We start from the raw sequence: 112,619 nt of genomic DNA on the forward strand, positions 1-112,619 counted from the left end.
CAAAACGCTAAATATAAAAGGACCAGAAAAGAAATCCCCCCCCCCAACCTACGTTAACAGACATGAAACAATCCCGCACAACCCCAAACACAAAACAGACAGACTAAATACCCCACTAATTACTAAACACAAAACAGGTGCTACCCTAACCAGACATTACCAAACGAAACAGAAAAGGAAATCGGTGGCAGCTAGTAGGCCGGCGACGACGACCGCCGAGCACTGCCCGAACGGGGAGAGGCGCCACCTGTGGACGTTGTGACACAACTTCCCACAAGAATGGGGTTTAGGTGAGGCAGATTAACCTGTAGCCATATAACTTCAACATGAGATCCTCTCTAAGCTTTAAAGGAATGTGGTTCTGAATATAGACCGCAACACCGCACCGTTTGCATTTCTGTCTTTTCGGTAGATGTTATAACCATGTATTGCTACCACTGTATTATCAAAGGTATTATCTAAGTGAGTTTCAGAGATTGTCAGAACGTGAATGTCATCTATTACAAGCAAGTTATTGACTTCATGAACCTTGTTTCTCCGGCGACATTAATATGGGCTATTTCTAGCACTTTTCTGTGTTGCTTGATTACACAGACTTGGTGCTTGGAGCGACAAGACCAAGGGTCCCAGACCTATCATCGCAAAATTTGAACACTACCAACAATAGGAGCTGATCAAAAGCAGAGGAAGGAGCTAAAAAATAGATAGTTTGTGTGTATGTATTGATATGTTGGCTACGTGTGCATTTAAAAAGAAAATGTCATTGAGCTGTTCTTGTCTGTTAATGTTGTGTATTTTGGCATGTTTTGTGTGGAGCCCAGTTAGAGTAGCAGCTGCTTTTGGAAAAGCTAATGGGGATCCTAATAAAAAAAATTAAAAAGCCAATAACTGTGGCTATAAATGCTACAAAATCAACCTTCTTCACAATGATTGCATCCAGATCACTTGATTGATAAAAAAACATTTGCAACTGGTTGCAGTGCGTCAACTAGAGGTCGACCGATTATGATTTTTCAACGCCGATACCGATACCAATTATTGGAGGACCAAAAAAAAGCCGATACCGATTAATCTGCTGATTTTTTTATTTCTTTATTTGTAATAATGACAATTACAACAATACTGAATGAACACTTATTTGAACTTAATATAATATATCAATAAAATCAATTTAGCCTCAAATAAATAATGAAACATGTTCAATTTGGTATAAATAATGGAAAAACAAAGTGTTGGAGAAGAAAGTAAAAGTGCAATATGTGCCATGTAAAAAAGCTAACGTTTAAGTTCCTTGCTCAGAACATGAGAATATATGAAAGCTGGTGGTTCCTTTTAACATTAGTCTTCAATATTCCCAGGTAAGATGTTTTAGGTTGTAGTTATTATAGGAATTATAGGACTATTTCTCTCTATACGATTTGTATTTCATATACCTTTGACTATTGGATGTTCTTATAGGCACTTTAGTATTGCCAGTGTAACAGTATAGCTTCCGTCCCTCTCCTCGCTCCTACCTGGGCTCGAACCAGGAACACATCGACAACAGCCACCCTCGAAGCAGCATTACCCATGTAGAGCAAGGGAAACAACTACTCCAAGTCTCAGAGCGAGTGATGTTTGAAACGCTATTAGCTTGCACCCGGCTAACTAGCTAGCCATTTCACATCGGTTACACCAGCCTAATCTTGGGAGTTGACAGGCTTGAAGTCATAAACAGCGCAATGCATTGCAAACGGCTGTTTGAATGAATGCGTACGAGCCTGCTGCTGCCTACCATCGCTCAGTCAGACTGCTCTATCAAATCATAGACTTAATTATAACATAATAACACACAGAAATACGAGCCTTAGAACATTAATATGGTTGAATCCGGAAACTATCATCTCGAAAACAAAACGTTTTTCCTGTCAGTGAAATACGGAACCGTTCCGTATTTTATCTAACGGGTGGCATCCCTAAGTCTAAATATCCCTGTTACATTGCACAACCTTCAATGTTATGTCATAATTACGTCAAATTCTGGCAAATTAGTTCGCAACGAGCCAGGCGGCCCAAACTGTTGCATATACCCTGACTGTGTGCAATGAACGCAAAATGACACAATTTCACCTGGTTAATATTGCCTGCTAACCTGGATTTCTTTTAGCTAAATATGCAGGTTTAAAAATATATACTTCTGTGTATTGATTTTAAGAAAGGCATTGATGTTTATGGTTAGGTACAGTCGTGCAACGATTGTGCTTTTTTCGCAAATACGCTTTTGTTAAATCATCCCCCGTTTGGCGAAGTCGACTGTCTTTGTTAGGAAGAAATAGTCTTCACAGTTCGCAACGAGCCAGGCGGCCCAAACTGCTGCATATACCCTGACTCTGTTTGCAAGAGAAGTGACACATTTTCCCTAGTTAAAATAAATTCATGTTAGCAGGCAATATTAACTAAATATGCAGGTTTAAAAATATATACTTGTGTATTGATTTTAAGAAAGGCATTGATGTTTATGGTTGGAGCAACGTGTACCTAAGCGATTATATGCAACGCAGGACAGGCTAGATAAACTAGTAATATCATCAACCATGTGTAGTTAACTAGTGATTATGATTGATTGATTGTTTTTTTATAAGATAAGTTTAATGCTAGCTAGCAACTTACCTTGGCTTCTTACTGCATTCGCGTAACAGGCAGGCTCCTCGTGGAGTGCAATGTAAAGCAGGTGGTTAAAGCGTTGGACTAGTTAACCGTAAGGTTGCAAGATTGAATCCCCGAGCTGACAAGGTAAAAATCTGTCGTTCTGCCCCTGAACAAGGCAGTTAACCCACCGTTCCTAGGCTGTCATTGAAAATAAGAATGTGTTCTTAACTGACTTGCCTAGTTAAATAAAGGTAAAAATAAAATAAAAAATTGGCCAAATCGACGTCCAAAAATACCGATTTCCGATTGTTATGAAAACTTGAAATCGGCCCTAATTAATCGGCCATTCCGATTAATCTATTGACCTCTAGCGTCAACAGCCATATCTTCTACAGCTATTGCTCCTTCAACTCTCTTCACCGTCTCCACGAGGACTAAGTTACTGCTAAGCAACATGTTGCAAGAGGAAGAAACTGGCGGGATTTCAGGGTTTGCGACTCCAAGTTCAACGGGCTCTGGCACAAACACGGACAGGCCAGTGGCTAGTGCTGACGCATTTCGCATTAGTCCCCCAGAGAATTTTGATTGTATGGACATTCAAAACTGGCCGAAATGGATCAGGCGTTTTGAAAGGTACAGGGTAGCATCAGGTTTAAACGTGAAAAATTTGGCATTTCAAGTTAATGCACTGATCTACTCTATGGGTGATGAAGCCGAGGATATATTAAATGCTTCAACGTTGACTGAGGAAGAGAAACTTAACTACAGTGCCGTTAAAGGCTGTTTTGAAACGCATTTTGAAGGGAGACACAACATTATATTTGAGAGAGCTAGGTTTAACATGTGCAAACAGGAGCAGGGTGAAACCACCGACAGTTTTATCACAGCTGTTCACAAACTAGCAGAACATTGTCAGTTTGGAGCGCTCAGGGAAGAGCTGATCCGAGATCGGATTGTAGTGGGAATAAGAAATATATCACTTTCTGAAAAGTTACAGTTGGATTCCCAGCTTACCTTGTCCAAAGCTGTAAACCAGGTTAGGCCGAGTGAGGCAGTAAAAAGACAGCAGCTCCTTGCAGAGCAAAGAGAGTGAGGAAATAAATGCATTTTCATACCGAGCTAAAAAAAAACGGAGGGGAACACGGAACGGAGACAGACGTGGAGAAAACAATCACAGACAGCACCAGTAGCTAGTTCAAGTGTTTGTCGCAAATGTGGGAAATCCCATTTCAACAGATGGAAAGATTGCCCAGCAAAGGATGCGGAATGCAGGAAATGTCACAGGAGAGGACACTTTTCAGCTGTCTGTCGATTAACGCAAATGCATGAGGTCTCAGAGGAGGCACAGCAGGACAGCATCTTTCTGGGAGAAGTAAGGGAAAACAAGGCTAGCTGGCATTCAGACATTAAACTCAATGGGGAGGTTGTGTCATTTAAACTAGACACTGGGGCAGCAGTGACAGCTATCCCAACTAGGCTGCATAGCTATAGCAGAGATGGCCCTTTGCTCTCTACAAACAAAAAACTGTACGGGCCCAGTAATAAGATTTTACCAGTGGTAGGGCAGTTGTTGATTAAACTGGAGAGTAAAGACAAAAGTGCCATCCAGCCTGTCTTCGTCATTGACTCTCTAGCCAGACCGTTGCTGGGGCTGCCAGCAATTGAAGCATTGTAACTCATTGAGAGCGCGAGTGAACTGGAGGACCCAGGTGAGGTTTTCAAAAATAAATTCCCAAAAGTGTTTTCTGGTCTAGGAAGGATAGAAGGTGACTACCATATCCGCCTGAAAGAGGATGCTGTCCCCTATGCCCTTACCACCCCCCGCCGTGTGCCTATCCCTTTATTGGCCAGAGTAAAGGAAGATGGAAGAAATTGGGGCGGTGTCTAAAATAGAGAGTCCCACAGATTGGTGTGGTGGGATGGTAGTGGTCCCAAAAGCCAATGGGGGACATGAGGATCTGTGTGGACATGACTAACTTGAATGAGGCACTCTGCAGAGAGAGACACATCTTACCATTAGTGGAGCAGTCACTGGCTCAGTTGGATGGCTCACAAGTCTTCACAAAGCTGGATGCCCGCTCAGGTTTCTGGCAGATACCGCTGTCATCAGAGAGTAGGGCGCTCACAACGTTTATAACACCGTTTGGCCGATACTGTTTTAATGTTTTGCCATTTGGAATCGCTTTCGGTCCTGAGCATTTCCAAAGACACATGTCCCAGCTGTTGGATGGGCTGAGTGGCGTCAGAGTCCACGCGGACGATGTGCTCGTGTGGGGAAGGGACAGAGCAGAACATGATGTAAGGCTCACAGCAGTTCTGACCAGACTCCAGGAGACTGGCTTGACACTAAATGAAAATTGCACTTTTGCACAGTCAGAGGTCTTGTTCTTGGGACACAAAATCAGTGCAGCTGGAATAGAGCCAGACCCAGAGAAGATCAGCGCCATCACAGATATGCCCAGACCCCAGGATGTGGCTGAAGTCAGGACCTTCTTAGGCATGGCCACATATGTGGGTAAGTGCCTCCCACAGTTTTCAGATACAACCAAACCCCTGAGAGACTTACTAGCCAAAGAGAATGACTGATCATGGGGTCACATGCAACAGGTGGCGTTTGACAAAATCAAAGGAGACCTGGCCTCACAGAGAGTGCTGGCCCAGTACTGTCCCCACGCTAAGACAAAGGTATCAGCAGATGCATCATCCTTTGGGCTAGGGGCGGTCCTCACACAGATGCAGGACAACATGGAGTGGCTCAGCCAATACTTTATTGGCCTGCAGTTTACAGCAGAGACTGACCACAAACCACTGTTGGCTCTGTTAGGGACAAAAAAAAAATGTTTAGATAATACTACAGTCAACACTGCACTAGGACTGTTGTCCAAAACTGGTGTTAGTTGCAGAAGTAATAAACGAAGAATACAAGTTGGATTGGGAGAACGTGATGAAAGATGTGATAAACAGATAATTGCAAGAGAGAACAATGTCCATGTCAATCAAGCATATTTGTAACAAAGTCAAAGTTCACTGCCTGCCATAAACAGCCCGTGGACACGTATTACACACTCCTTGAAAACGTTTCACATTACAGGGTCAGGAACATAGTTTGTTCATATAGACTCGAGCTGCTCTCTAGTAGATTTAACAGCAAGACCCTATTGACATTGCCTGTGATTTTAAGCAGTAGGCCTCTCTACCAGCCAGAGGACACAAAATTCCAGGTGGACACTAAGATTTCAGCAATTGGGAAACTCACAAAAGTTAGAAAATATGCCTCCAAGTTTGACAGCTGCACTGCAAGAGTGGGAAAGTCTAGAGAAAGAGTATCATCAGATTCAGGTGAGATTTCAGATCCTATTCTAATACAAATCAAATCAAATGTTATTTGTCACATGCGCCGAATACAACGGGTGTAGAATACCTTGAAACGCTTACTTACACAGTTACATAGTGTTACATACAGTAATCACAGTGGTTCATCAAGAAGAATCATTAGAATAGATGTAATAGGCTATACATTATTGTCAGTATCTTCTATATTGATATGATGATTAACATTTCGTTACCAGGAGAGCCAACGGCTATACTTGCAGAAACTAGATGAAGTTTCCAAGCTGCAGAGCAATTGCTCTTCGTCTATCTCCCACCATCGGAGTAGACTGAAGGACATGTCTCAGTTAATGAAGAAGTAAGTTAATGGACACGCATACACACGCTCACACACACACACACACCTTTGCTCTCCTCGCTTTCTCTAAACGGTTTCATGCACCCTAACACACTGTTTTTCAAGGCCCTCTATCCATCCTTTATAAACAGATGCAATAAGGAGAGACTGACAGAGGAGGATGTAAAAACCTTGGATGAAATCAAGGAGCACATCAAGGCAAGACCCAACACTTTCTTTGAAATGGAGGCTTTCCTTCCAAAGAAAAATGGGTATGAGTGTCACTACATTAAAAACATTATTTCACAGGTCTCAGGGGAGGGACATGTGAAAGAGTTGTTGGCTGTTTTCCTATTCTGAGGATTTATACGTTTCAATGACTAGTTAAATAAAACAATTCTCATTCATATCTCACAAACTACAGGCTGTATCTCAATCTTGTTCTGGGCAATGTAAGCGTGACTCTTCTGAGCAAACAGTCAAAGTAAGTAGCTTCCACTTCAATGGATTTGTTAACTCTTAGAAATTTGAACATACTGTACTACTTATCTAGTGAACCATAAACCGAGTTGTTGTTCTATTCCAAATGTCCCCATCAGATGGAGCTGATAATTAACAAATCATAAATTATCTTTCAACAGATGGCAACAGAGTGACTTTGCATGATTAGAAAAATGTTTCTTCCTCCTCAGATTTGCCTACAAAGATGAATATGAGAAATTCAAGCTGTACCTCACAGTTATACTGCTCCTATTCACCTTCATGTGTTATTTCTTTGTGAGCTACAGGTAAGCTTGAACAGCTATGAATAAGCCCACAAAATCTTCATAATTGTGACTTGAAAAATGGAAAGTTTTATTCCAACACTATACAGTGTATATCCATTTTCAGAATTGTTGGTAAATTAGCTTTTATTGTTTAAAGAACCTATGGAAGAGATTGGTGTGTTTTTCAACGTCATGGCATGGGGTTGTTCAATGACAAACATGTATTTGTTTGAAATCTATCACTTGATGGTTTCATTTCAGAAAGACAAATAATCATGTTTTGTTGCAAAATGCTATATACTGTATCTGCCTCACGCTCTGAGAAACAAGTAGTGATGCTAGGTTTTACACAGTCAAATGTGACAAAGAACAACATTTTTTTATAAATAACAAATACAAATGATACATTTGTGACATCAATATATATATTTTTTAATGTAAATAAAAATAACAATACAGTCATATGAGATCTGTATGTAAAATATTTACATTTTAGTCATTTAGCAGATGCTCTTATCCAAAATGAGCGACTTACAGTTAGTGCATTTATCTTAAGATAGCTAGGTGAGACAACCACATATCACAGTCAAATATACAAGATACAAACATTCCATTTCACCTAAACAATGGCTATATAGCGATTTGCAACAAAACCCATTTTAATACACATCTAAAATCTATTCATAAAAAAATCTGAGAACAGTAATACTTTGCACACACATGAAGGTACCCATAAGCAATCATATGTCATTCAACCCTGTCTAGTGTCTGAATCTCTCTCTCTCTCTGTGTGTGTGTGTGTGCGTGTGTGTGTGTGTTTGTGTGCGCGCATGTTTGTTTGTGTGTCTGTACCCTGTCTAGATTGGTTGACGCAATCCTCAATTTCTTGCTGGTGTGGTACTACTGCACCCTCACCATACGGGAGAGCATCCTCATCAGCAACGGGTCCAGGTAGGCCCATCAGTCTTCAGACCTAATCCCTGGCTAGAGATACATTCTTACACTGCTCAACCGTAAATGACTTTGGCAAAATAGTAACTACTGCCTCCCGAGTGGCCCAGCGGTCACTACAGACCCGGGTTCGAGACCCATGAGGCGGTGCACAATTGGCCCAGCGTTGTCCGGGTTAGGGGAGGGTTTGGCCGGCCGGGATGTCCTTGTCCCATCACGCTCTAGCGACTCCTGTTGCGGGCCGGGAGCTTGCATGCTGACATTGTCGCCAGTTGTACGGTGTTTCCTCTGACTCATTGGAGCGGCTGGCTTCCAGGTTAAGCGGGCAGTGTGTCAAGAAGCAGTGTGGCTTGGCAGGGTTGTGTTTCAGAGGACTTATGGCTCTCGACCTTCAACTCTCCCGAGTCCGTACGGGAGTTACAGCGATGGGATAAGACTGTAACTACCAATTGGGGAGAAGTTAAAAAAATATATATATAAAATAGTAACTACTACAGTATGATGCATTTATAAAAGTACTCACTCTTCATATTAGCCTATTCTGATTATTTTCTTGTTGTATTTGGTTGATGTTTCAGGATCAAAGGCTGGTGGGTTTTCCACCATTACGTCTCAGCCTTTCTGTCTGGAGTCATGCTGACATGGTGAGAAAACTCAGGAAGCGCTTGTTTCCAATAGTTGATCACACACCAACCACATTGTAGGTTTTTTCATAGGCAGTTTCCATTTCAAGCAAGGGTATGATAGATGGCAAACAATAGAATCCGGTTTGCATCCAGTTTCTATTGTCAACATGTTAAGTTACTGCAGTGGGATAAATCAGGGTCACACTTAGTGTTTCTTGGTAGTCTTAAACAAATCTACTTTGAAACAAAAGTATACCCCTCACACACATGGTTATGGGCTTAAAAAAAGAAGACACCTGTACCATGTCAGATATAGAGTTGAAATGTATTCCATTTTGAGTTTGCATCCCAATATTACACTTTATATTCGTCACAGAAGATTTAAATATAACAAAACCGTTTCACATAGAAACACCGAATTTATTTAAATAATGTTTATTAATTACGAATTTATGACAAATATTAGTAACATTCCACCTATGAGGCCACTAGAGGACGATCTAGTCATTTGACTGCAGGAAAGGGGTACGCACTTTTCACAACACCCAAAGTCACTTAACATACACAAAAAATCAGCAGGATATAAAGCAATAAAATCACATATTACATAAGTAAGTACAGTACCACTCAAAAGTTTGGACACACCTTCTCATTTAAGGGTTTTTCTTTATTTTTACTATTTTCTACATTGTAGAATAATAGTGAAGATATCAAAACTATGAAACAACACATAAGTAATCATGTAGTAACCAAAAAAGTGCAGGGTTGGGGAGTAACAGATTACAAAAAAGTGTTAAACAAATCAAAATGTATTTTAGATTTTAGACACAACAAAGTAGCCACCCTTTGCCTTGATGACAGCTTTGCACACTCTTGGCATTCTCTCAACCAGCTTCACATGAAATGCTTTCCCAACAGTCTTGAAGGAGTTCCCACATATGTTGCTTTTCCTTCAATCTGCAGTCCAACTCATTCCAACCCATCTCAATTGGGTTGAGGTCGGGTGATTGTGGAGGCCAGGTCATCTGATGCAGCACTCAATCACTATCATTCTTGGTCAAATAGCCCTTACACACCCTGGAGGTGTATTGGGTCATTGTCCTGTTGAAAAACAAATGATCAGTGCAAACCAGATGGGATGGATTATTGCTGCAGAATGCTGTGGTAGCCATGTTGGTTAAGTGTACCTTGAATTCTATATAAATCACTGACAGTGTCACCAGCAAAGCACCACCACACCATCCTCCTCCATGCTTCACGGTGGGAACCACACATGCAGAGATCATCCGTTCACCTACTCTGCGTCTCACAAAGACTCGGTGGTTAGAACAAAAAATCTCAAATTTGGACTCATCAGACCAAAGGACAGATTTCCACCGGCCTAATGTCCATTGCTCGTGTTTCTTGGCCCAAGCAAGTCTCTTCTTATTGGTGTCCTTTAGTAGTGGTTTATTTGCAGTAATTCGACCATGAAGACCTGATTCACGCAGTCTCTGAACAGTTGATGTTGAGATGTTTCTGTTACTTGAACTCTTGCATTTATTTGGGCTGCAATTTGAGGTGCAGTTAACTTTAATGAACTTATCCTCTGCAGCAGAGGTAACTCAAGGTCTTCCATTCCTGTGGCAGGCCTCATAAGAGCCAGTTTCATCATATTGCTTGATGGTTTTTGCGACTGCATTTGAAAAAAGTTGACTGACCTTCATGTCTTGAAGTAATGATGGACTGTTTTTTCTCTTTGCTTATTTGAGCTGTTCTTGCCATAATATGGACTTGGTCTTTTACCAAATAGGGTTATCTTCTGTATACCACCCCTACCTTGTCACATCACAACTGATTGGCTCAAATGCTTTAAGAAGGAAAGAAATTCCACAAATTAACTTTTAACAAGGCACACCTGTTAAATTAAATGCATTCCAGGTGACTACCTCAGGAAGCTGGTTGATAGAATGCCAAGAGTGTGCAAAGCTGTCATCAAGGCAAAGGGTGGCTACTTTGAAGAATCTCAATTATAAAATATATTTTGATTTGTTTAACACTTTTTTGGTTACAACATGATTCCATGTGTGTTATTTCAAAGTTTTGATGTCTTCACTATTATTCTACAATGTAGAAAATAGTCAAAATGAAGAAAAACCCTTGAATGAGTAGTTGTGTCCAAACTTTTGACTGGTACTGTATATAAAAGTGCACTAAACATAAGGACAGACGGACCATGGAGAACACTAAACATGATGACAGACTAACCAGGGAAGTGAACTAGACAGAAGATAAAAGCTAAGACAGAGAATCTGGGTAAGCCTGTGTGAAGAAGGTTTGGATAGGTGTATGGATTGTGAGGTCCTGACATGGAGAGGGAGTTCCAGAGTTGGGGAACTACAGTTCTAAAAAAAACCTGGTCTCCCATAGAGTGGAGCGTGGTGTGAAGGATGGTGAGGAGGCCAGTGTCCGAGGAGTGCAGTGAACAGGTGGGAGTGTAGGGATGCAGGAGGTCAGTAACGTATGTGGGCGCCAGTCCATTTGAGTGCTTTGTAGGTGAGCATTAGCAATATAAAGATGATCCTGTATTAAACTGTCAGCCAGTGAAGTTCAACAGTATACAGTATATAATAGAGTACACTGTATTTAAAAGTCATTGTCTGATGTCTCTTAGGCCTGATGGATACCTGTACCAGAATTTCAGGAACCAATTCCTCGCCTTTTCTTTGTATCAAAGTAAGCTTTCGTACTTAAAAAAAACAAGGAATATATTAGTGTTACAACAATTACAAGTAACTGTCGAGTTTAAAAAATGTCAACCGTGTGTGTGTGTGTGTGTGTGTGTGTGTGTGTGTGTGTGTGTGTGTGTGTGTGTGCGCGCATGCGCATCACAGGCATGGTTCACTGTATGCAGTACTACTATCAGAGCGGCTGTCTGTACAGACTAAGAACCCTGGGAGAAAGACACAACATGGACCTGACTGTGGGTGAGACACAATGTAATAATTACAATGACCCTCCATGTTATAGCTACATAGTTACAGATACATTTGTTTACGTCTATGCTGTGTCCATCTATCTTTTAGAAGGATTTCAGTCCTGGATGTGGCAAGGGCTGACATTTCTTCTGCCCTTCCTGTTTTTTGGTCATGTGAGTATGGGATCTGGCTGTGGGATTCCCCTCAGCTCAGCATTAGTTGAGCTGGAGTTAGTTTGCTTTGTCACATATATAATGCTGAGTCACATTGAGGCTACTTTGTTGTTGCATAGGAATTGCATAATAAATCACACATACAGTGCCTACAAAATGTAATCACACCCATTGACCTTTTTTCCACATTTTGTTGTTTTACAAAGTGGGATTAAAATGGATTCCATTTAATCTACACAAAAATGTGAACATTTATAAAACATGAATGTAAAATAAAATCTTGATTAGATAAATCAAATGTTACTGGTCACGTACACATACTTTGCAGATGTTATCGCAGGTGCAGAAAAATCGTGTTTCTAGCTCCAACAGTGCAGTAATACCTAACAATACAATATGCACAAATCCCCAAAATAAAAAAGGAATAATTATGAGAATGAGCAGTGTTAGAGTCCAGAATATGAATATATACAGTTGAAGTCGGAAGTTGACATACACTGTCACGGCTGTTCGAAGGAGCGGACCAAAATGCAACGAGTTCGTAGTTCCACATATTTATTCAAACGTGAAACTGAATGCAATACACAAAATACTTGACACAAAAACGACAAACCGTGACGCAGAGAGGAAAACACACTACTCAAAAGATAATAACCCACAAACAACAATGGGAAAAACCCCTACTTAAATATGATCTCTAATCAGAGGCAATGAGGATCAGCTGCCTCAAATTAGAGATCAACCCCAAACAATCCCAACATAGAAAAAGACAAACTAGAACTTAAACATAGAAATAGAAAACATAGAACAACCAAAAACACCCCCTGTCACGCCCTGCCCTACTCTACTATAGAAAATGACATCTTACCAGGGCCAGGACATGACATACACCTTAGCCAAATACATTTAAACTCAGTTTTTCACAATTCCTGACATTTAATCCTCGTAAAAATTCCCTGTCTTAGGTCAGTTAGGATCACTACTTTATTTTAAGAATGTGAAATGTCAGAATAATAGTTGAGAGAATGATTTATTTAATATTTTATTTATTTCTTCATATTCCCAGTGGGTCAGAAGTTTACATACACTCAATTAGAATTTGGTAGCGTTGCCTTTAAATTGTTTAACTTGGGTCAAACGTGTCGGGTAGCCTTCCACAAGCTTTCCACAATAAGTTGGGTGAATTTTGTCCCATTACTCCTGACAGAGCTGGTGTAACTGAGTCAGGTTTGTAGGCCTCCTTGCTAGCACACGCTTTTTCAGTTCTGCCCACAAATTTTCTATAGGATTGAGGTCAGGGCTTTGTGATGGCCACTCCAATACCTTGACTTTGTTGTCCTTAAGCTATTTTGCCACAACTTTGGAAGTATGCTTGGGGTCATTGTCCATTTGGAAGACCCATTTATGACCAAGCTTTAACTTCCTAAGTGATGTCTTGAGATGTTGCTTCAATATATCCAAATAATTTTCTGTCCTCATGATGCCATCTATTTTGTGAAGTGCACCAGTCCCTCCTGCAACAAAGCACCCCCACAACATGATGCTGTCACCCCTGTGCTTCACGGTTGAGATGGTGTTCTTTGGCTTGCAAGCCTCCCCCTTTTTCTTCCAAACATAACGATGGTCATTATGGCCAAACAGTTCTATTTTTGTTTCATCAGACCAGAGGACATTTCTCCAAAAAGTACAATCTTTGTCCCCATGTGCAGTTGCAAACCGTAGTCTGGCTTTTTTATGGCGGTTTTGAAGCAGTGGCTTCTTCCTTGCTGAGTGGCCTTTCAGCTTATGTCAATATAGGACTTGTTTCACTGTGGATATAGATACTTTTGTACCTGTTTCCTCCAGCATCTTCAAAAGGTCCTTTGCTGTTGTTCTGGGATTGATTTGCACTTCTCGTACCAAATCTGTCTGTAAACAATTGTTGGAAAAAGTACTGGTGTCATGCACAAAGTAGATGTCCTAACCGACTTGCCAAAACTATAATTTGGTAACAAGAAATTTGTGGAGTGGTTGAAAAACGAGTTTTAATGACTCCAACCTAAGTGTATGTAAACTTCCGACTTCAACTGTATGTATATGATGTGTGTATGTGTGTATAGACATTACGGGCAGTATATGAATAGAAAAGATGTGGACAGCAGTAGTTATAGGATGAGCCTTGACTAGAATACAGTATTTACATATGAAGAGGGTAAAACAGTGTGCAAACATTATTAAAGTTACCAGTGTTCAATGACTATGTACATAGGGCAGCAAGTATTCACCCCCCTAAGACAATACATTAGAAACATCTTTGGCATTAATTACAACTGTGGCTCTTTTGGGGTAAGTATAATGACACAGACACAGATGCAGGCACAGGAGGCAGATGGTTCGAGTCTCAGATATTTATTGTACAAAAGGGGCAGGCAAGAGGCAGGTTGAGGACAGGCAAAAGTTAATAAACCAGGTCAGCGTTCCAAACGGTACAGGCCAGCAGGCAGGCTCGAGGTCAGGTCAGGCGGGCTTAGTCTCAGGGCAGGCAAGAGGTTAGAACCAGGAGGACTAGGAAAAACAGAGACTAGGAAAAACCAGGAGCTCGGTTGCCAAGACAAGATGAACTGGCAACAGACAAACAGAGAACACAGGTATAAATACACTGGGGAAGATGGGTGACACCTGGAGGGGGTGGAGACAAGCACAAAGACAGGTGAAACAGATCAGGGTGTGACAGGTAAGTCTCTAAGAGCTTTGCACACCAGGATTGTACAATATTTGCCCATTATTCTTTAAAAAATTATTCAATCTCTGTTAACTTCTATGGGCTAGGTGGGACGTTAGCGTCCCACTCTATTCAACAGCCAGTGGAATCGCGTGGCGCGAAATACAAATACCTCAAAAATGCTATAACTTCAATTTCTCAAACATATGACTATTTTACACCATTTGAAAGATAAGACTCTCGTTAATCCAACCACGTTGTCCGATTTCAAAAAGGCTTTATAGCGAAAGCAAAACATTAGATTATGTCAGGAGAGTACCCAGCCAGAAATAATCAGACACCCATTTTTCAAGCTAGCATAGAATGTCACATAAACCCAAATCCCAGCTAAATGCAGCACTAACCTTTGATGATCTTCATCAGATGACACTCCTAGGACATTATGTTATACAATACATGCATGTTTTGATCAATCAAGTTCATATTTATATCAAAAACCAGCTTTTTACATTAGAATGTGATGTTCAGAACTAGCATACCCACCGAAGACTTCCGGTGAATTTACTAAATTACTCATGATAAACGTTGACAAAATACATAACAATTATTTTAAGAATTATAGATACAGAACTCCTTTATGCAAACGCTATGTCAGATTTTAAAATAGCTTTTCGGCGAAAGCACATTTTGCAATATTCTGAGTACATAGCTCAGCCATCACGGCTAGCTAATTTGACACCCACCAAGTTTGGGGCAACCTAAACTCAGAATTACTATTAGAAAAATTGGATTACCTTTGCTGTTCTTCGTCAGAATGCACTCCCAGGACTTCTACTTCAACAACATGTAACGCCCTGGCCATAGAGAGGGGTTTTTTGTTCTTTATTTTGGTTAGGCCAGGGTGTTACATTGGGTGGGCGTTCTATGTTCTTTTTCTATGTTTTTGTATTTCTTTGTTTTGGGCCGTGTGTGGCTCCCAATCAGGCACAGCTGAAGTTCATTGTTGTTGATTGGGAGTCACACATAAGTGCATGTTTTTCCGTTGGGGTTTTGTGGGTAATTGTTTCTGTTAGTGTTTGCACCTGACAGGACTGTTTTGGCTGTCAGTTTTTCTTGTTTTCTTGGAGAGCAGCATGATGGACTCATGGACGTGGGAACAAATACTGGACGGAGAGGGACCATGGACTCAGGCTGGGGAGTATCGCCTCCCGCAGTGGGAGATCGAAGCGGCGAGAGCGGAGAGGCGATGGTATGAGGAGAGGGAGCGCAACAGGCATGAGAGGCAGCCCCAAGATTTTTTTTTGGGGGGGGGGCACACGGGACAGTCGGCGGTGCCGAGGTCGGAACCAGAGCCAGTCTGGTTGACGTTGGAGGTGAGGGAAGGGTGCGAAGCAGAGACAGTGAAGGAGTTGATGGGGAGATTGGAGGAGAGAGAGATGAGAGAGCTGCTGGTTTGGTGCATAAGGCACGGCATTCGCCCTACGGAGCGTGTCAGTGAATTGATGTCACCTGAGTCAGTTCTCCATACTCGTCCTGCGCCCAGAAACAGGCCTCCTGCATGTCTTCCAAGCCCTGCACGTCCTGTGCCTACGCCCAGAACCAGGCCTCCTGCATGTCTTCCCATCCTGGTCAAGCCCGTGCCTCCTCCTCGGACCAGTCCTCCAGTGGGTTTCCCCATCTTGGTTAAGCCTGTGCCTCCTCCTCGGACCAGGCCTCCAGTGGGTCTCCCCATCATGGTCTGTCCTGTGCCTGCTCCACGGACCAGGCCTCCAGTGGGTCTCCCCATCCTGGTCAGTCCTGTGCCTCCTCCTAGGACCAGGCCACCAGTGGGTCTCCCCATCCTGGTCCGTCCTGTGCCACCTCCCAGAGCCGCCCGCCAGTCAGGAGCTGCCAGAGTGGCCCGCCTGTTCGGAGCTGCCAGAGTGGCCCGCCTGTTCGGAGCTGCCAGAGTGGCCCGCCTGTTCGGAGCTGCCAGAGTGGCCCGCCTGTTCGGAGCTGCCAGAGTGGCCCGCCTGTTCGGAGCTGCCAGAGTGGCCCGCCTGTTCGGAGCTGCCAGAGTGGCCCGCTTGTCCGGAGCGGCCAGAGTGGCCCGCCTGTCCGGAGCTGCCAGAGTGGCCCGCCTGTCCGGAGCTGCCAGAGTGGCCCGCCTGTCCGGATCTGCCAGAGTGGCCCGCCTGTCCGGATCTGCCAGAGTGGCATGCCTGTCCGTATCTGCCATCGCCACCCGCCAGCCGGGCGCAGCCAGGGTCGTCCGCCAGCCGGGCGCAGCCATCGCCGCCCGCCAGCCGGGCGCAGCCAGGGTCATCCGCCAGTCGGGCGCAGCAAGGGTCGCCTGCCAGCCGGGCGCAGCCTTCGCCGCCCGCCAGCCGGGCGCAGCAAGGGACACCCGCCAGCCGGGCGCAGCCATCGCCGCCCGCCAGCCGGGCACAGCCAGGGTCGTCTGCCAGCCGGGCGCAACAAGGGTCGCCCACCAGACCTTCGGCGCGGCCAGGTGCACCACCTAAGAGGGCGACGCCAAGGGTGGGGCAGAGGCCACGTCCCGCACCTGAGCCGCCGCCATAAGAAGGCCCACCCGGACCCTCCCATTCAGTGTCAGGTTTTGCGGCCGGAGTCCGCACCTTGGGGGGAGGGGTACTGTAATGCCCTGGCCATAGAGAGGGGTTTTTTGTTCTTTATTTTGGTTAGGCCAGGGTGTTACATTGGGTGGGCGTTCTATGTTCTTTTTCTATGTTTTTGTATTTCTTTGTTTTTCCGTTGGGGTTTTGTGGGTAATTGTTTCTGTTAGTGTTTGCACCTGACAGGACTGTTTTGGCAGTCAGTTTTTCTTGTTTTTGTATAGTGTTCTCTTCGTTGTATTAAAATTCAAGATGAACACCAACTCCGCTGCACCTTGGTCTACTTCCACAGACAGTCGTTACACAACAAATGTTGTTTTGGTTCCAAATAATCCATAGTTATATCCAAATACCTCCGTTTTGTTCGTGCGTTCAGGTCACTAACAGAAGGGTAACGTGCGAGCGCATTTCGTGACAAAAAATGTACTTAGAAGCATGTCAAACGCTGTTTAAATTCTCTAGGGCCAGTGGGACGATTTCGTCCCACCTACGTAACAGCCAGTGGAATCCCGTGGTGCGTTATTCAAATACCTTAGAAATGCTATTACTTCAATTTCTCAAACATATGACTATTTTACACTATTTTAAAGACAAGACTCTCGTTAATCTAACCACACTGTCCGATTTCAAAAAGGCTTTACAACGAAAGTAAAACATTAGGTTATGTCAGCAGAGTACCCAGCCAGAAATAATCAGACACCCATTTTTCAAGCTAGCATAGAATGTCACATAAACCCAAATCACAGCTAAATGCAGCACTAACCTTTGATGATCTTCATCAGATGACAATCTTAGGACATTATGTTATACAATACATGCATGTTTTGTTCAATCAAGTTCATATTTATATAAAAAAAACAGCTTTTTACATTAGCATGTGACGTTCAGAACTAGCATACCCCCCGCAAACTTCCGGTGAATTTACTAAATTACCAGAGTGGCCCGCCTGTCCGGATCTGCCAGAGTGGCCCGCCTGTCCGGATCTGCCAGAGTGGCCCGCCTGTCCGGATCTGCCAGAGTGGCCCGCCTGTCCGTATCTGCCATCGCTGCCCGCTAGCCGGGCGCAGCCAGGGTCGTCCGCCAGCCGGGCGCAGCCATCACCGCCCGCCAGCCGGGCGCAGCAAGGGACACCCGCCAGCCGGGCGCAGCCATCGCCGCCCGCCAGCCGGGCGCAGCCAGGGTCATCCGCCAGCCGGGCGCAGCAAGGGTCGCCTGCCAGCCGGGCGCAGCCTTCGCCGCCCGCCAGCCGGGCGCAGCAAGGGACACCCGCCAGCCGGGCACAGCCATCGCCGCCCGCCAGCCGGGCGCAGCCAGGGTCGTCCGCCAGCCGGGCGCAACAAGGGTCGCCCACCAGACATTCGGCGCGGCCAGGTGCGCCACCTAAGAGGGCGACGCCAAGGGTGGGGCAGAGGCCACGTCCCGCACCTGAGCCGCCGCCGTAAGAAGGCCCACCCGGACCCTCCCATTCAGTGTCAGGTTATAGATACAGAACTCCTCTATGCACTCGCTATGTCCGATTTTAAAATAGCTTTCCGGTGAAAGCACATTTTGCAATATTCTAAGTAGATAGCCCGGCATCACAGGGCTAGCTATTTAGACACCCAGCAAGTTTAGCCCTCACCAAAGTCAGATTTACTATAAGAAAAATTTTATTACCTTTGCTGTTCTTCATCAGAATGCACTCCCAGGACTTCTACTTCAATAACAAATGTTGGTTTGGTCCCAAATAATCCATAGTTATATCCAAATAGCGGTGTTTTGTTTGTGCGTTCAAGACACTATCCGAAAGGGTAAATAAGGGTTACGCGCCCAACGCGTTTCGTGACAAAGAATTTTTAAATATTCCATTACCGTACTTCGAAGCATGTCAACCGCTGTTTAAAATCTATTTTTATGCCATTTTTCTCGTAAAAAAGTGATAATATTCCGACCGGTAATCTGTGTTTTAGTACAAAGTGAGAGAAACTAAAAACATGGTGTCGCCCCGTGCACGCGCCTCAGCTCATTGTCCTCTGATAGACCACTTAACCAAAGGCGCTAAAGTTTTTCAGCCAGCAGCTGGAATTACATCGTTCAGCTTTTTCCCGGGTTCTGAGAGCCTATGGGAGCCGTAGGAAGTGTCACGTTACAGCCAAGATCCTACATTTTCAATAAACAGAGCCAAGAAGCCCAAGGAATGGTCAGAGAGGGTACTTCCTGTACAGAATCTTCTCAGGTTTTTGCCTGCCATATGAATTCTGTTATACTCACAGACACCATTCAAATAGTTTTAGAAACTTTAGGGTGTTTTCTATCCAAAGCCAATAATTATATGCATATTCTAGTTTCTGGGCAGTAGTAATAACCAGATTAAATCGGGTACGTTTTTTATCCGGCCGTGTAAATACTGCCCCCTAGCCCTAACAGGTTAAAATCAATTTTTATGCTATTTTTCTCGTAAAATAGCGATAATATTCCAACTGGACAACGTTGTATTCATTCAAAGAGTGAAAGAAAAGAATGGCGAGATCTCGTTAACGCGCATCTCCAGACTCACTGTCCCCAGGCAGGCCACTTACAAACTCTGCTGCTGTACTTTGCCCAGAGACAGGAGACACGTCATTCCACTTTCTGAACGCTTTAGAGAGCCAATGGAAGCCTTAGAAAGTGTCACGTAACAGCACAGATGCTGTAATTTTGATAGAGATGCAACAGAAGGACTACAAATTGTCATACAGGCCACTTCCTGCATGGAATCTTCTCAGGTTTTTGCCTGCCATATGAGTTCTGTTATACTCACAGACACCATTCAAACAGTTTTAGAAACTTTAGAGTGTTTTCTATCCAAATCTACTAATTATATGCATATTCTCGTTTCTGGGCAAGAGTAGTAACCAGTTTAAATCGGGTATGTTTTTTATCCGGCCGTGAAAATACTGCCCCCTAGCCCCAACAGGTTGTAGGTTGTTGATCATTGCTAAATAAAGACATGTTTAAGGTTTGCCATAGATGTTCAAGTTGATTTAAGTTACAACTGTAACTAGGCCACTCAGGAACATTTAACGTCATCTTGCTAAGATCTTTGACGATTTTTAACATTTAACGTCATCCAGTGTAGATTTGGCCTTGTGTTTTAGGTTATTGTCCTGCTGAAAGGTGATTATTCGTCTCCCAGTGTCTGTTGTAAAGAAGACTGAAGCAGGTTTTCTTCTAAGATTTTGCCTGTGCTTAGCAGCCACCATCATGCTTGAAAATATGAAGAATGGTACTCAGTGATGTGTTGTGTTGGATTTGCCCAAACATAACGCCTTGTATTCAGGACAAAAAGTTCCTTTCTTTGTCTTATTTTTTTTGCAGCATTACTGAAGTTTCTTGTTGCAAACAGGATGCATGTTTTTGAAAATGTTTATTATGTACAGACTTTTCACTCTGTCATTTAGGTTAGTATTGTGGAGTAACTACAATGTTGTTGATCCATCCTCAGTTTTCTCATATCACAACCAATGGCCTCATGGTGAAATCCTTGAGCAGTTTCCTTCCTCTCTGGCAACTGAGTTAGGAAGGTATCTTTGTAGTGACTGGGTGTATTGATTCACCATCCAAAGCCTAATTAATAACTTCACAATGCTCAAAGGGCTTTTTTTTTTTTTTTTACACATCTACCAATTGGTGCCCTTCTTTGCGAGGCATTGAAAAACCTCCCTGGTCTTTGTGGTTGAATCTGTGCTTGAAATTCACTGCTCGAATGAGATATTCGTATGTGTGTGGTACATAGATGGGGTAGTTATTCAATAATAGTGCTTTTCATGATTTTTCTAACACAGAATAAGTCCATGCAACTTATTCTGTGATTTGTTAAGCACAGTTTACCTCCTGAACTTATTTAGGCTTGGCATAAGAAAGGGGTTGAATACTTATTGACTCAAGACATTTCAGTTGAATTTATTCATGATTTTGAACATTTTCTTCAAACAAAATTCCACTTTGACATTATGGGGTATTGTGTGTAGGCCAGTGACCCAAAGTCTCAATTTAATCAATTTTAAATTCAGGCTGCAACACAACAAAATTTTGAAAAAGTCAAGGGGTATGAATACTTTCTGAAGGCACTGTAAATCTTCAGTCATATTGTAGAATTATGCTTTATCATGTTTTAGTGGCTCCTGAACCAGACCTGGGTTTCAAACTTGAAATAATTATTTCAAATACTTTATCTGTGCCTGTTTTAACTTGCCTGGCTTAATAAACAAATAGAACAGTCCCAAAACTGCTAACCCTGCCCATCGGGAACTCCAGGCAGACTCAAGCTTGTGCTCAAACAATTTTTTCAAGTATTTTAACCCAGGTCTGCCCTGAACATTTTATTGACCTAGCACTTGCTATTGTGTGTGTGTGTGTGTGTGTGTGTGTGTGTGTGTGTGTGTGTGTGTGTGTGTGTGTGTGTGTGTGTGTGTGTGTGTGTGTGTGTGTGTGTGTGTGTGTGTGTGTGTGTGTGTGTGTGTGTGTGTGTGTGTGTGTATTACTTAATGTGTGTGTATGTAAAGTACGTAAGTGATGTTTTGTGTTTCAGTTTTGGCAACTCTACAACGGACTCTCTCTGTTCAGGATGGCTCGGCTCCCAGACTGTAAAGAGTGGCAGGTCAGTGTGTCCCCAGACAGCTTTCCTGATAGACATATTCTTTGCTCCATTCACCCTCTAAAGTGATTCAGTTGATAATGATAAAGAGGGCCTCATGTCTTAACAATGTTAATGTGTGAACAGGGCATGGGGTTTGTACATAAAATGTTGATTTATTTATTAAACGTATTGATTATAGTCTCCCATCCATAAAAGCAGACAACAAGCCATCCAGTTTTCTATTATATAATTATAAAAAAGCTGTCTTCCCCATCTTATGGCAGTATTCACAATTTCTGCTGTCATTCTAGGTCTCAATGTGTGGAATCTCTTTCCTCATTCTGTTCATGGGCAACTTCCTCACTACTGTTGCAGTAGTCCGCACCAAGCTCAAGAGCAAGGACCAGGCAAAACCCAAGGGTCAGTGAGATGAAGAGGATACACAGAAACTGCATCCGCTGGTTCATCCCATAGGAGATTCTCCGGAACATTTCTATAATCATGGCTCATTTACAAGTGATAGAGGATCATGGGCAGTATTCAATGATCCCCTACTTTGGTTGCTTTGGGGTTGCTACTGTATAGATGTGTGAATTGGTTAAATATGAAGATAGTTTCTGCTCAATATAATAATGGCACAGCATTTCAGCATGTTTATGGTGTGACTTAGACATTTCAGAATAATTTCTACTAAATTAAAAGGATAGTCACAGTGTGATTGTGCAATAACATGGCCTCTAATTGCTAAAATAATAAATGATATACTGTGGACCTATCGCATACCCCCATCTTCAGGTGTGTGTGTGTGTGTGTGTGTGTGTGTGTGTGTGTGTGTGTGTGTGTGTGTGTGTGTGTGTGTGTGTGTGTGTGTGTGTGTGTGTGAGAGAGAGATTCCACATGGTGTGACAGATTGTTATTGATTCCATGGATGTCATCCCATAAGGTACAGGTCTGTGGTACACTGCTATTTGTTCTTGGTACTATCAACAATCAAAATACACTCATTTATTTTTACCTTTATTTAACTAGGCAAGTCAGTCAGTTAAGAACAAATTCTTATTTCCAATGACGGTCTACCGGGAAACAGTGGGTTCACTGTCTTGTCAGCTCGGGGATTCGATCTTGCAACTTTTCAGTTACTAGTCCAATGCTCTACCAATTGGTTAGTATGACTGAAGGTAACTTGTTTCAGGGATGTGCAGACAGTTTGTACTATTGGGTGGATTACATAACCTTGACTCCTGGCCCACTGCACTGTGATCTGTGTTGTATTATTCCAGTTATATGTGCACGTCATTAGGTAATGTCTTTATGGACTAGTCCATTTCTTAAAATGTGTATTCTTCAAAGTAAGATATTCAGAAAATATCGTGAATAAGCAAATAAGTATAGTTAATTTAATTGTTAGACAAAAATAATGGGTGATTCTATGGTTTCTTTCTGTACACGTGATCTGACCTTGTCAATCGATAGCATGTCGTGACTTGTATATTCATTTTTTCACTCTTGAGTAGTAAGTACTACACCCCTTGAGAAAACTGTTTGGTTTAGTCCTACTGAGTGACGGCACGGTAAAGTTTCCTCATTATGTTGTGCACTGTGGTTTTGCATGACGTTGAAGACTAGAAGGTAAGTAGCTAGCTGAAAGTCTAGCTATGTTTCATATACAAAAGTGCCGTTTCCTTGACAGCATTGAATATTATTGTCCTGAGAATGGATTGTAATTCATGTCAAGTTTATTTCAAATTTAGCTACGACAAGGCCAGTTTAGCAAACTAACCAACTGTCAAGCAAGTAACGTTACTACTGTATAACATTAACGTTAGAACTAACACTTTTCAGCAAGTACAGCTAACCTTAGCTATCTAGCTAATGGCTAAATAGTTATATTTTGCGATTTAGTTTATAATCTAGTTAATTTACTGATATACCAAACACTGTGTTTAGTTAACAGCTTTGCCACTTGTCACTTTGTAGGGTCAGCTAGTAGCAGCTAACGTTAGTAGTTTGGTGTTTGATTGCTAATGTCCTGGTCAAGCAACATATCAATGTATGTAGGTCGTTATCAATAAAACGTCACAATAAGGTGCAGAGCGTTACATTTGCCTCCTCCGGGGCAACTGGGCAAAAACAATTGACAACTGCGTGCCGTTCAAAGGATTGTTAAATAAATGTTAACAATTTGGTTGTAATCGCATCAATTCTTGAAGAGTATAGTCAGAACTACAAATGTCCGATTATTCCATGGAAAACAATTGCGTATAGCTCTATCATCCGTTTTACAGCAAGTAACAGGATGCTTTTCATGGTAAGTAAACATCAGTTGATAATGTAATTTCAGATACGTGAGGGTAGCCTGACGATAGCGCTCTATTTGCCACCATTAATTGGATATTTGAGTGATATAAAATACAAGTGAACTATACATGACAAGGATGAGTGGTTTAGGTTAATTTCCAATTTCTGCACTCTGCATGTCAAGCAGCAGAAGGGACCATTTGCTGATGTACTATTAGCTGATCATGTTTACTTTGAAAGCTACCGGTAGAAACTTTGTACAGTCGCCTAAACATAGTGGTAAGTAGACTTCTTTGTACTTTTTTCTCCAACCTAGCAAAGTTACCTAACATGATCCTCTTTTCAACATCGTTTAAGTGTTTAATCACGATTGCGGCTGACAGACATGATAGGTAGGCTACTTTGATGGACAACGTCAAATCGGCTAGCTAGCTAATAACAGATCACGTCAAGGGTTAAGCTAGATGGCTATATCCAAGTATTGTTTGATTTGCTTGCCAACTATAGTGGTGATAACAGAAGTCTAACTGACCACTTTACCAGGACAAGGACTTGCTTATGTCAAGCTTTTTCCAAAAGCCTTATGATGAAGCAAGCTAAATGACACATGCTATTTGCTTAGTTAGCTACATGGCAAATGGATAGGCTACCCTAATTTATCTGAAGTTACATTTTTTAAATGTTTTATTTCACCATTTAACCAGGTAGGCAAGTTGAGAACAAGTTCTCATTTGCAACTGCGACCTGGCAAAGATAAAGCACAGCAATTCGACACATACAACACAGTTACACATGGAATAAACAAAACATAGTCAATAATACAGTAGAACAAAAGAAAACAAAAAGTCTATATACAGTGAGTGCAAATGAGGTAAGTTAAGGCAATAAATAGGCCATGGTGGCGAAGTAATTACAATATAGCAATTAAACACTGGAATGGTAGATGTGCAGAAGATGAATGTGCAAGTAGAGATACTGGGGTGCAAAGAAGTTCTCCCACTTAAAAATATGAGAGAGGCCTGTAATTTTCATCATAGGTACACGTCAACTATGTCAGACAAAATTAGAAAAAAAATCCAGAAAATCACATTGTAGGATTTTTTATGAATTTATTTGTAAATTATGGTGGAAAATAAGTATTTGGTCACCTACATCAAGCAAGATTTCTGGCTCTCACAGACCTGTAACTTCTTCTTTAAGAGGCTCCTCTGTCCTCCACTCGTTACCTGTATTAATGGCACTTATTTGAACTTGTTATCAGTATTAAAGACACCTGTCCACAACCTCAAACAGTCACACTCCAAACTCCACTATGGCCAAGACCAAAGAGCTGTCAAAGGACACCAGAAACAAAATTGTAGACCTGCACCAGGCTGGAGAAGACTGAATCTGCAATAGGTAAGCAGCTTGGTTTGAAGAAATCAACTGTGGGAGCAATTATTAGGAAATGGAAGACATACAAGACCACTGATAATCTCCCTCGATCTGGGGCTCCACTTAAGATCTCACCCCGTGGGGTCAAAATGATCACAAGAACGGTGAGCAAAAATCCCAGAAGCACACGGGGGGACCTAGTGAATGACCTGCAGAGAGCTGGGACCAAAGTAACAAAGCCTACCATCAGTAACACACTATGCCGCCAGGGACTCAAATCCTGCAATTACAGACGTGTTCCCCTGCTTAAGCCAGTACATGTCCAGGCCCGTCTGAAGTTAGCTAGAGAGCATTTGGATGATCCAGAAGAGGATTGGGAGAATGTCATATGGTCAGATGAAACCAAAATATAACTTTTTGGTAAAAACTCAACTCGTTGTGTTTGGAGGACAAAGAATGCTGAGTTGCATCCAAAGAACACCATACCTACTGAGAAGCATGGGGGTGGAAACATCATGCATTGGGGCTGTTTTTCTGCAAAGGGATCAGGACGACTGATCCGTGTAAAGGAAAGAATGAATGGGGCCATGTATCGTGAGATTTTGAGTGAAAACCTCCTTCCATCAGCAAGGGCATTGAAGATGAAACGTGGCTGGGTCTTTCAGCATGACAATGATCCCAAACACACCGCCCGGGCAACGAAGGAGTGGCTTCGTAAGAAGCATTTCAAGGTCCTGGAGTGGCCTAGCCAGTCTCCAGATCTCAACCCCATAGAAAATCTTTGGAGGGAGTTGAAAGTCCGTGTTGCCCAGCGACAGCCCCAAAACATCACTGCTCTAGAGGAGATCTGCATGGAGGAATGGGCCAAAATACCAGCAACAGTGTGTGAAAACCTTGTGAAGACTTACAGAAAACGTTTGACCTGTGTCATTGCCAACAAAGGGTATATAACAAAGTATTGAGATAAACTTTTGTTATTGACCAAATACTTATTTTCCACCATAATTTGCAAATAAATTCATAAAAAATCCTACAATGTGATTTCCTGAGAAAAAAAAATCTAATTTTGTCTGTCATAGTTGAAGTGTCCCTATGATGAAAATTACAGGCCTCTCTCATCTTTTTAAGTGGGACAACTTGCACAATTGGTGGCTGACTAAATACTTTTTTGCCCCACTGTAGCATTTAGTCTTCATGTTTCATAAGTTACAAATCTCTACTGGCCATTAGCCAGAGCCATGTTTTAAATTAAATATACTTTATAGAAACTAGCTACAGTTGAAGTCAGAAGTTTACATACACTTAGGTTGGAGTCATTAAAACTCGTTTTTCAAATACTCCACAAATTTCTTGTTAAATACTATAGTTTTGGCAAGTTGGGTAGGACATCTACTTTGTCCATGACAAAAGTAATTTTTCCAACAATTGTTTACAGACAGATTATTTCAAGTATAATTCACTGTATCACAATTCCAGTGGGTCAGAAGTTTACATACACTAAGTTGACTGTGCCTTTAAACAGCTGGGAAATTCCAGAAAATGATGTCATGGCTTTAGAAGCTTCTGATAGGCTAATTGACATCATTTGAGTCAATTGGAGGTGTACCTGTGGATGTATTTCAAGGCCTACCTTCAAACTCAGTGCCTCTTTGCGTGACATCATGGGAAAATCAAAAGAAATCAGCCAAGACCTCAGAAAAACCATTGTTGACCTCCACAAGTCTGGATCATCCTTGGGAGCAATTTCCAAACGCCCGAAGGTACCTCGTTCACCTGTTCAAACAATAGTATGCAAGTATAAACACCATGGGACCACGCAGCCGTCATACCGCTCAGGAAGGAGACATGTTCTGTCTCCTAGAGATGAAGGTACGCTAAAAGTGCAACTCAATCCCGGAACAACAGCAAAGGACCTTGTGGAGATGCTGGAGGAAACAGGTACAAAAGTATCTATATCCACAGTTAAACAAGTCCTATATCGACACAACCTGAAGGCCACTCTGCAAGGAAAAAGCCACTGCTCCAAAACCGTCATTAAAAAGCCAGACTACGGTTTACAACTGCACCTGGGGACAAAGATCATACTTTTTGGAGAAATGTCCTCTGGTCTGATGAAACAAAAATAGAATTATTTGGCCATAATGACCATCGTTATGTTTGGAGGGAAAAGGGGGAGGCTTGCAAGCCGGAGATTACCATCCCAACCGTGAAGCACGAGGGTGGCAGCATCATGTTGTGGGGGTGCTTTGCTGCAGGAGGGACTGGTGAACTTCACAAAATAGATGGCATCATGAGGACGGAAAATTATGTCGATTATATTGAAGCAACATCTCAAGACATCACTCAGGAAGTTAAAGCTTGGTCGAAAATGGGTCTTCCAAATGGACAATGACCCCAAGCATACTTCCAAAGTTGTGGCAAAATGGCTTAAGGACAACAAAGTCAAGGTATTGGAGTGGCCATCACAAAGCCCTGACCTCAAGCCCATAGAACATTTGTGGGCAGAACTGAAAGTGTGTGCGAGCAAGGAGGCCTACAAATCTGACTCATTTACAGCAGCTCTGTCAGGAGGAATGGGCCAAAACTCACCCAACGTATTGTGGGAAGCTTGTGGAAGGCTACCCAAAACGTTTGACACAAGTTAAAAATTTTTAAGGGCAATGCTACCAAATACTAATTGAGTGTAATGTAAACTTCTGACCCACTGGGAATGTGATGAAAGAAATACAAGCTGAAATAAATAATTCTCTCTACTATTATTCTGATATTTCACATTCTTAAAATAAAGTGGTGATCCTAACTGACCTAAAACAGGGAATATTTACTAGGATTAAATGTCAGGAATTGTGAAACTGAGTTTAAATGTATTTGGCTAAGGTGTATGTAAACTTCCGACTTCAATTGTTTACATCAGCAGAATTGTGTCGTAGTGGCAAGAAAATATATGTGAACCCTTTGGAATTACCTGGATTTCTGCATAAATTGGTCATCAAATTTGATCTGATCTTCATCTAGGTCACAACAATAGACAAACATAGTGTGCTTAAACTAATAACGCACAAATGATTGTATTCAATATAGACAAGAGAAATATATCATTTAAACATTCAGTGTATGTCGGAAAAAGTATGTGAACCCCTAGGCTAATGACTAACCTGGAGTCCAATCAATGAGACGAGATTGGAGATGGTTGGTTAGAGATGGTTGGTTAGAGCTGCCTTGCCCTATAAACACTCACAACATTTGTGTTTGCTATTCACAAAATGCATTGCCTGATGTGAACCATGCCTCGAACAAAAGAGAGCTCAGAAGACCTAAGATTAAGAATAGTTGAGCTGGAAAGGGTTACAAAAGTATCTCTAAAAGCCTTGATGTTCATCAGTCCACGTTAAGACAAATTGTCTATAAATAGAGGAAGTTCAGCACTGTCGCTGCTCTCCCTAGGAGTGGCCGTCCTGCAAAGATGACTGCAAGAGCACAGCGCAGAATGCTCAATGAGGTTAAGAATCCTAGACTCAGCTAAAGACTTACAGAAATCTCTGGCACATGCTAACATCTCTGACGGGTCTACGATATGTAAAACACTAAACAAGAATGTTGTTCATGGGAGGACACCACAGAAGAAGCCACTGCTGTCCAAAAAATAAACATTTCTGCATGTCCGAAGTTCACAATAGAGCACCTGGATGTTCCACAGCGCATCTGGCAAAATATTCTATGGACAGATGAAACTACAGTTGAGTTGTTTGGTAGGAACACACAACTATGTGTGGAGAGAAAAAAAAGGCACAGCACGCAAACCTCATCCCATCAAAACCTCATCCCAACTGTAAAGTATATTGGAGGGAGCATCATGGTTTGGGACTGCTTTTCTGCCTCGGGGCCTGGACAGCTTATCATCGACGGGAAAACTGAATTCCCAAGTTTTATCAAGACATTTTGCAGGAAAGTGTTAGGCTATCTGTCCGCCAATTGAAGCTCAACAGAAGTTGGGTGACGCAACAGGACAACGACCCAAAACACAGAAGTAAATCAACAACAGAATGGCTTCAACAGAAGGAAAATACACCTTCTGGAGTGGCCCAGTCAGTCCTGACCTCAAGCCGATTGAGATGCTGTGGCATGACCTCGAGAGCAGTTCACACCAGACATTTCAAGAATATTGCTGAACTGAAACAGTTTTGTAAAGAGAAATGGTCCAAAATTCCTCCTGACCTTTGTGCAGGTCTGATCCACAACTACAGAAAACCTTTGAGTTTATTGCTTCCAAAGGATGGTCAACCAGTTATTAAATCCATGGATTCGCATATTTTTTCCATCCTGCACTGTGAATGTTTACACGGTGTGTTCAATAGACATGAAAACATGTCATTGTTTATTTTACGCAGGCTGTGTTTGTCTATTATTGTGACCTAGATGAAGATCAGATCAAATTTTCCAAAGGGTTCACAGTTTTCTTGCCACTGTATGTCTCCTAATAGCCAGAACGTGCCACTTGGCCAGTGCACCATGGCTGACAAAGCATACTTTCTGAATGCTTGTTCAGCAGTTTATTTTCCCTTTTGTCAATGCTCCTGTGGTTAGTCATTACACATTATTATCGCCTTCCTCCTTATGAAATGGCACTAGTTGAGATGGTGGTTGCTGTGTGTCAGCTTGCACTGCTAATTGTTTTGACTTGGAATGAGCGAAGCACTTTGAGACATTATCTGGGTGAATGTAGATATTATTTCTTCCTAGTACTGGACCGCCTACAACGTGCACATTTTTTTTGTAGGGCCTAATCATAGAAGTTCTTATAACTACCTATTGAAATTGGGATTCTATCAATAAAATGTCACTAAGGTGCAGAACATTTGAGTTGCCTGCTGGGGGACAAGGCGACCACCAGCTCCACTAAAACCATTGATAAGTCTGTGCCGTTTTCAAGGTATTGTTAAATACATGTTTTACAACTATTTGCTTGGAGTATCACCTCTTGAAGAGCGTATTCAGAACTACACTGAGCAAAAATATAAATGCAACAATTTTACTGAGTTACAGTTCATATAAGGAAATCAGTCAATTGAAATGCATTCATTAGGCCCTAATCTATGTATTTCACATGACTGGGATTACAAATACAGTGCATTCGGAAAGTATTCAGACCCCTTCACTTTTTCCACATTGTGACGTTACAACCTTATTTTAAAATTGATTAAAAAATATATATAAAAAATTCTCAATCTACGCACAATACCCCATAATGACGAAGCGAAAACAGGTTTTTAGAATTTTTTGCAAATGTTTTACAAATGTTTCTACAACTTGATTGGAGTCCACCTGTGGTAAATTGAATTGATTGGACATGATTTGGAAAGGCACACACCTGTCTATATAAGGTCCCACAGTTGACAGTGCATGTCAGAGTAGAAACCAAGCCATGAGGTCGAAGGAATTGTCCGTAGAGCTCCGAGACAGGATTGTGTCGAGGCACATGTCTTGGGGACCTTCAATGCTGCCGACAGTTTTGGTACCCTTCCCCAGAACACAGTGGCCTCCATTCTTAAATGGAAGAAGTTTGGAACCACTAAGATTCTTCCTAGAGCTGGCTGTCTGCCTGGCCAAACTGGGCAATCTTGGGTGAAGGGCCTTGGTCAGGGAGGTGACCAAGATCCCGATGGTCACTCTGACAGAGCTCCAGAGTACCACTGTCCAGATGGGAGAACCTTCCAGAAAGACCACCTCTGCAGCACTCCACCAATCAGGCCTTTATGGTAGAGTGGGCAGACAGAAGCCACTCCTCAATAAAAGGCACATGACAGCCCGCTTGGAGTTTGTCAAAAGGCACCTAATGACTCTGACCATGAGAAACAAGATTATCTGGTCTGAAAAACCAAGGTTGAACTCTTTGGCCTGAATGCCAAGTGTCACGTCTGGAGAAAACCTGCCACCATCCCTATGGTGAAGCATTGCAGTGGCAGCATCATTCTCTGGGGGTGTTTTTTATAGCGTCAGGGACTGGGATCAAGGGAAAGATGACCGGCGCAAAGTACAGCGAGCTCATTGATGAAAACCTACTCCAGAGTGCTCAGTACCTCAGACTGGGGTGAAGGTTCACCTTCTACACAGCCAAGACAATGCAGGAGTGGCTTCGGGACAAGTCTCTGAATGTCCGATCAAACATCTCTGGAGAGACCTGAAAAAAGCTGTGCAGCAATACTCCCCATCAAACCTGACAGCTTGAGATGATCTGCAGAGAAGAATGGGAGAAACTCCCCAAATACAGGTGTGCCAAGCTTGTAGCCTCATAACCAAGAAGACTTGAGGATGTAATCGCTGTCTAATATGCTTCAACAAAGTACTGAGTAAAGGGTCTGAATACTTATGTAAATGTTATGTTTTTAATATGTTTGCAAAACCGATTTTGCTTTGTCATTATGGGGTATTGTGTGTAGATTGATGAGGAAAAAATACAATTTAATACATTGTAGAATAAGGCTGTAACGTAACAAAATGTGGAATAAGTGATCTGATAGTATTTCTGATTGGATTAACGCACCACCACTAATGAGCTGTGGAGCTTCCCAAAGTAATGTTTTCTTTTCCTCAAACGGCAAGCAAGGCCTGTTTTTACATCCATTGAGAATGACAATAGTTCCTCAATGTATTTTAATCTTTCCAGCTCTTTCCCTTTCAATAACTACTCAGCGTGAAAGGGAAAAATGTCATACTCTGATCCAGTGGAATTGTAAAAAAAGAAACCTACCTGATTACTTCTTTATTGTACAAATAGCCTACAGACAGCTGTGTCTGGAGGGTCCAGAATATTTTATACAATGTTGCAAGTTGAGCTTCCAGCAGGACCCAAATTAATAGTAATAGACAGGCTACCCATGGCCTGTCTGCAAATGGTATTTATTTTCATCAGGATATTTTCTACCTGCAGGCTGCAATGTTTTTCTTTGTTGGTTTAATAGGATAGTTTTACATTGTTGGCAATATAAGTTCATTTCAGGTTTATCATTTTCATTTGGATAGAATTTTAATTAACCATGTGATAATGAATTTGAGATGACCACATTTATTCTAAGTTCAATTAAACTGTTCCATGAAAACCATAACTGGCATGCAGATCAGTAGAAATGGTAAGATAAATTGGCATTCCACAAGTTTTCCGATTCCTTGTGTAGCAGGCAACCTCAGAGTAATTGCAGAATCTGCGAAAGCCAGTAGGAGCGGGAGGAGAGTAGTTGGGGCGAATTAAATGTTTTCTTCTGTCTACTCTTGAGTCATTTGTGTCTTATTTCATCAAACAGTGCGCGTAGTTGACTTAATTAAAATATGTAGGGTGTGTCCTAATATTTGGAAAAATACACATTCTTTAGACCAATCGATTGGTCGAAAGAACAGACTACTTTCTGTGAACAGATCTATTTTTGTAGGGGACAGCCCTACTCGTGATCTTTAACCTCTGCCCTGTCTGGTTTCCCTGGCAGCCCTGTGTATGACAATGGCGGACGTGGAAGCAGAGAGCAGCACCCAGCCGGAGGCCATGGAGGAGGAGAATCCTCTGTTCAGTAACCTGGACCTCTTCCTCTTCACCCTCATCGCCGGCCTCATCATCTACTGGTTCATGTCCCGCAAGAAGGCAGAGCCCATCCCCGAGTTCAAGAAGCTCGACCAACCGTGAGTCCTGCTAGTTGTTTGCTTAATGCACACCAGGCGCTTGCTGTACATCTCTCAACAAATAAGTCACAAGGGCCTAACCACAGAGTTAACCTCTATGGGCAAGGCGGGACGAATTCGTCCCACCTACGTAACAGCCACCTGAATTCAGTGGCGCGATTTTTGAATCGTTTGAAATACTATTACTTCAATTTCTCAAACAGATGACTATTTTACAGCTATTTAAAGACAAGACTCTCCTTAATCTAACCACACTGTCCGATTTCAAAAAGGCTTTACAACGAAAGCAAAACATTAGATTATGTCAGGAGAGTGCCCAGCCAGAAATAATCAGACACCCATTTTTCAAGCTAGCATATAATGTCACAAAAACCCAAACCACAGCTAAATGCAGCACTAACCTTTTATGATCTTCATCAGATGACACACCTAGGACATTATGTTATACAATACATGCATGTCTGTTCAATCAAGTTCATATTTATATCAAAAAACAGCTTTTTACATTAGCATGTGACGTTCAGAAAAAGCATACCCCCCGCAAACTTCCGGGGAATTTACTAACAGTTTGCTAAATTACTCACGATAAACGTTCACAAAAAGCATAATTATTTTAAGAATTATAGATACATTACTCCTCTATGCACTCGATATGTCCGATTTTAAAATAGCTTTTCGGATGAAGCACATTTTGCAATATTCTAAGTACATAGCCCAGCCATGACGGCTAGCTATTTAGACACCCGGCAAGATTAGCCTTCACCAAAATCCTATTTCCTATAAGAAAAATGTTCTTACCTTTCCTGTTCTTCGTCAGAATGCACTCCCAGGACTTCTACTTCAATAACAAATGTCGGTTTGGTCCCAAATAATCCATCGTTATATCCAAATATCCTCTGTTTTGTTCGTGCGTTCTAGACACTATACGAATGGTAAATAACGGTCGTGCGCATGGCGCATGGCGTGACAAAAAATGTCTAAATATTCCATTACCGTACTTCGAAGCAAGTCAACCGCTGTTTAAAACCAATTTTTATGCCATTTATCTCGTAGAAAAGCGATAATATTCCGACCGGGAATCTGCAATAAGCTAAACAGCCGAATGAAATTTCTCCACGGTGGCGAATCGTGCACGCGCCTCATTCAATGGTCCTCTGATTGGCCACTTGGATAAGGCGATAATCTGTTTCAGCCAGACGCTACCTCGTCATCGTTCAGGTTTTTCCCGGGTTCTGAGAGCCTATTGGAGCCCTGGGAATTGTCACGTTACAGCTAAGATCCTTACTCTTCAATAAACAGATGCAAGACGCACGACTCCTTGTCAGACAGGCCACTTCCTGCATGAAACCTTGTCAGGTTTTTGCCTGCCATAGGAGTTCTGTTATACTCACAGACACCATTCAAACAGTTTTAGAAACTTTAGGGTGTTTTCTATCCAAACCTGAACAATAATATGCATATTCTAGCTTCTGAGTTGGTGTAGGAGGCAGTTAAAAATGGGCACATATTTTTTCCAAAATTCTCAATACTGCCCCCTAGCCCAAACAGGTTAAAAAGGGCACGATTACAGTATTACTCATAGATTTAGGAATTAGAGTACTAGAATTGACATGAACTATATGATGGTCCAAAGATCAGCCATGTTGGGCAGGGAGTTAGTCAACCATGGTTTGCCAGTGCTGTGATAAGATATTGTGTAAAACAATTAACCTCTATGGGCTAGGCGGGACGTAATCGTCCCACCTACGTAACAGCCAGTGTAATCCAGTGGCGCGATTTTCAAATACCTTAAAAATCCTATTACTTCAATTTCTCAAACATATGACTATTTTACAGCTATTTAAAGACAAGACTCTCGTTAATCTAATCACACTGTCCGATTTCAAAAAGGCTTTACAACGAAAGCAAAACATTAGATTATGTCAGCAGAGTACCAAGCCAGAAATAATCAGACACCCATTTTTCAAGCTAGCATAGAATGTCACAAAAACCCAGAAGACAGCTAAATGCAGCACTCACCTTTGATGATCTTCATCAGATGACAACCCTAGGACATTATGTTATACAATACATGCATGTTTTGTTCAATCAAGTTCATATTTATATCAAAAAACAGCTTTTTACATTAGCATGTGACGTTCAGAACTAGCATACCCCCCGCAAACTTCTGGGGAATTCGCTAACATTTTACTAAATTACTCACGATAAACGTTCACAAAAAGCATAACAATTATTTTAAGAATTATAGATACAGACCTCCTCTATGCACTCGATATGTCCGATTTTAAAATAGCTTTTTGGTGAAAGCACATTTTGCAATATTCTAAGTACATAGCCCAGGCATCACGGGCTAGCTATTTAGACACCCGGCAAGTTTAGCACTCACCATAATCATATTTACTATTATAAAAGTTTGATTACCTTTTGTTGTCTTTGTCAGAATGCACTCCCAGGACTGCTACTTCAATAACAAATGTTGGTTTGGTCCAAAATAATCCATCGTTATATCCGAATAGCGGCGTTTTGTTCGTGCGTTCCAGACACTATCCGAAATGGTAAAGAAGGGTCGTGCGCATGGCGTAATTCGTGACAAAAAAATTCTAAATATTCCATTACCGTATTTCGAAGCATGTCAACCGCTGTTTAAAATCAATTTTTATGCAATTTTTCTCGTAGAAAAGCGATAATATTCCCACCGGGAATCTCCTTTCCGGCAAACAGAGGAAAAAATCACAAAGACGGGGGCGGTCAGGTCACGCGCCTAAGCCCAGAGTCCCTTGATCGGCCACTTGAGAAAGGCGATAATGTGTTTCAGCCTGGGGCTGGGATGACGACATTCAGGTTTTTCCCGGGCTCTGAGCGCCTATGGACGACGTAGGAAGTGTCACGTTAGAGCAGAGATCCTTAGTAAAAGATAGAGATGGAAAAGAAGTTCAAGAAATGGTCAGACAGGCCACTTCCTGTAAAGGAATCTCTCAGGTTTTGACCTGCCATTTGAGTTCTGTTATACTCACAGACACCATTCAAACAGTTTTTAGAAACTTTAGGGTGTTTTCTATCCATATGTAATAAGTATATGCATATTCTAGTTACTGGGTAGGAGTGGTAACCAGATTAAATTGGGTATGTTTTTTATCCAGCCGTGTCAATACTGCCCCCTAGCCCTAACAGGTTAAATCGGGTATGTTTTTTTTATCCAGCCGTGTCAATACTGCCCCCTAGCCCTAACAGGTTAATGTGCAGTATTTATCTGCATTGTTTGTGTGTTAGCTAGCCAGCCAGCCAGCCAGAACTATTCTTCTAAAATTGTATCTGCCAATACGCCAACATTCCATTCAAACAATGCAGTCAAACTCCAGCCATACACTGATGCAAATCAGTTGATGATAAGACTTTGACAATGAAATCACATTTTATTGGTTGCACACACACATTTAGCAGATATTGCGGGTATAATGAAATGCTTGTGTACCTAGCTCCAACAGTGCAGTAACACACACACGTAAAATGGCGCCTGAGCAGAAGGCAGACATTTTACATGCCACCGATCGATAGTTTTTTGTTCTTTTTCGTTTATCTGCATTGTTTAACTTCTTTTTTTTAAACTCATTTTGTACATCATGTTGCCGCTACCATCTCTTATGACCGAATATAACTTCAGGACTGCGATTACTCACCACCGACTAGCAGAATCCTTTTTCTTCTTTCACGACTCTGACAAGCCCGAGGCGGAGGATATACGGCTCCCTCAGGAACAGGGAGGCGATTTAAATAAACCCCCACTAACCTCAATTCTGCTAGCAAACATTCAATCTTTTGGACAATAAAATCGACAAGTTATGGGGAAGATTAAACTACCAACGGGACATTAACAACTAACATCTTATGCTTCACGGAGTCGTGGTCGAACGACGACAATATCAACATACAGCTGGCTGGTTATATGATGTACCAGCAGGATAGGACAGCGGCGTCTGGTAAGACAAGGGGTGGCGGACTGTGTATTTTTGTAAATAACAGCTGGTGCACTATATCTAAGGAAGTCTCGAGCTATTGCTCACCTGAGGTTGAGTAGATCATGAAAAGCTGTAGACCACACTACCTACCGAGAGAGTTCTCATCTGTATTCTTCGTAGCTGTTTACTTACCACCTCAGTCAGAGGATGGCACTAAGATGGTATTGAATGAGCTGTATTCCGCCAAAAGCAAACAAGAAAATGCTCACACAGAGACCAGTCGTGAAGCGTGCACGACAAGACCTATTCCCCCTCAAGAGACTGAAAAGATTTGGCATGGGTCCTCAGATCCTCAAAAGGTTCTACAGCTGCACCATCGAGAGCATCTTGACTGGTTGCATCACTGCCTGGTATGGCAATTGCTCGGCCTCCGACTGCAAGGCACTACTGAGGGTAGTGCGAACAGCCCAGTACATCACTGGGGCCAAGCTTCCTGCCATCCAGGATCTCTATACCAGGCGGTGTCAGAGGAAGGCCCTGAAATGTGTCAGACTCCAGCCACCTTAGTCTTAGACTGTTCTCTCTACTACCGCACGGCAAGTGGTACCAGAGTGCCAAGTCAAGGTCTAAGAGGCGTCTAAACAGCTTCTACCCCCAAGCCATAAGACTCTTGAACATCTAGTCAAATGGCTACCCAGACTATTTGCATTGCCCCTCCCCTCTCCACACCACTGCCACGCTCTATTTATTATCTATGCATAGTCACTTTAACTCTACCTACATGTACATACTACCTCAACTAACCGGTGCCCCCGCACATTGACTCTGTATATAATTTTTTTTACTGCTGCTCTTTAATTACTTGTTATCTCTTATTCTTATCCATACTTTTTTTTTTAAACTGCACTGTTGGTTAGGGGCTAGAAAGTAAGCATTTCACTAAGGTCATCACCTGTTGTATTCGGTGCATGTGACTAATACAATTTGATTTAAAAGAATGGAGTTAAGAAATGTTAGAACAAGCAATGTCGGAGTCTGGGGTGTGTCTCATTTAGATAATGGTGAAAATAAAGAAACCCTGGAATGAGTAGGTGTCAACTTTTGACTGGTACTGTATGTAATGGGATGTATAGACAATACGGACTCGGGTGGCGGAGTTCCTTGATGATCTTGACCTTCCTGTTACACCAGGTGCTGTAGATGTCCTGGTTAGCAGGCAGTGTGATGCGTTGGGCAGACCTCACCACCCTTTTGAGAGCCCTGTGGTTGCGTATGGTGCAGTTGCTGTATCAGGCGGTGATCCAGCACAACAGGATGCTCGCAATGATGCATCTGTAAAAGTTTGTGAGGGTCTTAGGGGCCGAGATGCGCTGTTGCGCCTTCACCACATTTGTCTGTGTGGGTGGACCATTTCAGATTGTCAGTGACGTGTATGCCAAGGAACTTGAAGCTGTTCACCTTCTCTACTGTGGCCCTGTTTGGTGGATGGGGGCATGCTCCTGAAGTTCACGATCAGCTCCTTTGTTTTGTTGAGAGAGGTTATTTTCCTGGCACCACTCTGCCACGGCCTTCACCTCTTCCCTGTATGCTGTCTTATCGTTTTCAGGCCTACCACTGTTGTGTGGTCTGCAAACTTGATGATTGAGTTGGAGACGTGCATGGCCACGCAGTCATGGGTGAACAGGGAGTACACAGCTGAGCACGCACCCTTGTGGGGCCCCTGTGTTGAGGATCAGCCAAGTAGAGGTGTTGCCTACCTTCACCACTTGGGGCGGCCCGTCCGGAGGTCCAGGACCAAGTTGCACAGGGCGTGGTTCAGAGACGCAGGGCCCCGAGCTTAATGATGAGCTTGGAGGGTACTATGGTGTTCAAGGCTGAGCTATTGTCAATGAACAGATTTCTTACATAGGTTATCCTCTTGTCCAGATGGGATAGGGCAGTGTGGAGTACGATTGCGTCATCCGTGGATCTATTGGGGCGGTATGCGAATTGAAGTGTGTCTAGGGTGTTTGGTAAGGTGGAGGTGATATGATCCTTCACTAGCCTTTCAAAGCACTTAATGATGACAGAAGTGAGTGCTACGGGGCGATAGTCATTTAGTTCAGTTACCTTCGCTTTATTGGGTACAGGAACAATGGTGTACATCTTGAAACAAGTGGTGACAACAGGCTGGGATAGGGTGAGATTGAATATGCCCGTAAACACTCCAGCCAGCTGGTCTGCGCATGCTCTGAAGACGCGGCTAGGGATGCCATCTGGGCCGGCAACCTTGCGATGGTTAAATGTATTACTCGCGTCAGCCACGAAAACGAGAGCTCGCATTCCACGGGAGTGGTGGTGGCCCGCGTTAGCGGCACTGTTTCCCTCGAAGCGAGAGGTGTTTCACCTTGTCCGGGAGCTGGTTTTCCCTTTATAATCTTTGATTTTCTGGAGTCCCTGCCACATACTTCTCATGTCTGAGCCTTTGAATTGCCACTCCACTTTGTCTCTGTACTGACGTTTTGCCTGTTTGATTGTCTTACGGAGGGCATAACTGTACTGTTTGTACCATATTCCAGTCACCTTGCCGTGGTTAAATGCGCTGGTTCGTGCATTCACTTTTGCACGATTGCTGCCATCTTTCGACGGTTTTTGGTTGGAATAGGTTTTAATCATCACAGTGGGAACAACATCCCCTATACACTGTTGTAAATGTAACAAGTACTGATATTGTATCATATAATAACATCCACAACTTTCCAAGAAAACAAAATTAGACATTTATGTTCCGTTTACATACTGTAAATTTTAGAGCGCCGTTTCCCAAACACGGTCCTCGGGATCCCAAGGGGGTACGTTTTTGTTTTTTGCCCTAACACTACACAGCTGATTTCAAATGAAAGCTTGGCTATTTATACAAAGTTGGTATAAAACCTGTATAAATTGTTTTTATAATTATATGACAATTTAGGTTGACAATGATTCCATTACACAATTTCTGATACATCATATGCCTTTAATTTTCCTGCATTAGTAAAAGCAGGAAATGCGTCACCTATGCCAGTACCACAATTAATTCTAATTAGACTGGTTTTGGATTTCTCCCTGACCAAGATGGCTGCCATTTGTGTCCCATTTATGGAACATTTTTGAATATAATAGGATCTCTATGGTGTTAGGACTATGTTACTATTATCTCTATGGGCCCGACTAAATCCTAGTTTTCATCTGTTTATTGTTCCAGGGAACACTGTGCTTACTGTTACGTTGGAGTTTAGGGTTGAAAGCACACAATGCTGCATCATGGTTTAGAGATCGGTTTACTAGGGCCGGGATGTTATCACGATACTCATTAGTATCGTGGCAAGGAAACAACACGAAGCGGACTTATTTTCTTTAGGGAAAATGGCCAGAATTTTGGCAACAAACATGTTGTCATCCAGAGTCACATTTTCTTAATTTTCCAAGCTGTAGCACACTATTTTACTGAAAGCAGGTATTTTAAAGGACTAATGGGTTTGTTCTGCTTGGCGTTTTCATTTTTGCCATGCCCCCCCAAAAAAATCACAATACTGCTATGGTCAAAGACCTACAGTTTACAGTGCTGGTGTGTATTTTCTGAGGGAGGGGCTGTAATATAGCTTACCATACCATAATGTGGATTTAAATACACGGTGCTGTAAACGGAGTCAATTTTTTTTTCATTGATTTAAGCTGCTGTTTGGCAGTGTATTGTTACTGATGTTCACGAAAGAGGACATTAATCATTTCTGAATGTGTTCCTATACCTCAAGTTGAGCGTAGTCCATAATGTAAAATGAATGGAAGTTATTGGCAGTGCACCTATTACCTACATGTTCCAGCTGGGCCCAGTAGTGAATTGATGTATTTCTTTTCCCCTGGAGGAAAGCTACATGTGAGTAGCTTCCCCTGTGCTGCCCTGCTTGCTCCCACCCTCCTCATCGCTTATATTATCAGTGTGGAGTCAGTGACTGAGGCTTGGCTGTCCTTTGCTCCCAGCTCAGTGCACTGCTCTTCCACCACAGGCTGGCTGGAGCCTGAGCCATTCCCCAGAGCAGCTGAGGCTGCCTTCCATTTGTTCTAATCAATGGGGAAAAGCTGTCTATGAATAGTCCTGGCCTGCTCTCTCACTGGCCCAGGGCTGTGCTCAGTGAATGGAGACAGTGTTGCGAGGAGCGGAGGCAGACAACACAGCGAGGCGGCTCCTGACACTGCTGCTCGGTGTATGGGACATCATGAACATGTGTGAAAACAGGGGCTGGTTGGCAGGAGGCGAGGGCCCGGGGGAGAATTCCGGGAGCTGAACAGAGGGATTTTTTTTTTTTGTCGGGGTGGGGGCAGGGCAATAAAGTCTGACTAAATTGGTCACATATGCAACAAAATATTTTGACCATGGGTTTTATTTTGGGAGCACTGTGCTGTACTGTTGTTTCCGAGTGCCCTAGAGAAAAAAGTGGGTGTCGATTCGATAGCGTTATGGTTGCACCATAACGACATTGAAAACATCTTGCTTCTAGTCCAACCAGGTCAAAAGATCTGACCTATTATTACCGGCGCAACATTTTTATCTTCCTGTAGCGGATCGCCAGGACCACATTTTTACATTCATAAACCATGTCGTAGGCCGTACTAAAACTGCATCATTAACCATTTGTTTACACTTTCATGTTACTTCATTGGCTAGCTAACAACCTGGTAAGTTTACCAGTATATCTAAACATTTTGGGTACAGAAGGGAAAGGGATTGCTTCAGGAGATCAATGATCATATGAGTGACAGATCTCTTGCATGTCGTCACCACCAACCTGCATAAAGTGTACATTGTTCAATGTAATCAATCGGAAAATAGTGCATTTACACAATGTAGAAACCTAATTCCACAAATGATTTTGGAATTTCAATGACAGGTATTTGTATCAACATTTTAGCTTTTATAATAAACTGTCTTTACAGTGTAACATATTATTGTCTAAGGCACATGTGCTTCAAAAGTAGCTAGAATTCATATAGGCCCAATATACATCAAAGTCCAATTAAAAAAATATATTCTGGTGATCCTAAATTTCATGTGCTGCTCTTAACTTTTTTAAATTGGTGCTCCCAATTTTTATTTATAATATTTTAGAGCCCTGGGTGGGGGGTACAGCAAAGGAGAGGATAACTACAATATAACCCAGCCCCCTTTATTCTCCTTTAAAGACATGTTCCGGTACTCTGGCGTCTAAGAAAGTTCCTGCTTTGGGCTGGATGATTCAATGTGTAGTTCATACATACATACATACATACATACATACATACTGTTTTACCTCAATTAGCCGCAACTTTTCTTTAAGCTTTGCCCCTAAGCAATTTGAGTTCTAGTCAATGCGCTTCAGCCCCTCGCGTTTGAGTGATGGTTAGCAAGAGGCCTGCCCAGCATTATCCAATGAGGTTGCAGAGCAGTCACAACTGCTCAGTGGAAAGCAGAGAGAGGGAGAACAATGATGACCTGCACATATTTTCACGGGACGTAGTATGCCATTTTTGGGACACTTTAGGCTCTTGAGTGCTACTTTCAGAACTACTGGCTAAAAAGTATACAAAAGTACTAGATAATCTCTTTTGAATGGGTATTCTGGGCACCTAACTGTGTTATGAATTGGGTGTCGCAATCTCTCCTGTACAAGTTGAGCAGCCTCTGTGTTTTTGGGCCCGAGCCAAAGTTCCCTGGAGAGCTAGTGAGAAAGGCGAGTTAAGCCCTCTCTGTGAGTCCTCCCAAAGGTGGAAAGTTGAGGCAAAGACAAGCAGACTTTTTTTCCCTGCTCTAGTTGTTTTTGTTTTCCCTTCACTTTTTTTCTTTTTGGGGGAGGCCATCTCTTATTTGCCTGGCTTCTCCGCTTAATGAAGTAGGGTCTGTGCCACAAATGTAATCCTTTTATGATAGAGGTTGCTATAGCAATCACATTCCCCCTTCTCCAGTGGTTGGGGGGCACTTAGTCAGACGGAGCTTCTCACCCTTAAATGGACCACAACTTGTGTGCCGTAGCTAGCTAACACCTTTCAGATTGGAGAGGAAAAGAGGTGGGGATGAGGAAGGCATGCGTTGAGGTTTTTAAGTTTCAATGTTCTCTGTGTGTGTGAGTGACGCTTCAGGGTTTTATGGGAAGTCTGTTTCCCACCATTGCCTCTTCTGTGCTTGCCAGACGTGGTTGGGGTGTGTGGACTGGTGTGTGTGAGAGAAGGATTAAGTGTGTGGTGTAGAGTACTCAGTGGAGAACAGACCTCTGCTCCTACCAGAGGCAGAGGACCAGCCAGAGTTCAGGCACAGCGGGTTGTTCTAGGTGTCTTTGGGCAGCTGTAGCTTGGATTGTGGACGGAGTGCTGCTGTGGTTCAAGCTGGTGTACACACTACTCAGCTCAATCTTGTTGTGGAATGTGTGGCAGCACCTCTTAGCTTGGAGTTTGACAGTGGTGTGGCTTCGCTGGTGGACACGGCCGAGTGCTATGGGCTGTGTGTTTTCCATGCCGGAGGATAGGAGCGCTGCCGCAGAAAGGTCAGTATGAAACTTCGTACTCCGAAATCTGGACTTCAGTGAGTTTCTTTCAAAGAAAGGCACAGGCATCGCATGTGAGCCAAGTCTACAGCTTGTGCTTTCATAGTTCAGCTTTAATTTTTTTAATGTCTTCTGAGAACCTCTGATCGCACCCTGGCACACAATGACGTGAACAGATTCTTCTCCATTCAATAATTTTGCGGTTAGATCAGTTGATAGAAGCTTAACTCTGTGGTGTGTTAAGTTTCTATGGGATGCCTTGGCTTGAGGACAAAAGTGTGTGTCCCATTTCTATAGGCAACTCACACTGCTCTTAGTAGTTAATGCAATTCATATGCACTGTGTGGAGCCCCATTTCATGGATCCCACGTGTCTGACTGCTAGTAGGCCGACACCGTCATTCAAGATGGAGCTCCTCCACTGCAGATGATCAGACTGGATGTTGTTGCCCAAAAGAACTGGGTCTGCCCGAAGGAAGTTGACATAGGCTTGGGTGCTAAGTCAGTCCTCAAGGTAGTGTGAGAATTTAGAAGTATTACTTTCTGTCAAATTATGGTGAGGATGCAGGCAGCAGATTGTTTTCTTTTGTATTAAGTCATTAATCACTATTTACGGCCCATTATCCCTTTGTCAGAAACTGCAGAGAAAAACCAGTGAAGGAGAGCTCACTGTCCTAGAGTTTAGGAGAGACTGCATGAAGGGTATGTCAAACATCCTAAAGAAAGTGCAGGACAAGAGCCCCCTGAAATACCCCACCGTAAAACATATGGCATGTTTGGACCCCACTCATGTTCTCTGACCCAGACTGGTGTCAGGTAAGGATGAGCAGTCTTGTGCATAAGTTTCTGCTAGACAAGCAGTTGTCAGGAGGTGTCTCTGCTGGTAGGAATAGTTTAATAGAATAGTTATTACCAAATGTATACACAATTATAACTTGTATAAGTGACAGAAGCCTGTCTGATGTAATATAATGATTAGTCAGTGATGGTGCCAGAGGGTAGGGCTGCCGTCTTATCGGCTCTCAACCAATCATGCTGTTTTATTTATTTTTTGTGTTCGTAACTTTTGTACATAATGTGGCTCCTACTGTCTCTTATGACCGAAAAGAGCTTCTGAACATCAGAACTGGGATCATTCACCTCAAATTGGACGAGGAGTTCTTCTTCAATGAGTCAGACGCGAGGGATATACTGCAGACACCAGACCAGGCCCGATCGCTGTGATTCGCTGGAGAAGGAAACGCAGATTTCGAGGCAAAAGATCAGGGTGCCTTGCGAGCATCAGGCGATGAGTGGCAAATCTGCCCTTGCCTTCCGTTCTGCTAGCTAACGGTCAATCGCTGGTTATACACTCTATCGGCAAGACAGAACAGTAGCCTCTGGTAAGACACGGGGCAAGGGCCTATGCATTTATGTAAACAGCTGGTGCACGATATCTAAGGAACTCAAGGTTTTGCTCGCCTGAGGTAGAGTATCTCATGATAAGCTGTAGACCACACTATCTTCCTAGAGTTTATCTATATTTTTCATCGCTGTCTACATTCCACCACAGAGTGAGGTTAAAACCGCACTAAATGAGCTGTGTTCCGCCATATGCAAACAGGAAAATGCTCATCCAGAGGCGGCGCTCCTAGTGGCTGGTGACCTTAAATGCAGGGAAACTTGAATCAGTTTTACCGAATTTCTATCAGCATGTTAAATGTGCAACCAGAGGGAAAAGAACTCTGGACCACCATTACTCCACACACAGAGATGCGTACAAAGCGCTCCATTGCCCTCCATTTGGCAAATCTGACCATAACTCTATTCTCCCGGTTCCTGCTTACAAGCAAAAATGAAAGCAGGAAGTACCAGTGACTCTGGGTATAAAAAAAGTGGTCAGATGAAACAGATGCTAAACAACAGGACTGTTTTGCTAGCACAGACTGGAATATGTTCCGGGATTCTTCCGATGGCATTGAGTACACCACATCAGTCACTAGCTTTATTAATAAGTGCATCGACGACGTCATCCCCACAGTGACTGTATGTACATACCCCAACCAGAAGCCATGGATTACAGACATTATTCGCACTGAGCTAAAGGGTAGAGCTGCCGCTTTCAAGGTGCGGGACTCTAACCCGGAAGCTTATAAGAAATCCCGCTATGCCCTCTGCCTGTTTGATGGTTTGTCAAAGCGTCAATACAGGACTAAGATCAAGTCTTACTACACTGGCTCTGACGCTCGTCTGATGTGGCAGGGCTTGCAAACTATTAGACTACAAAGGGAAGCACAGCCGAGAGCTGCCCAGTGACACGAGCCTACCAGACGAGCTAAATTACTTCTATGCTTGCTTCGAGGCAAGTAACACTGAAATGTGCTTGAGAGCATCAGTTGTTCCAGACAACTGTGTGATCATGCTCTCCGCAGCCAATGTGAGGAACGTTCACCAAGGCCACTGGGCCAGACAGATTACCAGGACGTATACTCCGTGCATGCGCTGACCAACTAGCAAGTGTCTTCACTGACATTTTCAACCTCTCCCTATCCGAGTCTGTACCAACATGTTTCAAGCAGACCCCCATAGTGTTCTTGGGCACAGGGACTAAGGTAACCTGCCTAAATGACTACCGACTCGTAGCACTTACGTCTGTTGCCATAAAATGCTTTGAAAGGCTGGTCATGGTTCACATCAACACCATTATCCCAGAAACCCTAGACCCACTCGAATTTGCATACTGCCCCAACAGATCCACAGATGATGCAATATCTTGCATTCCACAAGGCCCTTTCCCACATGGACAAAAGGAATACCTATGTGAGAATGCTATTCCTTGACTACAGCTCAGCGTTCAACAACATAGTGCCCTCAAAGCTCATCACTAAGCTGAGGACCATGGGACTAAACAACTCCCTCTGCAACTGAATTCTAGACTTCCTGACGGGTCACCCCCAGGTGGTAAGGGTAGGTAACAACACATACGCCACGCTGATCCTCAACACGGGAGCCCCTCAGGGGTGCGTGATCAGTCCCCTCCTGTTCTCACTGTTCACTCATGACTGCATAGCCAGGCACGACTCCAACACCATTAAGTTTGCTGATGACACAGTGGTAGGCCTGATCACCGACAATGAGACAGCCTAAAGGGAGGTCAGAGACCTGACCATGTGGTGCATGGACAACAACCTCTCCCTCAACGTGATCAAGACTAAGGAGATGATTGTGGACTACAGGAAAAGGAGGACCGAGCACACCCCCGTTCTCGTCGACGGGGTTGTAGTGGAGCAGGTTGAGAGCTTCAAGTTCCTTGGTGTCCACATCACCAACAAACTAACATGGTCCAAGCACACCAAGACAGTCGTGAAGAGGGCACAACAAAACCTATTCCCTCTCAGATCCTCAAAAGGTTCTACAGCCGCACCATCGAGAGCATCCTGACTGGTTGCATCACTGCCTGGTATGGCAACTGCTCAGCCTCTGACTGCAAGGCACTACAGAGGGTAGTGCGTACAGCCCAGTACATCACCGGGGTCAAGCTTCCTGCCATCCAGGACCTCGACCCAGACCATGGCTTCCCAGACTATTTGCACCCCCCCCACCCCACTGCTGCTATTCTTATTATCTATGCATTGCCACTTTAATAACCCTACCTGCATGTACATAATTACCTCGACGCCGGTGCATCACCAAGTCCAACACCCTCAGGAGCAGATGTAAGGAGAAAATTATGTGAATTAAAACCAGTCGAGGCAGAGTTGGAGAGTAATGCCACAGAACAGACACATGCCATGATGAAATAGAGAAAGAGGAGAGCAAGTCAGAGACCCTATTTTTAATTTTTTTCTCTCTCCATTGTGAGCATAGTTGAAATTAGTTGTCCCAGGTCTGGTAGGTAGTGGATTGGCACCAGCATTTTGTTTTGTTTATATGCAACCCTGTACATGAAATGTTTCCTTTTTAATAAACACATTTGGACATGATGTCCCTAACCCTAAGTCATTGGTGTCCTTCAGTACTTTTTGCAGAGTTTTGTTGTTGTTGTGAAATTGGTCTTAAATTGCATTCCAAGTGGCATTAAAGGTCTTAAGTTTTTTAAATTGAACTTGCTGAAACCTGCAGATTCCCCCCAGACCCACGAACACACAGCCCCGTCTCCAGCGCCCGCATCACTTTACGCCATATGGCCTAATACTGCACCGTTTTCTTTTCTCTCCGTAGCCCACGCACTTTCAATATTTAAATAATGAGAATTTTCCATTGTGTTAATGATGGCGGATTGATTGCTTTCCAAGTTTTTAGTATACGTTTTTTCAAGATGAGTGGTAAAAGAATCGTCCAACCCATCGGATATCTCACTACACCCCCATATGCCATGTCTTGAAAAATACACACAGATGGATTAAAAGTAAGTTTACGTTGTACACTGCATTGTAAACTAACTTGCCTAGTTAAATAAAAAATGTAATGCTTCTGGGCAGCCAACTTTATAGCTCCGCTCACAATTTACGTATATACCATTCCCAGAAAGCATGGATTATTTAGTCGTTATTAGTGTTTCACTTAAGACATTACTCTGCTGTTGTGCTCTAGAATGTTTGCATCTTGTCTCTTGTGTAACAAATTCTATACATTTGGCTTATACTGGATTAAGCGTAAAATTTTGTTAACTGTAACTTAGTTATGATCCAACTTTCCCTCCTTGTGCCAACATTAGTTCTTTTTAGGTCTTGGTTCCAATAGTTTATATTAAAAAAAAATCTAAGATTGTCAGTTGAATACACAAAACCTTGTTGAGAGCATATCATATGAAAGTCCGTTTCTGGCACAAATAAGGTTGCTCAGATGTCAAGAATTTCAAATCAACATTTTGTGATGTAACCTTAAATTGTATGTATTTGAAACTTCAGTCCAAAATGTATTTTGTATTCTGTCATGGAAATAAATGCATTTCCTGTTACCAAGTCATGAAACATTATTTTGTTGAAATATAATTTGATCTGAGAAATTGAGCTAATTGATTGTGTCCAAATTGGCATTTTTTATTTATTTAAAGTGTCTTTGCTGGTAGGAATAGTTTGGACCAAACCTCTTGCTACCAATGAGTAAGGTTTGATTTTTTTTTTTTATTACATTGTTTTTAACAAAAGCCACCCACGGACCTCCAATGCCAATCCCAACTCTAGAACCAGTATAAATTCTCTGTTTGACAATTAGTATGAAGCTGTGGCTTGGAGTATTGCTTTTCCTTACTATGTAAAGTATTCCCTGTGAATCTGGTCAAGTTTTTAGTTGAGACTAGTAGTTGAAGTCGCTTGCATCGCTCACCATAAAGTAGTGTGAAAGTACCAGGTTTTGACCACTAGATGCCGCTCTTCCTGCTATACTGCCAGACTATTTGATCCATTTTGCTGGTCTCTTGTGTTTATTAAATAGATCTAATTTCCTTTGCAACTTTGGGGAGAAAACCAATAGATTTGGCTCATTATGAAAATAAATTGTGTGGTCAACCTCACAATTCAAGCCAGCCCTCTGTGAAAGCAACTCAGTTTATCCTTTTTGCAACCTAGTGCTTCAACCCAACTCTCACCCTCCAATCCAACAGGTCCCAGACGTGCTCAATGGGATTGTGATCCGGGCTCTTCACTGGCCATGGCAGAACACTGACATTCCTGTCCTGCAGGAAATCATGCACAGAACGAGCAGTATGGCTGGTGGCATTGTCATGCTGGAGGGTCATGTCAGGATGAGCCTGCAGGAAGGGTACCATATGAGGGAGGAGGATGTCTTCCCTGTAACGTACAGTGTTGAGATTGCCTGCGATGACAACAAGCTCAGTCTGATGACGCCGTGGCACCCCCAGACCATGACGGACCCTCCACCTCCAAATCGATCCTGCTCCCGAGTACAGGCCTCGGTGTAACGCTTATTCCTTCGACGATAAACGCAAATCGGACCATAACCCCTTGTGAGACAAAACCACGACTCGTCAGTGAAGAGCACTTTTTGACAGTCCTGTCTGGTCCAGCGACGGTGGGTTTGTGCCCATAGGCGACGTTGTTGCCGGTGATGTCTGGTGAGGACCTGCCTTACAATAGGCCTACAAGCCCTCAGTCCAGCCTCTCGCAGCCTATTGCAGACAGTCTGAGCACTGATGGAGGGATTCTGCATTCCTGGTGTAACTCGGGCAGTTGTTGTTGCCATCCTGAACCTGTCCCGCAGGTGTGATGTTCGGATGTACCGATCCTGTGCAGGTGTTGTTAAACGTGGTCTGCCACTGCGAGGACAATCAGCTGTCCGTCCTGTCTCCTTGTAGCGCTGTCTTAGGCGTCTCACAGTATGGACATTGCAATTTATTGCCCTGGCCACATCTGCAGTCCTCATTCCTCCTTGCAGCATGCCTAAGACACGTTCACGCAGATGAGCAGGGACCCTGGATGTTTTTGAGTCAGTAGAAAGGCCTCTTTAATATCCTAAGTTTTCAAAACTGTGACCTTAATTGCCTACCGTCTGTAAGCTGTTAGTGTCTTAACGACCGTTCCACAGGTGCATGTTAATTGTTTATGGTTCATTGAACAAGCATGGGAAACAGTGTTTAAACCCTTTACAATGAAGATCTGTGAAGTTATTTTGATTTTTACGAATTATCTTTGAAAGACAAGGTCCTGAAAAGGGATGTTTCTTTTTTTGCTGAGTTTATGTATTAAGATTAGTGGCATTTACCATTTAACCCAACTATGGCTGACTCCAATTAGTCGACTGGTCAATTGTTTGGTCCTAAGGCTGTTGGTCAACCGAGTTTGTTTTAGTCGAGCAGTAACAAATATACAGCTTTGGTAAACTGATCATTTTGCAGTGGTCTCAATTTTTTTCTGGTTTTACTATTTATAGGTACAGTTGAAGTCGGAAGTTTACATACACCTTAGCCAAATACATTTAAACTCAGTTTTTCACAATTCCTGACATTTAATCCTAGTAAAAATTCCCTGTCTTAGGTCAGTTAAGATCACCACTTTTATTTTAAGAATGTGAAATGTCAGAATAATAGTAGAGGGGTTTATTTCAGCTTTTATTTCTTTCATCACATTCCCAATTAGTATTTGGTAGCGTTGCCTTTAATTTGTTTAACTTGGGTCAAACATTTCGGGTAGCCTTCCACAAGCTTCCCACAATAAGTTGGGTGAATTTTGGCCCGTTCCTCCTGACAGAGCTGGTGTAACTGAGTCAGGTTTGTAGGCCTCCTTGCTCGCACACGCTTTTTCAGATCTGCCTACACATTTTCTTTATGATTGAGGTCGGGGCTTTGTGATGGCCACTCCAATACCTTGACTTTGTTGTCCTTAAGCCATTTTGCCACAACTTTGGAAGTATGCTTGGGGTCATTGTCCATTTGGAAGACCCATTTGCATGACCAAGCTTTAACTTCCTGACTGATGTCTTGAGATGTTGCTTCAATATATCCACATAATTTTACGTACCTCGTGATGCCATCTATTTTGTGAAGTGCACCAGTCCCTCCTGCAGCAAAGCACCCCCACTACATGATGCTGCCACCCCCGTGCTTCACGGTTGGGATGGTGTTCTTTGGCTTGCAAGCCTCCCCCTTTTTCCTCCAAACATCACAATGGTCATTATGGCCAAACAGTTCTATTTTTGTTTCATCAGAGAACATTTCTCCAAAAAGTACGATCTTTGTCCCCTTGTGCAGTAGCAAACCGTAGTCTGGCTTTTTTATGACGGTTTTGGAGCATTGGCTTCTTCCTTGCGGAGCGGCCTTTCAGGTTATGTCAATATAGGACTTGTTTTACTGTGGCTATATATACTTTTGTACCTGTTTCCTCCAGCATCTTCACAAGGTCCTTTGCTGTTGTTCTGGGATTGATTTGCACTTTTTGCACCAAAGTACATTCAATGCCAGACAGAACACGTCTCCTTCCTGAGCGTTATGACGGCTGCGTGGTCCCATGGTGTTTATACTTGCATACTATTGTTTGTACAGATGAGGGTGGTACCTTCAGGCGTTTGGAAATTGCTCCCAAGGATGAACCAGACTTGTGGAGGTAGACAAAAAAAAATTTCTGATGTCTTGGCAGATATCTTTTTATTTTCCCATGATGTCACGCAAAGAGGCACTGAGTTTGAAGGTAGGCCTTGAAATACATCCACAGGTACACCTCCAATTGACTCAAATGATGTCAATTAGCCCATCAGAAGCTTCTAAAGCCATGACATTTTCTGGAACTTTCCCAGCTGTTTAAAGGCACAGTCAACTTAGTGTAGGTAAACTTCTGACCCATTAGAATTGTTATACCGTGAAATAATCTGTATGTAAACAATTGTTGGAAAAATGACTTCTGTCATGCACAAAGTAGATGTCCTAACCGACTTGCCAAAACAACAACAAATTTGTAGAGTGGTTGAAAAATGAGTTTTAATGACTCCAACCTAAGTGTATGTAAACTTCTGACTTCAACTGTATGTGTTTGGGGAAAATGAACATTTTTGTTTTTATTCTATAAACTACTGACAACATTTCTCCCAAATTCCCCCCCCCCCCAAATAGTCATTTAGAGCATTTATTTGCAGAAAATGACAACTGGTCAAAATAACAAAAACGATGCAGTGTTGTCAGACCTTTGAATAATGCAAATACAATAAGTTCATATTCATTTTTAAACACAATACTAATGTTTTAACTTAGGAAGCGTTCAGAAATCAATATTTGGAATAACCCTGATTTTCAATCACAGCTTTCATGCGTCTTGGCATGCTCTTCACCAGTCTTTCACATTGATGTTGGGTGACTTTATGCCACTCCTGGCGCAAATATTCAAGCAGCTCGGCTTTGTTTGGTGGCTTTTGACCATCCATCTTCCTCTTGATCACATTCCAGAGGTTTTCATTGGGGTTCAGGTCAGGAGATTGGGCTGGCCATGAGAGGGCCTTGAACTGGTGGTCCTTCATCCACACCTTGATTAACCTGTCTGTGGAGCATTGGAGCATTGTCCTGCTGGAAAAACCAATCCTCAGAGTTGGGGGACATTGTCAGATCTGAAGGAAGAACGTTTTCTTCCAGGACAACCTTGTACATGGCTTGATTCATGCGTCCTTCACGAAGACAAACCTGCCCATTCTATCCTTGCTTGAAGCATCCCCCAGATCATCACCGATCCTCCACCAAATTTCACAGTGGGTGCGAGACCTGGAGAGGCCTACAAGCCACAGTGTCTTGCACCCACTGTGAAATTTGGTGGATGATCTGGGGGTGCGTAAGTGCTTAAGCAAGGCTGGAATCGGCAGATTTATTTTGTGAAGAACGCATGAATCAAGCCACGTACAAGGTTGTCCTGGAAGACCCTGTCATGGCCAGCCCAATCTGTATAGCTCTGCATTTACATGATTGTTTGACTGTAGGTGGGGGATGGTGCATCCTGTATAAACACACACTCACTTCCTTGACAACAGCTCTGCACTGCTCCGTGAAGCGCAAGAAGTATGAATCCCCTGATTTCTACTGAGGCCATATCACCGTAAATGCGCTGCATTGCCAATGCAGATGTCGGATTGACTATGCGCCAAGATGCACAATGCACGCTCTCTCCTGCCAATTTGTGCACATTCATTGTTTCATAACTTCATTGTGTGAATTGTTTGTGTTTTGATTGTTAGTGTATATCAATTCCTCATTACATATCACCAATAGTACATTTAACGTTAATTCCCTATAATCTCTAATCTACAATGTTTGTTACTTTGGTTACGGTAGTTTCTGTTAATGCATTCAATATTATTATTCCAGTCTTCCCGTTCTCATTGTCGGAGTGGACACATTGTTTGCAGAGTACACAACCTATGCTACACTTGTGAATGTTGAGTAACGACATACACGCATAGAAGTAGGCCTATAGGCTACCTGGCCTTCGCGCAAATGTAGGCATATTAACATGCCCTTCTGGGGATCTGATTAGTATTTCTAATTGGCTTAACGCACCACCACTAATAACCTGTGGAGCTTCTCAAACAGTCTGTTTTTACATCCTTTGACAATTACAATAGTTCCTCAGTGTATTTGAAAATCTTTCGCACTCACTCCCTTTCGATAACCACTTAGCATGAAAGGGAATAATGTCCTGCTCTGATCCAGTGGAAACATGATAAAATATGCCTACCTGATTACTTCTTATCAGCGCTTGACTTGGACTGGAATCATTTCTGGTACTCATTTTGGGTGCTAATACAGTTTATATTTAGGTGCAGGAGCTCCACAATACTTTTGAGATAATATTCTGTAAGCGGAACAGGAGCTCAAGCAGTAGAACATTTTAGGTGCTGGTACTCCGCTCTGGTGAGCTCCTGCCCAAGTCAAGCACTACTTCTTATCTCTTGCGCAAATAGTCTACAGCTGTGTCGGTCCCGAGCTCACTGGGGCGGAATATTTTGACCAATGTTGCAAGTTTGCCAGAGCAAGTTTGTTGCAGACAGGCCATATGTAGTCAGTGATTTATTGGATATTTATTTTTATTTAGATTTGGATAGAATTTTGATAAACCACATGACAATGATTTTGAGAAGACAATCATTATACATTTTAAATTAAACTTTCACAAATGTGCATATGAAAACTATAACTGGCATGCCGATCAGTAGAAATTGGCATTCCACATGAGAAAGGTTGCAGCCGACTCGTGTAGCCTATTACCGGTAACTTCAGGGGAGTAATGGCAGAATCTGCGAAAGCCAGCAAGAGCGGGAGTAGAATAGTTGGGTAAGGTAATTTTTCTATTTTTTTTCTCCTGGTTATCTAGAGCTCTTGCGCCCTCTTAAGGAATTTTTCTTATTTCATCAAACCGTAAGCTTAAAGCATCAGACAGGCTCGGTGGATGTAGTTGATTTGATTAAAACACATAGGGTGTGTCTCTATATGGAAAAATACATTTAGTCGGGGACAGCCCAAAACCCAACCCAGTAATAAAAACTCCACTTTGTCTATGAAAGCCAATGGAAGCTCATCATAACACACCCCTTCTTACATGTGTCTCTTGGGGTCAATCTTCTCCAGGTGAACCAAGGGCTTGAGCTGCTCAGCGACGCTGCGCATGTCTTTGCAGAACACTATACAGTGTGTGTTTGGGACTTTTACCATTGAAGACCATTGAAACCATCGTCTAACAGTAACTAATCCATGCCTGTTTCCTGGACACCGATTAAGCGTAAAAGGACCAACTGAATTGCTTTCATGGTGGAATGGTTTGAATTGTGAGGATGACCACACTATTTATTTTCATCATGAGCTAAATCTATTGGTTTTCTACCCAAAGTTGCAAAGTAAATGTTGTAATCTACAGTGCATTCGGAAAGTATTCAGACTCCTTGACTTTTTCCACATTTTGTTACGTTAGTCTTATTCTAAAATTTAAATTTGTTTTTCCTCAATCTACACACAGTAACCCATAATGACGAAGCGAAAACAGGTTTTTAGAAATGTTTAGCAATGATTTACAAATAAAGAACTAAAATAATACATTTACATATACATAAGTATTCAGACCCTTTGTTATGAGACTTGAAATTGAGCTCAGGTGCATCCTGTTTCCATTGATCATCCTTGAGATGTTTCTACAACTTGATTGGAGTCCACCTGTGGTAAATTCAGTTGATTGGACATGATTTGGAAAGGCACGCACCTGTCTATATAAGGTCCCACAGTTGACAGTCAAGCCATGAGGTCGAAGGAATTGTCCGTAGAGCTCCGAGACAAGATTGTGTCGAGGCTCAGATCCAAAACATGTCTGCAGCATTGAAGGTCCCCAAGAACACAGTGGCCTCCATCATTCTTAAAAGGAAGAAGTTTGGAACCACCAAGACTCTTCCTAGAGCTGGCCGCCCTGCCAAACTGAGCAATTGAGGGAAGAAGGGCCTTGGTCCGGTGGTGGGTGGTGACAAGAACCCAATGGTCACACTGACAGTTCCTCTGTGGAGATGGGAGAACCTATTATAACACCTCAATGGAAAGATGTGAGGAACACGAACACGATGGTGTTCTCCGTTTTGCTCTACGGCTCCCACAAACATCGGGACTCGTCTGAAGTCGGGACATCTGATCTGCCAACTTCTGTCTGAACGGTTTGTACTAATATGACCCCTCTGTGGAAAGATGAGTCTTTCACAAACACGTACATGTTGGTTTTCTCTAGGATGCCCACAAGCCTCACAAGACCAGTCTGAAGGTAGCTGGTTAACAGTTTTTATTTTTTATTATTGTAAGTATATATGGAGTTAGTGTTGTGCCTAAAATAAGGGGTTAAATGCAACAAAAACATATATAGTTTCCTAATCTTATATCTCAGATATAGGACAGGCACTTCAGATTAAGGACTATCTGTTTATCCATGTTTGAAGCTGTTATTCAATGCGTTTCTATGGGCTAATAGCAATATCAAAATTATTGTTTGATACCTGAAGGGGTCCTAAAACTCAAAATCAAATCAAATAGCTAAATGATCATTGGTTTGACCATTATAAAACAATTCCATATGTTAGCTTCGGCCGGCTGAAGCTAATAATTTAGCTAAATCTTCCCAACTGCGAACACACACACACACACGGGACGCCCACATCAAACCCGAAACCAACTCACATTTGAGTTCAGTCATGGCCACTAGCATTTCTTAATGAACCACATCTAAAACGAGGCCAGTCTAAAGTGCAGTTGTCCTTTTAGACTTTGTCATATGGTACAAAATGGGGTAGCGCTCACATCTTTATGTATTTGCAAGTTGTCAGCTTCACACCATCTTTACTCAAATGTGAATACAAAAGGAAATGTGCATGGTGGACCTTCTCATATAGTCAAAATGTTGGAGTATGGACACTTTGAAGGTTAATCCTTGACATTAAATGTCAATTTACATTTTTGAGTCTTCAAAAAATGTGCCATATAGGAAAGATTCAAGACCGAAAGCGACCCTTTTGAGCTAAAAGGTTGTTTTTCAAGCTTGCGTGCCTGTCATACTTCACTGAAAGTTACTCACCCTAGCCTGACAGTAACACTTGAGTAAATTGGAAAGGAAATGAAGAAATAGAGAAACACAATTCTATGAGTCATGTTACAGCCAGGGATATTTACGCAGAAGAAAGTGTGATGATGATGCAAAATGCATCATCTGATGAAAAAAAAAAAAAACATCACACTCTCCATTTTTATTGAAAGTGCTCTGTTTTGAAAACTTAACTGCTGACATGCACACTTTTTGGGGGGACTATATCAACAGGGGACTAATTAACAAAATACTCATGTTTTTTGAGTAAAATATCCTTTTAAAAGAATGCCAGGACAGGGAGGACACAGTATTAGACCCTGTGTTACATCATTGGCCTTGCCAAACACCTTACCCCGCTTAACCTCTACATTACTCTGTGTTTACTTAAGAGATAGAGGACATCAGTCAACTCTAGGTTTGGGGCATATTCACGTTGAAGAGTTGTAGCAGAGGGACCATGACGAGATTTACTTTTTCATAATATGTACATAACCTTTTAAATTTACATTAGCAATGTAACGTTACGTGCCGAGAGGGGGTTCGGGGGCAATGAACGGTTTTGCTCTGCAGCTTAAATTTACGGTAAATATCCCTGTATAGCCACTAGCCAGTAAAGCATGCTTAACAAACTATTCAACTATGCAAGCAACTTTTCATCTTAACTATATTGCACTCTTGAATAATGCAACAATTCACAAGCATGTGCAGACAGGGTTTATTTTCACATCTGTACACTCATTACATTTTAGCTTCAATACAAAGGCACAGTTACTAAAGCTAACATGCATCATTAAGTAACGTTAGTCTATAAAAAATGTATGATTACCCTCTCATACGAATAGAAAAGTAGAGTAGGCCTACCTTACAAAATTAGAACAAACCAGGCTTTATTTTATCAATATAATGCAAATCATTACATGTGGTAAAAGCTAATTGTGACAAAAAAGTGGATAATTCACTGTGGATTTGAGAATAGCTGTTTTACTTGGCCAGTGCAGCCACCATTGACAGTTGTATTTATTTTTTAAAGCTACGCCTACAATTTCAGAATGTAACAGGCTGTTACTGCAATTTCAGGTAAAAACTCAAAATATTAGGAAAATGTCTATACATTTCAGCTGATTCAAAAACACTGCTCTGCTATTACAATGTTTATTGTAGGAGTGTTGGACTCAGCAAGACAATTTAACACTGCCTTGCTTGCAGGGGGGCCAGTGACATGTGCTTCCTCCAGAAGTAGCGGTCGAGAGGTGACAAGTTAACAAGTTTACATTACAGTAAAAGGTCTAGCCGAGGGTATTTTCTCAATTTCTAGGCAATCTCTCGTAGTGAGAATAGGATCTTAAAACCTCTTAAGGATCCCCTTTTTCAATTTTCGCCTAAAATGACATACCCAAATCTAACTGCCTGTAGCTCAGGACCTGAAGCAAGGATATGCATATTCTTGATACCATTTGAAACGAAACACTTTGAAGTTTATGTAAATGTGAAGTTAATGTAGGAGAATAACACATTAGATCTGGTAAAAGTTAGTACAAACATTTTTTTTTTCTTTGTATTATCTTTAAAATGCAAGAGAAAGGCTACAATGTATTATTCCAGCCCAGGTGCAATTTAGATGTTGGCCACTAGATGGCAGCAGTGTATGTGCAAAGTTTTAGACTGATTCAATGAACCATTGCATTTCTGTTCAACATTTTGTGTGAAGACTGCCCAAGTGCCAATAACTTTTCAAGTTCATAACTGTGCACTCAAACAATAGCATGGTATTCTTTCACTGTAATAGCTACTGTACATTGGACAGTGCAGTTAGATTAACGAGAATTTAAGTTTTCTGCCAATATCAGATTTTTCTATGTCCTGGGAGATGTTCTTGTTACTTACAACCTCATGGTAATCGCATTAGCGCACATTAGCTCAACCGTCCTGCGGGTGGGACACCGATCTGTAGAGATCCTTAAAAGGTTTTAAACAAGATAGCCTGCCGTTCTTTTAGTCAACTCCTCTGTTGTGTTGTTCACTGTCATACCAAGCAATGTTGGCTAAAACACAAACGGATCTGGCAATGAGGCTATAGGAAAATTTGAAGGTCCTCCAATGACATGCTTGTAACATTCCCATTATTGTGCATAGTGTGATGATAAACCATTAGTGTAAAAAGTTACCATTTGGTCCCTGTACTAGGCATGTGTGCTTTTCTTGCTTGTGAAAAGCATCATTGATTTGCTGTGTTTTATGTCCCAGCAGATAGTGGTGAAAGAATAATTGTTCAGTGCAGGATTTTCTTTATAGACTTTGGAAGTGCATAATATTTATCTCCTTTTTCTTTCAGAGCACCTTCTACTCGAGAGACTAGTTTTATTGAAAAGATGAAGAAAACAGTGAGTGTTTTTCTATTTCAGTATTTTGGGTGTAGAAAGGATAATGGTCTAGCTACTAGACTGACTTTACTGTGGATCCTCTGGACTCCTCAGTCCAGACTTGGGTTCAAATACTATTTAAAATCATTTGAAATATTTTCTGGGCTTGATTGAGCTTGTCTGGTACAATAAAACCAATAGAATATTTAAAAAGGTGAAAACCCTGCCCATCTGGCAATCCAGGAAGAAAAGAGCAAATGCTAAAAGTATTTGAAAGATTTGAAATAGTATTTGAACATTTTGTCTGTTCAGTACTAGCTGACCTTGAGAAATGTATATAGTTGATTTGGCTGCAAAGTCCCCAGATATCAGAAGGTGAAATAAATACAATTATGGTATTTTACGACATCATGTAGTTTAGTCTCTGTTGCTCACTGTCTATTGATTTATCATGGGAACCATAAATGGTGAAATACACGGAGTATACAAAACATTAAGAACACCTGTTCTTTCCATGACATAGACTGACCAGGTGATCCTTTATTGATGTCACTTGTTAAATCCACTTCAATAAGTAGATGAAGGGGAGGAGTCGGGTTAAAGAAGGATTTTTAAGCCTTGAGACCATAGATCCCAACAGTGGAGGTTTCAGAATACCCACAAAAACAATAGTTTTTCCACCATAAATTTTTCCCATAGGGGATTTTAGAAACACTTAAATTAAAGGCTATGCTTCGTGTGGGCTTACCCTGGCGTGACGTTTTGATAACCATTTAAGTCTTTCTCGGACAAGGTGACTTTTAGCAATATATTCAGCTCAATTTACTCATTTATAAAATGCTAAATAGCATCAAAGTAGACATCATGCAAAACTACAAATCACTGCAAGCTCCTGCATGTAATCTCTTGCTGACACCTTTGCTAACGAGTATTGTCAATTTATAACTTGCACAAGACAGTTCACAGAATTGTCCATTTTAAAGAAATGTAGCCAATTGATTCATTACTACATTTAGCTAACATTAGTTAATCCAGAGATTCTTACCTTTGCCTCGATTCGGCAGTCTCGTCCAGATCATCATGGCATTTGTAGTTCTTTATGATAGCCACATTAGCAGCTAATTAGCGATTCATTTTTGGGGTGGTAAATATAGTCACATTGTCCTAGAGAGATTTACATGTTTATCAAAATGTCACGCCAGAGTAATCCTACACAAAACACAGCCCTTATTTTAAGTGTTTCTAAAATCCCCTGTGGGAAAAAGTTATGCTGGAAAAACTATTGGAACCATTTCCCTGTTTGACCGCTAGGTTTTATGGGTATTATGACTCATACTGTGGTACTATATTGGGACAATATGGGCCAGCATCCCTGTGAAACGCTTTCGACACCTTGTCCTGAGGGCAAAAGGAGATGCAACTCAATATTAGGAAGGTGTTCCTAGTGTTTGGTATACTCAGTGTTTTAAATTATTCTATCACAGACCATAATGCTCTAACCTGTATAATGTAATATTTTACCTCGTTATTGGACAGCAAAAAGTTAAATGGCAACAGGGTGGGTTGGTATTTGGTTATAACTAGGGCCTGGAGTTTTTTCCTGGCCGCCAGGTCATGTGGTCAGGAAAAAACTCCTGGCCCTTATTCCAAGTGTTGCTGCTATTTCCCTCCAGGGTAGGAACATCGTGGTATTCTACGGCTCTCAGACAGGCACGGGCGAGGAGTTTGCCAACCGGCTGTCCAAAGATGCCCAGCGCTACGGCATGAAGGGTATGGCTGCCGACCCCGAGGAATACGATATGGTAACTAATTAACGACATTCCAATATCAGTGTTTATATGGTTACATATGAAATTCGGTATCCTGGTTCCGTTTTTCTGGATCATTTGAGAATTTTACTAAATAGGTTTTGCTTTCACAAGACCTGAAATAATCATTTTGGGTGCGATTTGAATTCTACGTGACATTAGCAAGCTAGCTTGTTTACAATGGGCAAAAAGAACCATACAATTCGTGCTGCCGCGTCACAATACCTGGTACTCTGGTCCTGGGTCTTGGATCCGCTACTCACACAGGTCCAGGATTCGCTTCAGTCAGGGTTTGTTAGTGTTTCACACAGGCTTTATAGCATGGATCAGAGTACCAAAAGCTCCAAGATCCGAATCATACAGGGAATATGTAGCCTAGTGGTTAGAGCGTTGGGTCAGTAACTGAAAAGTTCCTGGATCGAAACCCCGAGCTGACAAAGTAACAATCTGTCGTTCTGCCCCTGAACAAGGCAGTTAACCCACTGTTTCCCGGTAGGCTGTCATTGTAAATAAGAACTTGTTCTTAACTGACTTGCCTAGTTAAATAAAAATGTGAAAACACCCTTAGTATAATAACGATTCTAATAACCCATTTATGACAACCCTGTCTAATAAGGCTTCTATACTGCCACCCCAGCAGCTCCAACAAGGATTCATACCTGCATAGCTCAAAGGTGGCTCATCTGTACCCCTCCTAACAATATTAGTCTCTTGAGCCAAGGTCCTGTTCCAAAAAGTTGAAAACATAATTGTGCCCTGAATGGCATACAGCACATGTAATGGCAAACATCTAATGTCCAGGCATCTTCTAATCCACAGTCTGAGCTGTCCCGTCTGGCTGAGATTGGCAACTCCCTGGCCATCTTCTGCATGGCCACTTACGGTGAGGGAGACCCCACAGACAACGCCCAGGACTTCTATGACTGGCTGCAGGAGACCGACGGGGAATTGGATGGAGTCAACTATACTGTGATTATCTCTTTCTCTCTCTCGCTCTCTCCTCCCCCTGTTATTCATAATCAGGGCCAGGAGTTTGCCCAAGAAAAACTCCTGTTGGCCCCATTCACATACAGTTGAAGTCGGAAGTTTACATACACCTTAGCCAAATACATTTAAACTCAGTTCTTGACATTTAATCCTAGTAAAAATTCCCTGTCTTAGGTCAGTTAGGATCACCACTTTATTTTAAGAATGTGAAATGTCAGAATAATAGTGTAGAGTGATTTATTTCAGCTTTTATTTCTTTCATCACATTCCCAGTGGGTCAGAAGTTTACATGCACTCAATTAGTAGTTGGTAGCATTGCTTAACTTGGGTCAAATGTTTTGGGTAGCCTTCCACAAGCTTCCCACAATAAGTTGGGTGAATTTTGGCCCATTCCTTCTGACAGAGCTGGTGTAACTGAGTCAGGTTTGTAGGCCTCCTTGCTCGCACACGCTTTTTCAGTTCTGCCCACAAATTTTCTATAGGATTGAGGTCAGGGCTTTGTGATGGCCACTCCAATACCTTGACTTTGTTGTCCTTAAGCCATTTTGCCACAACTTTGGAAGTATGCTTGGGGTCATTGTCCATTTGGAAGACCCATTTGCAACCAAGCTTTAACTTCCTGACTGATGTCTTGAGATGTTGCTTCAATATATCCACATAATTTTCCTACCTCGTGATGCCATCTATTTTGTGAAGTGCACCAGTCCCTCCTGCAGCAAAGCACCCCCACTACATGATGCTGCCACCCCCGTGCTTCACGGTTGGGATGGTGTTCTTTGGCTTGCAAGCCTCCCCCTTTTTCCTCCAAACATAACAATGGTCATTATGGCCAAACAGTTCTATTTTTGTTTCATCAGAGGACATTTCTCAAAAAAGTACGATCTTTGTCCCCATGTGCAGGTGCAAACCGTAGTCTGGCTTTTTTATGGCGGTTTTGGAGCATTGGCTTCTTCCTTGCTGAGTGGCCTTCCAGGTTATGTCGATTGAGGACTCGTTTTACTGTGGATATAGATACTTTTGTACCCGTTTCCTCCAGCATCTTCACAAGGTCCTTTGCTGTTGTTCCGGGATTGATTTGCACTTTTTGCACCAAAGTACATTCATCTCTAGGAGACAGAACGCTTCTCCTTCCTGAGCGGTATGACGGCTGCGTGGTCCCATGGTGTTTATACTTGCGTATTATTGTTTGTACAGATGAACATAGTACCTTCAGGCATTTGGAAATTGTTCCCAAGGATGAACCAGACTGGTGGAGGTCTACAATTGTTTTTCTGAGGTCTTGGCTGACTTCTTTTGATTTTCTCATGATGTCATGCAAAGAGGCACTGAGTTTGAAGGTAGGCCTTGAAATACATCCACAGGTACACCTCCGATTGACTCAAATTAGGTCAATTATCATATCAGAAGCTTCTAAAGCATTACATAATTTTCTGGAATTTTCCAAGCTGTTTAAAGGCACAGTCAACTTACTGTATGTTAACTTCTGACTCACTGGAATTGTGATACAGTGAATTATAAGTGAAATAATCTGTCTGTAAACAACCGACTTGCCAAAACTATAGTTAGTTAACAAGAAATGTGTGGAGTGGTTGAAAAACTAGTTTTAATGACTCCAATCTAAGTGTATGTAAACCTCCGACTTCAACTGTACATTAGCCAAGCGTTCACTTTCAAATGTGTATTTCACGTGAATTAACTTTAGTGTGAGACCGAGATGAGTTATGCTAACATCCAAAAAATAGGCTTTATGTGTATGGTTGAGTTCTGGCTTCGGCCATAGCTGACATACGTGCCATCCTGGCTGGTTGGTCATTGTCGGAGTTGGTCCAACATTCCTGCCCTCAATGGGATGAAGAATTTCACTTCTGACTGGAGGCAATCTGGCCACGCACTCTGAATGGTCACTTGGGCTCCTTCCACTCCCTGCCAGTGTCTTTTTGTCCTAGACTTGAAAGACAGCATTAATTACACTTAATGAAAGATGATAGACGTTCAGTGTACTCCCAGTAGGAGCTTGCGTTGAATGTGTGTGCATGTCTCTGTGTGTGTGTATATAGTATACGATCTTATATTGATTTTGTATTTTTTTTACTAGAAGTGACTGATGTTGACATCTCTCCCTGCAGGTGTTTGCATTGGGCAACAAGACATATGAACACTACAATGCCATGGGGGCGTACGTGGACAAGAGGCTGGAGGAACTGGGAGCCAAGAGGGTCTTTGACCTGGGCATGGGAGACGATGACGGCAAGTGAGTGAGGCTGCGTTGGAGGGGTGCGTCCCAATATCTATTTTCCCCTGAAGAGTGCACTTGTTTACTACTTCCCACAAATCTAAAGGCATTGGACTGGTGGAGGCATGCACTAATGGGAGTTTACACCATATTTGTTATACCAGTCATGTCCTTTCAAATCAGTGAAGGGAAGTGAACGATTGCACACTTTGGTAGGAAGGAGAGATAATTGGACATAACCTTGGATCTCTCCCGAATCAAAGTGTGACCGATGTTGAGATCATAATGATGGCCAAATGATGGAAATGGGGGTTGATAAGAGGGTTTTTCTGCTTCTTTTCATTTTTCAGCCTGGAGGAGGACTTTGTGACATGGAGGGAGCAGTTCTGGCCAGCCATGTGCGAGCACTTTGGAGTGGAGGCTTCAGGAGAGGACTCCAGGTACTTATCCCAATTTATTGTAATTATCACATTCTCATTTTCCCTCAATTCATACACAGAGTATGGAAGGAGAGATTTGCAGATTAACTGTAGGCCCTCTCGCTCTACATTAGCATTCGTCAGTATGAGCTCAAGGAGCACAATGACATCAACATGAACAAGGTGTACACAGGAGAGTTGGGCCGTCTGAAGAGCTTTGAGACCCAGAAACCGTGAGTTATTCTACCCCATCCTCTTCACTTATCATTACAATATCTGCTACAGAGTTTCGTGTTCTAAAGATTTCTCTTTAAACAAGTATTACTGCCCGCTAGTGGAGCTAAAGGGGATTTCCTAGTTGGAACGCTAAAGTGCGACACTGCTTCATCTGTCGATGTTCACCTCTATGATTTACCTCATATTGTCTCTGCATACTGATGTGTACAGTTCACTGGTATGAAATTCTATTGATCCTTTCCCCCCAGTCCTTTTGACGCAAAAAACCCCTTCCTGGCTCCAGTCACTGTTAACCGCAAGCTCAACAAAGCAGGTGACAGGCATCTCATGCACCTTGAAGTGGACATTACAGGCTCCAAGATTAGGTAAGCGAGAGCCAAGAGCTGTAACTTTCTTTGTATAGTTATCAACCAATATCTACCTCCCAGACAGTATTTCCTTAAAAGGAATAGGCTACACTTCTTAGATGAAATGGTGCCTTTTTATATAGTGGAAAGATGACTTGAAAACCCTTTGTCATTCTGTCTTTGTAGATATGAGTCGGGAGACCACGTTGCCGTCTATCCTACCAATGACACAGCGATCGTGAACAGGCTGGGACAGATCCTTGGCGTGGACCTTGATTCAGTTATCTCTCTCAACAACCTTGATGGTGCGGCACTGACCTGATGCAACACCTTGACTCAGAGTCCTCTGAATATCTCTCAATGTCTTTTTAAGATCCTTAAACACACACATTCTGTTTGGACATCTCTTGAAATGTTACTCTCCCTGTATTACATTTTTTTTTTAAGGAGAAAGTTTTGTGAAATCACCAACTGCTTTTTATTACTCTAAATCTTAGGGTCGGTGTCCTTCACCCAGGTTAAGCCTAGTCCTGGACTTAAAAGAAGCTTCATTGAGAATACTGTTTAGTCCAAGATTGGGCTTAATGTGTGGAAACTGTCCCTTAATGTATAACCAATGTTAATGTGATGCTATCTGATGCCGTTTCTCAGAGGAGTCCAATAAGAAGCACCCATTCCCTTGCCCCACCACCTATCGTACGGCTCTGACCCACTACCTGGACATCATCCACCCGCCTCGCACCAACGTCCTGTATGAGCTGGCCCAGTACGCCACTGACCCCAAGGACCAGGAGAACATGCGCAAGATGGCCTCGTCTGCTCCCGAGGGCAAGGTGTGTGGCTGTGACACTGTGTTAACTTATTTCCTATTCTAAAAGTAGTCAAGATTACCTCAACATACACAAGATGGGTTATTGGTAGTGGGAAAGTTACGCTTAAACCTCAGGGTTGGGGTCAATTCAATGTCAATTCAGGAAGCAATCTTGAAAAGCATTGAGAAAAATTGGAATTGGAATTCAAATGTACTTTCTGACTGAACTGAAATGGAATTGACCCCAACCCTGATAAGCCTATAACACATGTGAAAAGTTGCCCTTAAGCACAGATCTAACTCCAGCCTTAACCAATTTCGGAGGATGGTAAATATATCTGACCCAGATGCCTGACTCCAGATCAGTGGTTAGGGGCAACTTCTACCTACTCCATGTTATCCCAGCTAAGTGTTGTGGTCTCTACTAGGCTCTGTACCAGAGTTTTGTGCTGGAAGACAACAGGAACATCCTGGCCATCCTGGAGGATCTGCCGTCCTTGCGGCCTCCCATCGACCACCTGTGTGAGCTCATGCCCCGTTTGCAGGCTCGCTACTACTCCATTGCCTCCTCCTCCAAGGTGAGGATATATACAGGGTGTATCCATGCATTGTAGCAAAACAATGGTTTCTAGTGAATATACCCCAGTACATCAACCCTAATGACGCCACACCCTAACTCCTCCTCAATACATTTATTTTTCTTGTTACATTTACAGTAGTTATTTAGCAGACGCTGCCATCCACTATAAATTATATTGAGATAATGTGAAACGACCACGTATTATTATTATTATTATTATTATTATTATTATAGGCCCAGTGCAGTCAAAAACATGATTTCCCTGTGTTTTATATGTGTATATATAAACTATGAAACAACACATATGGAATCATGTAGTAACCAAAAAAGGTTTAAACAATTCTAAATATCTTGATATTTGAGATTCTTCAAATGGCCACACTTTGCCTTGTTGACAGCTTTGCACACTCTTGGCATTCTCTCAACCAGCTTCACCTGGAATACTTTCCCAACAGTCTTGAAGGAGTTGACACATATGCTGAGCACTTGTTGGCTGCTTTTCCTTCACTCTGCGGTCCGACTCATCCCAAACCATCTCACTTTGGTTAACCTCTTAAATCTAGACGTTCCGCTAGCGGAACACCTGCTCCAATATCCAATGATGGGCGTGGCGCGAAATACAAACTCCTCGAAAATCCGAAAACTTCAATTTTTCAAACATATGACTATTTTACACCATTTTAAAGACAAGACTCTCCTTTATCTAACCACACTGTCCGATTTCAAAAAGGCTTTACAGCGAAAGCAAAACATTAGATTATGTCAGCAGAGTACCCAGCCAGAAATAATCAGACACCCATTTTTCAAGCTAGCATATAATGTCACAAAAAACAAAACCACAGCTAAATGCAGCACTAACCTTTGATGATCTTCATCAGATGACACTCCTAGGACATTGTTATACAATACATGCATGTTTTGTTCAATCAAGTTCATATTTATATCAAAAACCAGCTTTTTACATTAGCATGTGACGTTCAGAACTAGCATTCCCACCGAACACTTCCGGTGAATTTACTAAATTACTCACGATAAACGTTCACAAAAAACATAACAATTATTTTAAGAATTATAGATACAGAACTCCTTTATGCAATCGCGGTGTCCGATTTTAAAATAGCTTTTCGGTGAAAGCACATTTTGCAATATTCTGAGTAGATAGCCCGGCATCACGGGCTAGCTATTTTGACACCCACCAAGTTTGGCCCTCACCAAACTCAGATTTACTATAAGAAAAATTGGATTACCTTTGCTGTTCTTCGTCAGAATGCACTCCCAGGACTTCTACTTCAATAACAAATGTTGGTTTGGTTCCAAATAATCCATAGTTATATCCAAATAGCGGCGTTTTGTTGTGCGTTCAAGACACTATCCGAAGGGTGACGCGCCCGGCGCATTTCGTGACAAAAAAATTCAAAATATTCCATTACTGTACTTCGAAGCATGTCAAACGCTGTTTAAAATCAATTTTTATGCGATTTTTCTCGTAAAAAAGCGATAATATTCCGACCGGGAGTCGTTGTTTTCGTTCAAAGACTGAAAATTAAAACATGGAGTCGTCTCGTGCACGCGCGCACCAGTCTCATTGTTCTCAGATCGACCACTTACCAAATGCGCTACTGTTTTTCAGCCATGGCCTGCAAAGTCATCATTCAACGTTCTGGCGCCTTCTGAGAGCCTATGGGAGCGTTAGAAAATGTCACGTTACAGCAGAGATCCCCTGTTTTGGATAGAGATGATCAAGAAGGCCAAGAAATGGTCAGAGAGGGCGCTTCCTGTTTGGAATCTTCTCAGGTTTTGGCCTGCCAAATGAGTTCTGTTATACTCAGACACCATTCAAACAGTTTTAGAAACTTTGGAGTGTTTTCTATCCAAAGCTAATAATTATATGCATATTCTAGTTTCTGGGCAGGAGTAATAATCGGATTAAATCGGGTACGTTTTTTTATCCGGCTTGGAAAATACTGCCCCCTATCCATAACAAGTTAAGGTCAGGGGATTGTGGCGGCCAGGTCATCTGATGCAGCACTCCATCACTCTCCTTCTTGGTAAAATAGCCCTTGCACAGCCTGAAGGTGTGTTGGGTCATTGTCCAGTTGAAAAACAAATGATAGTCCCACTAAGCCCAAACCAAATAGGATGGTGTATCACTGCAAAATTCTGTGATAGCCATGCTGGTTAAATGTGCATGGAATTTTAAATAAATCACAGTGTCACCAGCAAAACACCCCCACACCATAATTTTTATTTTACCTTTATTTAACTAGGCAAGTCCGTTAAGAACAAATTCTTATTTTCAATGATGGCCTAGGAACAGTGGGTTAACTGCCTTGTTCAGGGGCAGAGAACGACAGATTTTTACCTTGTCAGCTCGGGGATTCGATCTTGCAACCTTTCGGTTACTAGTCCAACACACTAGGCTACCCTGCCGCCCCGTAACACCACCTGCTTCATGGTGGGAAATACACATGTAGAGATCATCCGTTCACCCAACCTGCGCCTCAGAAAGACACGGTGGATGGAACCAAAAAAACTCCAGTTTGGACTCCAGACCAAAGAACAAATTTCCACCGGTCTAATGTCCATTGCTCGTGTTTCTTGGCCCATGCAAGTCTCTTCTTCTTATTGGTGTCCAAGAGTAGTGGTTTCTTTGCAGCAATTCAACCATGAAGGCCTGATTCACACTGTCTCCTCTGAACAGTTGATGTTGAGATGGGTCTGTTACTTGAATGTATTTGGGCTGCCCTTGAATGAGTAGGTGTTCTAAAACTTTTGACCAGTAGTGTATTTCCACACTGAGGTTGAAGTAATACTTTGACATTGAGAAATTGATAAAGATTATGCCCTTTACGTGTAAAATCTGTTTGAAAAGACAGCCAAAAATGTCTGCCTTATGGATGGGAGCGAGTTTGTGCTTTCCATGGTGACGTCACCATCCAGTAAATTAGTTAATAGGCCAATAAGAAAGAGTTACAAACCTCTCTGCCAATAACAGAACATTTTCAGTTTACCCTTCCCAATCACACCACTCCCAGACAGTCCTAGCAAAATTATTGCTTGAGAAATTCTTCTTTGTTAAGAAGCTCTTTTTGTTTCATTTTAATTGAAATAAAATCAGTCAGGTACTTAAGTGATACCCAGAGATTACAGCTGCACTGGTCCTTTAAGCATCCATTGTCGGTCAACCTGCAATAGTGTCATCTAAAAAGAGTGGTTAATGATGCCTTCTCTTTGTAGGTCCACCCCAATAGCATCCACATCTGTGCTGTGCTGGTGGAGTACACAACTAAAACCGGGCGCCTCACAAAGGGAGTGGCCACCACCTGGCTAAAGAACAAACTGGTTGCGGACAACGGCCACAAGTCCACGGTCCCCATGTACATCCGCAAGTCCCAGTTCCGCCTGCCCTTCAAGGCCAGCAACCCAGTCATCATGGTCGGTCCTGGGACCGGCATCGCTCCCTTCATGGGCTTCATCCAGGAGCGTGGGTGGCTCAAAGAACAAGGTACATGGTAGACACCATGATAGAAGCTTGCCATAGACGCATTGGAAATGTTTGTGTTGGTTTCCTGATTGTTTTGTTATGCTGCATAGTATTTTTTTATGAGTTGTCATGTTCTGTGTCACACTGACTAAAATAAAGCACCTTAACTCTCTTGTATGGATACCATTAAGCCAATTGGTCTGCTTTTTCCTGTAGGCAAGGAGGTGGGGGAGACGGTCTTGTACTGTGGCTGCAGGCACAAGAAAGAGGACTATCTGTACCAGGGGGAGTTGGAGGAGGCTGAGAAGATGGGTGTCATCACGAAGCTCAACGTGGCTTTCTCTCGGGATCAGGAGCAAAAGGTATACTTTTTTTATTAGTTATAGTTATTCAGCACTAGGACCTTAAAAAACTATTATTAAAAATGGTGAACAATGCTTTTCTGTTAGCTAGAATATGACATATTTATTAAACAGCCATATACGACCATACAGCCATATTGTTATCTGAGCCTACACACACTGCAGTTGGGACACCAAGACAAGATTGTAATCCTTATCATATTTCCATTGCGTTCTTGAGTGTTGCCAATCATGGTTGTTGGTACTATAGACCGGTATCTTTATCGGTCTGATTCTGTACCACTGGGGGTGTACTATTAGTGGGGATGGTCAACACATACTCCACACAGAGTGCTAGGCTAGCCCTCAGAGGATACCTGAGGGATTGAGTTTGTGCTGCCTCATCTCATAAAGGAAGAGGAACATGTTTCCTTGCAAGGTCGTTTTTTTTGTTTGTGTGAAGACTGGAAGCTCAAGAGAATGTTGTAAGATCTGTTTCCTCTCGCTGTCCCGCCAGGTGTACGTGCAGCATCTCCTGAGGACCAACAAGGAGGACCTGTGGAGGCAGATCCACACAGACAATGCACACATATACATCTGCGGGTAAGGAAGGATCCTCGCCAGTAACATTTGCACCTTGGCGATAAAATTGATTGAAATTGAGTTGACATATTTCTTGAAAGCACTCCCGAATTCACAAAAATCCTCAAACAAGGGTTAAAAGACAAATGTCTTATAGAGAAATGCTCCTGTTTTTAGGGATGCGCGGAACATGGCCAGGGATGTGCAGACAGCTTTCTATGAGATAGCAGAGGAGCTGGGCGGCATGACACGCACTCAGGCCATCGACTACATCAAGAAACTGATGACCAAGGGACGGTACTCGCAGGACGTCTGGAGCTAAAACCCCTAGGATCCAACCACATCCTATGTTTGTTTGTTTTTAGACTTGCATTGTTATTTGTGTCAGTTATCAGCAACGGTTATAATGAGTCACCAACCCTGGTACTGGAGAGCTACCGTTTGTGCCGGCTTTTGTTCCCGCCAAGCACTAAAACATCGGATTCTATTGATTGCCTTATCATGACCTTGATTAGTTGAGATGGGTGTGTTTGTGTCAGGCTACAATAAAAGCCTACACACTGGGACCAGGATTTGTGACCACTGGGGAAGGATATTGCTGCTGTCATCTCTGGTTGTTTTTATTCCATGGAGCAACACAAGCACTCACCAATGCACCACAATAACAGTCGGTCATCCTCCATTCAAATGATTTATTGATATTCTATGTCAGTCAGCCATCAGTTTGGTAGTGTCAAATGTAGTATCACATTTGTTGACGTTGTAGCTTTTGCAGGAGAAAGAACGTTTGATAATGATATACTGTAGCTGTACATAATTGTACGGTGCAAAGGGAGGGGGTGGGCTTAAATACAAAACTCATACAGTGCAAGTCTCTTCTTTAGGAAGTTGACCTAATCTGGGTACTCAAGTGTATTCCGTATACATGATAAATATTTTAGATTTGTGAAATAAAAAGTGAGGACTTTGTCTATGAAATCAGTAACTGAAAAGCTTAGTGTTTGTTTACAGTACCTTTTGCATTTGGTTAAGCGAGATAGCCTTTTTACGCAATGATGTTACTGTACATTTCTAATCAATCACAGTAACCCTTAGCAAGGCATGATAAAAGTATAATTTTGCAATTCAGTAGTCAAGCCCTCTATTGAGGAGAAATGATTACCTTTTATTTTCCACAAGACTGCCTTTTAAATATATCAAAGAAAATGATTTGTAGGTTCCCTGTAGTATTTGTATACATGATGCAAGTAAGCATCAAAGGAGAATGGGTAAATAATATGCATATTTCGACTTAAATTCTCTGCATTATCCAGTTTACAATGAAACAAAAACCAAACACGTACACCACCTAGTAGCAAGCATTCAAATGTACGTTTTTTTATCATGCACACCTGGCACTGTACCCTGAGAATGTAGATTTCTACAGCTTGTTGGCTTTGAGTGTCAACTTTATTTTATTTTCTATGTACTATTGCACACTAATCAGTGTAAGTACTGGATGATATCACACTTATCTATGAAATTTGGCATATCCTTTCTTCACTTCACTGAAAACTAAGGGCAAGGTTGTCAACTTGTGGAAATGGTAAACACGTTTTGTCCTGTAAGCCAAGCAAAGCATATCAATTTGTAAATTTAGTGTGTGCCTTATTGAATGTGCTGCCTGACTTAAATGTAGTTTTTTTTTTTGTAAAGGCAATTTTTCTAAAATATTGGAGAAAAACCATAAACGTATGAAGACATTCATGTTACTTTTTTGTCCACATTCCATTTTATAATACAATAAGTGTCAACTGAATGAATGGATCTAAGCATATCCTTTTAACATTAATAAAAAATATTGATTAAATATTGTTAACAGATTGAGAGTTTGTTATTCATGTCTGAGGTATGCATCCTCTTCTGATCAAATTTTTGAAAATGAGATTATTGTTATTTTCAATTGTTAGACGTAAGGATGGAGGGATTAAATGTTTGATGGATGCAAAATGTAGTTTATTTTTTTATTTAACCTTTATTAGAGTTGCATATTTTGGGGAATATTCAGGAAACTTTCTGTTGGATTTAACAGGAATTTATGGGAATATATGCAAATTAATATTAACACCATTTAAATGTAATTGTTTTTTGCATTGGATATATTTACCATATCATATGGAGACAGAAACATAAACATTTTACCTTATAAGTAGAGATAATTGCAAATGAATAAATCCTTCCATTGCAGATTTAAAATATATATATATATATATATATATATATATATATATATATATATATATTTACAAATTGAACTTTAACTAAATGTGTTGACTCTTTACATGGGATGATTTCACTGAACAACAAGAGAAGGGGAATATTGAATGATCCTCAATGATCCATCGCATCTCCCAAAATCGTTTTCAACATAAATCTGTTAAAATGATAGTCTAGAAACTAAAGCTTTGGTTGTCTTCCTCTCAGGCTTCCATGTCTTCTCCCTGGACCTCCTCAATGTCCACCTCTTGAACATCAGACTTTTAGGCCTCATCTTCACTGTCACTTTCCAACCTTTATTGAGGATGGCTCGTTGTCAGGCTCAAAAAGCCTCAAATTTGCCCGGATGGCCACCAATTTTTCAACCCTTGTATTGGTCAGACTGTTGCATGCTTTGGTGTGTGTGTTCTCAAACAAGGACCAGTTGTGCTCTGAGGTGGCTGATGTTGGTGGAATTTGGAGGATGATGGAGGCAACAGGGGAAAGAGACTCAGATTCACAAAGTCCCTTCCACCAGGTGGCTGATGAGATATGATGGCACGAATGCCATATTGCATCTCCATCCCAAAACCTTTGCTTGGAAGTGTACTTCGCCAGACTGCCAAGAACCTTGCCCTCGTCCAGGCCAAGGTGGCGAGACACAGTAGTGATGACACCATAGGCCTTGTTGATCTCTGCACCAGACAGGATGCTCTTGCCAGCATACTTGGGGTCCAACATGTACGCTGCGGCGTGTATGGGCTTCAGGCAGAAGTCTTCACACTTTTGATGTATTTCAGAACTGCAGTTTCCTCTGCTTGGAGCAACAGTGAAGTGGGCAGGGCAGTACGGATTTCTTCTCTGAGAGCAGAGTCTGAACATCAGACAGGATGGCATTGTCTCCCTCAATCCGTGCAATGGCTACTACTATAGGTTTCAGGCTGCTAACCGCTCTCCCAAAATACATCATCCAGGAGGATCCTCTTGATGGGGCTGTCCATATCGGCATACTGTGATATAGCCATTTCTTGGACTCCTTCCCCTCCAGGAGACTGTCAAACATGATGACAACACCACCCCAATGGGTGTTGCTGGGCAGCTCCGGATGTGGTGCTCTTATTCTTCTCACTTTGCTTGGTGAGATAGCAGCACAGCAATCTACAACTTGATGACCCTTCAAATACCTAACCATTTCAATGGCTCTCTTGTAGACTGTATCCATTGTTTTCAGTGCCATGATGTCCTTGAGGAGCAGATTCAATGCATGAGCAGCACAGCCAATGTGTGTGATGTGATGGTAGGACTCCTCCACTTTAGGCCAAACAGTCTTCATGTTCGCAGCATTGTCTGTCACCAGTGCAAATACCTTCTGTGGCCCAAGGTCATTGATGACTGCCTTCAGCTCATCTGCAATGATCTTAGTGCTGCTTTTGATACCATCGATCACCACATTCTTTTGGAGAGATTGGAAACCCAAATTGGTCTACATGGACAAGTTCTGGCCTGGTTTAGATCTTATCTGTCGGAAAGATATCAGTTTGTCTCTGTGAATGGTTTGTCCTCTGACAAATCAATTGTAAATTTCGGTGTTCCTCAAGGTTCCGTTTTAGGACCACTATTGTTTTCACTATATATTTTACCTCTTGGGGATGTCATTCGAAAACATAATGTTAAATTTCACTGCTATGCGGACGACACACAGCTGTACATTTCAATGAAACATGGTGAAGCCCCAAAATTGCCCTCGCTAGAAGCCTGTGTTTCAGACATAAAGAAGTGGATGGCTGCAAACTTTCTACTTTTAAACTCGGACAAAACAGAGATGCTTGTTCTAGGTCCCAAGAAACAAAGAGATCTTCTGTTGAATCTGACAATTAATCTGGATGGTTGTACAGTCGTCTCAAATAAAACTGTGAAGGACCTCGGCGTTACTCTGGACCCTGATCTCTCTTTTGAAGAACATATCAAGACTGTTTCAAGGACAGCTTTTTTCCATCTACGTAACATTGCAAAAATCTGAAACTTTCTGTCCAAAAATGACGCAGAAAAATTAATCCATGCTTTTGTTACTTCTAGGCTGGACTACTGCAATGCTCTACTTTCCGGCTACCCGGATAAAGCACTAAATAAACTTCAGTTAGTGCTAAATACGGCTGCTAGAATCCTGACTAGAACCAAAAAAATTTATCATATTACTCCAGTGCTAGCCTCCCTACACTGGCTTCCTGTTAAGGCAAGGGCTGATTTCAAGGTTTTACTGCTAACCTACAAAGCATTACATGGGCTTGCTCCTACCTATCTTTCCGATTTGGTCCTGCCGTACATACCTACACGTACGCTACGGTCACAAGACGCAGGCCTCCTAATTGTCCCTAGAATTTCTAAGCAAACGGCTGGAGGTAGGGCTTTCTCCTATAGAGCTCAATTTTTATGGAATGGTCTGCCTACCAATGTGAGAGACGCAGACTCAGTCTCAACCTTTAAGTCTTTACTGAAGACTTATCTCTTCAGTAGGTCCTATGATTAAGTATAGTCTGGCCCAGGAGTGTGAAGGTGAACGGAAAGGCTGGAGCAACGAACCGCCCTTGCTGTCTCTGCCTTGCCGGTTCCCCTCTTTCCACTGGGATTCTCTGCCTCTAACCCTTTTACAGGGGCTGAGTCACTGGCCTACTGGTGTTCTTCCATGCCGTCCCTGGGAGGGGTGCGTCACTTGAGTGGGTTGAGTCACTGACGTGGTCTTCCTGTCTGGGTTGGCGCCCCCCCTTGGGTTGTGCCATGGCGGAGATCGTTGTGGGCTATACTCGGCCTTGTCTTAGGACGGTAAGTTGGTGGTTGGAGTCATCCCTCTAGTGGTGTGGGGGCTGTGCTTTGGCAAAGTGGGTGGGGTTATATCCTGCCTGTTTGGCCCTGTCCGGGGGTATCATCGGATGGGGCCACAGTGTCTTCTGATCCCTCCTGTCTCAGCCTCCAGTATTTATGCTGCAGTAGTTTATGTGTCGGGCGGCTAGGGTCAGTCTGTTACATCTGGAGTATTTCTCTTGTCTTATCCGGTGTCCTGTGTGAATTTAAATATGCTCTCTCTAATTCTCTCTTTCTGTCTTTCTCTCGGAGGACCTGAGCCCTAGGACCATGCCTCAGGACTACCTGGTATGATGACTCCTTGCTGTCCCCAGTCCACCTGGCCGTGCTGCTGCTCCAGTTTCAACTGTTCTGCCTGCGGCTATGGAACCCTGACCTGTTCACCGGACGTGCTTGTTGCACCCTCGACAACTACTATGATTATTATTATTTGACCATGCTGGTCATTTATTAACATTTTAATATTTTAACATCTTGACCATGTTCTGTTATAATATCCACCCTGCACAGCCAGAAGAGGACTGGCCACCCCTCATAGCCTGGTTCCTCTCTAGGTTTCTTCCTAGGTTTTTGGCCTTTCTAGGGAGTTTTTCCTAGGGAGTGTTTCCTAGCCACCGTGCTTCTTTCACATGCTTTGCTTGCTGTTTGGGGTTTTAGGCTGGGTTTCTGTACAGCACTTTGAGATATCAGCTGATGTACGAAGGGCTATATAAAAATAAATTTGATTGATTTGATTTGATTGAGACCGGTGTGTCTGTTGTCCCTTGTGTCTGTGCTTTTGTAGAATACTGGTTGCGGGGTGGAGATGTAGTTAATTATTCCTTGCCCACAAACTTTCGACCACCCATTAGAGATGATTGCGATACAGTCTGCTTTCTCTATGATTTGCTTAAAATCTGCATCCAGCAAATGAGTAGATATAGCATGGCTGGGTGGAGGGGTGTATGCTCGGCGAAGAACATTCAGAAATCTCTTCCAATACACATTGCCTGTGAGCATTAGAGGTGAACCAGTTGCATATACAGCTCGAGCAAGACATTCATCGTCATTTCTCTGACTACGTTCCTCCATTGAGTCAAAAAAACTTCTGATTCCAGGAGGACCATGAGCTGTTGCTATCGATAAGGTGTCTGATTCATCATTTTCACCTCGAATAGAAGTAGAGGGACTTTTGTTAGAGGTTCCTTGTGAGGGCTGAGGGAATTTTATGCACTTGGCCAGATGATTCTGCATCTTTGTTGCATTCTTCACATATGGTTTGGCACCATATTTGCAAATGTACACAGCTTTTCCTTCTACGTTAGCTACAGTGAAATGTCTCCACACATCAGATAGTGCCCGTGGCATTTTCCTGTAAAGATTATGAAGAAAATTAGTTTAAAAAAAAAATACAATTCCATGTACAGATAAGCAGTTAGATTAAACTCCTTTGTAAGATAAGTGTTTTAAAATGAAACATGTATGGAAATAGGTGAATTAACACTTAAGTTAGCAGGCTCAAGCAGGCTAAAACCCACATGGTAGCAAAAACTAACTAGCAGAAATTGTTACGTTAGAAATGATTTAAACACACTTTGCTGTAGGCTACTATTTACTAGTTAACAAAAAATAATGTATGTCATAAAACCTATTCACCCCATCAAGTATTTTAATCAAAACTTTCCAGAAAGCATGTAGTCCTTGGCTCAGATAGTGTAGTCGTGTGGGCTCAATAGCATCTCATTAGTGTGCAAGATCTTGAGAATCAGCTGTACATGTGATGGAAGAGTTCACTGCACATGTGATGAAGAATGCACTGTGCATGCAGAGGGTTGCAATTCCATTGAATTGGGGATAGTTTAACCAAAATATGCCACAAGACCTAGAATTGCCTTAAGTGTATCCCACAGAAAAGGTTCACTGTTATAAGATAACTTTTTGATGAATTTAAGCAAAATTCCCGGGCATACACTTTCCATGGGAAGTTATGTAAAGATTCTGGAAATGTACTAGAAAGTTTTCCGACCCTTTGCAACCCTAACCTTTATTTAACTAGGCAATTCAGTTAAGAACAATTTCTTATTTACAATGCCGGCCAAACCCGGACGATGCTGGACCAATTGTGCGCCACCCTTTGGGACTCCCAATCAAGGCCGGTTGTGATACAGCCTGGAATCGAGCAAGGGTATGTAGTGACGCCTCTAGCACTGAGATGCAGTGCCTTAGACCGCTGCGCCACTCGGGAGCCCAGAGTGACCGGTTGGGTGATGGATAAAAGTATGGTTGATGGATGGAGGCCCTATGTTGCTGCTATCTACCCTTTAGCAGATTTGAACAGGCATAATAACTGGTCACACAACTAGTCTCAACTTAAGTATATCACACACAAAAGGCCACCAACGGGGTATACTAGAAAGCAGGATCCATCAGCTAACTTTGATAACCAAAAATAACTATAGATTTTTTGTTTCTTTAAAGGGGACGTTTTTATATGTGGCCATATTTACACTCTTTCTGTGGTTGTAGTCTGTGCATCCCTTGCCATACACAACAATGCATTATGAAAATGTGTCTAAGCATGTTATAAAACACTCCAAACCAACTCATATTACATCAGAATCTCATTCTGGATAATGCCTCTGTACTACATTTTTTAAAGAATGTTCCACTGTCCCATAAATCCATATTTGCATATTTGTTGTTGTAAAAAGCATCATTCAAACATGGTTGTATGGCACAGTGGGAAAATAAATCAATAATTGGGTGCAGAGACCTCAAGAATGAGATGCTGATGTAATATGAGTTGTTTTGGACTCAGCAAAATGTAACAAACAATTTTCTAAAAAATTTTTTTTTACAAATGATTGGGGGATCAACTACAAGTACATAAAGAGTAAAACTAAGGCCACGTAAAATGGGTGAACTTCCCTGGTTGTTGAGTCAATGAGACAATGGCCATTTGAAGTTCATCTTTCAAAAAAAATACAAAGTTATTTCCGAATATTTTGGCAAGTTAGCTAGCCAACTCCTTGATCCTGCTTGATAGTATACCCCTCTGGGCTAGCTCCTTCCAAGTCGAGCGTTCCCATGCGATCGGCTGATGAAGATGAAATCAAACGGAAAGAAGAAAACGGCGCAACATGAAACATACCATTATCTAACAATAGGGGTATTTATTTTTTATCAAACTACTGTTAATGTGCCGTGTCACTAGATGTTTGACACATGTATTCAATACGAACATAGCTATATTCAACTCACATGTTTTGAAGGGTACTTGGTTTCAAATTATTATGCGTAAGACATTTTTTGTTATTACACAGAAGTTGGTTCAACCCAGCAGCAGGTCAGAGTTCATAATTGCCGCAGTGTGTGTGCGGCTGTGCGCTGATGTTACTGGGATTTTAATTTGTTGAAAAGTGATTCATCGAATTTTTTTTAGATAAGAGAATGGCCTCCGGTAAGTTTATTGTGAACTAATTGTACGTGATTTGTTCAATATCATGTTTTTGTGTCACATTTGTTATAAAATGTTAAATGAAACCGCTAAGACGGATGGTCTCAGTTAGCGAGCTAACGTTAGTTTAGCAAGCTTTCAGGCGCGACCATCAGAATAAACACTAGCCATAGTTTGTTGGCGAGTTTATTACCTCTTTTTAAAAAAGTATTATTATTATAACGTATGCCGCTTTCTGTAAACATACTTTGTTATTTTGACTCGCTCAACCATATTTCTTATTGTTTCGTTTCTCTTGTAGATGAGAATTGACCGCCATTTTTGTCACGCAGCGTGGTCCTGTTAGTACCGCGCTAACTAGCAAGCTAACGTTGTTAGCTAGTCAACGAGAAACATGTATATTATTGGCTACGGTAGTTAGCTAGCTATGCAATGTTAGCTGTGTAACGTTAGCTAGCTATCCAAGGCCTGCTATTTTCACCGTGTATTTATATACATTTCATACTGACTTGCACTGCATTCTTTATGATAACGTACTGTTGTTCCCATCTAACGTTGTCACAGCTTACCATGCTAGCTAAGTTTACTTGATATCAATATAAACTAAAGTAATCCAGCAAGATAAATTAACTACAGGTTTACGTCCGGGTTGATACGAAAATCTTTGCTAACATTCGTATTATGTGACTTGTTCAATGGCTAACTAACAGATAGCTCATTGGCTAGCTAGCTAACGTTAGTTGTAGCAATTTTGCCACCCGTTCACCCATATCCTTCTCGTTCACAGATTCGGGCTACGGTCAGCCTGGCGCTCCAAGGTAACGTGATATCACAATGAATACGTTAGCTACTCAATGTTGCTTTCAAGTTGCAATGAAACGTATCTATTTAGTTACCACTCTTTAGCGATTATACCATTTCTAAACTATCCAATTAGCCACACAATGCTTGATTCACTTCACATGTCTAATGTATTGTTATGGTTTTGACGGGTTAACTAATTGATTGTAGGCATATCCACAGTTATCCTGGCTTCAGCGCACATCTGAAGTCTATTGGTTGGACTCCGGGAATTGTGAATCGTATTGGTGGGCGGTGACAGAAAGGGGGACTACCAAAATATAGCTTGCTACACAAAAAACGGTTTCCTGTCAACAAAGGCAGATGTATAATATCTAGGAACTCTCCTTACCAGATGAACCCCACCATATTCCTGCTGTCTAGATAGTGGTAGGAAGTCTTGAATGAAGTGTGTGGTCTAATGGCACACATATGCCGTTGTTGACAGGGTATTTGTTGACAGGGTATTTATTTGTATTTTTTGTGAAGCCGGCTATATTGTGGTAGGGTTATTTTCCATGGCCAGCCACCAGAATGATGCACAACTCCGAGAGTCCAACAAATAGACTCAAGATCTGTCCCAAAGATAAGTTATGGCCGAGTTTGTTGCTAGGACGTTTAATGAATTTAACCGTAAGTTGACATCTGACGTTGTGCTTTAGAAATAAACTTCCAAATCAGTTGTTGGGGTGTTTACCTTACATTAAAGACATGTTCCGGTACTTTGGTGACTAAAAGCATTTTTTTTTTTACCTCCCGCTTTGGGATGGTGCTCATGATCATGGTGCTCATGATCTATGAGCAGAAGAATTGTCTTACCTCAATTAGCCACGAAATCCCTAGTTTGAAACAAACTGTTTTCTTGAAGCTGTGCTGCGCCATTTTCATACATTTCCCCCCCATGTGGGCCAGCCCCTTAGCAATTCTAGTTCTAGCCAATGAGCTTCAGCCCTTGTCATTTGAGTGGCAGCTAGCAAGAGGCCTGCCCAGCGTTATCCAATGAGGTTGCCGGGTGGGCCCAACGGCTCAGTGGAGACAGCAGAACCTCATTGGAGCAATGACGTGGTGCACATATGTGACGTAGTACGTACATTTTCGGTCATCACTTTTGACTCGTGAGTGCTACTTTCAGAACTACTGGCTAAAAAGTATACAAAAGTACTGGAGAATGTCTTTAAGATATCTAACTTTACCTCTCCCTCCCACAGCTATGGAACTTATCCTCCTGCTCAGCAGAGCGGGCAGGTATGTGTGGCCCCTCAATTTCTCACTATTTCCTATGTTATTTCATCACAATTTTGTTCATATGACAGTTCAATGCTTATTGCAGGCCTACGGTCAAGGAAATGGAAGTGGCTCGTATGGTGGACAGAGTTACGCTGGCTATGGACAGTCTGGTATGTAAAACTTATATAGAGTCATGGGAAATTATTTGAGTTCTAGGAGTTGCCGTTTTTAATACCTAACATTTCTTTTTTGTTTTTCCAGCAGAGAGTTATGGCCAAACAACACAGGCGGCAAGTTATGGCCAGCCTTATGATGGCTTTGGGCAACAAGGCTCGGATTCCGCTGCTGGGTAAGGCCACTGGCACTACATTAAACTAGTATTGCTTGCAGTTACATACTTTACCTTTCTAGTGGTCTAATATCATTGCAAATGTTACCTTTTTAATAATTCTTAAACACTTTGTTGGTGTCTCAAGAGAATAATTGTTGTGAGAACTTCTCAAGGTATGGTGGCGCTGACAAGTCCTCATACAGTCAGCCGAGTTCCTACGGTGGCGCCGCTGGTGGTGGCTCTTATGGACAAGCTCAAGGTGGCTACAGAGGTCGAAGTGAAGGTTAGTTATTGTATCCATTTATATATTACATGGCACTAATCTTTTTTTATTGATCAAGTGTCCAGATGGCCTGCAAATCTCTATATACCTTTTTTCCTGTTTATTTGAGAGGGAGGGTCAGCGATTCATAGCCATCTTTGGCCAAGACTGGACTGTTTAAGTATGGCTGAATGCCTCTAATAAAAATACTAAATAACTTTTCATTGCAGAAGGATCTCGTACATATAAAACAAAGTGCCATATAAAACAGGAAATAAAAACGTCTTCAAAGAAAGACAACAGCCACATAACTCAAAGGGCTTGTGTGCCTATGTTTTGCCCCAGGTGAAGGCGGTCAGGGCAGGAGGTATGGTGGAGATGATGGGGGCTCAGACAGGGGCTCTTCTGACGGGTATAGAGGCCGAGGGCGTGGTGGGTACGAGCGTGGGGGATACGACAGGGGTGGAAGAGGCGGCCCTCCATCCGGTATGGGGTAAGTTCCAGAGCGTGACCACCCGCAAGGTACTTCTGCAACACCCATGCCAGGTAGATGTTCCTTCCAATGCAATGCATGATACCACCTCACCATTCTGATCCATCACCCCATACCTCATCCACATTGACTAATACCTCCTCACCCCCCACCCCACCCTGCTATTTTCACCTGGGATGGGCTTAGGGCTGGGCGATATGGCCTAAAAATCATATTTAAATTTGAGTCACAATATTACATCTTCATTTTTGATAAGTTATCTAAATAAGCTTTGTTGTGCAATTAAAAGGCAATACACTGCATTTCAAACAGTCGGGAATAATCTAATGATTTCAGGGCATGTCAAATTATACCTAGGCCTAATATAAGCCTTCCACAACAATTGTTTATTTATTTTTTCACCTTTATTTAACCAGGTAGGCCAGTTGAGAACAAGTTTTCATTTACAACTGTAAATGAACTGCAAAGCAGTGTGACAAAAACAACAGTTACACATGGGCTAAACAAACGTACAGTCAATAACACAGTAGAAAAACGTATGTACAGTGTGTGCACATGTAGTAAGGTTAGGGAGGTAAGGCCATAGTGATGAAATAATTACAATTTGGCATTTACACTCGAGTGATAGACATGCAAGTAAAGCTACTGGGGTGCGAAAGAGCAAAAATAAATAACAATATGGGGATGAGGTAGTTGGGTGGGCTATTTACAGATGGGCTGTGTACAGGTACAGTGATCGGTAAGCTGCTCTGACAGCTGATGCTTAAAGTTAGAGAGGGAGATATGTCTCCAGCTTCAGTGGATTTTTTTTTTTAGTAAAAATGTTTTTGCAATTCGTTCCAGTCATTGGCAGCAGAGAACTAGAAGGAAAGGCGGCCAAAGCAGGTGTTGGCTTAGGGGATGACCAGTGAAATATAACTGCTGGAGCAAGTGCTACGGGTGGGTGTTGCTATGGTGACCAGTGAGCTGAGATAAGTCAGTGCTTTACTTAGCAAAGACTTATAGATGACCTGGACCCACTATAACCATAAGACCCACTAATTATTTTATCAAAATAGTTTAACCTGCTTTTTGTGCAATAAACACAGATCTGGCTTTAAAGACTGTCTATGAAAAATGCAACTTCTGTTACAAATTTAACAATAACCATGCACATCTACTAATAATGACCAACTTCTTGTAACATGCATTATAGAAAATAAGCACAGGGTTCAATCTCTCAAGTGCTAGTGAGTAGCCAACTGATCTTTATATTTCAAGTTTAGCCAACTTTGATCTATTTTCTTGCTAACAAGGTACAACAGTTGCACTGTTATGAATAGACCCAACTGTTGGAACAACAGCCTGCCTGTTCACTTTGTTTAGATATTGAAGTCAAGTGTCCTACCTGAATAAGATGCTTATTTCTCAATTAGAGCAAGTTGCCAATTCCTTTATACATTTATTTTTATGCTCATAGCACATTTATGAAACGGACCAGACAGCGACACATGTCTGTGGCGAAAATTATGCTAGCGGTACCGCAATGCCGTGCATGACAAACTGAGCATTTATTTTCCACAACATGTTCATTCATACTCTTGTTTTAATAGGGTCTGTTCTACATTTTGGGAGTTGAGACATAAAGAGACATTATTTTACTGTAATAGACAAGAAGTTAAGCTTTTCGGTGTCCATATGACCGGAGACGAGCCAAAAAAAGACACAGAATGCTCAAAAACTAACAAAAACTGTAAACCTTAAATCTTGCTATACGGGCGTTTGGAACAGCGCGTTAAAACTTAAGTCGATATCGCCCAGCCCTAGATGTGCTATGTTTCACCTTGAGGGTTCACTCATACAATTTGAATTCTATTTCTATGGTTTCAATGACCTGTGAGGCAATAACTTGTATTCCATCTCAACCATAAATATGCATGCAATATTCTAGCTGATTATGGCCTTGCTAGCAAATGGCAATAAATGAGAAGCTCAAAAGGCTTGTGGGACAGATGACATGGTGGGTTGTCTGCTACTGACACCTGTGGTGCAAGGAGTTAAGTGGAATCTGTTCACCTTTATGAATTACATAGGGTTTTTGAGGATTAAGTCACTTCACCATCCAAGGATCCTGTAGACCCCAGCTTTTTTACATCTTCATTAACAAGGCTGTTGAACATAGTCAGGACATTCACTTGCTAGAAATCGGTTCACCTTGCAATCTACAGGGGTCAGTTCTGAAAAAATGTTTTGTATTTGACAAGCAAGTATAGATCTTGGCCATCATTTGAAATTGAGACATTATTTGTAACTGGTAGCTTTTAACAACCACTTTAGTAATGGCATTGAATAACGCGTACAGTAGTTCTGCTGCAGTACTGTCACATTCTAAAAATGGCTGACAATCTAGATTTCATTTTACATGGTCCCTGACAAGTAATAGACATCAGAGGCAGGTTGGAATGCTTCAACACATGTATATCAAATGTGGCCTCAATCTAAGATCTATCTGCTACGATGCCTGCTGGCTGTTATTATGAGTGCTATTTCCTAATGAAAACCATTCATTGGCTGATTTTTGTGCACAGTTAAGACTATAGTCTAGCTGGCCTCTAGGAGTGAGGATTGTATTTGCTCCCCCCTCCCCCCCCCCCCCCCCCCCTCCCCTTGTTGCTTTGAGAACCGCCCCATGAACGGTTTAAACAATGCCCCAGAGTGATCTGTTCTTGAAGTGACCTGATTTTCACAAGTTAAACCCAAGGAACATTGTAAGCTGCTGTACATCAACAGGTTTCATTTAAGTGTTGTATATTTGACATGGAGACATTTGTATTGTGTTAACTTTGGATCTACATTTTATACTACAGGTTTCAGTGAATGAAATAAAACTTGGACCTCAGCTAATGGAGCTCATATAAGCACTCAATGGAAGAACACTCGACTTGTCGAGTGCCACAACTATTCAAACCATTTCGACCTATCAGTAACTTTTATCAAAAAAATGTTAGCCAACTGAATGCTGTAACTAATCTGGTCTTGTAGCAATCTAAATTTACACATTAGCCATCAGAGCCTCTTCACTCATCAGAACCTACTTGTACATAGTGGGAGTTCTGCTTAGTTTTGTCCATTTGATCTTAAAACATCCAAGAATAACACTTTCCCATGTGAGTGGGAAGACATTTCCACGATAGTCGCACACCATGGCAGGAGTGCATACTGATGGGGATGTAGGGGAGCTTTGAGCTCTGTTGGGACAAAGGAAACCCATCATATCTACAATTTTTCCTCTGCAGAGGTGGTGACCGTGGTGGCTACAAAAATTACGGTGGTAAGTGACGAGCATCAGAACTGTCTCGGTTGGGGAGGAAAAAGGTTGATTAGCAAAGATAAAAACGGGAGTCAGAAAGAAAGCAAAACAAACTGAATGCCACCATTTTCTTGTCCAAACCTCAAGGGCCTCCACCTATTGTTCTTAGTGATGGGATTTTCTCATAAATGCTCTTTAGGTCTTTTAGCACGTGAAACCTGAAGTTTATACATAATGGTATTGTTGCATGAGGACAATGTTGAATGTAAATGACAGAAGATGAGATGTGCTGTGGCGAAGAAGGAAACTGGCTAGAAACTGGATTTTTTTATATTTTTTTATTTCTTCTAAACTCAAACATTTCTGCCCATGTTGGAAGGTGTTGAGATATATATGATGCAACCGTCTCAACACTGCAGCAGAAAGCTGTAAACTGCCTTATTTTATGTTTTAAAGTAGCCTCATGCATACACTGTATTGGTAGAGAGTTGACAAATTCTTGTTTGTGTGGATGTTGAATGCAGTTGTGTTGTGTCCGAAGTGCAGATTCTCATGGCTTTCCCCACCTTTCCCATTTGTTGTGTTTCAGGTCCTCGAGACTACGGCTCAAGGGATGAACCAAGTGAGTTGCACATGCTTGTTTGCTTCTTGTTGCCCTGAAATTCTATCTAGGGTTTGACTCATCCTGCAATCATACCAGACTAACACTGACTTCTAGTCTCTCACAAGCAAATGCCACAGAACAACAGGCTGGTTCAAGTGATGCGTCTGCTGATTAGTACCTCGTTGTTTGTCCCCAGCTGGAGGCAGCGGCGGTAGCCAAGGTAGCGGCAGCGGTGGGGAGCAGGACAACTCTGACAACAACACCATCTTTGTCCAGGGACTGGGGGAAGATGTCACAAGTGATGAAGTGGGCAACTACTTCAAACAGATTGGGATCATTAAGGTATGGCTGTAGGGATTGTTTCTAGACGGGGACTGCTTCTCCCTATTCACTTGCATTGGGTACAAGTGGGGGGGTATAAATGTTTAGTTAAATATCGCAATATTATTTTGGACCGTATCAGACCTGCCAACTTGCAGATATTTTGAGTACCATGCACACAATTTGAGGTCAAAGTACGCTGGTACAGAAAAACACCCCTAAAATGGGCTACAATTGGCACATTGTGGTTTTTGACTCAACCGTCTGAAGTTGGCTCCTTAGTTAAGGTGTCATTACGACAAAGGTAGTTAGCGACAGATTTTAGTCAACTAAGTGAGAACACTTTTCAACAAAGGTAGTAGACGTGAGCGCATTGACGAGCAAGGAAACGTGCAGTAGTTCAGCGCACGTCGCTGCGTCAATGGAAACGGACATGGCAGAGAGCTGTTCTGCAAATACCATCCTTTACATAAAGTTGTTACTGTAGATTAGTAGGCCTATGTTAATTAATCAGTTATTGGTCTGCCCTCTTGATATAACTGTATCAACATTAGGCTGCTAATGATGTGATCATAGTCAGTTTACCCATGACAAGGCATGTTGAATGAATGGTAGCCTAGTGGTCAGACCTAGTGGTCAGACATAACTTGATGGATTTGGTCAGGGATGGTTATCTGAAACAAGCTCATAGGCCTAGTTTCATATTCCAAATAGCCTACAGTAAGCTAGACTACTACATAGTATCTAGTAATTTAATTATTCAGAATTAAGACTGCAGTTTACATTTTTACTAGACTATCCACATAGACACCTATTAATTAGAACAGTCATTACGTCTACATTTATCTAGAAAAATGTGTAATTGAGAACACTTTCATTTAGGGCAAAACACAAGACTTAAGTGTTGGCTACATGGTTTAAGACCAGGTTTCAAGAAATGGCAGATATCTGCACCTGTAATCTGCACCTGATATCTGCACCTGTAATTCAACTATCTGTAATTCAACTATCTGATATCTGCACCTGTAATTCAACTATCTGTAATTCAACTATCTGATATCTGCACCTGTAATTCAACTATCTGTAATTCAACTATCTGATATCTGCACCTGTAATTCAACTATCTGATATCTGCACCTGTAATTCAACTATCTGATATCTGCACCTGTAATTCAACTATCTGATATCTGCACCTGTAATTCAACTATCTGTAATTCAACTATCTGATATCTGCACCTGTAATTCAACTATCTGTAATTCAACTATCTGATATCTGCACCTGTAATTCAACTATCTGTAATTCAACTATCTGATATCTGCACCTGTAATTCAACTATCTGTAATTCAACTATCTGATATCTGCACCTGTAATTCAACTATCTGTAATTCAACTATCTGATATCTGCACCTGTAATTCAACTATCTGTAATTCAACTATCTGATATCTGCACCTGTAATTCAACTATCTGTAATTCAACTATCTGATATCTGCACCTGTAATTCAACTATCTGTAATTCAACTATCTGATATCTGCACCTGTAATTCAACTATCTGTAATTCAACTATCTGATATCTGCACCTGTAATTCAACTATCTGTAATTCAACTATCTGATATCTGCACCTGTAATTCAACTATCTGTAATTCAACTATCTGATATCTGCACCTGTAATTCAACTATCTGTAATTCAACTATCTGATATCTGCACCTGTAATTCAACTATCTGTAATTCAACTATCTGATATCTGCACCTGTAATTCAACTATCTGTAATTCAACTATCTGATATCTGCACCTGTAATTCAACTATCTGTAATTCAACTATCTGATATCTGCACCTGTAATTCAACTATCTGTAATTCAACTATCTGATATCTGCACCTGTAATTCAACTATCTGTAATTCAACTATCTGATATCTGCACCTGTAATTCAACTATCTGTAATTCAACTATCTGATATCTGCACCTGTAATTCAACTATCTGTAATTCAACTATCTGATATCTGCACCTGTAATTCAACTATCTGTAATTCAACTATCTGATATCTGCACCTGTAATTCAACTATCTGTAATTCAACTATCTGATATCTGCACCTGTAATTCAACTATCTGTAATTCAACTATCTGATATCTGCACCTGTAATTCAACCTGCCATGGGTTCCTAAGATTATCTCCAAATATTATTAGCATTTTAAGGATATTGTGATTCAAATCTGAAACAGCTCGTGTTTTCCCCTTGATAAAGTCATTAAATCATCTCATCAATAGGAGTAACAATCCTTTTTTAACAATACATTTCCTTACTCGCAATAAAATCACAGTATCAAATCGCGATACATATTGTATTTGCGCCTAAGTATCGCAATCATTTATTGTGAGGTCCCTGGCAATTCCCAGTCATAATGGCTATCCAGATTTGTGTGTCACCGTGTTAATCTTTGTGTCCTGTTTTGATAGTTGAACAAGAAGACTGGCTTGCCCATGATCAACCTGTACTCTGACAAGGCTACTGGAAGACTGAAGGGAGAGGCCACTGTCTCATTTGATGATCCACCTTCCGCCAAAGCGGCCATTGAGTGGTTTGACGGTAAGGGTGTACTCTCTCTTCCCGTGCTCGTATGCTGTCTACAGTTCTTCTGTTCCATTCTAATCTATGTCCATTTTCTTCTAGGCAAAGAATTCCAAGGGAAACCCCTCAAAGTGTCTTTTGCCACCCGAAGAGCTGAGTTCACGCAGAGGGGTGGTGGTGCAGGAGGAGGGGGAGGAAGAGGAGGAGGAGGTATGTTTCATTCACTTTTGGTTGACAAACATTCAAATGTTGCTGCAACTGCCTGTGGGTGAGTTCGCCAAAAACACAAGATTATCTTTGTGCTAAAAATGCCCTTTAAATCCATTGATTTTAAAAATCGGAATCTGGTTTACGATATGAGTGCATCAGTCCGTAGGGACCCCAAATGTAACATGAATAGGGCAGTAAAACTCTAAGGGGTGATGGGTCTATTCCTGATTTTTGCGCATCTTCAGCATTTAAATGCTTGTAGAAATAGATTGTGCAATATTAGGCTTTATTAGTTGAGTGACAACCAGGGCCGTGCTCAGACCTTTTTTCAGGTTCCCCATCAGCAATAGTTTTGATAGTTTTTTTTATTTTTATTTTTTGCTTTAAATTTAAGTGAATTTAGTCATTTTTAGATATACAGAGTAAAGTTGATCAATTCTATACAAGGACAGCAATCACTTTTGCGAGCCGCACAACATGGTCGACTCGGCCTGGAGGAGAAGAGAACCTCCCTGAAAAGTTAATTTTTAAATGTAAATATTGATACATAAACTCAAACACTTATTTGCAGAAATGACTAGATAATTAGTGGGTGATGGTGAGTGGAGATCCTAAGTGGGGGGGTCAAAAAGCATACATTACCCCCACCCCATTATGAGGTGTGGTAGATGCCCAGTCTCCCCTATGGCTCAGCTCCGGTGTGTACATACACCATACACATATACTGTGGCAAGAAAAAGTATGTGCACCCTTTGGAATTACCTGAATTTCTGCATACATTTGTCATAAAATTTGATCTGATCTTCATCTCAGTCACAACAATAGACAAACGGTGTGCTTAAACTAATAATGCACAAATTATTGTATTCAATATAGACAAGAAAAATACATCATTTAAACATTCACAGTGTAGATTGTAAAAAGTATGTGAACCCCTAGGCTAATGTTTCCAAAAGCTAATTGGAGCCAGGAGTCAGCTAACCTGGAGTCTAATCAATGAGCCGAGATTGGAGAAGTTCAGCACTATTGCTACTCTCCCTAGGAGTGGCCGTCCTGGAAAGATGACTGCAAGAGCACAGCGCAGAATGCTCAATGAGGTTAAGAAGAATCCCACAGTGTCGGCTAAAGACTTACAGAAATCTCTGGAACATGCTAACATCTCTGTTGACGAGTCTACGATATGTAAAACACTAAACAAGAAGGGTGTTCATGGGAGGACACCACAGAAGAAGCCACTGCTGTCCAAAAAAAAACATTGCTGCATGTCGGAAGTTCGCAAAAGAGCACCTGGATGTTCCACAGCGCTTCTGGCAAAATATTCTGTGGACAGATGAAACTACAGTTGAGTTGTTTGGAAGGAACACACAACTATGTGGGGGGGGGGGGGGCACAGTACACCAACCTTCCCAAGTTCTCTCACGTCACCCCGCTCCTCCGCTCTCTCCACTGGCTTCCAGTCGAAGCTCGCATCCGCTACAAGACCATGGTGCTTGCCTACGGAGCTGTGAGGGGAACGGCACCTCCGTACCTTCAGGCTCTGATCAGGCCCTACACCCAAACAAGGGCACTCCGTTCATCCACCTCTGGCCTGCTCGCCTCCCTACCTCTGAGGAAGCACAGTTCCCGCTCAGCCCAGTCAAAACTGTTCGCTGCTCTGGCACCCCAATGGTGGAACAAGCTCCCTCACGACGCCAGGACAGCGGAGTCAATCACCACCTTCCGGAGACACCTGAAACCCCACCTCTTCAAGGAATACCTGGGATAGGATAAAGTAATCCTTCTAACCCCCCCCTTAAAAGATTTAGATGCACTATTGTAAAGTGGTTGTTCCACTGGATATTATAGGTGAATGCACCAATTTGTAAGTCGCTCTGGATAAGAGCGTCTGCTAAATGACTAAAATGTAAATGTAAACATCAAAACCTCATCCCAACTGTAAAGTATGGAGGGAGCATCATGGTTTGGGACTGCTTTTCTTCCTCAGGGCCTGGACAGCTTATCATCGACGGGAAAAGTGAATTATTTAGTTTATCAAGACATTTTGCAGGAAAATGTAAGGTTCTGTCCGCCATTGAAGCTCAGAAGTTGGGTGACGCAACAGGACAACGACCCGAAACACAGAAGTAAATCAAAAGAATGGCTTCAACAGAAGAAAATACGCTTTCTGGAGTGGCCCAGTCAGTCCTGACCTCAACCCGATTTGAATTGCTTTGGCATGACCTCGAGCAGTTCACACCAGACATCCCAAGAATATTTCTGAACTGAAACAGTTTTGTAAAGAGGAATGGTCCAAAATTCCTCCTGACTGTTGTGCTGGTCTGATCCGCAACTACAGAAAACATTTGATTGAATTTATTGCTGCCAAAGGAGGGTCAACCAGTTATTAAATCCCAGGCTTCACATACTTTTTCCACCCTGCACTGTGAATGTTTGCACAGTGGGTTCAATAAAGACATGAAACTGTATAAAAATGTTAGGACCAATTTATGCAGAAATCCAGCTAATTCCAACGGGTTCACATACTTTTTCTTGCCACTGTACATAATTCACATCTCAGAAAAGTCTGTTCTGACAGATCTAGCACCTGAGCTCCATCAGCAGCAGATTTGAATTTAGAATAGAAAATACAAATGTTTATGCAACAAATGTTAGCGCATCTATTCGCATCGAACAGAATCTCATAGATTTGTTCCTCTAATCAAACAGAGCACCACATCGTTTCAAATGAAACTATCTGAGCCCATGTATCTAAATGGAAAGATGCACGCCCCTAATAGGTAATGGACAAATTATCTTAATGCAGAAGACTAGATGGACTTTTTCCATGAAGAAAAATAGTGACTTGCTTCAAAATAATTATTTGGGCAGTGGGTAGGATAGCCTGAACATGTGAAAGATGGTTTGTGTCTCTTGCTTGAACTAGGTTTGAGCGATATACCCGGGTATTTTGAAATGCTGACTGACCAGGTGAAAGCTTTGATCACTTATCCCTCACTTGTTAAATCCAATTCAGTCAGTGTTGATGACGGGGGGGGGGGGGGGGCTGGTTAAATAAGGATTTTTAAGCCATGAGACATGGATTATTTGTGCCGTTCAGAGGGTGAATGGTTAAGACAAAATATTACAGTGCCTTTGAACAGGGTATGGTAGTAGGTGCCGGGTGCACCAGTTGGTGCTCAAGTTTCCCGTGTGTATCAAGAAGGGTCCACCACCCAAAGGATATCCAGCCATCTTGACATAGCTGTTGGAGTCAACAAGGGCCAGCATCCCTGTGGAATGCTTTCGCCACCTTATAGAGTCCATGCCCCGACTGGAGGGTGTGCACAACTCAATATTAGGAATGTGTTCTTAATGTTTGATATACTCAGTGTATATGTATGCATGTAAACTTAATTTGAGGTTATTTTCATCCCATCAAGTGAACAGTTTAGAAATTAGAGCACTTTTGTACATTAGTCCCTCCATTTTAGGGGACCAAAAGTATTGGGCCAAATTCACGTGTTTTAAAGTAGTAAAAAGTTAAGTATTTGGTCCCATATTGATAGCACGCAATGACTACATCAAGCTTGTGAGTCTACAAATTAATTGGATGCATTTGCTCTTTATTTTAAGATGGTCATATCACGGATCATTTACCTATTTGATTTAGAATTTGTGCCTTCCTGCTAGTCGCCCATATAAATTAATTGAATGACATTCATACATGGAAAAGGTCAAAATAAATCAAAAGGCAGTAGTTTAGTGTCTCCTATATAAACTCAGCAACAAAAATAAATGACCTCTCACTGTCAAGTGTTTATTTTCAGTAAACTTAACATGTAAATATTTGTATGAACATAAGATTCAACAACCGAGGCACAAACTGAACAAGTTCCACAAACATGTGACTAACAGAAATGGAATAATGTGTCCCTGAACAAAGGGGGGGGGGGGGGGTCAAAAAAGTAAGTCTATCTGGTGTGGCCACCAGCTGCATTAAGTACTGCAGTGCATCCTCATGGACTGCACCAGATTTGCCAGTTCTTGCTGTGAGATGTTACCCCACTCTTCCACCAAGGCACCTGCAAGTTCCTGGACATTTCTGGGGGGCAATGGCCCTAGCCCTCACCCTCTGATCCAACAGGTCCCAGACGTGCTCAATGGGATTGAGATCCGGGCTCTTCGCTGGCCATGGCAGAACACTGACATTCCTGTCCTGCAGGAAAACAAGCACAGAACGAGCAGTATGGCTGGTGGCATTGTCATACTGGAGGGTCATGTCATGATGAGCCTGCAGGAAGGGTACCACATGAGGGAGAAGGATATCTTCCCTGTAACACACAGCGTTGATTGCCTGCAATGACGACAAGCTCAGTCCGATGATGTTGTGACACACCACCCCAGACCATGACGGACCCTCCACCTCCAAATCAATCCCGCTCCAGAGTACAGGCCTCGGTGTAACGCTCATTCCTTTGACGATAAACGCGAATCCGACCATCACCCTTGGTGAGACAAAACCGTGACTCATCAGTGAAGAGCACTTTTTGCCAGTCCTGTCTGGTCCAGCAGACGTGATGTTCGGATGTACCGATCCTGTACAGGTGTTGTTACACGTGGTCTGCCACTGCGAGGACGATCAGATGCCCGTCCTGTCTCCCTGTAGCACTGTCTTAGGCGTCTCACAGTACGGACATTGTAATTTATTGCCCTGGCCACATCTGCAGTCCTCATGCCTCCTTGCAGCATGCCTAAGGCACGTTCACGCAGATGAGCAGGGACCCTGGGCATCTTTCTTTTGGTGTTTTAGTAGAAAGGCAGAGTCAGTAGAAAGGACACTAAAGAGGCCTGAGTTGTCATAACTGTGACCTTAATTGCCTACCATCTAAGCTGTTAGTGTCTTAATGACCGTTCCACAGGTGCATGTTCATTATGGTTCATTGAACAAGCATGTTTAAACCCTTTACAGTGAAGTTTAGATGTTTATGAATTATCTTTGAAAGACAGGGTCCTGAAAAGAGGCCGTTAATTTTTTTTGCTGACTTTAGTTAGTCTTTAGCACGCTACTCTTACACGGTTTAAGCTACAAACGCTGTTCATACTTTAAAACCTGTAGACGGAGTCAGGACTGAGTTGCTTGTATACAACTTTGATATCTTATACACTTTTTAAACAATGAACTGATGTTTTTGGAACCCCTTTGTTGAAGCTAGGCCTTCAGAGGTCCTTTGTCCCTTGCACTTTAGTTAAGTGGTGTTTGTCGCTCTCTAGGTTTTGGCGGCCGTGGTCGTGGACGTGGGTTTGGAGGAGGAGGAGGTGGTGGTGGTGGTGGAGGACCCAACTTTGACATCAAGGGAGGGGACTGGCCTTGTCCTAACAGGTATTTATTGCAATATTTTATTTGAAGCATGACAGATGCAGTTACAACAATTTGATGGGTCATCCATTGCACATTGTGTGTCACTGAATTCTGTTCTCATATGGAATGGCTACATCTTTGAATGTGATTTGACTAATGTTCCCCTCTCCTTTTCAGTTCTTGTGGCAACATGAACTTTGCGCGTAGATACGAATGCAACAAGTGTGGCACGCCGAAACCAGGGGACAGCGGAGGAGGTATGTAAGGATGGCTACACTATAGGGGATGTTGAGTCATTTAACCACATACTATAAACTATTACTGCTCAGTAGGAGAACTTGCTCTAATGGCTGGTTTGTGTTTGCAGATCGTGGCGGTGGAGGCCGAGGGTATGGTGGTGACAGGGGCGGCGGCTACAGAGGCCGTGGGGGATTCCGTGGAGGTGACCGCGGTGGTTATGGCGGAGGTGGATATGGTGGTGACAGGGGCTACAAGATGGGAGGAAGGTAAATTGATCACTGCTTAACCTCTATGGGCTAGGTGGGACGCTAGCGTGCCACCCGTGGTGCACTCCATCAACAGCAGGTGCATTTCAAGAGCGGCAAATTTGAATCCAAATAAATGTCAAAATTCAAATTTTTCAAACATACAACTATTTTACACCCTTTGAAAGATAAACATCTCCTTAATCTAACCACGTTTTACGATTTCAAAAAGGTTTTACGGCGAAAGCATAAATTTAGAGTAAGTTAGGACAGTACATTTACAAGAGTTGTGTGTAATGTTTTGTCAATTCAAAGACAGGGTCACCAAAACCATAAAACCAGCTAAAATGATGCACTAACCTTTTACAATCTCCATCAGATGACACTCCTAGGACATTATGTTAGACAATGCATGCATTTTTAGTTCTATCAAGTTCATATTTATATCCAAAAACAGCGTTTTACTATGGCATTGATGTTGAGGAAATCGTTTCCCTCCAATAACCGGCAGTCAAGTCAGCGTCACAAATTAAATAATTAAAATTAGAAAACATTGGTAAAATATTATATTGTCATTTAAAGAATTATAGATTTACATCTCTTGAACGCAATCAACTTGCCAGATTTAAAAATAACCTTACTGGGAAATCACACTTTGCAATAATCTGAGCACTGCGCCCAGAAAAATACGCGTTGCGATACAGACTAGACGTCATGTTGGGGAGATCTAAAATCGAAAATACTATGTAAATAATCCATTACCTTTGATTCTCTTCATCAGATGTCACTTCCAGGTATCACAGGTCCATAACGAATGTAGTTTTGTTCAAAAAAGCTCATCATTTATGTCCAAAAATCTCCGTCTTGTTAGCACATGATCTAAGCCAGCCGGACTTCTCGTCATGAACGAGGGGAAAAAATATATTTACGTTCGTTCAAACATGTCAAACGTTGTATAGCATAAATCATTAGGGCCTTTTTTAACCAGAACATGAATAATATTCAAGGTGGACGAATGCATACTCTTTTATAACGTATTGGAACGAGGGTACCCAACATGAACTCGCGCGCCAGGTGTCTAATGGGACATCATCGTTCCATGGCTCTTGTTCGGTCAGATCTCCCTCCAGAAGACTCAAAACACTTTGTAAAGGCTGGTGACATCTAGTGGAAGCAATAGGAAGTGCCAAAATATTCCTCAGCCCCTGTGTTTTTCAATGGGATAGGTTTAAAGGTAATACAACACATCAGGTATCCACTTCCTGTCAGAAAATGTCTCAGGGTTTTGCCTGCCAAATGAGTTCTGTTATACTCAGACACCATTCAAACAGTTTTAGAAACTTGAGAGTGTTTTCTATCCATATATAATAAGTATATGCATATTCTAGTTACTGGGTAGGATTAGTAACCAGATTAAATCGGGTACATTTTTTTTATCCAGACGTGCAAATGCTGCCCTCTAGCCCTAACAGGTTAATTTCCCTCCCATGCAGTTAGATGTTTGACCAGGAGAGGGCATACCTGAGATGTGAAAGAACTGTAGAATATTGAATTAGGGTTACTTTTTTATCAGATTGTTCTCTAATAGTAAGATATTTCTATATTAAGATGGCTTCATGGTACAGTATAATTTACTATGGATCTATTTTCCCCCTTCCCTCAGAGGTGACCATAGAGAAGACAGAAGAGACCGGCCATACTAAGGATTCACATGGACACCATTCCAGAATGCCCAGGGGTTGGGTTGGGTTAGGGGGAAGGGAGTGGGGGGGATTGTTCTACACTTTGATTTGCATACCTTTCATTACCAATGCATCACATGTATTGCTTCTGATCTGTCTTGTCGAGAGGTCAGGGAAATATGTGCAACTACTGTGAAAGGACTTTTGTGCTTATAAGCAGGGTTGTAGGTATAGAAGGGGGCAGGGTCAAATGTCATTTTTTTTGTTTGTTTTCATTTCCCTGATTCTACTAGGTCCAGGCATCGTGAGGTAGACTTCTAAGACTTCGTATCATTGTTTTGTCAAATTTAAATGAACAGTTTTATTTGGGTTTCTCTTTTTTCCAAATGATATTAAACTGTTCTGATCTTAGTGTCTTCATGTATGTTTTATTTCAAATTTCTAGTTAGTATTTATATAATTTGAGTGCTTGGGCAGTAATTGCTAAGTAGTCAAATCACAAGCAACATAATACTCCAGCACTAAGTAAGCTTGTGGTCAGCTTTCTAAATATCTGTAGGTCAATTAATTTGAACAATATCGAGGTAGCCTAAAGAAAGTGCCCATAGAAGGGAAGTTTTTACATTCTAGCCCTTGAGCTGTGGGTGGTACTGTCCCTCCCCTATGTGAGCAAAATGATTAGGAGAGGAGTGGCTCGTGTGCCGGTGTAGCCTACACAACACTGATCACAAACATTGATATTGCCCTGGCTGTTGCACATTAGACAAGCAGTACTTGGAAATATCTTATTTGGATTTAAATGTATGGTGATGTCTGTGGGGTTAATCTAAGGATATTGCAAGTGTCATACAATGAGTTTGACTCTTCGGACCAGAATAAATTGTGGCATATTGGCACATGAGTACCAGCGCCGTTATAATCCAATTCAACGGTTTGCATGCTAGTGTCAACGGACTGGTGGGTTGAGACCTCTGAGGCAGAGGTACGTTTTTGTATTTTGAGTTTATGTTTACAACTTTAGAATTAGCCTATTTTTGTTACAAGATATTTTAACACTGGCTGCATTTATACAGGCAGGCCAATTCTGATCTTTTTTCCACTAGTTAGTCTTGAAGAATCACTGATCTTTTTCAGAGTTCATCTGATTGGTCAACAGACCAATTAGTGAGGATAAAGTTACTAGATGCTGTTGTATGCAGATTAATGAATATAGCAATTTGACTCACTTAAATTGAGCCAGATATCATATGCGTAAAGCAACTGTCAATTTAGAGTCTGGTTGTTTTTAAGATGGATCGGTAGGCTATCAGATTGAGTAAAATTCATTAGAATCTAATGCATCTTGTATTCAGGGATGGATGAGTTTTGTGGATTATTATTTTGCCTATGTGACCTGTGCAAATTCTGGCATGCGTTTGACCTTCCAGCAAGATTCCACAGCTAAATTCTGGCAGGTATAAGTACCCAAATGAAAATGAGCATCCTATTCTACTGGTTACACTGACTGCCCACAACACCTTCATTACAGTTCCTGTTCAGTATTATAGCCTAACATTTTACACGTTTTACCCAACTCCATTTGTTATACTGTTAGAGTATTTCCATACACACTGAACCAAAAAATATAAATGGAACAATTTCAAAGATTTTACTGAGTTACAGTTCATAAAGGAAATCAAATCAATTGAAGTAAATTAATTAGGCCCTAATCTATGGGTTTCACATGACTGGGAATACAGATATGTATCTGTTGGTCACAGATACCATAAAAAATTACATAAAAGGTAGGGGTGTGGATCAGAAAACCAGTCAGTATCTGGTGTGACCACCATTTGCCTCATGCAGTGCAACACATCCCTGGATATAGTTGATTGTGGAGTGTTGTCCCACTCTTCAATGGCTGTGTGAAGTCTCAGACTCCTGCAGGTGAAGAAGCTGGATGTGGGGGTCCTGGGCTGGTATGGTTACACATGGTCTGCGGTTGTGAAGCCGGGTTGGACATACTGCCAAATTCTCTGAAATTATGTTGGAGGTGGCTTATAGTAGAGAAATGAACATTCAATCTGGCAGCAGCTCTGGTGGACATTTCTGCAGTCAGCGAGCCAATTTCATTCTCCCTAAACTTGATATCTGTGGCATTGTGCTGTGTGACAAAACTGCACATTTCGTGTCCTTTTTTTGCCCCCAGCACAAGTTGCACCTGTATAATGATCATGCTGTTTAATCAGCTTCTTGATATGCCACACCTGTCAGGTGGATAGATTATCTTGCCAAAGGAGAAATGCTCACTAACAGGGATGTAAACAAATTTGTGCACAACATTTGAGAGAAATAAGCTTTTTGTGAGTGGAACATTTCTGGGGTATTTTATTTCACCTGATGAAACATGGGACCAACACTTTACATGTTGCTTTACAGTTTTGCTCAGTGTAATTTAATTGTGTAGTACTGAGTCAAAATAGGTGTATGAAACAATCTGTGGTAACTCTGGTTTCATAAACTGCTAAATTGCTGTGTTGTGCAATTAAATGAGGCAAAGTATTGATTCAGAAGACAACTGATATTGTATTAGACAGGCAAAAGCTAAAAGTGGATTCCAGTATAATAAAAAATGTGGTTTGATTCTGCCAAGGTGTTAAGGACAATGGAACTTTTCTCTCCACATTCCCTGTGTGTAAGAAGTCGGACACACACAGGATTGTCTACTGTTCGCCAGCTGAGAGTGTTTAGCACCTCTGAACAGAGTTGTCATCTGTTTATTTTTTTATTTCTTCCCTAGCACATCTCTAATCATAACTCTTCCTGTTGTTAACATCAAGCCCAGCAGTTAGAACCTGATAACTGAGGGTCTCTCTACTATCTCTCTGTTAGATGGGTGGTCCAGAACCCAGAACTCCTCTCCTCAGTCACCCAGAGGGATGAGGGGGAAAGTTACCATGCTACTACTTGGCAGTGATTATAACATGAAATGCAACAACAATAAAAATATCCAGATGGCTTTTTAAAGACATGTAGAGAGGCCCTAAGGAAAAAGTTGAAGTTTACAAGGCTGAGTTCAATTAGTGTCTGATTTCATAATGTTTAAATACCAAGTAAGTGTGGGAGTCTCATGAAAAATACCGTGACGTTTATTGCAGGGCTTCCTGGAGAAATATGGCTACCTGCACCAGGACAATCACATACACAATGCCGCAGAGGTCAAAACAGCAGTCCGGTACGGTACTACTGTCACTCAAATAACTGTCGTTATTTTGAATTGTCTCCATCTCCTTCATGCAATACTATACTGTGTCCCACAAGGTACTGTTCGTCTACCTTACGTTTTTTTTCTCTTTGTCCCCTTCATGTGTCCCCTGACATTCTCCACCCTTGCCACTCTGTCTCTCTCACACTACTTCACCACCTCACCCTCTGATCTCAATTCGACCAAGGAGGCATGGAGTAGTGTTTTTCCTCAGAGAGCCTGTTGCCCAGTGGAGCAGAATATTTATGTTGGCCCGAAGACTGAAGTCGTAATCTAATTACTTACATTGGAATATACACTTATCAAGATCGCTGTTGGCTGATAAGAGTCAGTTCTAGGCTATTAGCCTGGTAGCTGTCAAGTTGTGTGGTGTTAAGGGGAGGGCGTAGGTCTGTGTTACAGCCTGAATTCAAAATGGATTGAAAAAATAATAATTCCTCAGCCATCTACACATAATACCCCATAATGACAGTGTGAAAACATGTTTCCGTACCCATTGGATGCTGTGATCACAATATATTGGCTATATCCAGGAAAGCCAAAGTTCCACAAACTGGGCTTAAAATGGTGTATAAGAGATCATACAAGAGATTTTGCTGTGACTTATGTGGATGATGTTTAAAATATTTGTTTCTCTGATGTGATTAATAAGGAGCATTCAGATGCTGCACCTGATGAATTTATGAAATTGCTTATTCTAATTATTGATAAACATGCACCTTTTAAGAAATAGACTGTTAGAACTGTTAAGGCTCCATGGATTGATGAGGATTGAAAAACTGTATGGTTTAAAGAGATGGGGCAAAAGGAGTGGCTAATAACTGGCTTACTGCAAATTGACAAATGATGTGACTAAACTCAACAAAAGGAAGAAGAAACTGTATTATGAAGCCAAGATCAATGATGTAAAGAATGATGAAAAAAAAACTTGAGTACTTTAAATGAAACTCTGGGCAGAAAGAAAAAAAATTACTTTCATCAAATCAGATGGCTTATTCATCACAAAACCATTTGATGTTGCTAATTATTTTAATGATTACTTCACTGGCAAAGTGGAACAACTTAGGTAGGAAATGCCAACAACGAACAGTGAGCCAACATACTCATGCATAAAAAAAACACATAATGACATTTTCAAATTAATAAGAAGATTGTGGGAACTGTACTGTTAGATTTCAGTGGAGCCTTTGATATTATTGACCGTAACCTGTTGTTGAGAAAACGTATGTGTTATAGCTTTTCAACCTCTGCCATATCGTGGATTCAGAGCTATCTATTTAATAGAACTTAGAGGGTTTTCTGTAATGGAAGCTTCTCTAATGTCAAACATGTTAAGTGCGATGTGCCGCAGGGCAGCTTTCTAGGCCCTCTACTCTTTTCTATTTTTACCAATGATCTGCCACTGGCAATAAACAAAGTATGTGTGTCCATGTATGCTGATGATTCAACCATACACACATCAGCAACCACAGCTAATCAAGTCACTGAAACCCTTAAAGAGTTGCAGTCTGTTTTGGAATGGGTGGCCAGAAATAAACTGGTCCTGAACATCTCTAAAACTAAGAGCATTGTATTTGGTACAAATCATTCTCTAAGTTCTAGACCTCAGCTGAATCTGGTAATGAATGGTGTGGCTGTTGAACAAGTGGAGGAGACTAAATTACTCTGTTACCTTAGATTGTAAACTGCAATTGTCAAAACATTTAGATTCAATGGTTGTAAAGGTGGGGACAGGTCTGTCTGTAATAAAGAGTTGCTCTGCTTCTTTGACACCACACACAAATAAAGCAACACCTCTCGGCACAATGCCTCTCCCCCATGTGACCTACTTGTTGTATGTACTGTATGTGTAACTGATAGATGCACACACACACTACATGTTAATGTTTTTAAATGTATGTAGATTGTAAAGTATTTTGTCTTTTTCATTTTGTGTGGAATCCCAGTAAGACTAGCTGTCACCATTGGCGTTGGCTACAGGGGATCGTAATGAATCAAATAAAACATGGAAAATGTTGCCCATTTATTAATGAAATATCTCATTTACATACAGTACCAGTCAAACGTTTGGACACACCTTCTCATTCAAGGGTTTTTCTTTATTTTTACTATTTTCTACATTGTAGAATACTAGTGAAGACATCAAAACTATAAAATAACACATATGGAATCATGTAGTAACCAAAAAAGTGTTAAACAAATCTAAATATATTTTAGATTTTAGATTCTTCAGTAGCCACCCTTTGCCTTGACAGCTTTGTACACTCTTGGCAATCTCTCAACCAGCTTCATAAGGTAGTCACATGGAATGTGTTTCAATTAACAGGTGTGCCTTGTTAAAAGTTAATTTGTGGAATTTCTTTCCTTCTTAATGAGTTTGAGCCAATCAGTGTGGCATATACAGTGGGGCAAAAAAGTATTTAGTCAGCCACCAATTGTGCAAGTTCTCCCAGTTAAAAAGATGAGAGAGGCCTGTAATTTTCATCATAGGTACACTTCAACTGTGACAGACAAAATGAGAATTTTTTTTCCAGAAAATCACATTGTAGGATTTTTTATGAATTTATTTTCAAATTATGGTGGAAAATAAGTATTTGGTCAATAACAAACGTTTATCTCAATACTTTGTTATATACCCTTTGTTGGCAATGACACAGGTCAAACGTTTTCTGTAAGTCTTCACAAGGTTTTCACACACTGTTGCTGGTATTTTGGCCCATTCCTCCATGCAGATCTCCTCTAGAGCAGTGATGTTTTGGGGCTGTCGCTGGGCAACACGGACTTTCAACTCCCTCCAAAGATTTTCTATGGGGTTGAGATCTGGAGACTGACTAGGCCACTCCAGGACCTTGAAATGCTTCTTGCGAAGCCACTCCTTCGTTGCCCGGGCGGTGTGTTTGGGATCATTGTCATGCTGAAAGACCCAGCCACGTTTCATCTTCAATGCCCTTGCTGATGGAAGGAGGTTTTCACTCAAAATCTCACGATACATGGCCCCATTCATTCTTTCCTTTACACGGATCAGTCGTCCTGGTCCCTTTGCAGAAAAACAGCCCCAAAGCATGATGTTTCCACCCCCATTCTTCACAGTAGGTATGGTGTTCTTTGGATGCAACTCAGCATTCTTTGTCCTCCAAACACGACGAGTTGAGTTTTTACCAAAAAGTTCTATTTTGGTTTCATCTGACCATATGACATTCTCCCAATCCTCTTCTGGATCATCCAAATGCTCTCTAGCAAACTTCAGACGGGCCTGGACATGTACTGGCTTAAGCAGGGGGACACGTCTGGCACTGCAGGATTTGAGTCCCTGGCAGCGTAGTGTGTTACTGATGGTAGGCTTTGTTACTTTGGTCCCAGCTCTCTGCAGGTCATTCACTAGGTCCCCCCGTGTGGTTCTGGGATTTTTGCTCACCGTTCTTGTGATCATTTTGACCCCACGGGGTGAGATCTTGCGTGGAGCCCCAGATCGAGGGAGATTATCAGTGGTCTTGTATGTCTTCCATTTCCTAATAATTGCTCCCACAGTTTATTTCTTCAAACCAAGCTGCTTACCTATTGTAGATTCAGTCTTTCCAGCCTGGTGCAGGTCTGCAATTTTGTTTCTGGTGTCCTTTGACAGCTCTTTGGTCTTGGCCATAGTGGAGTTTGGAGTGTGACTGTTTGAGGTTGTGGACAGGTGTCTTTTATACTGATAACAAGTTCAAACAGGTGTCATTAATACTGGTAACGAGTGGAGGACAGAGGAGCCTCTTAAAGAAGAAGTTACAGGTCTGTGAGAGCCAGAAATCTTGCTTGTTTGTAGGTGACCAAATACTTATTTTCCACCATAATTTGCAAATAAATCCATAAAAAATCCTACAATGTGATTTTCTGGATTTTTTTTCTCATTTTGTCTGTCATAGTTGACGTGTACCTATGATGAAAATTACAGGCCTCTCTCATCTTTTTAAGTGGGAGAACTTGCACAATTGGTGGCTGACTAAATACTTTTTTGCCCCACTGTATAAGATGGCCCTATTTGTTAAAATACCAAGTCCATGTTATGGCAAGAACAGCTTATATAAGCAAATAGAAACGACAGTCCATCATTATTTTAAGACATGAAGGTCAGTCAACGTGGAACATTTCAAGAACTTTGAAAGTTTCTTCAAGTGTAGTTGCAAAAACCATAGAGCACTATGATGAATATGGATCTCATGAGGACCGCCACAGGAAAGGAAGACCCAGAGTTACCTCTGCTGCAGAGGATAAGTTCATTAGAGTTACCAGCCTCAGAAATTGCAGGCCAAATAAATGCTTCACATAGTTCAAGTAACATACACATCTCAACATCAACTGTTCAGAGGAGACTGCGTGAATCAGGCCTTCATGGTCGAATTGCTGCAAAGAAACCAATACTAAAAGGACACCAATAAGAAGAGACTTGCTTCGGGTCAAGAAACACACGCAATGGACATTATACCGGTGGAAATCTGTCTTTTGGTCTGATGAGTCCAAATGTGAGATTTTTGGTTCCAACCACCGTGTCTTTGTGAGACGCAGAGTAGGTAAACAGATGATCTCCACATGTGTGGTTCCCACCGTGAAGCATGTAGGAGGAGGTGTGGGGGTGCTTTGCTGGTGACACTCAGTGATTTATATAGAATTCAAGGCACACTCAACCAGCATGGCTACCCAATGACCCAACACACCTCCAGGCTGTGATAGGCTGTGTCTCCCGACCCCTCCTGTCTCAGCCTCCCGACCCCTCCTGTCTCAGCCTCCAGTATTTATGCTGCAGTAGTTTGTGTCGGGGGGCTAGGGTCAGTCTGTTATACCTGGAGTATTTCTCCTGTCTTATCTGGTGTCCTGTGTGAATTTAAGTATGCTCTCTCTAATTCTCTCTTTCTTTCGGAGGACCTGAGCCCTAGGACCATGCCTCAGGACTACCTGGCCCGATGACTCCTTGCTGTCCCCAGTCCACCTGGCCGTGTTGCTGCTCCAGTTTCAATTGTTCTGCCTGCGGCTATGGAACCCTGACCTGTTCACCGGATGTGCTACCTGTCCCAGACCTGCTGTTTTCAACTCTCTAGAGACAGCAGGAGCGGTAGAGATACTCTGAATGATCGTCTATGAAAAGCCAACTGACATTTACTCCTGAGGTGCTAACCTGTTGCACCCTCGACATCCACTGTGATTATTATTATTTGACCCTACTGGTCACCTATGAACATTTGAACATCTTGGTCATGTTCTGTTATAATCTCCAACTGGCACAGCCAGAAGAGGACTGGCCACCCCTCATGGCCTGGTTCCTCTCTAGGTTCCTTCCTAGGTTCTGGCCTTTCTAGGGAGTTTTTCCTAGCCCCCGTGCTTCTACACCTGCATTGCTTGCTGTTTGGGGTTTTAGGCTGGGTTTCTGTATAGCACTTTGAGATATCAGCTGACGTAAGAAGGGCTTTATAAATAGATTTGATTTGGATAGGGCTATTTGACCAAGAAGGAGAGTGATGGAGTGTTTCATCAGATGTCCTGGCCTCCACAATCACCCAACCTCAACCCAATTGAGATGGTCTGGGATGAGTTAGACCACAGAGTGAACGAAAAGCAGCCAACAAGTGCTCAGCATATGTGGGAACTCCTTCAAGACTGTTGGAAAAGCATTCCAGGAGAAGTTGGTTGAGAGAATGCCAAGCTTGTGCAAAGCTGTCACCTAGGCAAAGGGTGGCTACTTTGGATAATCTAAAATATCAAATATATTTTGATTTGTTTATCACTTTTTTAGTTACTACATAGTAGCATAAGTGTTATTTCATAGTTTTGATGTCTTCACTATTATTCTACAATGTAGAAAATAGTCAAAATAAAGAAAAACCCTTGAATGAGTAGGTGTGTCCAAACTTTTGACTGGTACTGTAAGTATTCACACACCCTTTTGCTATGACACTCCAAATTGAGCTCAGGTGCATCCAATTTCATTTGATCATCTGTGAGACGTCGCTTCAACATGATTGGAGTCCTCCTGTGCCCAATTCAATTGTTTGGACATGATTTAGAAAGAAGCACAACTGTATATAAGGTCCCACAGTTGTCAGAGCAGAAACTATACCATGAAGTCCAACGAACTGGACATAGATCACTGAGATAGAATTGTGATGAGGCATAAAGGGGATTAAAAAAAGTCTAGAGTGTTGAAAGCTTCCAAGAGAACAGTGGTCTCCATCATTGGGAAATTGACAAAATATGGAACTACCTAGACTACCTAGAGCTGGCCGTCCGACCAAACTGAGCAACCGGACAAGAAGGACCATGGTCAGAGAAATGGAAATGGAGTTGACAGAACTTGACAGTTGACAAGTAGGACTACATCTGATCCTGGCCTATAGTTGCTGCTGGACCCCAATGACCACGTTGACAGAACTACAGAATTCCTTGGCTGACATGGGAGTACCTGCCAGAAGGACAAGTCTCTACAGCACTTCACTTATCATGACTCCTGAGAAAAAGGCACATGACAGCATGCCTGGTGTTTGCAAAATGACATGTGAAAGACTCTGAGAGCGTAAGACAAAACATTCTGTGGTCTGATGAGACAAAAATTTGGTCTGAATGCAAAGTGTTTTGGCTGGAGTAAACCAGGCAAGGCTCATCGCCCGTCTAACACAATCCATACCGACGAAGCATAGTGCTGGCAGCATCATGCTATGGGCATGCTTTTCAGTGAAAGGGACTGGGAGATGGTAAGGATAGAGGGAACAATGAAGCCAGCCAAATACAGGCACATCCTTGATGAGAACCTGCTTCCGAGTGCAAACTACCTAAGACTGGGGGCGAAGATTTACATTACAACAGGACAATGACCAAGGTCAATGGCAAGAATTGTGCAAGCTAACAGGTGGGCCACAACAGACAAATAATGGCGCAGTACAACAGTGTTGTTTAGAACGGCATCTCGGAATGAACAACTCGGCGATCCTCGTCACGGTTGGGCTATTGCAGCAGACGACCACACCGGGTTCCACTCCTATCATCTAAAAACAAGAAGAAGTGGCTCCATTGGGCATGCGATCACCAACGCTGGACAATTGAGGAGTGGAAAAACATTGCCTGGAACATGACAGCGAGTTCAGTTCTCTTCAGTGGCCTGCACAGTCCCCAGACCTCAACCCAATAGATCATCTTTGGGATGAGATGGAACAGGCTGTTCGCAGCATGAATGTACTGCTGTCCAGTCTGCAACAACTGCTTGATGACATCGCGTCAGCATGGACCAACATCCCTGTGGAACATTTCCGACACCTTGTAGAATGCACCGAAGAATTCAGGCTGTTCTGGAGGCAAAGGGGGGACCGAACCGGTACTAGATGGGTGTACCTACTAAACTGGCCGGTGAGTGTATAATACAGTGCATTCAGAAAGTATTCCGACCCCTTGATCTTTTTCCACATTTTGTTACATTACAGACTTACATTAGACTTACCCTTCCCCCTTTCTTCCTCATCAATCTACACACAATACCCCGTAATGACAAAGCAAAAACAGGTTTTTAAGAATTGTTTGCAAATGTATTAAAAATAATAAAACTGAAACATTACATTTACATAAGTATTCAGACTCTTTACTCAGTACTTTGTTGAAGCATTTTAGACAGCGATTACATCCTCGAGTCCTCTGGGGTATGACTCTACAAGCTTGGCACATCTGTATTTGGGGAGTTTCTTCCATTCTTCTATGCAGATCCTCTCAAGCTCTGTCAGGTTGGATGTGGAGCGTCGCTGCACAGCTATTTACAGGTCTCTCCAGAAATGTTCGATCGGGTTCAAGTCCGGGCTCTGGCTGGGCCACTCAAGGAAATTCAGAGACTTGTCCCGAAGCCACTCCTGCGTTGTCTTGGCTGTGCGCTTAGGGTTGTTTTCCTGTTGTAAGGTAAACCTTCATCCCAGTCTGAGGTCCTGAGCACTCTGGAGCAGGTTTTCATCAAGGATCTCTCTGTACTTTGCTCCATTCATATTTCCCTTGATCCTGACTAATGTCCATGCCGCTGAAAAACATCCCCACAGCATGATGCTGCAACCACCATGCTTCACCGTAGGGATGGTGCCAGGTTTCCTCCAGACATGACGCTTGGTATTCAGGCCAACAAGTTACAATCTTGGTTTCATCAGACCAGAGAATCTTGTTTCTCGTGGTTTAATAGTCCTTTAGGTGCTTATTGGCAAACTCCAAGCGGGCTGTCATATGCATTTTTACTGAGGAGTGGCTTCCGTTTGGCCACTCTACCATAAAGGCCTGATTGGTAGAGTGCTGCAGAGATGGTTGTCCTTTTGGAAGATTCACCCATCTCCACAGAGGAACTCTGGAGCTCTGTCAGAGTGACCATCGGGTTCTTGGTCACCTCCCTGACCAAGGCCCTTCTCCCCAATTGCTCAGTTTGGTGAGGCGGCCAGCTCTAGGAAGAGTCTTGGTGGTTCCAGACTTCTCCCATTTAAGAATGATGGAGGCCACTGTGTTCTTGGGGACCTTCAATGCTGAATAATTTTTTTGCTACCCTTCCCCAGATCTGTGCCTCGACACAATTCTGTCTCGGAGCTCTACGGACAATTCCTTCAACCTCATGGCTTGGTTTTTGCTCTGAAATGCATTGTCAGCTGTGGGACCTTATATAGACAGGTGTGTGCCTTTCCAAATCATGTCCAATCAAGCGAATTTACCACAGGTGGACTCCAATCAAGTTGTAGAAACATCTTGAAGATTATCGATGGAAACAGGATGTACCTGAGGTCAATTTCGAGTGTCAATGCAAAGGGTCTGAATACTTATGTAAATAATGTATCTGTTTTTTATTTTTAATAAAATTGCAAACATTTTGAAAAACCTGTATTTGCTTTGTCATTATGGAGTATTGTGTGTACTTTGTGAATGCACTGTATAATCATTAGATATATTCTTTGAGTAATGAGGTTTAAGAATGTGATCGTCTCAGTGAATTAAATACAACAGGGACACTGAAATTCTGACGTCAAAATCTATTCCTCGGTGTGACTAAGACAGAGTTTGTCTCGTGTATTGTTTATCGGTATGCTAGTTTATATTAATAGACAATCATATCCTTCGCAGGGCACGGTGCCACTGTGAAGCATATGGGCATGGCGCAGTGCGGGGTAAAGGATGAGGGCAGCCATCAGGTCTTGGCCCAGAGAGTCAATGCAGTCTTCACAGGCAAGATGGCCTCCAATGGGTCACAACCCTGCAAGAAATGCTATGCTCATCCAGGTGAGGGAATACACTCAAAGGTGTCTGTGTATGTGCCCTAAGCAGGTAGTTGGTGGCACTCAAAGGTAACAATGGCTTTTGTTTCCATGTTGTTGAGCTCTGTATATCTGCATTTCCATCGTTTTCCAGTGACACATCGTTTTCCAGTGCCTTCTATGCTCGCTTCGAGGCAAACACTGAGCCAGGCATGAGATCCCCTGCTGTCTCGGACGACTGTGTGATCTCGCTCTCCGTGGCCAATGGAAAAATTTTAAACAAGTAAACATTCTTAAGGCCGCTGGGCCAGACAGAATACCAGGGTGTGGTCTCAGAGCATGCACAGACCATCTGGCAACTGTCTTCATGGACATTTTCAACATCTCCTTGTCCCAGTCTGTAATCCCAACATGTTTCAAGCAGACCACCATTGTTCCTATGAACTCAAAAGTAACCTGCCTAAAATAATATTGTCCCATAGCACTCACATCTGTAACCATGAAATGCTTTGAAAGGCTGGTCAAAGTACACATCAACATCATCATCCCAGACACCATGGACCAACTCCAATTCGCATACCACCCCAACAGATCCACAGATGATGCAATCTCTATTGCACTCCACACTGCTCTCTCCCACCTGGGCAAGAGGAATACATATGTGAGAATGCTGTTCATTGACTACACCTGCTGTAGTCAATGAAGTCTGCTGAAGTCTACACCTGCTGTATTTGGTGCATGTGACATAAAATTAGATTTTGTTTTGATTTGCTTGTGGAGTCTGTGGCTGTGGTAGCTCCAGAGCTCAAAAAGTGTGCACACTGGTCTGGGTGGGTCTCCCGTCATAAAGCCCATGACTAATAGCACTGAGGGCTGTAATTAAGACATAGAAGAGCGTCTGATGTCCCAAGCGTCGGCCAGAACAACCCCTCTGCTGCAGGGGTCTTATTAGCATATTCACTGCACATTCATTGTATCATACATACCCTACTGGATTAGAACATATATTCTGGATTTTGGTTATCCATAAGGGTAATGTTTCAGTCAATGCAGTAAGGTCTCCTTTTTTTCATCCTAGGAAGTATGATTGATAGTTCAAATCATACTACATTTTAACACCAACACCAGTGCAACTCCCAATTCATGTGGTGGTTGATTCTTATACTTGGTCTCTTGAGATGTTTTGACCCTGCACAGATCCTCTGCTTGTGTCTACTGTTTGTTAGACAGTATCTGGTCTCTCTCTACAGTAACTTTAACAGCCTGGTGTTAGTGACCGTGAGGAGGCGACAACCATCCCTCTCGTGTTCCTTCCCCTAGCCTGAACTTTGAACATTTGGCATTCCTCCCAGTCACTGAGGGGATTGGCTAATACTCTGGGAATGTAATGGCGTCGGACGGTCTCTCCCACTTCCAAGTCAGTACCTGATGAGGCCTGTCCTCTGTTCGCTAGCTAGGTAAATAACATATCTCTGTTGTTTTAAGACCTGAGCCACTGTCTTTGTCATCACCGTCTCAGAAAAATGACTCATACGACAAGCAGGAGTGTTATTAAGCGAAACATGTGAAAGTTACTTCTACAGCAGTCATCAGGTGTCCCTCAGGGAAACCCAGGGTCAGGTTCATTGGGCACCAAACAGAAGAAAAACTTAAAGGAGAGGAACTACCCGGATTCCAAAAATAAACAAAAATGTTTGTTTTCCGTTTCAAATCATTTGAATGTGCCCTCATGAACACGTCCCTGATGTTTCAACTTTTCCCTTTTTATATAATGTAATGAGCACATTAAATTAATGTGGATGCTACCATGACTACAGATAATCCTGAATGAGTCGTGAATAATGATTAGTGAAAAAGTTAGACGCACAAATATCATACCTCCAAGACATCTCTTAACCTTACAATAACAGGGGAGGTTAGAATTTTTTTGCGGGGGTATGATATTTGTGTATCTAACTTTCTCATTCATTATTCAGTTCTTTCAGGATTACCTGAAATTGTGGTAGCATCCACATGAATGTATAAGTGTTTAGAAACATTTTTCTACATTATTTCTATTGGGCACAAAATAATTTGATACACAGCCAAAACAAACAGCAAATGCATCCAACAAATTTGTAGAGTCACAAGTTTGATGTAGTGATTGCATGCTGTGAATATGGGACCAAATACTTTACTTTTTACTACTTTGATACACACAAGTGAATTTGTTCCAATACTTTCTATCTCCTAAATTGGACTATGTACAACTACTGTCCCTCCCAGGAATAACAAGCACACCTAGCTCTTATCCAGGAAGACTAGCTATGGGAATCTAAAGCAGGTTCCCACTGATATTTACAGAGGCTACATTCCTTCACCCTTGTTCAAGAAAAGCAGTGCAGGTTGTGAATGCTCTGTGTGTTTGTGAGAGGCGTGTGCCTTTTGGAACCACAGCCCCTGACTGACCACATGCTTTCTCTCTGGTTTGAGGTGTGAATTGGTAATCTTTTACACATACAGTACCAGTCAAATGTTTGGACACACCTACTCATTGCAGGGTTTTTCTTTCTTTTTATTATTTTCTACATTGTAGAATAATAGTGAAGACATCAAAACGATTAAATAACACATATGGAATCATGTAGTAACCAAAAAAAAAGTGTTAAACAAATCAAAAATATATATTTTTGGAGATTCTTCAAAGTAGCCACCCTTTGCCTTGATGACAGCGTTGTACACTCTTGGCATTCTCTCAACCAGCTTCATGAGGTAGTCATGTGGAATGCATTTCAATTAACAGGTGTTAAAAGTTAATTGGTGGAATTTCTTTCCTTCTTAATGCATTTGAGCCAATCAGTTGTGTTGTGACAAGGTAGGGTTGGTATACAGAAGATAGCCCTATTTGATAAAAGACCAAGTCCATATTATGGCAAGAACATCTCAAATAAGCAAAGAGAACCGACAGTCCATTATTACTTTAAGACATGAAGGCCGGTCAACACGGAAAATGTCAAGAAGTTTGAACGTTTCTTCAAGTGCAGTCGCAAAAACCATCAAGCGCTATCATGAAATTGGCTCTCATGAGGACTGCCACAGGAAAGGAAGACGCAGCGTTACCTCTGACGCAAAGGTTCATTAGAGTTACCAGACTCAGAAATTGCAGCCCAAATAAAAGTAACAGACACATCTCAACATAAATTGTTCAGAGGAGACTGCGTGAATCAGGCCTTCATGGTCGAATTACTGCAGAGAAACCACTAC

General features: G+C 42.0%; 3 protein-coding genes across 6 annotated transcripts; all 3 read left to right on the forward strand.

The window, feature by feature from the left end:
* The first annotated feature begins 5,691 nt into the window (after positions 1-5,691).
* On the forward strand, positions 5,692-22,453 carry LOC106612445 (transmembrane protein 120A-A). Its single transcript, XM_014213569.2, has 12 exons — positions 5,692-5,967; positions 6,198-6,316; positions 6,448-6,567; positions 6,720-6,779; positions 6,988-7,083; positions 7,924-8,013; positions 8,592-8,657; positions 11,293-11,354; positions 11,513-11,605; positions 11,705-11,769; positions 21,635-21,703; positions 21,994-22,453. The coding sequence occupies exons 1-12, from the start codon at positions 5,899-5,901 to the stop codon at positions 22,108-22,110; spliced, it is 1,026 nt and encodes a 341-aa protein (XP_014069044.1). The 5' UTR covers positions 5,692-5,898; the 3' UTR covers positions 22,111-22,453.
* Positions 22,454-23,007: 554 nt separating this feature from the next.
* porb (P450 (cytochrome) oxidoreductase b) lies at positions 23,008-72,567 on the forward strand. Of its 2 annotated transcripts, none has more exons than XM_014213572.3 (16): positions 23,008-23,311; positions 32,833-33,022; positions 58,862-58,910; positions 60,563-60,691; positions 61,517-61,666; positions 63,811-63,935; positions 64,268-64,357; positions 64,471-64,569; positions 64,822-64,938; positions 65,107-65,225; positions 65,572-65,753; positions 66,160-66,309; positions 69,549-69,816; positions 70,012-70,157; positions 70,654-70,739; positions 70,896-72,567. In XM_014213572.3, exons 2-16 carry the CDS (start codon positions 32,841-32,843, stop codon positions 71,038-71,040), a joined length of 2,037 nt encoding a protein of 678 aa, XP_014069047.1. In that variant the 5' UTR covers positions 23,008-23,311; positions 32,833-32,840; the 3' UTR covers positions 71,041-72,567. The 2 variants fall into 2 exon arrangements, with proteins under 2 accessions (XP_014069047.1, XP_014069046.1); XM_014213571.3 differs by lacking the exon at positions 23,008-23,311 and adding an exon at positions 24,027-24,259.
* Positions 72,568-78,983: 6,416 nt separating this feature from the next.
* Positions 78,984-97,313, forward strand: LOC106612447 (RNA-binding protein FUS-like). Of its 3 annotated transcripts, none has more exons than XM_014213575.3 (16): positions 78,984-79,251; positions 80,036-80,066; positions 81,297-81,333; positions 81,419-81,485; positions 81,580-81,664; positions 81,820-81,929; positions 82,254-82,401; positions 85,677-85,711; positions 86,280-86,312; positions 86,491-86,636; positions 89,076-89,205; positions 89,290-89,397; positions 94,648-94,756; positions 94,913-94,992; positions 95,103-95,241; positions 96,884-97,313. In XM_014213575.3, the coding sequence occupies exons 1-16, from the start codon at positions 79,242-79,244 to the stop codon at positions 96,921-96,923; spliced, it is 1,308 nt and encodes a 435-aa protein (XP_014069050.1). In that variant the 5' UTR covers positions 78,984-79,241; the 3' UTR covers positions 96,924-97,313. The 3 variants fall into 3 exon arrangements, with proteins under 3 accessions (XP_014069050.1, XP_014069051.1, XP_014069049.1); XM_014213574.2 differs by having other exon boundaries at positions 78,985-79,251; positions 81,577-81,664; XM_014213576.3 differs by lacking the exons at positions 82,254-82,401; positions 85,677-85,711 and having other exon boundaries at positions 81,577-81,664.
* The last annotated feature ends 15,306 nt before the right edge of the window (positions 97,314-112,619 follow it).

This window comes from Salmo salar, chromosome 09 (assembly GCF_965601325.2).
Source record: "Salmo salar chromosome 09, fSalSal1, whole genome shotgun sequence".
Taxonomy (NCBI): domain Eukaryota; kingdom Metazoa; phylum Chordata; class Actinopteri; order Salmoniformes; family Salmonidae; genus Salmo; species Salmo salar.

What these genes read in the sequence shown, in the direction of transcription:
- LOC106612445 (XM_014213569.2), top strand. Translation starts at nt 5,899, where the DNA reads ATGCCTCCAAGTTTGACAGCTGCACTGCAAGAGTGGGAAAGTCTAGAG. An exon ending in CAACATGGACCTGACTGTGG is followed by an intron (nt 11,606 to 11,704) that starts GTGAGACACAAT and finishes TCTATCTTTTAG; the next exon opens with AAGGATTTCAGTCCTGGATG. An exon ending in CCTTCCTGTTTTTTGGTCAT is followed by an intron (nt 11,770 to 21,634) that starts GTGAGTATGGGA and finishes TTTGTGTTTCAG; the next exon opens with TTTTGGCAACTCTACAACGG.
- porb (XM_014213571.3), top strand. Translation starts at nt 24,205, where the DNA reads ATGTTTACTTTGAAAGCTACCGGTAGAAACTTTGTACAGTCGCCTAAA. An exon ending in GCTTCAGGAGAGGACTCCAG is followed by an intron (nt 64,358 to 64,470) that starts GTACTTATCCCA and finishes GCTCTACATTAG; the next exon opens with CATTCGTCAGTATGAGCTCA. An exon ending in ATTACAGGCTCCAAGATTAG is followed by an intron (nt 64,939 to 65,106) that starts GTAAGCGAGAGC and finishes CTGTCTTTGTAG; the next exon opens with ATATGAGTCGGGAGACCACG.
- LOC106612447 (XM_014213574.2), top strand. An exon ending in CGGCTCAAGGGATGAACCAA is followed by an intron (nt 86,313 to 86,490) that starts GTGAGTTGCACA and finishes GTTTGTCCCCAG; the next exon opens with CTGGAGGCAGCGGCGGTAGC. An exon ending in GGCCATTGAGTGGTTTGACG is followed by an intron (nt 89,206 to 89,289) that starts GTAAGGGTGTAC and finishes ATTTTCTTCTAG; the next exon opens with GCAAAGAATTCCAAGGGAAA.